Genomic DNA, 144,179 nt, shown 5'->3' on the forward strand with positions numbered 1-144,179 from the left:
CCTTTTTGTAAGTTAAAGGTTTTGAGTGTATTCCTTAAGCTTACAGAAGTGCTCCGACATTGCATTCAGGCTACTCCAGCGGGTTTTGCTTGCAATCAGTTTCTTTCCCTATTTTTCTAAAGCGAAATTCTGGATTTTAAATTTTAATAATGGTTTTCATTTATTTTTTTTTGAGCAATCACGATTGCTTATTGTTCTCATTTGACTGTTTTGATGTCCTATGATTTTTATTTTCCCACCGCCACCCTCTGAACCACCACCGTCGACCGGCTCCTCACGATGCCGCTCCTCTAGCAAAAATCGTCTCAGGTTGCGTCCATATCCTGCACATACAAGCATACCTACACAAACACACATTCATGCCTGCACACAGACAGAAACACACACGCCTACACACACATACATACATACACACATGCACACACATACAAAAATACACACGCGCACACACTCATGCCTGCACACAGACACACATACACACGCGTACCCACACACACATATTAACACGCCTACACACACACACACACGTGATTGCGAAAGACATAATTTGAATTTAAGATGTCAAATTAATTTCATTTTTTTGATTATACGCATTTTCTCAATTGCTAAACGTATAAAATCTGATACCTTGATTGAGAATACCAATTCGTTCTCAGAAAATATGTTTTATTTTTATTGTGTTCTTAAATGGTAAATCTGAAGTTCATCATAAAAGACCGCAAGTTTTTTTTCTTTTTGAGATATACGAGGAAGGTGATTCAAACTTCAGTTGATGCGTTAGAAAACAGTCGTTTTATGAGCGGCGAGAGATAGAAAACGTTTGCATGGAGAAAATTTGCGGGATTGGGAATCTCGCGGGATTTTGCTCCCAATCCCATGGGATTAACCTTGCTAAATATCATGCGAGATCCTTCAGGATCGGGATTTTGGGATTGGAAACCCTACCCGGCATTCATCCCAGCGTAATCCAGCTCCTTCAAATGTTGAATTTTCGGAAAAGGGTAAACAACATTTGTTGTAGCTTCCGACTCTTTCATGGTCCCAATTTAGATTATTTGTACTAGTCCGTCTCTTGGGAATATTTCGAAGCATACTCCTGACAGCTTCCCCAATATGTTGTCGGAAAGATCCTATATGCTGTAAGAACTTCACGGGCATGCTCTTCCTTCAGGACAGAGCGCGGTTTCTGAGAGTGATTCCTGGTGTAGGTTCCGTCTTTGAAATTTATATTGAAAACAGTTTCGCCATAACGAACTTTGAATCTAGAAAAAAATTATCAGTATATCTGAACTATTTACATCGGTAGCTGTTACGTTTTTGATGACCTTGTTATCGATAAATGTTGGAAGGCAATGGTCTTTGATCAAACCATACAGTTTGTAGGACAAATATGTTTTCGAATGTTGATGCTGTCGTGTGCCAGCTAGGGTGGCAATATGGGGGGCGCTACTTCACCTTTCCACCTGTTCCGTAATTTGGTGTGAAATCCGACTTCCACAGTACACACATGCCATAAAAACCCGTTCATAGGGTAGGCAACCATTAATAGCATATCAACAGATTCATTCAAAGAAAAGTATACCCATGCCTGAGCTGGGGCTCGAACACAGGACCTCCCCATCGCAGTCAGAATTAAGATAACTATCATTTAACAAAAAAAAAAAAAAAACTTAGTAATTAATTTTTGACAGTCATCAAATTGACGTAGTTTATCCCTGCTACCCCTGTTCGTTACATATAATAACATAATCCTTTTTAATGTGTTTTAATATAAGTTCTGACTATTTTTATTAACTTGGTTCACACTAATCAGAAAAATAACTATAAAATATATAAGAACCTCGTATCTTATTTTCAGAAAATTCTGTAGTCGTATCTTTATTTTATAAAATGAATCATAGATATCCTACATTTTTTCAGACATCTATCTATCTATACAAATTAAATAAGTTCTTCAAACAACCTGAAATTAATAAAACTAAAGAATAATGAACTAAACTTGTCACAAGCTAAATGAATTGAGAAAAAAATTCGTAACGAAGCGTTTTCCAAATTAGTCAAAATTGCTTTTCAATTTAAATATTCTAAACATCTAGACCTAAACGAGTAGTCATTAAGCATTTAAAAGTGAGAATAAGTGTATGAATGCACACGTAATTAGCACGAGCGAGAGCTAGAAATTAAGCGCAAAAGAAAGCAGCTCGCGCTTGTAATGTTTCAAGCTTCTCTAACTTTTGCTCAAAATTTGAATAAATTCCACTTGGTGAGCACAGTGGATATTATATTGCGGAATTAATGTGTTTGGGAAGGAAATAACATCTGTGGTTATTTGCCAAAAGTTCATAAATCAAATTTGACCATTTTCTACTTTACCGATCATGATATGTATTTAGAGTGGTAGTTTTCTGTGCCAGTATTTGATGTGTCTAAAGATAAAGTTAAGCGGAAAACATATGAACTACCAAACATGATAAACATAACTTTTAAATAATGTATAAACATAACTTTTGAACGCAAATATTTTTCAATTTCGGAACCTTTTGTTTTCTTTTTTTTTATTGTTAAATGAAAGTGTAACCTACTAGAAGTAACCATAAACAATGGCCCAGCTAAGTTCATATTATTTTACTCATAAATAAAAAAAGTTAAAAAATGCCTTGTTCACGAAAATAAAAAAAAAATGAAAAGAACTTTTAATATTTAAAAATCGAGCCCAATTTAGTATCAATGTAGTAATTTTGTTAATTGTGCAAATAATCAACTATTTTAATGATTAGTGGGAATATAATATTCAGCTCTTTAATTAAAGTGCGGCTTAGTTATTAATTTTCAAATGTATGATAAAAATTAGTATTTAGTAAATTTGAGGATATACTGGCAATTTATAATTTTGGTAAAATGCCTATTATTGATGTCTTTCCCCTCCATCATTTATTATCACCTCAAAAATAATAACATTGATAAGGTCTGTCACGGAGGTGAGGAATTATTCATTAATATAAGCCTAATAGATACATTTTTCAGGGAATTTTTTTTCCTTCGTTGCTACAATCTGCACATGTTAAGCATTTAAAAGCACGTTCACTTCTTTTTATACATTAATTGACATCCCTGAAATTCAAGTTGACGGAGGTGAGAAGTCAGAGTAACCACACTAAGTATTTAAAGCAAAATATATATCTTCTTGTTTTTCGATAAAAATCTCAAAACTTCAACTATGACTGAAAATAATCAAGGGGGCTCTCTTGTATCATCTTGGAAAATAAAATTTGATGTCATTACTGCCACGTGCTAATGAGGAATGGCATTTTGTGCTTAGGTGACGGAGGTGAGAATGTATTGTGTGACATGACTCCTTGTCCTACTAAAACCAACTAAAACACAATATTAAAAAATTAAATATTCTTAAACAATTAGTATTTGAGACACTTGTAAAAGGAATAATAAATGAATAAGTATATACGCTTAATTAAACAAGTTATTAAGCAACATAAACAGTCACACGAGGTGTATGAGATGCCACGGAGGTGAGAATTCACATGTTGTGAACCAAAAATGTACTAAAATAAAACTTATTGTTAAAAAATTGTTGGCAGGTTTAAATAGATATATTTTTGATGAAATTAAAAAGCATTGTTAAATGATTTGTTCCTTAAAATGTTTTCTGTAAAAGGCGTGTGACAGAAAAGTTACACTTTTTGAAGAATGAACCATATAATAAAAACTTTCATATCAGTCTTCATTAAAAGTTGATAACTCTACATATCATGTTTTGCCATATCAAATTTGACATAGCGTCGCATCAGAGCAACGGTGGGATATGTTAGTGTTATTCCTGGGATTAGATGTCTTACTGTTTTTCTGAAGCGACGATATCAACTTTTGGGAATAAACCACAGATATACAAAAATGGCTGTACGTGTATGTGTGTTTGTCTGTCTGTGTGTGCGCGTATGTTCCTCATACAAATCCAGTTTACGTCGAGCCTTTACCAAATTTGGCACAGAGGTCCTTTGATGACCAAGAATTTACATAGGGAGGTTTTTTTTAATTCAAAAGAATCCATAGAGGTCTAAATGTAAATTTTGAGTCCTAAAATTGCTTTTGGGGGATACGTGAAATATTCGAAAGTTTTAATTTTTTTTAATGGATCCTGAATTATTCGTTGATTATTTTTACCTTTAAAAAATGAACTTCGAAGAATTAATTCATCAAAGCTTCATTAATACCCCAGTTAATGTTAATGAATTTTGTTTTAACTGCTCAAAATTCAAGTCTTTTTAAAATTAAGGAAGGCAAAGGTATTTTTCAGTAACAACCTTTATTTTTAATTAGCGGAAAAATAAGCTTAAACAACTGCTTTAACTATTTAATAACAATATAAGTTCGAGCCCATTAATTAAGTAATGTTTTATCCCGTTTCGTAATTTAAAAAAAAATCAATTATTTTGTTTTTGATGTGAAGAAGTTCGTCACTCATAAATACTAAACTAAATATTTATGAAAGTTGAATGTTGAGCTTTCAGATTTATATAATTGAAATTTTACTTCAACAACTTATATGAAGAAAAACCTGGAAATTTTGCGGTTGAAAGTTTTCATATTTTAATGTATGGCAAAGTGCATGGTCTACCTCTATTTTTTTATTATTATTATTATTTTTTTTTTTTTTTGTAGTTATGGGGCAGATAGCAGAATATGGGGCAGAATATGAAGTGAAATGAAATTATTTTGCAGAATATGGAGTAAAGTGACATGTTTACTCTGCTTTTAGCACCACCTATGTGGTAATATTTTAACTACATAGTAACACATGTCATGAAAAAAAAAAAAAAAAAATAACGTTGAGACCTACTAATATTCTGTCAGTACTAGTATTCTGTGCAGTATTTTTTAAATTAATATTAAGCTTATTTGAATTTTAAATATTTTGTACAATTAGTCAAGTACATGCGGGACAAAGTTAGTGGGGGAAAGTGAAACAGTTTAATTTGTTCACTCACTGAATTATTTACTAAATCACTTTCGTAGTCATTTATTATTAAACTCATTTTTATTCCTTCATTTAGTAATTCACTTATTTATCCAATCATTTACTTATTTTCTCATTCATTCACTCTTTTACTCACTCATTTTTCTTCATGCATTAATTAATTAATTTAATGATTCGTTTATTGTTATACTGTCTTTTCATTTATTCATTCAACTATTTAGTCATCGGTTTGATTAAAAATATCCTTTATAACCGAATAGAAAACATTTCGTTAGAAAAATACTTTATTTTTCACTTCGCCCCATAAAAAAAGAGGAAAATTTTCACTGTTTTTTGAAGGCAAATTTTCTGCCAAAAATAAAAAATAATGTTCCGATGCAAGTTTTATTGCAAAATACAATATTCTTTCCTTTTGTATTGTAATTTTCAAAACAAACTTACAATTTGTTCATTTTGAAAAAGCTCAGTCATCTTATCTATTTCACTTTGCCCCGCATTCCCTTACTTTAAATTCCTTTACGACTTATTTTAAAATGAACTTTGTCATTGTATCACCTTTTTCGAGCCATTGCTACATCTTATACAATCTTTTAAGAAACAAAAATTCTAACTTTCTAAGTTCGGTAGACCACAAGGATTCAGCATCGCGAATACGGGTTCGAATCCCGACGAGGCACGGATATGTCTTTACATCCACAAGCTCACATCATTTTGCTCTGAAAAGCGTGCTACGTCTTTGTAAGCCCGAAACACATATATGCAATTCCGAGCTCTATATTGTTTTCATTCATTAATTTTTTTTAATTTTACTTTATTTTCCCATTTTAATTTAATTTTTTAAAATTTACTCTTACACTCAAATTTTTTTATATATATTTTAACCTTTCTGTTTTCATATTTTGTGAGTTCGATTAAAACTTCCAAAACCAAAATCAATCTTAAATGACTTCAGAAACAAGTTACAAGCCCCATTTATTTTTTCACGCACTTGCATTGAGTATACCAAGACATGCTTTCATATCATACTACACATTTATTAGTGTTACAAAGATGCAGTACTTAAAATTCTGAAAATCCAATATAAAACCAATCACTACAAGTTTTGAAATTAAAATTTCTATGATTAAAACTGGTAAATTTCATCACGTTCCTTTGAATTTCTTCATTTAAGCGAGAATTCAATGAAATATGGAACTCGTTGGCCATTAACTTACTTGCAGAAAATTGTTTTCCAACAGGAGAATTTATGAAATGGAAATATTTTATCCTTTAAAGTAAAACTTAAGTTTCAGCTGAAGGAAAACGGGAAAAAGTTATTAATTCATAAGGATATCCTTATTAAGTCCAACGACCCATAATATGTCTTGCCAAAGTAATATTGCACTATGACTGCCAATGTGAGAAATGCGTTTCGGACGCACTTTCAATTAGAATTTCGATGAATATGCATTCCGAAGAACGCTTATTTGCAGAAATTTAATCGGAATCTTAATTTACGTGTTTATACTAGAACTTGGCATCATGTAATGCCAAGACAAATATTCTTTGACGCAATTAACAAAATAGCTAGTTAATTAAGCTAGCGTCTTCACATAATTAAATTATTTGGGACAAATGCAGAGCGTTGCATAATCTTTCTAGGAGTGAATATGGCGGAGAAGGTCTTTGAAATGAAACACAATAATTTACAAGTACGTTGCTGAATTGGGTTGTATGTGGTATTTTAGTGTGTTTCGCTACGAAAGCATATTAACTGCTAACCAGACAGAAAAAAAAAGGAAGGAGCTCTTATCATGTCGGGATTGTGGGCAAAGTAAAATGGTGAAATATTTAATATATTTTTTTTAGTTCCATCTATCTGGTATGTTTTAAATATGTAGTAACATATCGTACCCCGGCAAAAAAGTAACACGACAAAAAAAAAAACAGGGTTTTTCGCAATAGCAGATTTTAGTGATTCCGTCTCAAATATCACAATTCGCAACTCCAACGAACTATAGGGGGCACTGCAGTCACTGTCTAATGGCGGACGAAAAAACTAAAACAAACGCACGTGGTAACGAAGAAAATGCTAAAAGTGTTGTGATTTTTGTTCGTATGTATGATTTTTTCGCTTTATTCTTTTTAAATTAATTTTCAAAGTCTTGTGGATATTCTGGCCCACGTAGAAAGAAATGAGAATTCAAGCAGCATTACTAAACAATTAGTGCTAGAAAATTCAATATGACATTACAAATTATTATCGAAAGAAGATGATACTTCTTTGCCTTGCTTGGCTAGCGCTTATTGTTTTGCATTTGTAGCTGAGTTATTTCTCTCGAATTCCCGAATCGGTTAATTTAAAATTTTTCTGTTTCGTATTCTTCTATTTTCTGCGTTATGATTTTATTATGTCATGTTATGCAAATCATCAACAAAATTCTCACGGATATATGGTGGTAGTTTTCTTTTCAGTTGATTGACCATTATTTCTTTTTACTTATCGAATTTTGTTTAATCTTTCTACCATTTTATTCCACTCATGATAACAAATTAAAATGGTTTAACTGACATGCGAAGTCTCGCCAAGGATTCTTTCTGGCACAATACTAAAACTATAACCCTAAACAAATTTGGCGAAACCTTTCAGTTGAGAATAAAAGCAATAAATTCTTTCTCGGTTAAACATTTTTCATTTCGTTCTACGATAATATATTCAAGAAAATATTTTGCATACTGTCCATTCCAACTGAATGCTGCTGTAAAATATGGTTAGTTAAATTAATTTAAGATTAAAAAAAACAAAAAAAAACATATTCTTATTCACACAAAACAATAATTTTTTTTAACCTGGTATAACGTTATCCAAGTTTGTTAATCCAGAATTTTCGCTTTCACCATTTCTCAATCAACTCATATTTTAGAAGGAAATAATGAAAACTAACATTATTTTGAGAAGCTCGAAAATACTACTAAGGGACGAATTAATTTCTGTAGCTGAAAGCAAACTAAGACACATCGATTGCGTTAATAAATACTCAGAACAAACTGCCTGTGTTTACGTCAGCAGACATACGTGGAACGCAACGTGGCAATGTTTTAGTTTTCCCGGCAGTTTTATAAATCACCGCAAGGTAGCGTATTCGAGCGCTGGAGTTGCGAATACGCTTAAAAACATTGATGTGATGTTTACTGGTTAGTTTTTCCAAGGCTTCACTCGATACGCGTTTATCAGACTCTCATTACTCGACGATCAAAGGCACCGACTTGCCCGCAATAGAGCGCTGTAGTATGACTGGAAAAACCTTCGTTTACATTAGTTAACATATTACTTCTGCTGTAAAAAGTGATGTTTTTTCAATTTTTAAAGTAAAGTTTCATTGATGTGGTTAACTGATGTGTAGTACACGGTAAATTGATGTCGGCACACCGTACCAGTTCTGCTTTGAGAGAAAAAAATCCCTTTTCGGGTAAATCTGGTCTCAATTCAGGATTCAGTTATCTCTCATTGGCGTTCGCTGCTGGCAAAATGTACGAATCCATCCCAGAAGCACATTATGTCTTATTAAATAAATATGAATAAATCAGGGTCGTATGAAAGGGGGTGGTTTATAATGTTCAAACCCCCTCCGAAATTTTTCATACAAAGAAATGCTTTCCATTATTTATTTATTTATTTATATTTTTGTGACAAAAATAATATTGTTGTTTTTATTATTATTAGAATTTTGTTTGTGAAATGAAATTAGTATGACTGAAAAATTGTACAAACTCCATTGCGTGTTTATGGTAGTTATTGAGAAATTTATTTATTATGTAACAATATGGCGTTTTGTAAGAGCATCCCCTCTTTCCATTTAGATAATCTATTGTAACAAAAACCAATAAAATACACATGAAACCAAATATGATAAACCATATAAATGTTTCAAAAAGTGTGTTTGGTAAAACTCCCTCCAAAACAAAAGTCTGATTACGGCCCTGGAATAAATACTACGTATTTGCATTTTTTGAGATTGCATCTAAAATTTTTGAGATATTTAATGTGCATAAATTTCGCGAAGGGTTTAAACATTACTCTTTTTCTAAATTGAAAAGAACAATGTCAATGAAGGAACCCTTGTTGTTTATAAATTATGCACGTTGCATTTTATTGCATATTTAAAGGATGTATTTAATGGCGCAATCGTCAAGATTTTGACAATAATCGTTTTGTTCTAACAATATCGGTAAGACTGCAATATATTTTCTTTCACGATATTCTTCTACTATAGGTATGTCACTTCGCTTGGTGAGTTGTTTTTTCTCTACCTTGGCGAAAACTGAAAAATTGCACTTGCATCATCACCGGCGAAAATTGAAAAATTACAATTACATCGTCGTTATGTTTGCTTCTTTCTCCGAATTTTACGAATTTACTGATTCTTTCAAATCGATGTGCAAATCATTGCAACTTACCAGGAGAGAACAAGTGTTATTAACTCGACTTCGCATTGGGTATACCAGGTTCACCGATAAATACCTTTTATGCCGCGAACCAGCTCCGACTTGCATTACATGTAATGTAAATCAAACAGTGTTGCATATTTTAAGCAACTGCCCAAATTTTAATCAAATACGTTTTAAATATTTTAATGATATTAATCCATCTTTGAAGGACTTGCAGGGGGACCCACCCCATTGCAACTTATACTCCTTCCTACAGGAGATTGGTTTCTTCTTTTTACTTTAGTGTTTCTCTCGTCATGTGATTTCGTCCTTTCCTTATTTTTAAAGATAGTGTCTTAATCTACAATTGGTTTAAATGTTTTTCACGGCTGTCTTTTTTTAATACTAGTACTTGAAGTTTTATGCCTTTCACTTTAAAATATGCGTTCTCTTCCTTTTTCCTGAGTTTATTTTTGAATGAAGTATAAGAAGTATGTAAAAAAAAATCGTTTGGGGCAGTATAGCCCTCAAGTGCTCTTGCGCCATAAAAACCAAATAAACCAACCAACCAAACAAATCGATGTGTGTAATAGTAGTGGATTGCGTTATGGTAACCCTATGAGGGGCAATCGTTAGTCACATGGGGCCGTCGAAATGGCGATGAATTTTATCAACCGAATTGCAAATTCCCCCTACGTGGCAATTTTGAGAGATTTCAGTCATCAACATAAACACGAGCTTTAGAATTTAGAAATAGTAAAATACACTGTTGTGTCTACGGATGCGAAGGGAAATTAAAATATATCGCTCATTTGGGAGAAAACTACCACAATACGAGAAAATGAAAAATTACAGGAGAAGCGTTTGAAGTTGAACTCTTCAGACAATTTGCATTAAGTGCATGCTGGGCAAAGTGAAATAGTTCATTCAGTTACATATTCAACCATTTATTACGTCACTTCCGTATTCATTTATTAATTCCTTCACATTCTTTTATTTAATTTTTTGTTCATTCATTCACTTATTGTCTTATTCATTCGCTATTTTATTCATTTATTTTTTCTCATATATTTATTGACTTATTTATCTGTTAATTGTTTTATTTTCTCTTCATTTATTTTTTATTTACCCATTCATTTGATCAAAAGTATTTTTAACTATCAAATAGAAAATATTACATCAGAAAAATATTTTATTTTTCACTTTGCTCCACGGAGAAAATAGGTGAAAAATTTCTGCTCATATTGGGGTGGAGGGGAGGGATAGACTGATAGTAAAGGAAAGCTGTTGAAATTATATCTATACGAAAGAACGCGATGATTTCAAACGGGTGCCTCAATGTGTTCCCAAACTGTTCTCAAATGGGCCACCAATCTGTTCAAAAGCGTGTTCTTGAGCCTAAATTTAGCAAATATCCTGAGCGGGACACATTTGGAACAGATTCGTAGCTAATTTTTGTACACTTTCTTTTTAACGGAGCATATTCGGAACACATTTTAGTTCACCAAACCTTTTTCCGTTGTGTACTTTTCACACTCCATGGACCCCCGTACCTACCCCTACACATTCAGTGTACATAAAAGTATCCAGTGTACATATTTTCAGTGTACATAAAAGACTTATTCTAAAGCATGTTTAACCCTTTCAGTCGGAATTATGAAATAATTGACCAAAAATGTCGATATTTGATACACAGTGTACTCTGGTAAAGGGTATCTTATAGACAAAATTTTGAGTTTGTAGGAGAAAAATTAAAAGAGTTATGGCACGTCCAATATTCCAAATTTATATTTTTGAAATCAATATTTCATATACAAAAACGATAAATTACCAAACAAACTTCATTATAAAATGTTCTACAAACAATTATAAAACATAATGTAAGCGTTTGAAACGATTAATTGAAGATTATACATTTTTAAAGAAATCAGGAAAAAAAATTCCGCTTTTCAGATGAAAATCCATGATTGGAAAAATGAGCCACTCTCTATCTCTCAATCCTTATGTGTCAGTGTTGTCAATCCCAAAACGAAAAATTATTTCACAGATTATAATGAGCAGAATGTAAAGAGTCAACTACAAAAAAAAAAAAAAAAAAAAAAAATCAACTAATTAAATCAATTATTAAATGATTAGCAGCTGTTTAAAGTGGTTGTCCGGAGTACCGGACATCAGGTCTGAAGGGGTTAAGTAGAATTCATTTAATAGCATAGAAAAACAAAATATTCGAAGCGCACGAGAGAAATGCAAAATATTTGAACCAAATAGAGACATACATATGACACTTTAAAGGCCGTCTGTTACTATTGTTTAAAATGTTGTGCACATTTTGTGCAGAAGATAGAACATTTATTTAGTGCATGCTACATATTTATTTCTAAAAGTCGTATCATTTCAAGTTTTTCAGAAAAAATATATACAATAGTTACTTGAATAAATTGGATTTCAATTCAGCTGTGCATTTCGTTCTATATGTATTCTATATAAGAACAATAGTAAAGCTGAAACCGTCTTCATTCTCTTGAAATACCATTTATTGTGAAAAAGGCTTAGCACTTTGTTGTTGTTCGAAAATTCCGAAGGATTGTGAAAAGATTGTAAATTTCTAAAGGTCAAAGCAACACTTAAAAAAGTTGAAACATTCACATAATTTATTTTTTATATTGAGTTGTTTTCTGCCAGACAAAAAAACAAAAGAATCATTGCAAAAAAAAAAAATCTGCAATTGGTCAGACATTTTTAAAACCGTGTTTTATAGTTGAATACAATTCTTACATTTCTTATGATTTTTTTTCTATGAAAGAAAGAAATTGAACTGAAAAATATAAAATATTTATGAGGATATTTATTGCTTTGTGTAAGAAATGCTGCTAAATGTCACTTGGACTTGATGGCACATTTGACAAAAAATCAATATGGCTGATGTCCGGATGTCGGTAAAGCTATAAATTTTGTTTTGAAGTGAGTAAAAAGAAAACTGTCAGTGAAAGCTATAAAATCACTGTAGCCTGGATTTAGTTTCAAATAAAGATATATCACATTCATAATCAATACGAATCCAAAAAATGTTTTGGGGTTTCGAAACATCCACTGCATTTAAGCTTCATTTTGCTTGCTTTTCAACTTTCTTTGATTGATTTTGCTTGGCTTTGCATTTGTGGGTTTTGGTGAGTTTAAACTTTTCAAATAATGCAGGTTTTCGAAGATTTATTTGATTAGAACCAAGTCAGTTTAATAACGTAATCTGTGCTTAAATACGATTTTGGCATGAGTTTGTTAACTTTTATTAACAAAATTAACTTTGCAATGACCAATATTTTCATTATTTTTGGCAACAAATAAAAAGCGGATTTAGAGTATTGCTTAGTTTTCTTGTTATTCATAATCTAAAACAGATTATGAACGACGAGAAAATTAAGCAATGCTCTTAATCCTTTTTTTATTTGTTGCCGAAATGTTGTTGATTAAAATGAACAATTTTGTTGTGAAAATGCCTAAATCAGCTGCAGAAGTAACAAGAACGTGGTGCGAGAGGAAATGTGAGGGTGAAATAACAGTTCAGAATGCAAAAAAAAAAAAAAAAGACGATAAAAGTATCACTTCTATCGTGTGTCTTTAGGACACACAATGGAGTTGTTTCCTTCAGTCAAAAGTACTACTTTTAGTCGCTGAAATTGATAGAATAAGCAAAATATATAATATGGAGCCAGAAAAACCTTTTGTTTCCCCGATAGTTATTCTTTATTTAACTTTTTTTTAATGTCTGATTTTGGAACTAAGGCTTTGTTCTTATGACGTCAGAAGTGATGTACTTCGGTGCGCTGAATGTTAACGCATTGTTAAAAAAAAAGAAAGTTACCTTTAAACAGTAATATTAATAGCTATCATAATGAGAGTTTTGAATGAAGGCTTGTCTGAGGCAAGCATGACGAAAATATATCGTATTTCGATCTATTTTCGGGAGAATAAATCTAGCCTGTATCTTTCCCTTATTACCTAAGTTATTCCCTCACTTTTAAAATTAATCAAAGTTTTTAAAGATGGAATATTTTTCAGGACCCAGTTTTTTGTACACCTATAGCATGCATTTATCCGAAAAAAATATTCCAACGATTTCCCTTCACCTTTTTTTTGTTAGTGTCATTATTATTACTATTATTATTAAAAGTAATATAATTTTTAGTAATTCATTAGTATTATTGCGCTACAGTATTTTTATTTTTATCGAATGCCAAAATATTGCGCTCTGCGCTGATGGCATCAGTGAATGGCATTTCATCACTTGTGATGTCATGAGCAGAAGCGTAAAAAATAAAATTGAATCTGCTTCCCAATTAAAAAATTTTTTTAAATTCTAAACTTTGTCCAATTATTTAGAAAATGGTTTAAACCTATGTTTTTAAACTTGCACTTTCTGGAAAAAAAAAATACTTTTAAAATTTCGGAAGCAACACAATTTTTATAATCTTTATTTTTTTTAATTATTATTATTGTTATTTTTTGGTAAGAGCTTTTACACAGATTGGAAAAAAATAAAAATTTTAAGAGTGAAATTGTCTTCAATGCGTATTGAGTGAAAAACTCGTCGACTACACGTGCAATATGGCGCAGCAAAATAATGCAAAGAACTAAATGTTGGATAAAAGTGCTGATAAGTCGCCGGAAATATTGATATTTGATTTGTGGAAACATGATCTGATTGGACGATATGTCTTTTCACTTGTCTTGTTCCTGCCTAATTGACAGCTCTGTTAGCGATCTAATAATGCTTGAGAAGACGGCGAAAAAGTTTTCTGCTGACTTCTATCAAAGTATGAAATTGTTCTCTGCGTCTAAAACTAAGCAAAAGAAATGCTTTCACTTATTTATATTCTTCATTTTCACAGAAACAGTCAGTTTCTTGTCATTATTATCTTTTGCGATTGTTTTATGACTTATAATGCTCAATATTTTTCAGAATAGGGTTTAACAAGATAATGAAAGTAAAATTTCTATGCTTTGTTTTTTGTGCATTTTATGTGTGCTTAATGTACAAAAATATTATTCCCTACATTGTTCTCACTGTTAATTAAAGTAAGCAAGAACTGTTTCTAAGCACACAAAAAAATAGTTCTCACATTTTTTGTATTTTTCTTTTCAAAGTATCCATTAACACGAACACAAAAAAAAATTGATTTTTAATTTGAATAATTTTTATACAATTATTTTTGAATGTGTGTCCTGAATGTTTGCATTATTCCGTAACAACAGTTAAAACAACCGCCCAAAACCAGTGAAGTAATAACAATTAAAAAGTAAAAATAACCATTAGTAAGTTTTCTAATTAGTTTAAGATTCTACCATAGAACAATTCTTTTTAGCACTTTACATAATTACTTCCTATAATTAATTATATTACCAACAATATAAATTACATGTTAAATTATATATTTTACGTAAAGGTAGTAATAGCAATAAAATTTGAAAAAAAAAAAGAAAAAAAAAACCCATTGAAGTAGACAATATTTTTAAGAAGTCAAAGTAGCATATCTTCTGCTTTTTTTGTTACTAACTTCAGATTAGGAGGATTTTTTTGGAATCTTATGTCCCAAATCTGTCACGCGGAGTGATCTAAGTATTTTTAATCACTCCATTACCTGTGTAGGTTGTAGCAGCTATTGATATTTTATTATGAACTAATGGTACCCGCACGGCTTTGCCCGTAATAGAAAAATTAAAAGGTCTTTTGGTTCGTCTGTGTATTTACAAATAATGTATGGTGAATTTTCTCGCCAATTGGCTTGTACCCATGTTACGGTTCCACGTTATGATAATTTCGTAATTTACTCGTCCATCTTATGATATTTTTGTTCTTAAAAATTTGAATAGAAAAATAACCACATCGAATTTTCGAAAAATCGCTTCGAGGTGCACACCCCCATGCTACAAACTAACTTTGTGCCAAACTTCGTGAAAATCGGCCGAACGGTCTAGGCGCTATGCGCGTCACAGAGATCCAGACATCCTCCGGACAGAGAGACTTTCAGCTTTATTATTAGTAAATATAAATAAATAGATAACCAATGAAACAAACATGATTAGATGGTGGAAATTATTAAATTGATAAGCAGAATTCGAAATTTTCGGACATGATTTGTATCATGTTTCGATCTATTTTCATGAGAATGATTCTAACTTGTATTTCCTTGATTACCTAAGTTATTCCTCACTTTTGAAATTAATCAAAGTTTTTGAATATTGTAAATATTTTTCAAGACCCAGTTACACCTATAGTTACCCTAGTATACACCTATTGCATACATTTATCCGAAAAAAAAAAATGTTCCAACAATTTCCATCCACCTTTATTATTATTATTATTACTATTAATTTTTTAAAATTATTTTCATGAGCTCAAAATGACAATTTTTGTGATGCATAAATTTAATAGCGAGCCAAAGTTTTCCCAGAATTTGTCGAAGTATATTTATATGGTAAATTTTAAACTATGTGAATTAATGCTTCATTTGCTCTTATTTATTGCTCTATACGCTCATGAAATGTGTTGCACATCCAGTGTGCAAAATGCCGGTTTTTCCATATCAAAGATCAACTTCTAAAAATTGCCTTCAATTTTTTATTCATTCTTTGACCTTCTTTTATCAATTTGGATGATGAAAGAAAGGGTTAAAGTATCAAAATTTTTTCATCACAAACATTGTCTGATTCAACGCACGTTTTGCTGAAGGTGAAAATTGTAACACCAAAAAATAAGTCAAGAAAACAATTACTTGAAAGATAGCACAACCGTTTACAAAGAAAATGACTAAAACTGAGATCATACTGAGTTTCCGTTTCACGTTTATACAACCTACGCTTCGCGATTTACTGTTTTAAAAATATTAATTAAAATATTTATAACATGGCATAATTCTCATTCAACGCAGCATATTTAATTTGAATTTAAAATCTTTCCCACGCACAATCTCGATCGTAATAGAGTTTTTAACTTTCCATTACTTCCCCTCACGTTTTTGAAGGAAAAATATTTTGGAATTTTAACTATTATTATATGATCTCCTTTTCCAAACAGACTTCGAGATTATGACCAAAGTTAAAGAATTCCATTTATTCATCCGAAGAAGTTTTGCACGACACTATTTCAACGAAATCTACACCCCAGAAATTCTTTGTAGATGAATAATTCTATAACTCACTGTTTTAGAATCAATGTTCGTGAGTGTCTTGGCGTTTGAGGTTGGCTTTTGTATTTACAATGGCAAAGGAACAAGACTGCCGTATTTTGTTTTCCTTAGAGAATATAAAACTGAAATCATTGAAATCGCATTTAAAACTTAAAAGTATTAAATATAAGGTAAATATAGCAGGGATAGGCCAATAAGGGGAGTATGGGGTAAAAAGAAATGGCGGGGCAAAGTGAAATGATAAAATATTTGAAGCGCCCGCCGCCTACCTATCATTATTTTTACTATGTTCTTAAACATTTAGTTGTTTCTAGTCAAATAATAAATAGCACTGATGATTAGGGGACATAATAATTCAACTTATTTTTAAAATTTGATACTCATATTGTTATATTTTGTGGTTTATAGAAAATAATTTTTGCTCTAATAAAATGATGCGTTCTTTGTAGTCAATATTTCAATCATCAATTGAGATCTATTGATATCCAGTGAAGTTATTTATTTAATACTAGTACCCGCACGACTTCGACCGTTATAGAAAAATTAAAAGGTCTTTTGGTTCGCCTGGTATACTTACAAATACTGTAAGGTGAAATTTTCTCGCCAGTTGGCTTGTACCCATGTTACGGTTCCACGTTATAATAATTTCGTATCTCGCCAATTGGCTTTTGCCCATGTTATGGTTCTACGTTATGATAATTTCGTAATTTACTCGTCCGTCTTATGACAGTTTTGTTCTTAAAATTGGAATAGAAAAAGAACCACATCGAATTTTCGAAAAATCGCTTCGAGGTGCACACCCACATGCTACAAACTAACTTTGTGCCAAATTTCCTGAAAATCGGCCGAACGATCTAGGCGCTATGCGCGTCACAGAGATCCTGACAGACAGAGAGACTTTCAGCTTTATTGTTAGTAAAGATTAGTCAAAATTAAATTATTTAAAATTATTATTAATATTTATTTTATTTATTTGATTAAATTTTCAATATAAGGTCTAGAGCACGCGGAGCAAAGTGAAATAGATCATTTGTTTACTTATCCATTCAGTTATGAAAGCAATTACATATTCATTCATTCATTCATTTGCATTCCTTCAGTTATTAAATTAACTTATTTATTCAAACATAAACTCATTTTTTACTATTTTATTTGATTTTTTTTTGCTCATTTATTTTTTATCACACATTCATGAACTTATTTATTTATTCGTGTATTTCTTCATTATTTATTTATTCCTTCATATATTTATTCATTCATTTGATGAAAAATATTTTAAATAACCAAATAGAAAATATTTCATCAAAATTTTTTTTTTTTTGCACTCTGCCCCCCCCCCCCCCAAAAAAAAAGAAAAGTGAAAATTTTCCACTTTTTTTCTGAAGGTACAATTTTACTGCCAAAAATGAAAAATAGTATTTCAATGACAGAATTATTATTAAATGAATTGTTTTATCTGCATTGTATTGTAATTTTCAAGCCGAATTTCCAATTTGCTTATTTTGAAGAAGGTAAGTTAGCTATTCCGCTTTTTATGATGCACCCCTTGCTTTGATTGGTGACAAACTAGCTTACGAGACACTAATGGAAGCAAATGAAATAATAGCTGTTTGTTTGAAATCTGTATTCCTTTAAATATACAAAAGAAAACTTTTGAGTTTCTCGTTATTATTTGAGGTATAATATACAATAATATTTTGTCTGTTAAGTAGGGTTAACAGCTGTTTCTTGTCTGTTCTAATAGATTTTCAGTCTTTAAAAAAGTCGGCTTTTTTTTTTTTTTTTTAAGTTAATGTGTAGTGTTTAGTTTTGGAATGCATTTTTATATTACATTAAACATTTAATTGTCCATAGTGGTGTTAATAAAACATTAACACACTCCGTTAATTCTGTTACATTCTGTTAATAAAACAGAAAGTAAGCTTCCTAAAATAAAATATTACAAGTTAAATTTACATTGCGCTTAATTTTCTTTACATTGAAGAACCCAACACTAACAAGTAAAATACTTTAACTTTTCGAGGAAACAATCAATAGGTAAATCATGTATAGTGGGGCTCTGATATGTTGAACTACCTTGAAATTGAAGGAATATACCAGTGGCTGAAATTTAGTCTCTGCTTAGTATAGCTTTCAAGAAAGGGGAATGTTATAAGGGGAACATCATTTAAACGATACGCAACGACATTCAATATATAGCAAGAAAATAAAGGATAAATTCTTGAAGGAAAATTCTGGAGTTCAAAATCAAAAAACTATAAATAATTAGCAATAAATTTAAAAACATTTGAACTTTATTTTAGTTTTAAAATAAGTGTGTGAAGTAGTTAATGCCCTAAAATTCTATCCCACACCAATTAACTTCTTTCTAAGTAACAATCTCACCACTTCTTTGAAAGTATTACTTATTGTCTTTCTTACGCACCATTAAGCAAATTAATGGCGCATAGCTTTCAGTTGGAAGTTATTTGTTTCAGATTTACGGTACAGCGCTCCCGTTAATTCTTTCAGCCTAATGAACTTAATTTTCAAACTTAGTCAAGAGTATTTCATTGTTAAATTGGGTTTTAAGTTAAAAACTTGCACATAACTTCGCACGTTTAGAGATAGTTTTCGTTGACTTAATGGGGTGAGATTGAAAATGTTAATGACTGGTGACAACTTAACAGATGTATTTATATTCTTCCTACTTCTCAGAATTCGGTTGTTTCCGAAATTTTAAAAGATATTTTTTTTGTGAAAGAGCATGCTTAAAAACATGGGTTTCAACCATTTTTTAATGAATTTGACTAATTTTAGTATTTAAAAAAGTATTTTAATCGATGCTCAGATTCAATTTCATTTTTCACGTTTCTGCTCATGACATCTCAAGTGATGAAATGCCATTCACTGATGCCATCAGAGCAGAGCGCATTATTTTGGCATTAGATAAAGATATTATACCGCAATAATACTAATGAAATTCATGTTTGCTTCAAAAAAGCCTACATTCAAAATTCTCATTATGATTGCTATTAATATTACTGTTTGATGGCAACCCTTTTTTTTAAACAATGCGTAAACATTCAGCACGAAAATGAAGAAGTGCGCCAAAGTACATCACTTCTAACGTCATAAAGGCCACGCCTTATTTCCAAAATCGGACATTTAAAAAAATAAATAATAATTAACTATTGGGAAATTAAAATTTTTTTCTGTCTCCATGGTTTTTTTTCCTATTAATTTCAGTGATTAAAACTTCAATGACTTTTGACTGAAGGAAACAACCCTATTTTATTTCAGTTTTCGTTTTTTCTTTATATGTAGAGTGATTAGTTTAATAAAACCAGTTCATTGTGATTAGCCGAACTTTTTCAAAAAAAAAAAAAAAAGAATATAACTTTTTACTTGACCAACACTTGGACTTTAACTTGCAGCATTCTGTCTCTTCTTCATTTTCTTTATCTTTTTAACTTTTTCCCATCTATTCGTTAGATCGATTATTTGTGTTTAGCATCTAATATATCCATTTATCTCTAATTGTGTATCTTTTTTCATCTCTATCAAGCTACTTCTTTATCTTTCCATCCATTTTTTCGTCTGATTGTATGTACTCCGAATCCCTTTATGTGTAGCTCTCCATTTGCCTGCTCGTGTGCTCTGTTATATATATATATATATATATATATATATATATATATATATATATATATATATATATATATATTACTCTATTTGTGCAATTTCCTCTAGATGGCCATCAATTTATTTACCTACTTAGCGACTGCATGTCCGAAAATATTTTTATCTCTTAATAGAGTTCATTTTTTACAAATCTATGCTTGTTTACATCTATCTAACTGTACTAATTTTTCGATCCGTTTATAGTTCTTTAACCGATTAAATAAATAGTTAAATATCCAGTTTCTCTGTTTAAACGAGTGTGTCTATATTCTGTTAGAGGTCCCTACTGCTCTTCCGCATTAGTTCTAATCACGTTATGAACTAAATAGCTGTAGTTGTTTCAAAATGAATTCTTGAAAGTTCCTTCCATTTTATTTGTTTTAGTTGGTTGGTTGATGAGTGTGGGGTTTTTGGCGTAAGAGCCTTACTATACTGCGCCAAACGATTGTTTTAATTCAGGTTTCAAGGTTCCAAAGAAGAGGCGTTGTTTAAAGAGAAAAGAACAAAAAATTTCTAGAATTTGGAAAACTTTGCCGAAATAAGTATGTAAACGAAGTTTTAAATTTTAAGTCTGAAGTCAAAAGAGTAAAAAAACAAAAATTTTGTATCACAAGCCAAAAGAGTGAAAAACAAAAATAATTTTGAGTTACATAAAAACATATATAACAGGACAAGGACAAAAGGACTAACACTGAATTAGAGACGAAAACACAATCTCTTGAAGTAGGCGGGAACAATTTAGGATGAGGTAAGTCCCCTAGCAGTTCCTTCAAAGATGGAAGGAATTGATTAAAAAATTTCAAGCGAATGAGATTAAAAATTGGAATTGCAAAGTAATATGCAACACTGATTGACTTTACATGTGTTGCTTATGGGACCTGGTTCTCGGGAGAAAAGATGTTGATGTGTCTATCTGGTATGATCAGTACGAAGTCGGGCTTTTATAACCTTCTGATGATCTTTGATGATATTCGTTTTAGAAATATCATGTTCATAAAACTAAGTCTCAAATTTTGGATTTTCAACACATCAAATGAGTTAACAACCTCATTTAATATCTGCTGGACTGATTCGTTCGGTTTTCCTTCCGCATGCCGCTTTCCAGCTTTCCACGCGAGGCGAAGCAACTAGAAGTAAAAGGGTGTTAGAGCCAAATTTCAAAATTCGGAAAATAACTAATACGAATATTAACAGAAACTCGCTCATCTGTTTTGAAGTTAGATATGGTAACAGCAGTCCCGGTATCTGCTGCTATAGAGTCAAACTCGCTTATAACGAACTCAAAGGAACAGCGTTGCTTGCTCGTTAAAACCTGGTGCTCGTAAAAAGAGTGCTTGAAAAAAAATCATAAAAATACATCGTTATTGTTTCTTTTCTTCTTTTTAATCACTATACAGTTTTAAATAAGTTGGCTACTTTGCTTTGAACTGTGTGAATGTAGCTTTTTGATGCCATTGTTTCTGAGGAATACACACATATATAACATTTTAATGTTTCTTTACTCCACAAATTAAAAATTTGCTGTCATAGTTTGTTCTCAGGATTTATGATTTATTACTAACTTTGGTCGACTTTGGAGCATTAAGGAACATTTACCAAACGACAGAGAAAAATGTTTCAACGAAAGCCTACTTTTGAACGTGTTTCACTCCAAACTTAAAAATTTCTCAGAACTTCTCTGCCTCATACGTACTAGGACAGACCTCTTGGCGAATTTAATATCTATCTCTTTTTCTTTTATTTTTCTACTTTTCTGAAAATTCTCTAGTCTCATCCCCCCTCTTATTTGCCAATGCATGCCTTTCTATGCTCATCCATCTAATAAATAGTTTGGCTCTGATAAGTTGAGCTATGACCTTGACAACGTTTACTTCTTTTTTGGGGCAATAATGGAGGGTAATTAGCGGTGAGTAGTGCTGAGTTACTTTCGTAGTAGTTTCCCAAACGTATACCAATTTAAACTCGCACCAGTAACACGTCTCTTTTTCACTGAATGCCCCAAAAAGACGTAAACATTGGGGCCATAGTTCAACTTATCAGACCACATGTTTTAAAAATGTATATATTCATTTGTTTATGCTCTCTGTTTATTTACATCTTTTACTTTAGCCTTAATTAGTGTGTGTCAGTTAGGTAAAAAAGGAGAGTTCAATCATAGTTGTCTTACCTAACCAAATATGCGAATTAAATAAATACATTTGTACTTGAAAAGTTAAAAGAATATTAAATAACGTAAAAAGCCATAAGTTTATGGGAAAATAGGATACATGTGTTTTGGTGTGAAAAAAAAAAACTTTTCTACGAAAAAGAAGATAAAAATAGTCGGTTAAGCTGTACTTTCTAACCTATGTCTTTATATAACAATTATATTTTTCGAAATTTTAACAGTTTGTAACAAAGCTTGTGAAGAAAATTATCACTATTTTCGTACCTTAAACTAAAACTAGATCAGAGTTATTTTTTGTTCAAGTATTAACTTTTTGCACGCAAGTGCAAAAATGTAACATGCTTTCTTTTCATTCTCATTGTATAAATCCCAAACCGTCTTTTACATATACCACGGTTGATATCATGACATACATCATTGAAATGTTCATCTTAGAATTACTGAAACTGGGGGAAATCAAACAGCGCTTACGATGTACAGAATGCAACCGTTGTACCTGATTTCTCTGCAGGAATCTCACGTTTCTCGGCACATGCAATCGATTACGATGATTTCGACAATTAGTTCAGTAATAGTAGCTCTCGCTGTCATTTAAGGGAATCTCCCCTAACGATTTTAATGTCACTCAAACAGTCACTCTGAAATGCAAATGTAACGTTTCCAAGCGTGCTGATTAATCAGTATATTTCAATTAGTATTACTGATGTATAGTTGTAGTTCGTAGATGCATGGATGAATATACGCTATTTGAATTTCAACGGCGCATGGATTTTTTTTTATACATAAAACAAACTATATTATTGTTCTCGCATACTTAATTTATAAAGAATATTGTCTTTTATTTGGCCTACAGTCAATTCTCGTTAACTGTTTCATTTTAGCATTAACACTCCGTCGGGCGCAATATGTTGTAGAACATGATCGGGCGCATTGAGTCTGGGAAGCACACTTTGATCTACTGATCTTTTCTACGCATGTTCACATTTTCTTACGAAAAAATGTCAACTACAAACACTAAAGAAGGGAAATAAAAGTTTTTCATGATTTTCGAATGTAACAAGTTTATTTGAGAAAATTAATATACATTTTTCCATAAGCTATTGAGGGCGCGTGGCTAACTAAAGAATTCGAGGTGTGCCTAATAGATCAGTTGCGCCCGACGGAGTGTTAATAAGCTGAAAATAGTTTAAAATGTATTCTCCCCTGGCTTCCCTTTTTTCGACTTTTTGTACAAACACGGTCAGCGTTATTTTTTAAATAACCTGACATAATGCCTTTCATCGGAATGCTATAATCGTACTCTTGAATAAACATCAAAACATATTTTATCAAAACACATGGAAAAAATATTTATTAATATGAAAAAAAATAGTGATTATTTTCGTCACTGGAGAATAGTGTCACCCTCACCTTGCAAAATTGAAAGACTGATATTCAACATTAAAACTGCTGAAGGATCTCCTTAACCGCAAATAATACGCGTAATACAGACTGAGGTTAAAAGCTAGCTAACTGTTTCAAGCAAAGTTCAAATAATATTGCATAGATTCGCGTTATAACTGTCACAAAGCGGGCTTGATCCAGTCGTTGCAGTATTTCCCCTGGTATGTATATGTTTTCATATTTTATCGTTATATAAATGTAAGTTTGCACAATGAAATGTTTACTGCGTGCAGTCATCATGGATTAGGTTTAAGTTTTGGTAAAAAGAATGCGTAATGTTTTGAAAGGTTATGTGCGATTTTAGCACTTCTCTGGCGTTTTTTGTGCCCCTGGAAAACATACTCATCTTACGATTATAAAGCTTTATTTTTATGTTCTAGTTTCTCATTCCAACTCATATATCATGACGGACATCAAAAAGATGAAAACAAGGAGGGAAAGATTGAAAAAAAAAAGCGTCAAGCTGAAATATTACTTTGCCAAGAAATTAAAAATTCTTGGTAAAGTAATATTTCAGCTTGGTAAAGTAATATTTCAGTTCGATCTGGATAAAAATTCTGAATTAAAAGAGAAAGAAAAGCGGAACTATTAGATACATAAGGAAAAGGGGGGAAATTAAGAGAATAACATAGATAACTCTGCTAATAGTGTCACTCCCCTGACAAAATTTTCCCCTGGTGCCTATAAAACTGAAAAAAATTCAAAAAAATCTTCTGGTCTTAATCTTTACAAACTCAAACACAACGGCAACTAGTGAAATAATAAATATTAAACGAAACAGATGACTTTTTCTTTGGGGACATAAAAATATCATTTTTTCCCGTATATTCATATTCACCCATATGTTAGAATATCATCTGCACCATGCTAAACTAACGAATGCGATAATTAGCACTTTTTAGGAGAGCCGAAACACTGAATATCATTTTTTCCCGACTGACGCGTTTAGTTATTTCCAATGTTTTTTAATTTTTATAGATGATTTTAATAGGAAAAAAACTATCGTTTGAAGAAGTATAACCAGTAGCCCCTTTTGAGTACTAAAGCATACATCGAATTTAAAAAACGCGATTTTTCACGTTCCCAAGCTTAGCATGGTGCCGATGATATGTGCGAAAACGTATTTTGTAGTTTTATTTTGCTGGAGTCCTATTTCTCAGTTTTGTTCATGAGGTGAAAAAATCAAGTAAGAAAGTAACAAATATGTATTGAGAACACTGAAGCAATGCTGCAGCTTAGATGACCTCAAAAAAGTAAAATATAACTTATGGTCAAAAAAAAAAAAAAAAAAAAGTAAAGCGCAACAGATCTTTTTTTCTTAACAGAGTTTGTTTTCTGTAAAAATAAAGACAGTTCGATCGATAGTTAAAAAGAAAAGTCTTACAAACTATAAAATGTTTGAAAGGGAAAAAAAAACATCGAGACAACTTCGCCTAAAAGAAAAATGTTTGAAAATCCGATATTTTATGCAGAAGAGGATAAAACTTCTTCTTTGAGATGAAATATTTTTGAAACGGCATATATTTAATGTTGTTGTTGAAAGAAAAAACCTGCATAAACTAAGAAACAGAAAAATGATTAATGAATCTTGTTCATTAATCGTATTATCTTTTGAAAAGTTTGCAAAAGTCCAGAGCAAACTTTTAAACTTAAAATCTGAATTGTTATAAATACATTTTGTTTGTTTGTTTCGATTTGAGTATCATTTATCAACAAAAACAGCATTGTTTAAATTACAGTAAAGTATCAAGAAATCCTTTTAAAAACAGAGGGGAAAAAAACTGAAAAATAAACTGAGACCCAAGGTTTGTCTTATACTCGGGTTTCAAATCCTCTGCGCAGGAAATGAGCTGTCTCGTCAATCATCCAATCTCATCTCTCATTCTTTCTTTCTTTTCTGGACTGCAGAACCGTTCAAAATTTGAGTCTGAGATGCAATAGAGATTTTTAATTTAACTCCCCATGCCGTGTTTTGGCAGTGGCGATAATTGGAAGATCTGGAATAAAATGTAATCTAAGCAATTACTCATTTTGCATTGATAGTGTTTGTAAAATGTTAGAATTGTGCTTCTTGCTTTTCCAATTTTTACTTTTTGCAAATTCAATTCCTTCAGATCAGGAATGATCAGCCAGCTGCAATCGTGCCGCAGTGTGGCACGTCGGAGTGTTACAGTGGCCCTTGAAAAATTAAAATTTCAAAAAAATCCTCATATAAATAATAGCCGATGATCGAGTAACCCGCATGTTTCAACAATGAAACTCGCGCCAAGGCATGATAATTTGATAATATGTCTTGGTAATGTTTAACATGCAGAAAAAACGCTTTGTTGTGACAATGCTTAACTCGATCCGGTTAACTTAACAGTTTCACTGGTAAGACTGTCATTTCAGGGGAATGAAGAAGCGAAAACAATTAACGCTATCCACTGGAATTTAGGGTTCATCCACTGGAGTTACGGTCAAAATTTCAACCATCAAAATATCACCAAACAGGCAATTGCTTCGTTCAAATGTAGAAGAGTAGAAGCAATTTTCACCCATCATACCTTGACGGGTGACTTTCTAGTACTTAATAATCGTGTAGCAGATTCTGAAGCTCAAAACAAATTCTAATTCTTGAAAAGGTTGTCACTTTTCTTCCGCAGACGATCGCCATAGTCAATGATGTTGGTGATCAATGTTGGTATGAATCATGTTGGTTTTGTTTCCTTTTACTAATTCTTTGTCAGATAAAATTCTTTAAATCGCTTTCAAGTCCTGATTCTGTGGCTTTTCCGACAGCAAAGGATTTTCACTCTTCTCTTTTAACTACTTTTTTGCCCCTAACTATTAGTATTTTATAACGCTGCATACTTTCGACCCCAGTTTCAGAAATTATTTGTTTCCTTAACCTTTTCCTAATATGCATTTCTGTTATATTTTTGTAATCAGTGATGATTATGTATCCCACATTTCTTTTTGCTGCATAAAAAATGCCCTATTCAACATGGCAGTTACTAGAATTAACACGCTTTTCTAAACAGATATACCACAAATATTATATGAAGACAATTGGATATTACAGCTACTTATTCACTCGCTTGTGCCTGATAGTTTTATTCGCGTAAAAAGTATCATTCCGTACTTGTTAGAAGCATTTTGAATAACTTTATTAATTCCTTTATAACTAAAGAACGTTCAACATATTTTTCTTGTAGCGGATAATTAGAAGAAATGGAACAGCACTGCATTCATGCCGAAAAAAAACGTAAAAAGTTATTTATAACTTGTCCAGCAGATGCAGCAGCTTTAGCCTCTCGCTGCTACATTGCTACATTGCTATACTCGCTGCAAACAAGTTGGTAAAGCTTTTTCACATTCTGTTTCGGAATAACGCAGCACAGTCCAATTCTTCTCGACTTTCTCCTTCTATGTTTTCCTCAATCGAACTTTTTTGAATTGAGGTTTTATTATCTTATAACAGAAGGGAACATTTCGAAGACAGAGAATAAATGTTTTGTTATAAGGGATAACAAGGGTTCGAAAATATCCGATATTTTTATATATATCGGATATTTTGATATCTATCCGATATTTTCAATCAACACACACTAAAGTCTTCAAAATAGTAAATGCATCCTCAAATCTCTCTTTCTTTTCTTATATTATTAATACACTATTTAGACTTAAAATTAAGGTTTCTTTCATTATTTATATCTAATATTTCATTTAACATTTTTATTAATTTTAATGGAGTTAATTTAACATTAGCTGTTTTACTCACTTTTCCTCTGTCAGCTAGTTTTACACAGTTATATGATTCAGAAATAAAAAATATGCGTTAGTCGGTGCACAGTCGTAAGCCATTTTCTTTTTTCTGACCAACGTAAAATTTAAGTAAGCACTTTTAATATGAATTAAAATTGTTACATTACTAATAGTTTTATAAATATAAGATTAAAACGAGCTAATATGTGCATCACATGACTTCCTTTTACTCCAATTTAATGTCATTTCCCCATTATTGGCAGTTTTTATGTTATTCAATAGTTTACTCTCTAAATATCACCAACAGTGGCGAATTTAAAACAAAATTAAAAAACCGCCAAATTTGTCGTCCAAGTTTGCGACAAAACTTGGCGACCAAAAAGTTGGCGATATATCGCCAAGTGTCCGACAAAATATAACACCACTTGCGTTTACATCGAAACTAACAATGATTCCCCCCCCCCCCCCCAAAGAGGGCAAAAGACCGCTTTAGAAACACCCGAATGCAACCAAAAAGGGAGGTGCTCAACTAGACCCCACTAGGAGTCTACGTACTGAATTTCAACTATCTAGGACATACCGTTCTTGAGTTATGCGACATATATACATACCTACATACAGACGTCACAAGAAAACTCGTTGTAATTAACTCGGAAATCGTCAAAATGGATATTTCGCGTGTCTATACGTTTTTAGGCATTTATCCACCTGTGGTTGAGTCGAAAAAAACACTTAACATTTATTCGGGGGTGAGCAAGATGGAAATTAAGGTAGATTTTTGAGTGAAATTTTTTTCGTGAATACAATACGTCCTTTTTTGTAAAAAGAAGTAAAAAAGAGTATATTATATTACTCTGTTAATACATCATAAAACTGTAGTACATAACTTTTTGGTTATTTTTAATCATAAATGAGCAATATTACTATGATTAAGATAATTGTTATACTAAAATACCGTAGTTGAAAACATAAATATCGAAAATATCAAAATATCATGATATTTTCAAAATAAATATCGGATATATATCGTGATATACACTGGTGTGCAAAACTTAAGCAACAAGTGCGTTTTTTGTCATAACTCTACAAGAAATCATCCGATTGACATGAAATTTGAATATGATGTACATTATTTTGTATAATGGCGCAGAAATTAATATAAAGCTTAAAGTAGGGTATGGAACAAAAAAAGGCTTTATTTGACATATAGTGGCGTTACACATGATTGCCTGAAGAAGCGTAAGTACAACTGGCAGATGTTCCCTAGTATGGGATATGCCCTCCCCTTGCTGCAACTGTTGCTTGGCATCGTCTCTCCATGCTAATCACCAGATTATACAGGAGTTCTTGGGGTAAACGTCTCCATTCCTCCTTTAACGCATCTTTCAGCTGATGGGTGTTACCAGGAGGATACTGTCGTGCCGCAAGACGTCTCCCTAATGCATCCCACACATGCTCTATGGGATTTAGATCTGGAGAGTAAGCTGGCCAATCCATTCGTCTGATATCTTCACTTTCCAGTAGCTCTTGAACATTAGCAGTACGGTGTGGCCGAGCATTGTCATCCATAAAAATGAAGTCTGGACCAATGGCCCCTCGGAACAGGCGCACAAAGGGTAGAATTACCTCATTGCAGTAGCAATCTCCAGTTACAGAACCTCGGTCGAAGATCTGAAGCTCAGTCCGCCCGTTCAACATAATGCCACCGCAGACGAGGACTCCAGGGCCATCGTAACGATCTCTTTCCGCGATGTTTTTGGGATGAAATCGAGCTCCAACCTCTCTCCAGATCAACTGACGTTGAGAATAGCTTGTAGCACTAAAACGACTCTCATCTGTGAAGAGGACACGACTCCATTTATGAGTTGTCCAGGTTTCGTGTTCTCTGCATCACTCTAAACTGTGCCGCCGATTGCTAACTTTTAAAGGTATGCAACGTTCAGGACGTCTAGCAAATGAGCCACCTTTGTGGAGGCGTCTGGCCACTGTAAATCTTGGTACTTGTCGTCCTGTGGCGGTGCACAGTTGCTGAGATATGGCGCTCGCTGACTGAAAACGGTTTTTTTTTCGCCGGTACGATAATGTAACGGTCATCTCTTGGTGTTGTTTTCCTTGGAATGCCACCACCAACCTTCCGAACAGCTGTACCAGTAGTTTTAAAGGCATTCCAAGCACGATAAACAACACTTTTGTTGATCCCGAACTTTTCGGCGACACTGCTCACACTACGCCCTTCCTCAATCTTCCCAATCATTCTTCCTCGAGTAAAGTCGTCTAAATGATTTCTTGAAGACATGTTTCACAAAACAAATCACTTGCACCTGCAGCGAATGTCTTTAACTACGGTGCTCTTCATCCTTTTATCACAGCTTTGACCTGCGCGCGCCGACTCACAAGGTTTACGTACACTTACATTACCTACGACGTTTTATTTCTAAAATTTGAATGCAAATAGTCTTTCTACTGACTTACGTGCATATTATACTGCAATTTCATGGCTATCTCATACTTTATTGGGGAGCCGTGGCCGAAAAACCACTTGTTGCTTAAGTTTTGCACACCAGTGTATAACGGCTTGAACCCTGAGGATAACACAACATTAATCCTTATAACAGAATCTGATGGAATCGAATACGATCAATTTTATCTACCAATACCGCAGGCAGAAAATTCTTTTGCCCCACCTGGAAGTAAATTCCTCGCTACGCTAATGGTAGATGGAATTCGATCAAATCAAACACAATCGAGTAGAATATGCCTCTTAGATAGAATACAGGAACTTAAACTACACGATGGTGCTAAGCATTTAAACGATTGATATTGCATTTTCCTTAATATATGTGAAAATTAGAAACTCACAAAGTGTAAATACATAAAAAGTTCTCACTGTGTAATTAAATGTACCTATAGTTGGGGCAAACTGAACATGGCAACAGTGTGAAGGCTACGTAGATCCTAATCACAACTTCACATCGCTGCCAGATTGGGTTTGCCCCAACTGTAGTAATTACGACCGCAATTTGGAGGCCCCTGATCTAGAGTACTAGTCTTTTTTTTTTTTGAAATTATAACTGTGTTAAAATGTCATAAGAGAAATTGATACTAGCTCAGAGTAAAGAAAAACCAGATTAAGCTTTTTCGGCTGTCAATGTGAAAGTTTTTCTTTAGAGCCGCTATATAGATAGGCCGGCGCATCTGCTTAATTTTAGCCATTTTGGATCGGATTTTTCATTGTTGCACTGCTAGGGTTACCACAGCAAAGTTTCGGATTTCGCCAAATTTGCCGAAAATGATATTAGCTGCACATGAACTGTTTGTAAAATAAAATAATTGCTTACAGTGAACAATCACCAAACGCGATAACTCGCCAGAAAAGACAACCACTCAAACACGCGCTCCGATCCAAAATGGCCAATCTTAAGCTGATGCGTCGGCTCGTATATATAGGGGCCTCAGTTTTTCTGAGCGCAATCGCGTGCGTTAACAGGCGTTTGTTATAAAAACACTTACGATTACTTATCTGTATTTTATTACGGGAATTTTGTTCTGGGACTAGTGTATGGATCGTGATCGTTTCTCTTTTACAATCATCGTATTAATGAACTTCTATTTTCAATTTTTTGCTCTATGTCGAATAAAGCCTTCAGTTTAAAAGGAAATTAGTATTTTTCTTATATTTTTAAAACAGCTTTGCAACTTTTATAAGATAAAAATAATGATAGAAAAATATCAGATTGAATATTTTTTTCAGGAAATAATCAGCAAAGAAAATTTTAAAACTTGCTTTGGTTCGAAAATACTTTTATGGTAAGGGTATTCAAAATTTTCTGAAGGATGTTTTTGAGCAAACAAAAATGTTATTGAACTTCTTATCAACAAGAATTTTTTTCTCTCTTAAGAAGTAATAAACGAAAAGATTTTTATTAGTTTAGGGTTTTCGGAAAATTCTTATATTAATTTAGTTTATCTCTCCTAGAAGATATCAATAGTGTATTTAAGGTTTTAAAATGAGATTTACATTATATTTTGTTGAAAAAGAAATATAAAAGCTTTTGAAATGGTTTAAGCTGAGAGTTCTGATTAAACAGCACAGTTCCTATTTTCAAATCTGAAATGACTTTCTATCAGAGTTTTTTTTTAAGCAATCACGAATTTCTTATTGTTTTTACTTGACCGTTGGGTGATTTCCCTTTTTTTTTTTTATTATGGATCTGTGCAGCACCATCGACGCATCGACCGGTACCATGCATGTGCGGCTCTTCCAGTGAGCACCGTCTCCAGCATCAGCACTGTCCGTCGGAATCTGCTCTTACTGGGTGGTTGCGTTCATATCCTACGCACACACATGCCTACATACGCACACCTGTACACACATGCTTACATACACGCACCTGTACACACACACCTACACATACATACACCTACACATACACACACGTTTACACACAGACACAAGTTTACAAACACACACACGTTTACATGCACACGTCGACACACACGTCTACACACATACACACACATGTTTACACACACGCACACGTTTACATGCACACGTCTACACACACACGTGCAAGCCTACATACACACACACACACGCCTACATTCACACACACGCGCACACCTACACACACGCTCTCTCTCTCTCACACACACACACAAACACACACTCGTGATTTGCGAACAGCATAATTTGAGTTCAAGATGTCAAAAATTAAAATTTTCTTTCTCTCTTTTTAGCTTTTCTGTTACATTTATGACCAAACAGTGCTTCTACAAAAAGTTTTGAAAGCTGTGCGGATTAAAAACTCGACGCATCTTTGCAGATCTTTTTGCTTGAAAAATATATTTACAATAAATTGCTCTCTAGAATTAGTTTTCGTGTTGATTTCAAATGAGCCACTTTTTTTTTCAGTAATTATTGGTACAACAAAAAAATTATTTGCGTCGCTTTAACGTCTGTTAAAACAAATTCATAAAATAAATTCAGGGCAAAAAACACAAACATGTCTAAACGGATAAGATGTTTAACAAAAGGAATTGAAAGAAACGGTTTTAGAGTTTTTTCTATTAGAAATGAAATGTTTTTAAAATGAAGATATAAATGTTTGATGGATTAAATATATTTTTAAGCATCAGGAACAACATTTTCAGAACTGAAGAATTGATATTTGTTTTATAAACTCTTAAATCCAATGGGGTGTCCCCTCAGAAAGGTGTCACCCTGCGCACCCCCCCCCCCCCCCCGAATGAGGATACTTGGATAGATTATGCAAACTTTAAATCATTGCTAGACTTTTCTGAAATATTTATATTTTTTATTAATTCTTATAAAATTACGAAACATTCTCTGTTTTAGTGTTTATGAAGTTAAATTTGTAAATTTGACAAAATTTATGACGGCCATTCTTTCCTTAGTCTCCCTTGATTTTAATACATGAATCAATTGATTAACATTTACATCATTTTTTTTTCGCTCAAATCAAAACAAATATAGGGGAAAGAAGGGGACATTTGAACATTCTTTTTCTTTTTTAATTTCTTGATTTATCCAAAAATATTTTCAACTTTTTAGAGCAAAAATATCATCGTGATTTAATAGTCTTTTTTTTTTTGTGTTATTGATTTTTTTTTTTTTTTTGAGATTTTTTTTAAAATAATTTTTTACGGTATTAAAAAAAAAAAGTCTTCAATTGCTCACATGTGCCCCTATACGGGGGCACATGTTAACCCCGATCTCCTGCTTAAAATAGTAATGTATGGACACATTTTAAAAATAATCATTAATTTGTTTTTCTAATGAGTTTATTAAACTCATGGAATAAAACATCTATACTTTAAAAAATTAACTTTAAAAAAATCAAGCATCGAAAACATCAAAAATAATGCACATATAATTTTATCCTCAGTCTAAGCTTTACTAGCCACATGTTTGCACTTTTGCCCTGGATGGTAAAGACATTGATAGTTATGATATTTTAATGTATTTTATCTGAGAAGACACAAAATATGGCCGTTATCCTTTTTTTTTTAGCTTGTAAAAGTATTTCATCGAAACCCAGTCATGTTTTAATCTTCCACAAACCTATTTTCACTGCTACAAGACTATCATTGCTGAAAAAACTCATTTAAAGACCAAACATTGCTTGTACAAGAAAAACTTTTTTAAATGTGCAATAGTAGGGTAACGGCACCAGAAACAGACAAGGGTCCAGTTAAAAGTCCTAGAACGTAGCTTAAGTAGCGATACGTCCGCCATCTTGGGGCTAAACGATGCTTTCCTCTATGTCTGCTACGGTGAAGTAACGTGTTTTGCATCTTGAATGTGGTGTTTCTTGATTGTGAATTAACATGGAGTTAACAAGAACCCGCAATGGGTTTGTTTCCTTCAGTCAAAAGTAATACTTTTTGTCACTGAAATTGATAGAATAAGCAAAAAAAAATAATAATAATAATAACTTGGACTCAAAAAAATACTTACATTTTCCCAACAGTTATTTTTTAATTAATTTTTTAAAATGTCTGATTCTTCAAACAAGGCATGGTCTTTATGACGTCACAAATGATGAACTATGGCGCATCTTTCTACCGCATTTCCACGTTGTGATAATCAAGAAGCGAATTACAATTGCGCTCTAAGCTTGCTATCAACCATATCGTTGCCAATACACGTGAGTAAAGATGCGAATTAAATATTTTGAACCGTGAATGGCAACATTGAATGGCATTTCTTCATTTGTGATGTCATCCGCAGAAGCGTTAAACGATAAAAGAGCACCGGTTTAAGTAATTTTTTAAAAATATTAAATTAAAGAAATTATTTAAAAAATGGTCAGATTCTATGTTTTTAAGCATGCTCTTTCAGAAAAAAATACTTTAAAAATTTTGGAAACTATCCTATTAAGAAGCAAAACGCGCTACTTCACCATAGCAGACATAGAAGAAAGCATCGTTTAGCCCCAAGATGGCGGACGTGTCGCTACTCAAGTTATGATTCAGGGCTTTAGGTCCAGTAACAGACAGTCACAAGCTTAAATTTAAATAATAAGAATTTTAGGCGGGTAAAACCGATGTTGTTGCTACTCATGAATACGGTGCAACCATCTAGTGTTATGAAACTGAATTTTATGAGTCAGCTGGTATTTACAAGGCAGTGGTGGAAGGTTATGAACAGCTACCACGAGGTCTGCCGGTGTTTCATGTTCATTTGAATTTAGTAAGGTTTTAGACATAAAAATAAAGAGCTTTTGCACATTTTGAAGAGAAAGGGGAAATTTTGTCCACTACTCATCCTATCTGTTACTGGGTAGCATCAGAATTGTCAGTGTCTGTTACTTGTTTTTTTAAATTTACGCCCACCAACGTCCTTTAGGACATAAGGCACCTTGCAGTCCAATACAACAAAGATGCAGTAGCAGAGGGGGGAAGCTCCCTGAAGACGACATCCTTTAGCACGTCGAGAAGAACGGGGCAATCAAAAAGATGCTCCCCTTTCTTATTTACTTAGTCCCTTCACATAGTGGGCACAGCGGGGAACTGGCCATTCTTATTTTAAAAAGATGGGCTTGTAAGTAGTCATTACCAGTAATGAGACGAAAAGATGTAACCCCTTCAACTCTAGGGAGAAGGGATAGTTCCAGTCTTGTTTGGTCTTCAAGAAGACACGCCCAAGATTTTCCGCTGGCAATGCCACGGAGAGCTGAAATTCTTTTGAGCCTGATATTGCTCCTAAGATGTCGCTTGGCGTTTCGAAGAGGAATCGGGAGGCAAAGTGGTTTTAATGTTGAAGCCTCTTTAGCCAACAAGTCAGCTTGCTCGTTGCCATGGATGCCGCAGTGGCATGACTTCTCACAGAAGAAATGACTGCAAAGAAATGGCGAAGGCTGTAGCAGATTTAGAGTGACCCAGGGTGCACCACGTGGAGGCCTGCTACTCTACACCCCTGTCTATTACTGGGGTTCGGACCTTTTTTCGAAATTGAACAAATAAAAATAAAATAAACTCATTCAGAGGATCCAGAAACAGCCAAACGTTAGATGAGATGTAGTTGCATGAGAGAAAATTAGTTTTAAAAGTCTAAGTACGTTACAAGGCGCGGAAAAATGAGTTAACCTGAGAGCGATTTCTTAAGCATATCTGTTACTGGTGTCGTTACCATAGTTGGTTTCTTAAACGGATTAGACTGTTTCAGTATTAGCAGTAGTCTCCTTGGCTTGGATTTAAAATATTTTAGTCCTGAACACGTTTACTTGTTAAAGCGTAGTAATGAAATATCGTGAAACAGCTGGTTTGTGTTGACTCTGGGAGAAAAAGAGCAGCAGGAAGGACAACTTTTTGAAGAAGGTATTCCTGCCCAAAAGTGCCTTTTTTGTACAGGCTCGTAGGGCAAACGATCGACTCGAACTCTGCCTCTGAGAATTTTATGGCCGTTGAATCTGACTCCTTTCCTCTGAGAGGATGATCGACTCCAACTCCGACTCTTTGAATTTTAAACCTTCGACTCTTGAATCCGACTCCTTTTTATCCCAAAAGCAGTCCGGCTTCGATACTGACACTGTCAAAATTTCAGATTCTGAGGAAAAAGCATCGACTCCGACCCTTGGAATTTTGCACCTTCGATTCCCGAATCAGACTCCAACTCTGGCTCCGCTGCGCTGGCAGAGTTGCAGAATTTGACGAAAAATTATTTGAAAAGATTTTAACTTAAAAAATTCACTATTATGTGCCACTTAAGAAAATGAGCTCCCCACCATATTGTAAAGAGCTGGTTTTCTGTTTTTCATAATATTATCTCATTATAAATATTACAAATCATCAATACAATTATTTTAACTTAGACGCAATCTGATGTTGTATGAAACAAACTAAATATAAAAGAGATAATTATTCTTCCAACCAACTTCGTTCTGGTTAATGCTTCTGGGTCATTCCATAGAAATGTCAACCTCAACTTCAGAATTTTTTTTCCACAAAGCCTTAACTGTGACCTATCATTTCATTCAGCATACTTTCTAGTACATAAATCCAGTAACAGTTTGCAAAAATTTCATTCGGTGTTTTTCTTCTGGCTCTAAACGTGCGAGGTGGTAGAAAAAGCTTATATCATGTGCAAAAAACATGCGTCTACGTTTTCCTGTGCAGTGTAAAATTTTTTGCAAATTTTAAAAAGAACTATGTTTATTCTAAATGATTAGATGTTGGCCCAATACAATTGACTGTTCTTTTTGCATACATTATAAGATAAGTATTTTAATTAGTTTGGTTATTTCACTGAAAATATTTACGTTACGTTAGTCACGAAAATGTACTATTTTCTGCTTAAAAACTAAACCAGATGATTGAACCAAACAGCACTTTTTATTTTCTTACATCTGTGTCATATCTACTTTAAAGGTGCAAAATATTTATTTTAGTATCAGTAGATATAAAATAATTAGTGTGACTAACGTAACATTTGAGCTGTGACTAACGTAACAGTTTGCATGTGACTAACGTAACATTTTAAAAATGACTGCTAATATTTAAAACTTATTTAATTTAATGTACATTTTCATGAACAATTTTGAATATGTAGGAATTCTATATTGATTATAAATATAAAGGGTGAAAAATACCAGTAATATTACATTGTAGACCTTCTGTTTACTTAAAAAAATACTTTTTTAAAGATCTTTATAAAGATACTTCCACTTTAGAGGATTATGAAAAAAGAAAAAAAGTGAGTAAAGTAAAATGAGTACTCTACTGAATGTGCACAAGAATATAAGCTTAAGAATTAAGATAATAGAAATACAGTCTTAACAAAAGAGAACGTCTCTATTTTTTAGAAAATACATCTCCACCTATTATTAAAATGAAGTAACGGCTGCTTGTTGGAAAACATTTGAATATGTTACATGATACAGTGACAATAAGCGCTGCTGCCATATATTTCAGAAAAAGCAAGAATGATCATTTGGAAATTGAAACATTTGCGGTGATATCTGGAATTAAAATGCATTCTGCAAAAACGTTCGAATATTTTTTTTTCAATATTACATTTTAATTCAAAAGCATGCGCAACACTATTCGTTCAATGAATTAGTAAACCTTAAAAAATAATATGCCATTGAAAAGTACTACGGAGTTTCTTATGACGATAACAAGTATATCCGCAGAGTACTAGAATTTGGTGAAACTATCAATTTGCATAAAATTAATTTTTTAAAAGAAAGATATTTAGGATTTAATTAGCCCAAGAATGATGTTATTCAGTTTGTAAAAGCATTTTTTTTATTTGTTTATTATTTTTCACACATTAAAATTGAGTTAATGGAACTGAATCCTTCCATTCAATTTCTTACACTAATATAGAAAAAAAAGTAAAGAAAGAACCATAAATGCAACAAAAGAAGGTTCCTAAAAAGTGTAAAAGTAATATAAGAGCAAGAAATTAATCATAAAAAGTTTTTTATATGCATTCATTGCTTGTTATTCCATAGTTACGTTAGTCACGTTACGTTAGTCACACACAGTTTTCCGTAAAAGTACCATTAAGGGCCAAAAAAGATTCATCTGTAACAATCTGTAGTACATTTTTAAAAATAGATTGTTTACCTCTTACAAATATATTGGCCAATTTTAAATGCCTGCGTAAGTTTAAGAAAAATTTTCCTCGTAACATAAGCATTGTTTCTCAGGGTTGCAAAAATGTTACGTTAGTCACGTGCCTTTTTTGGTGAAAAAACACCTGCCAGCGCTTATTTTTCTTCAAATTCTTGGTAAAAATGAAAAATAGTCACCTTGTACATTTTAAATCTGCATATTAAACCAAAATACATTTATTTTTACTCCCGGTGTAAGTAAAAGGAGTTTGAAAATCAGCTGCGAATGTTACGTTAGTCACTATGGAATGACTCTTCTGAAAATGTGGCTACGCTGAGCACTAATAAGTGCTTACATCTTAACGAAATATTTTGGTTTGGTTCTATTGCGGGTTCTGGCGTAAGAGCTTTGATAGGCTATCCGCCACTCCATAGCTCGAATACGCTACCTTGCAGTGATTAATAATACTAAAGAAAAAGGTAAAACATTCCATTCCACGTGTTTTCTTTGGGATAAATTACGGGCTTTAGACAGTTTGTGGTGTAATGTAATTTCAGAAGAATAGAAAAGAAAGTTTCCCACAAACACGATGAAAAATTACTGTCATTCACTAGCGTCAAAGCAAGTTATAAGTTAAGGCATTTGTTTGTTTTACCTTTTTCATCCGCCATTAGACAGTGGCTGCAGCGCCCCCTATAGTTTATTGGAGTTGCGAATGCGGTGCCAAATAGTTGTCAGTGTTTGAGTAGTAAAGTACATAAATCTTCTAGGCTTAGGAAAGGCATTTCCGAAATAAAAAAACAGACATTTTGAATTCTGAATAAAAATTAAAAGCAATAACTGAGAAATAATTTTGAGTTACGTGAAAAACATTTCTCACAAAACCATGGCAAGACGTAAACACGGACATGAGGAGTGAGGACGAACACTAAATTAAAAACAAAAAGCATGGTTCCTTTTTACTTCCGAGAAGAAATTGTTTTAGCATTTAAAAGAAAATGTATGAGAATTAGCAATTTGTTTTCATGTATTTATTCAAGTTTTAAAGAATCCTTGGTAACATATCCTCAGCAAACGGTAGATTCAACAAATGTGAAAATCTCAGCATTTAAAGCTGTAGTTTTGATTTTTCAAACCTTATTTCAATATCAATATGTACTTAACTAACTCTCATTGCCAAGTGTAATAAAAATTATTAAAAGTTTTTTTTAAAAACTAAAATTGATGTTTTTTAGAGCAAAAATTAAAAACCTTTATTTTTGTCCAAAATTACGTTTTAAAGGTGTACAGAAACCTTAATTTTACCTTGGAACCCTTGCTGAGGCTCTCTTAAGCTAATATTTCATATATTTAATCAAAAAATAATAATAGTAGCAATAAAAGTTAACTAAATGAATGAATAAATAAATAACAATAACAATGAATGAATAAATAATTAAGATTGTTATTTGTAGGAATGGAAGCGAAAGCGTTTTTCTTTTTGAAAAGAAAATTACCGCCTCTCATTGTGAGTGGCGTGGATAAAAAAAATCCACTTAAAAATATTTCTAGAGCTCTTGGAAACTTTTTCAGCAGATTTTAAGGTGAATTAACTTTCTTCCTTTTCATAAGAAAGAGTGAGTTAAAATCCAGTTTGTAAAGCGATGGAAAAGAACTTGTGAAAGGGCTCTAAAAGACCTGAAAAAAGATGAAAATTTCTCTTAGAAATTGACTGGACAGTTCCTTTTTTTTTTTTTTGAAAAGAATTGATACCCATTCAGAACTTTTTCAAGACGGAAACATAGGAGTTTCAGTATTTTATTGAAGTGTTGAAACATGCTTTTCAATCCAAACGTAATTTATTATTAGAAAAAAGTGAACAAATGGACAAAAACTTTCGGAAGTTATTTAAAAATGAATTCAAAAGAGTTGGTTGCAGAAGGAAAATAGCCGATATTAGCCATTGAGTGGTTGAATGGTCTCTTGAATGTTGCTCGAGTCAGAAATGACTGTAGCACCATTACCAACTTGTTGTTTCTGTAGAAAATAATAAAACAGAAACATTAGAAAACTATTATAACGAAGAAAATTTTTCTATGGAGGCAAATAAAATGAGGAGTGTAATTTTGTTTTTCGATTTAGGGCAAAGTGAAATAGTGAAACATTTACTCTTCTTTTAGCGCCACCTATGTGGAAATATTTTAACTGTGTAGATTATAACACATCATAATACTGGTGATTTTCGAAAATTTAATGCTCACATTCTAATATATTTTTGTAAGTCAAAAATTATTTTCGTTTTTATAAAACTAGAAAGTCGCCCGTCCAGGTATGACGGGTGAAAATTGCATCTACTCTTCTACATTTGAACGAAGCAAATTGCCTGTTTGGTGATTTTTTGATAGTTGAAATTTTAACCCTAACTCCAGTGGATTAACCCTAAATTCCAGTGGCTAGCGTTAATTTTCAACCACTTTTTTGATTCTTCATTCCCCTAAAATGACTGTCTTACCAGTAAAAGTTAAGTTACCGGATCGAGTTCAGCCTTGTCACAATGAAGCGTTTCCCTGCATGTTAAATATTACCAAAACATATTCTCAAATTATCATGCCGTGGCGCGAGTTTCATTGTTGAAACTCGCTGGTTATTCGATCATTGGCTATTATTTATATGAGGGTGATAAAGTTCTCGTTATTAACATTTTAAATATTAATTGAGGCCATCAAATATTCGATGAAGTATTTATTTAGTTAATATTAAGCTTACTTGTATTTTAAATGTTTTGTATCATTAGTCAAGTACATGCGGGGCAAGGTGAAATAGCTTATTTTGGTTACTCATTTAATCATTTTCTGAATCACTTACTTATTTATTTATTAATTCATTCATTTCCATTTCTGCATTTAGTAATTTCCTTATTGTTTACTCATGCGTTCATTCATTTACGCACTTATTTATTTTTCTTCATGCATTGAATAATTTAAATATGCGTTTATAGTTTCATTATCTTTTTATCTTTCTACTTTTTATTGAGCAATCACGATTGCTTGTTGCTTTCATTTGACTGTTTTTGAGGTCCTTTGATTTTTCTTATCGCCACCCTCTGCACCATCACCGTGGACAGGCGGACTTCTCACGCTGCTGCTCCTATAGCGAAAGCCGTCTCCAGGTTGCATCCATGTCCTACACACACGCGCATACATACACAACTACACACACAAACACACATACATACAGACACTTACACATATACACACACACAAAACTACCCACACTTTCATACCTGGACACAAACACACACACACACACAAACACATATACATACAGACACTTAACTAATATACACACACACACACAAAACTACCCACACTTTCATGCCTGCACACAGACACAAACACACATGCCTACACACACATACCCCATACACACAAACACACATATCCCCCCCCCCCCCCCACACACACACACTCGTGATTGCGAAAAACATAATTTGAATTCAAGATGTCAAAATTCAAATTAATTTTTTATTATTTTTTACTGATTCATTTGATCAAAAATATTTTTAAAAAATCGAACAGATAATTTTTCATTTTATTTTTCACTTTGTCCCATAAAAAAAAGAGTGAAGAATTTCCATTTTTTTTCTTTTAATTTTATGCAAATTTACGGCTAAAAAATAAAAAAATGCTGTTTCAATGCAAGTTTTATTACAGATACAATGTTTTTTTCTTTATATACTGTAATTTTAAAAACAAATTTACCATTTGTTAATTTTGAAAAAAAATCAATCATCTTAACTATTTCATTTTGCCTCACATTCCTCTACATTACGCTTAAAAGTCAGGGAAGTCATTTGTAAAAAGTATTAAAGAGTGAATGCAGAAAGAGAACAGTCGATGTTAGCCATTAACTAGCTGAACAGTTTAGTTCAATAGAGCTAAAGTCAGCAATGACCGAAGCACTATAACCAATTTTTCGTTTCAGTAGAAAAGAATAAAACTGAAATATTGGAAGATTATTATAATAAATAAAATATTTTTGTTGAAAGAAACAAAAGTAGAAGTGTGGTTTGATTTTAAGAAATACATTACTTTGGAACCATTGCAGTTGTAGAATTGTTTTATAAAAAAATATCCAAGAGCGGTTACAGAAAGAACAATCGATATTAGTCATTGATTGGTGGACTGGCCCCTTTTAACGATGACACTGTAACTTGAAACTGATCGCTCTTAATAAAATAATTAAAGTAAAATATTAGAAAAGTATTATGCGAGAAAAAACCTTTTATAAAGTCAATTACAACAAGAATTTTATTCGAACTTTCGGAATATATTGCTTTTGAAATCATGGAGTCGGAGAAGTTGTTTGTTAAAAAATATTCAAGAGTGGGCACGGAAAAGGAATAGTTGATATTATCTATTATTTGAGTCCCTGGTTTCTTTAAATAGTGCTAGAGCTAGCAATGATTCATTCTGTAGAAAATAATTCAACAAAAATATCAGAAAACAGTGATAGTGAAGAAAACCTTTTATAAAGACTAATAAAATGAGAATTGCTATTGCTCTTTACGAAATACATTACTCTGAATTTGCATTCAGAGAAATTGTTTGTAAAAAGTGTTTACGAGTTGTCATAGAAAGACATCAGTTGACATTAGCTATTAACTGGTTGACTGATTTCTTTGAATAGTGTTTGAGTCAGCAGTTCAGGTGCTACACAAATCTACCAACCATTGGCATATAAACGGCAGTATCTACACCTTTTTACTTCTTTTTACAAAAAAGGAAGTATTGTATTCGCAAAAAAATTTCACTCAAAAATCGACCTTAATTTCCATTTTACTCACCCACCAATGAATGCTGAGGTTTTTTTTTTCTACTCGACCACACGTGGATCTAAGAACGTATAGACACGCGAAATGTCCATTTTGGCGATTCCCGAGTTAAATACAACGTTTTCTCGTGTCGTCTGTATGTGCGGATATGTGTGTGTATGTTGCATAACTCAAGAACAGTATGTCCTACAAAGTTGAAATTTGGTACGTAGACTCCTAGTGGGATCTAGTTGTGCACCTCTCCTTTTGGTTGTATTCGGATGTTCCTAAGCGGGTCTTTTGCCCCTTTTGGTGGGGAGGGGGGGAATCAATGTCAATTTCTCAAGTGGTGTTATAATTTGGCGGACACTTGGAGTTTTTTGATCGCCATCTTGGCGACAAATTTGGCATTTTTTTTTTTAAATCTGTGGCCACTGTTAGTGGTATTTAGAGAGTAAAGTATTGAATCACATTAAAATTCCCAGTAATGAGGAAATTACATTAATTTGGGGTAAACGGAAGTCATGGGATGCACACATTACCTCGTTTGTTTTTAATTTTCTTCTTTTTTTTTCATCCAACTTACTGCTTGACGACGGATCATTTGTAATACGCAGAATCTGCCTAAAAGTGTCGATTAGTAAGAGGCGGATTCTCGCTGATCCTATCTATTACAAAATAGTAACAATCAACCTATTACAAATGACGCTTTCGCTTCAAGGTCATTCGTCATCTCTTCATGGTAAAGCTTTACTTCAGTTTTATTGTATAATCATGCTTATCTGGTTTCTGCTGAAAATAAAACATGAAAAGAATATCAAACTTCTATATTTTATTCTTGTTTACAGAAAATAATAATAACAATTCATCAAACTACTCGAAAATGATTTTTTTGTTTATACTGGAACGGCAGTGACCCCAGAAATAAGTTTTCGAAACATTTGCTGAAATGCGTTTTGGATTCAATATGAAATATACGTTGGAATTTTGTGTTTTTTTTTTTTTTTTTTTCGTTTTTTGTTTCAGCAGAAACTAAACAAGCAAGCTAGTACAATGAAAATAACGTGCAGTAGATGACAAAAATGCATTAAAAATCAATTAAAATAAAAATTTTCAGTTGCAGCCCTTTACCTGCTCACGGTAGTATTGTTGTTTGTAGAACATGACGCATCTAAACTAATGGAGAACGATTATAGTGATAGAGAGGAGAGAGAAAATGTCCGAAAATATGAGATTTGTAATATGTTATGAAATGCATTACTGTAAAACTACGCTGTCGAATTTGAACAACTGGCAAAATTTCTGCCAAATTGTTTTTTGTTAAAATTTTCACCTCTTCCGTACGATTAATACATGCTGAAACTTACGGCTAAATCAGGTTTTGCTTAAGTTCAGGCTTTTCTTAAAAGGATTCAATTCATTTTTCCTACCCCCCCCCCTCTATCTCTTTTCTTTAAAGAAATAAATAATATAAATCTGATTTTTCACCCTTCAGAACGTCAATGTCAGACGCTTTTGCATTGCAGTTTGCAGGGATCGAAATACAAAATACAGTTTAATTCTCTTAATATGAATATGGTTAATACGAAATCACGGGTAATACGAACATATTCTTCATAAAGTTTGGTTTGCTATTTACTTATGTTAAAAATCTCATGCATAATACGTGTATTATAATGCAGGTGTCAGCTAAAACGAACAAAAATTGAGCTATTCACTTAAAAATTTTCGCCATTGACCATATTTTTTGTTATTTTTAAAAAAAAAATTATTTAACATTTCATGTGGTTTTAGATGTTCCAAATGGCATCCAGAAGCCTGTATTGAATCCCTTTGTACTGATAATAACGCACATATGTTTATCTGTGAGCATTTCCATTTGCTTAGGAATAAAACTTAATATGTTTCATTACCATTTTAATACAATTTCACGATATGCGGTCAGAAAATACCAATATACAAATGCTCAAAGCATTTAACGCCGAAATATGTGAATTGCGAAACTTAATTGTTCTAAAAAGTGTTTTTTGAGAAATCGCGTTGCTTATTGTTCTCATTTGACTGTTTTGATGTCCTATAATTTTATTTCCCCCCGCCTCCCTCTGCAACACCACAGTCGACTGGCCCCTCCCGATGCTGCTCCTCCAGCGAAAACAGTCTCTAGGTTGCGTCCATATCCTACACACAGACGTACACACGCATACATACACGCACTCATGCCTGCACACAGGCACAAACACACACACAGACACAAACACACACACAGACACATACACACACACATACCCACTTACTCATGTCTACACACACACACATACCAACTTGCTCATGCCTGCACACAGACACAAACACACACGCATACATACACACACCTACACACACATACTCACACACTCATGCCTGGGCACAAACACACAAACGCCCACATACACACACACACACTCGTGATTGCTAAAAACATAATTTGAATTCATGATGTCAAAATTCAAATTAATTTCTTTCTTTTTTTCAGAATGTTGAATTTTAAAAATAAGTTTAATTCTCTCAAAGTATTATTGGAATACAAATATCTGTTTTAGTCATAATAAAAAATAACAATTCTTTTTTAAACACAGTTATACATTTTTTGTGAATGCTTGGCGTCTCATCAGTTCAACTGTATACTGAACAGTGATATTAACAACAGAACGTATGCAACAGACCAAATACGTAAATCAAAAACCGGACGGCGCAGTAAATTACATTATAGATGATAAAGTAATAGAATATATGCCAATTTCTCCACTCGAATATAATTACAAGAATGGGCAACCAATGAGAGGATTCGACATTCAGTTGGACATAGATAATATGATCTCATAAATCGCATTATCAGTAACTTCAAGCAGAGATCTGAGCAAGAATGTGACTGAAACGAGATATGTAGTCTTTTACAACTTTTCTAGAAGAAAGTGATTTGGGATATGTTTTCTCTTCCCGTTTATTTTTGGTCCAAAGAGAAGGAAATGATTAACCATTAAATTCCATAATGGCGGAAACTTTTGCGGAGGTTTTGTTGGTTGATTAATTTCTTTATAGAACTATGAATAAGAGAAATGTAACGATGGAAGGTTTCAGGAATAAAACAAAGGCAGAATTTAAATATTTTAAGATTATTTAAGCGCTGTGCTGTACTACGTCATATCGTGGGGTTATAAGTGAAATCCACTTTGATTTTCGGATTTTTAGTTTTTCTTGATCACAGAAATCAGTTCTTTTGACTGGTGAAAGGTATCAAGTCATAGCTTATTTTTTACTTCCTTTTCCAAAAAAGGAAGTATTGTATTCGCGAAAAAGTTTTTACTCAAAAAATCGACCTTAATTTCCATTTTGCTGACCCCTGAATGAATGTTGAGTTTTGTTTCGACTCGACTATACTTGGATAAGTGAACTAAGAACGTATAGACAAGCGAAATATCCATTTTGACGATTCCCGAGTTAATTACAACGAGTTTCCTCGTGACGTCTGTATGCACGTATGTGCGTATGTATGTCGCATAACTCAAGAACGGTATGTCCTAGAAAGTTGAAAATTGGTACGTAGGCTCCGAGAGGGTCTAGTTGTGCAACTCCTCTTTTGGTTACATTTGGGTGTTTCTAAAGGGATCTTTTGCACCTTTTTGGGAGGAAATCAATGTTAATTTCGATGTAAACTCAGGTGGTATTATAAATTGTTGGACACTTGGCGATACATCGCCAGTCTTTTGGTCGCCAAATTTTGTCGCCAACTTGGCGACAAAATTTGGCGATTTTTTTTTAAAGATGATTTTAATTTGGCCACTATTGGTGATATTTAAAGAGTAAACTATTGAATCACATTAAAATTGTCAATAATGGGAACATGACATTAAATTGGAGTAAAAGGAAGTAATGTGATGCACACATCAGCTCGTTTTCTTTTATATTTCAAGATTTCTATCGTTAGTGTAATATAAAAAAATAAACTTATGAAAACCAAGACTATTCCATGATTTTGAAGAAAATGCCAGTGCTTTAACTTTTTTGATAAAATTATAGCAGTACTAAAGCAGACAAAGCAAAAAAAGCTTTAATCGGCGTTTACTCAAAACCATGTTTTTTTTTTTTTTCACTTAGTGTGTTTCACTTGTAACCCCAAAATATAAGCGTTCAAAAAATATTTCAAATGCATTAAAATTTTTGCAAAGTGTGACTTTACACTCAAAACATTTCATTATAGTTTAAACAGTATCCCTTTTAATGAACTATTTAAATTATTCAAATATGATTTTACTGTTTATTAAAACAGAAGGCATAGATTAATTCTTCAAATATAGTTAAACTAATGCATCCTTTAATAATAATAAAAAAATCTTACATTTTTTTTTTGGAAAGTTGAAGTTATGTATCAACTAACAAAAGGATCCAAATATTTAATTTGGGGTATAAGTACATAGTTTTAGTTTCATAAGTACTAAAACTTTAAGCAGGAAAAAGTTGGACACAGTGGAAAAATACATAAACAGAAAACCTATGCAATTTAAGAAAATGAGGGAAAAAATGTTGTCTACATTAATAAAACAAAGATCAGATGTGTATGTATGAAAATTTGTATGTTTCTGATACAAATCTACAGTTTACGTTGGATTTCTACAAATTTGGAGTGGAAGTATTTTTTCATATCATTTACGGTAGGAGATTTTTTAAATTCAGAACCTCGTCCAAACGTTTCAAATTTTAACTTTTAAACCATAACATTTATTTTTCATTTTGCTGACGAATTTCTGTATAATTTGACATTTTATGCCACTCTAACATCCATAAAAATGCCCAGAAGCAAAGACAAAGTTCTTAAAAAATAGTCAACAAAAACTCAGTAGATTGAAGTCGTTTGGTCCTCTGAAGGATCATTTGTTGCACAATGTCAAGAAGCATTAATTTGTAACTCGCATTCATTTTCATTTATTTTGATGTTGCTGCCTATGTAAAATATCTATTACTTATGTGCCAGAGATAGGGGAAAACAGGTTGGGTTAATGACGCGAAGTTCGTTTTATGACTCAAATCCTTCTATTATTTCTGATAAATAATAAGTAAATAAAATAAACGTCAAAGAGCATGGCTCTAGTACGCATTATCTAAGTTAGTTAATGCTAAAGTTTCTATTTTTATTCAAATTCCATGTAATATTGCTTAAGAAAGTACTTGAAGTGAAAATATTTCAGTATCTAGATTATGTAGTTAATATTAAAATCCAAAATTTGTCCCCCCCGTGTCCGTTTACCTTGTCGTGGTGGGGGGGCTTGCGGTGTGGTGAGTTCGGGGCGAGCTCTTGGGAGGAGTAGTGAACCCCCAGTTGCTCAAACAGAATATCGGCGGGAGGGGATTTTTCTCCCTTCCTTCCCTCATCACACTTACCAAATGCGGACGAAAACCCCTAAGCCAAGGTGTGTCAACCGTGCCTATGGCTGCGTGGTACCGGGGGTAGTCGGTGCCTCAAACGGGAGGCTTCAGGGATAGCAGGCGAACCCTGTCGTACGCAGCCTTACCTCTGTATAGGGGGGCTACACAGGGGCTAGACCCCACTTTTCCCCCTAGTTCTCTGGTTTTTTTATGGATATAAACACAAAGAACACTTCTCCCCCTTGTGGGGAGCGTCAGACTGAATCGAATAGCACCGCAAAATTTTTTATTATCAAACGTTCTGATCCTAATTTAAATTTAACAAAAGTATCTCCTTTTCTCATCAACAAAGCCCTCGTTAATCAAATAGGGGAATTTCAATCAGTTAAAAAATTGCGTAATGGTGAGCTCCTCGTCGAAATAAAACATCAAAAACAAGCCACATCCATTATGTCTGTCAAACAAATAGGATCCTATCTTGTAACTGTTACCGAACATAAAACCCTTAATTTTTCCCGAGGAATAATATCAGAACCTGACCTTCTCTTTACACCCGAGGAGGAAATCTTGGAGGAAATGAAGGACCAAAACGTAAGTGCAGTAAAAAGGATTACAATAAAACGCAATGGCGAAATTATCAATACTAAACATATCATTCTAACATTTAAAACACCCGTCCTCCCTCCACGTGTTAAAGCTGGCTATCTCTCTTGCCCAATTCGCCCCTATATTCCAAATCCGCTCCGGTGTTTCAAATGCCAGCGGTTTGGACATTCGAAAATTGCGTGCCGTGGTACTGACACCTGTGCCAGGTGTGCAGAGCCCGGTCACGATAGTAATACATGTTCTAAGACCTATAAATGCGTAAACTGCAAGGGGGAACATCCTTCATACTCCAGATCATGCCTAAAATGGATCTCAGAAAAAGAAATTCAGGTGATTAAAACAACACAAAAAATATCCTATCCAGACGCAAGAAAACTGGTTGAATCTCGCACACCTACAACAGGCCTTTCATATGCAGCAGCCATCAAAAAGGTATTTAAATCTGCAAGCACACAAACAGATGCAGAAACTGAAACCTCAACTAATCCCAAAACCGTAAACACAACCAAATCAAATAAACAAAATAATAGTCCAAAATCTTCTTTTAGGAAAACTAACCAAAATCAACAACAAAAACAAAAAACAAATACTGTATCTGTTACTGTTAATGAAAACATTCCAATCGCACAAAATTCGAAAAAACTAATTGAAAAAAAGAAAATTATGCAAACACGTGCTAAAATTGGGGTGGCCACTAAACAGAGGCCCCCAAAATATTATAATTTTAAAAAGGAGGACTTTTTGCTTTCCAGCAAAAAAGTCAAATTGACTAAATCCCAACTACTTCCTCCCCAAGAGGAAGACGAGGATGTTGAATTTGAAGATCTTCCGCCATCCGACGATGAAGGGTGGACGGACCATCCTCCTTCATGAGCCGCTCCCTCTTCTTCCGGCCGTTCCTCCTTCCCTTTTTCTCCATGGCCCTGAGCATTCTTTCTTGGAATTGTCAGAGTTACTCGCATAATGTCACGGACATCAAAGATCTTGTCGAATATCACCAACCGGCCATATTCTGTCTGCAAGAAACATTCCTATCGCCCACTGATAAACCGAGGTTGAAAGGTTTCGACATATACTGCAAGGACTGCTTGTCAGGTGACCGTCGTTGTGGAGGAGTGGCTTTGCTAATCGCTAATGATTATGCATCTAGCCAGCTCAATATCAACACATCCCTGCAAGCAGTAGCTGCGCGCGCTCACCTTCACTCGCTGTTTACAATTTGTACTGTCTATATTCCACCTTCTTACGACCTGAGAGGCGTGGAATTACAAACACTTGTAGATCAACTTCCTCCCCCTTACATCATCTTGGGGGATTTCAATGGCCATAATCCTCTCTGGGGGAGTCCCGACTCCAACAGTAGAGGTTTAACAATAGAGAATTTTATCGAGGACAATGATCTTTGCATTCTTAACAACGGCGAAAACACTTATTTTCATCTTCCTACCCAGACTTACCACGCCATCGATCTCGTTATATGTTCACCTTCCTTTCTGCCACTTTGGGATTTCCAGGTGGAGGGTGGTCTCTACACCAGTGGCCATTTTCCAATCAAGATAACCTCTACTGCACGCTGCGGCCATCAGCAGCATCAGCAAGCCCGACTTCGCATTGATCGAGCTGATTGGGCAGCATTTACCCAGTTGGCAGAAATTAAATCTGAAGACGTGATTGATATTGATATCGATGTAGCTGTAAGCCGAGTAACCGACATAATATTGACGGCAGCGAACGTTGCAATTCCAAGAACCACTAAAGGTAGGATCAAATTCCCTAAGCCTTGGTGGAACTTCGATTGTCAGGAGGCTCATAAGGCACAAAGAAAAGCATGGAGCACTTTTCGTCGGTATCCGACCACACAAAATCTTGTGGCACTTAAACGAGCTCGTGCTGAAGCTCGGAGGATTCGACGAAAAAGCCAGCGGGACTCGTGGCAGGCTTATGTCAGCACAATCACGACGTCCACCCCATCTAAGACAGTGTGGGGTAAAATCAAAAAAATTTCTGGCAACTACAATACGTCTTGTGCACCCATTCTGGAGAAAAATGGTCAACTTTTGTCGGATCACAAAGAGGTGGCTAACTGCCTGGCGACTCATTTAGCAGAAGTCTCCAGTGCAAATAACTACTGCAAAAAATTTTTAACTTTCAAATCACGCAAAGAACAAAGAGTTCTAGATTTTAATTCAAACATTTTTCATCAATACAACACAAAATTTACATTTCAAGAATTAGATATTGCTTTACAAAAATCAAAAAACACATCACCTGGCCCTGATGAAATACACAATAGTATGTTAAAAAATCTCAGCAGGTCTTCATTAGAAAATATTCTGAGACTATTTAATAGAATTTATTCTGAGCACAAATTCCCCAAATTCTGGAGCCAAGCAATAGTAATTCCTATTCTTAAACCAAACAAACAATCTGATAAACCCGAGAGTTACAGACCTATAGCTCTCACAAGCTGCCTTTGCAAAGTAATGGAGCGGATGGTAAACGCCAGGCTCATGTACATTTTGGAGTCTTGCCATCTGCTATCTTCATATCAAAGTGGATTCAGGCGCGGCAGATGTACCATAGACAACCTACTGCTTCTCGAAACATCAATAAGAGAAGCATTTCTCAAACGAAAACATCTTGTGAGCGTATTTTTTGACATTGAAAAAGCATATGACCGTACCTGGAGATATGGCATTCTCAAAACCCTGCACGAGTATGGGTTACGAGGTAATCTACCCATCTTTCTCTCTAATTTTCTTAGAGATCGAACTTTTCGCGTACGTGTCAAGTCTGTTTTGTCAGATACCTTCATTCAAGAAGAAGGAGTTCCCCAGGGAAGTGTACTAAGCGTAACTCTTTTTGTAATAGCAATCAACAACTTAATCGAACAACTGCCTCCCGCTGTCAAGGGTACCATGTTCGTTGATGACTTTCAAATTTCTTTCTCTTCATCGAGCATGAGTATCATTGAAAGACAACTTCAAATCGCTATAAATAAAGTATCACAATGGGCAGAGGAAAATGGCTTCACTTTCTCTGCTCAAAAAACCTTCTGCATCCACTTCTGCCGTAAAAGAGGGCTTCACCCTGATCCAACACTTCTCCTTAACAATCAACCAATAGCTGTAAAAGATCAAGGAAAATTCCTTGGTCTCACACTTGATAATAAACTTAAATTTATACCGCATATACAAGAGCTAAAAAAGAAATGTTTACTGAAATTAAATATCCTTAAAGTCTTAGCGAACACTTCTTGGGGTGCTGATACAGAGTCTCTGTTAAGAATATACAGGGCTCTTATACGCTCAAAACTTGATTATGGATGCCAAATTTATGGCTCCGCGGCAAAAACCTACCTGAAAAGTCTGGATCCAATACATAATCAGGCACTGCGCATCTGCACAGGAGCATTCCGAACCTCACCTATCAACAGTCTCCATATTCTTGCTCATGAACATTCTTTAAACAATAGACGCCTCAAACTTTCCTTGAACTTCTACTTCAAAACAAAACCTTACACTGATCACCCTTTACACCTTCATATTTTTAATCCATCTAATGTTGTCCTATTTCTTCATCGTCCTTCTGCAACCCCAACGTTTGGGATCCGAATGCGCCAGTTGCTCTTAGATTTGCAACTGTCAGATTTAAATACTCTTAATAAAATAGAACTAATTGAACCATGGTGCGAAGTAAATATATCAACCATCAATGACCTGGCTAAATTCCCTAAAGAGACTACCTCTAATGCTGCTTATCAGCAAATATTTTCTGATACAAAATGTAAATATTCTGATTACCATGTCATTTTCACTGACGGATCAAAAGGAAACGAACACGTCGGCTTTTCTACAATAGTGGATGGTCACGTTACGGCAGAAAAATTAAACCCATCTTGCTCTGTATTTACTTCAGAAATAAAAGCCATATCTACATCTCTCCAATCCATAACCCAATCCAATTACAAAAAATGGGTGATATACACTGACTCAAAGAGCTCAGTGGAAGCCATCACTCACTGCAACAATAACAGCCACCCTATTGTCCTTCAGTCATATCATTTATATAAAAATCTTATAAAAAACCAATTTCATGTTCTCTTCTGTTGGGTCCCTGGTCATGTGGGAATTGCAGGCAATGAAGCAGCCGATTCAGCTGCCAGAGCCGCAAGTATCCTGGTTGATGACGCTGTCCCTTTTGACGACATTAAAAACGTAATCTCTGAATGTCTTAACACGCATTGGCAGCGGTCCTGGAATCTTGAAACACAAAATAAATTACATTCCATCCAGCCCTCGGCTAAAGGTTTCACATCTTTACAACTTACCAGGAGACAACAAGTATTACTAGCTCGACTTCGCATTGGTCACACAAGGTTCACTCACAAATACCTCTTATGTCGCGAACCAGCTCCAACGTGCATTACATGTAATGTGAATCAGACAGTGTTACATATTTTAAGTAACTGCCGTAATTTTAACCAAACACGTTTTAAATATTTTAATAATTTTAACCCCTCTTTGAAAGAGTTGCTGGGGGACCCACCCCATTGCAATTTGTACTCCTTCCTCCAGGAGATTGGATTCTCCCTTTTAATTTAGTGTTTGTGCTGTTAAAATGTGATTTGTCTTTTTCTTGTTATTCAAGGTGTTTTATCCAACATATTATTTCATGCGTTGTTTAAATGTTTTTAATGTCTACTTGTTTTTTATACTTATTTTAAACTACCTTTGTTTATAGCTTTCACCTGAAAACACGCTTACTCCTATACTTATCTATATATTTTATCCCAAAAAAACGTTTGGCGCAGTATAGCCCTGAAGGGCTCTTGCGCCATAAAAAATAAACAAACCAAACCAAACCAACCAAAATTTGTACGTTCCAAAGCAATCAATTTCCTTCTTGTCATATTAATGAAAATGCTCCTGGAAAAAATCAATTCCAGTACACATTATCTGAAGTAATTAAATCTAAAATATCAATTTTTATGGACTAAAACAGAATCTAATTCTACGTAGTATTACTAAAAAAGCACACGAAAAAAAAAACAATTTTAGTAAACGTTATCTAACTTAATTTATGAAAATCTATCAATTTTTGTGACTAAAAATTATAAGTTTATTATTTGTTCAAAAAAAGTACGTGACACAGAAAATAAATAAGCAAATAAATATGAATGAGTGAAATGAAAAAAAAAAGAACCTATTATGATTTAAAAAAAAGAAAAAAAAATCTTGTACAGATTTTGTGTGTTTGTTTTCTTTAACAGTTCATTATTTCTACTTCAAAGTTATCAACTAGTTAATAACTTTGTTGAGAAAAGCACATCAAACAAAAAGTTCTCTTCTCGAACCAAAATCCTTTGATGCTTAAAAGAACTAAAAACTTCCACTAATTCAGTTCGAAGTATATTTTGGCCATAGTTAGTGGAGTAGAAGAAACGCCTTCGCGAAACAAAACCCTAAACCTTGTTCTGTAAGACATAATGAAGTAATTTCCGGATCGTTTTATTTAAAAGTTTGGTCTTGGTTTAGACTTAATTCCAAACTCTATTTCTGAAACTTTTAGGAAGTTTGTTAAAGAAAGCAACTACACTGATGAGAAAGAAGGAGAATTAGAAGTGTCTTCACAAGACAAAAGAAGTTTAATTTAATTTTCTAGTTAGGATTGTATGACAAACAAATATGTGAGTTTTGCCAACAGATTGATACATAAGCAAATTGTTATTTTAAAGTTCAATAATTCACTAAGAGAGAATCATATTAAATCAATAAACGTTTCACACACAAGTTCGAAATATGTCAAAAGTTTAGTTGTGACTTGGATATTTTATACTTCACAAAACTATTCTGTATTCTTTCTGCTACTTCTATTTACTGGTACTCTATTAATTCTTGTTTCTGAAGCTAATTTTTTCATCAATAGATTGATTTTCGTGCTGTGTCGTCGTAAAAGGAGTTAGCAGATATGGAAAACTCGTTAGTTATTGTTGGCAGCTAGTTCTGGAAATTTCGGTTTTTTACCTCAGCAAATTCCAGTATTACAGCTCAAAATATCGGTATTCGGTACCACGAACACTACTTGAGATACATGACCTATCAGTTAACATATTTTGCAATCACAGAGATTATCTTCTTTGTTACCCTGCGACTCACGTCTCATAAGTTCACATCTTCTGCATAGACATAGGGGGGTTTTCCCCCTTGTTAATACGAGACTCGTGTCCCCATAAGTTCACATCTTTTGCATCGACAAGGGGTTAATACAATTACTGTCTGACCACCAATGAGATGGAAAGGCAAACATCCGGTTTACAGGCGGAAATGGACGCATCTGTTAGTTTTCAGGGAGGCCAGCCTTTTCAGATGTATGTTAGGCTCTAAATTAAGCAGAGTAACTTTGAAATTGATGGAGAACATCTATCAAATTTTTGCTTTTCCCGCTTACTCAGATAACTTAACTACTGGACTTCTGACAATGCCATACCATCCGTGGGCTGACTGTGGCATGTTTGTGCGTCCTAAATTCGTTATTAATGTAGTCAAATCGAATATATAATTGAATTTATTGGGAATTTTCTTTCTTTGAAAACTTTTTTTTTTCAGGAAACTGTGTCATCTCTACATTTTAAAAATTACTTTAAAACGGAGCTCAACGGTTAATCATTTTCGTTTGTTGAGTGTTACGTTTCCTCTTTTTTTTTTTACTGCATACCGTTTTCCTTAAAGAATTGTTGAAATTTTTATCTGATTTAAAGTTCAGTCTCCAAATTTCTTTTCTAAACCTCTATTTTCGGTGAAAAATATCACCACATTATTCGCATGCTCCTCTGAACTCAATTTATAGCGAGCAACGAGGCCAGATGATGAAAATGCATTTTTCAATTTTAGTGGCATTAGAATTGGAACGTTAACGTAAAAAATAAGGCTGATAAATCAAAACACATTTTATTCGTTTTTTGAACACTCGAGCCTTTTTTTTTCCAAACACAAGATTGATCAGGGGTCTATATATTCTGTTGTTTATCCCCAGAAAACGAATTGGATATCTTTTTCGAAAAATAAATGCATTTTATATGAGTTAAGGTTTCTGGAGACTGCATTTTGACACAGGAGAGCGTAAAATTATGTGGTAAAGAAAAGTTTTTATCTGTTAGTTTTTTGAAAACCGATAACTACTTTTCTTGCCTAGGTAAGATAAAAATTCGATGTAAACATAGCATCGATTTGAAAATACAATCTAACACGACAATATAGAAAGACATACACACGAAAAGAGAAAAAAAATCTGTAAATTAAGATTTTGCGATAAATAATTTAATTCTATAGTTACAGCATCATAATAAACATTTTAAAACCGCATTTTTATTGTATTATTCTATGTAAAAAAAGAACAAATTCAAAAATGCAATCTCTCAAGACGATTCAGAAAGACACACACACGCACAAAAAAAATCTAACACTCCGTCGGGCGCAACTGATCTATTAGGCACACCTCGAATTCTTTAGTTAGCCACGCGCCCTCAATAGCTTATGGAAAAATGTATATTCATTTTCTCAAATAAACTTGTTACATTCGAAAATCATGAAAAACTTTTATTTCTCTTCTTTGGTGTTTGTAGTTGACATTTTTTTCGTAAGAAAATGTGAACATGCGTAGAAAAGATCAGTAGATCAAAGTGTGCTTCCCAGGCTCAATGAACCCCAACAATGTTCTGCAACATATTACGCCCGACGGAGTGTTAAATTAGGATTTTGCGACAAATAATTTAATTCTAGAGTTACCGCATCATAATAAACATTTTAAAACCGCATTTCTATTGTATTATTCTATGTAAGACGAGCTGATGTGTGCATCACATGACTTCCTTTTACTAGAATTTAATGTCATTTTCTCATTATTGGCAGTTTTAATATGATTCAGTAGTTTACTTTATAAATATCACCAACACTGGTCAAACTGAAACCAGATATGAAAAAAAAATAAAAAATAAAAAAAAAGTCGCCAAATTATAACACCACGTGAGTTTACATGGAAATTAACAATGATTTCCTCCCAAAAAGGGGCAAAAGACCCCTTTTGGAGCATACGAATGCAAACAAAAAGGAAGGTGCACAACTAGACCCACTAGGAGTCTACCTACCAAATTTCCACTTTCTAGGACATTTCGTTCTTGAGTTATGCGACATACATACACACATACGCATACGCACATACATACAGACGTCACGAGAAAACTCGTCGTAGTTAACTCGGGGATCGTCAAAATGGATATTCCGGGTATCTGTACGTTTCTAGGCACATATCCAAGTGTGGTCGGGTTGAAAAAAACTCAACATTCATTTGGGGGTGAGCAAAATGGAAATCAAGGCCGATTTTTGGGTGAAAATTTTTTCGCGAATACAATACTTCCTTTTTTGTAAAAGGAAGTAAAAACAAATTTAAAAACGTAAGTTAACCAAGACGACTCAGAAAGACACACACACGCACCAAAAAATCTTTAAATTAGGATTTTGCGATAACTAAGTAAATTCTATTGTTACAGCCGCATAATTAGTATCTTAAAATCATATATTTTAAAAATGTAAACATAAACAAGTTAAAAACAAATAGAGTAGGAGTATGTACTGTAAGATGGAGTGATAATTGAGACGACAATAGTTTATTTTCTGTTTGTGGTTTTCCAGAGTGGCAACGCTTTTGAAAATTCAATTTGACACACTGTGTACTGCAGAAATAACAGTTATATTGTGTATTACTGTTGTATTAAGTACATTGCACTCCACAGTCCCCTTACCCAGGGACGAGCACAGGGGGGGGGGGAGAAGGGACACCTGTTGGTCCGAGGCTGAAGGGGGCCCGAGATGTTTGAAATGAAGGGTGAAATGCATGTAGTGACGTAGAAGTAAACAATATGGAGAGGGGCCCGTAAAAGTCACGTGTGACGAGCCCCAAGATGTGTGTGCACGCCCCTGTCCTTGCCTACTCTTACTCTGGGTCTAACCTGGTCTTGAGTGGAGACCTTGAAGATAGCTGTTTTTTTTAATCTTTCTAGACAAAGAGAGCACTATATGATCCAACACCCCTGCAGGTAGTAATTTGGAAAGGAAATTTGGTGAAATTTGAAACCACGACAGATTTAATGAGCTCCAGTCACCATTTGCGTACACGGATGAGCTTCAACCAGCTAACATCGAGTTCGCGACATTGAGAAGAGGTAAAATGGAGGGAGTGAAGACTTCCATTCATGAAACCAAGACTCCAAGTCACGTGATAAATTTTAAAGAAAAGCATTGGAAGAAATCAGGTTTCCTTCGCTAGTTTCACGCTAAACATGTCAACCATTCGTCGTTGTCGAGTCACGTGACTTGGAATCTTAGCCTCAGCTTCTGCTAAGCCACTGATTTGACTTGCTCTCTCCATTTACAAATTCTTGCTCTAAGGTCCGCGACCCTTCAGTTTCAAGTCCAGTGCCTTACCACCACAAGCTATACTATTGTATTGCCGAAGGAAGTTTGTTTTCTTGTAATTTTAAAATTACTTCAATGTGTAAATTAGATTATTTTCGGCCAAATTAGTTATTTAAAGATGACTGAGAAATCTATTTTGCTAACTATATTCATAGCCGTTGGCACTAAATTTCTAAAAGTAATTTTATCAAAACTTTTTCAGTTACTCCTTCAAATTACAGAAATTTTTTTACCTTCGAACAGAAATAAATGTTACCTTTGAGATAAGAAATGAGTAAATCACCGCAGAAACTACAATAGTTGCAATAAAATGAGAGACACACGTTTCACAATCAACTAGGAACCTCTTTGTCAATACAAAGAGAAAAGATTTCAAATTGTAAGAAATTCGTTTTACAGATTTTTTTTTTCTAATTTAACCAATCAAGCTTGTTTATTGGCATCAATTCGCCCAAGCCCTGGCATTTCTCAAAAGCAATTAGGGATTACTATACTTAGCTAGAGGGCTTTTTTTTATGTTGCTCCATGTGCTGAACTGAGCTTATGTCCTGTTCCAAGCCATGGTAAATACATTACGTATGAAAAATTATTTCTTAAAGCATATCCAACTGAACAATTTCTATCAGATATTTTTAAAAATAAATTATGCTTTTAAAAAATATTGCATTTAGAAAAATACATTTACGCGTGTACCGCAAAGTTTTGATTGCAAAATTTAAACGAAAAAATAGACAGAAATTTTTGCGAAATTTCAACTTTTTGAATCACGAAGTAATTAATTACAGAGCGTAGAAACTCCAAAAGAAAAAAAAAAGAGTTTCAAAAACAAATAAAAATAAAAACCATTGTTTCATAAGCTCGACTGCAATCCTTGATTCCAAAAACTTTTAGCTTTTTTTGCAAAGACTTCTATTTGTTAGAAACAAACTTCTTTTTTTCTTCTTTGCTTTTGACAGATGATAGTTTATATTTAAAGATTCCAAATTTAAACAGATAAGGTTTCATATTCCAGGATTCCTTACTTTTTAGCAATGCGACAGGTAAAGACATCAGTCAGACGGCAGTTTTTTCGATTTCCATACGAGAAAAATATTTTTATTTGGTGTCGAAACGCCTCATGAATTATTCAAAAATTTCCCCTGTACCTAAACGTTCAAAGTATTCCAAACGTATTATTTATCTCAAAAAAAAAAAAAAAAAAAAAAAAACGTTTTTTAGTCGAATCGCTGATGCCAGCTGCAGATGCTAATGCAAAATACAATATTTCTTCTTGAACTTTTGTAAGAAAAAATTTTGACATTGAAACTCGTTCTAAGTTTTAGTACGACCTATAATTTGAGAGTAAAAAAGGGAAACAAAATTCTTCGACATTTGCTATAGCAAAAGAAAAAAAGTTCGAAACTAATAATGAATTGTTGGTATAAAAAATGAATAATTAAAAAATGTCGGTTTAATAAATAAATAACTTTGTTATAAATAGTAACATTGAAGAAAATAGCATCAGAAATGCAAAACTTTGCAACAATTGTAGAAATGCGTTTCACCGTTGCAGATAAATACTGTGTTCACTGGAACGTTCGACTAGATGTAAACAACAAACTGAGCCATTTGGCGACGTCTATCTCTCGTTTGGTTCGGACAGGAACAAATTGGTGATAGGAAGAAGGCAAAAAGCGAATACTATTGAATTACTTTTCTTTCTATTCCTGAAAAAAAACCCCAGAATGGCGTTGTTGCAACCTTCTGGCAACCAGTTTGTTTACATCTGGTCTATCTTTTCCCTAACCGTAGTACATTGCGATTCCCTGCTAAGGTATCCAATCTTTCATGTGGCACTATTAAGGGACGAATGTCAATGGCACAGATAACTTTGTATTCCATTTTTTCACCAGATGGGGCACGCGGGCTTTCACGACGAGTAATTACACTAGAAGTTAAATTTAGACGAAAGTGCCTGAACCAAGTACGTATTTCAAATAATTTTTAACATGTCGCATCATCATTTCATGGCTTCTGACGATTTTTCGCATCTCGAAAACGTACCGACTAAAAACTTGGAACGTGGGTCCAGAACCCGTGGTCAAAGGCATACAAGGCCACCTTCTAACCACTAAACCGCTCGGCTGACACTTAATGACGTGCACTTTATTATTTATACATTTATTTTAAAGCTACAAAGTAAAAGTACATTTAATTCATGAATTCCTTCTCCGTTTTAAAATTTTGTACATTCTAAACAAATCAAAAATAATCAAAGCATTTATTCATCCAAATATACATTCCCTCTCTGAAATACATGGGTAATTTTCAGAGCCATAAAATACCGAAAGATTATCGAGTTCAGAAAGTTTTCCGTTACTTTCTCGTAACTAGGCTTAACAAACTTAGCCGTAATTTACGACTACTGAAAAAGAGAAGAAAAAGCCATCAGTTGCTAATGAAAAAGCTTGTTTACAAAAGAGACCGACATTTTTTCAAAGGCAATAAAAGAAGGAGGTCATAAAAAAGGTAATCTTGAACTGAATGCTCTGTAAATTAACGCACAGTGACTAATCTTGGCGACGAAAAGAGCAATTTCAAGGAAAATGGCTGAGACATTTTTCTTTCACAAGAAGTAATATCTTATTATGAGGAATACCCTTGGATGTTATTACTATCGTTATTAAGTTTTTATTAAATTTTCAATATTTGACTTTTAAAGAAAAGGATGATTTATTAGTGCTTGAAAAAGGTTGTTTGAATTATCTGTTATTTGATGTGTTAATCTGTTTCAGTATTTAATGGCTCATAATCATCTTAGAGGCTGTGATACGTGGAAAAAAGTTTATTTCAAGATATTTTCAACTCAGAGTTTCTTAGAAGAAAGTTGAATTCCTGAAAGATTTCTGAGGATAAGTGCACTGGATTTTCACATTGGTTTAGAAAAAAATAAGTGGTCAGGAATATGATAGTTTCAGTATTTTTCATGCTGCGAGTTAAATGTTGTCATCGTCCCTTTCAAAAACTACATTTTATCAGTAGGAAATAATTATTGTTAATATTGACGTCCTCTTCTGGAGGAGCTAAAGTTTATTTCGACATCCTTTATGGGAGTTCAGTTTTACCGTCGTCCCTTTTGAAAGCTATATTTTCTGAGTAGGAACTAATTATTTCGTCCTCCTATGCGAAGCTAATGGTTATCGATGCCCTTTATGGCAGTTCAATTTTACCGTTGTCTTTTTTTAAAAGCTATATTTTCTGAGTAGGAACTAATTTTTGTTACTCATGTTTTCCTCTTGTGAGGAGCTACAGTTTCTAGTTACCCTCTGTGGAAGTTAAATATAGGCATGGTTCCTTTTTGGAGCAAATTTTATCAGTAGAAAATAATTATAGCAATCGACTTGATGAGAAGGTTATTTCAACATTAGCCTTTCTAGTGGCAAATAATCGTTAACTACGCATTCTGAGCTGAATTTTATCATTAAGGGTTTTCTAGAAACTTTATATCGCCATCATTCTGACCCCAAATGAAAATTATATCATTATTCTAATCCTTTCTATATAAAAAAACATCGTCATCTACACTTACGTGAAGCTGGAACTTATCAGCACCTTTTATGGATCTTAAAATATAAGAAAGCTTAATTTTCTCAGCATGCACTAACTGTCAAAGTCGTGTTTAGGGAAAGATTAACCTTATCGTTTGCTTTTCTAGACATTAATCATCATCAATTCAAATAATAGAGCTAAAAGGCATCATTGATCATTTTTAAAAACTAACAATTACCATTACCTGCTTGTAAAGAAAATTTTTGTCTTTAGTCTGTCAAGTAACTAACATTTTCCCTTTCACGGCTTAGTAGTTACATATTCTCAATTTTTCTCCCCATTTACTTTTTTTTAATTCTTTCTAGGAACTAAACATCACAAACCTAATGTTTCAAAAGATAAACTTCATTATATTCCTATCTAGTGTATTATTGTTACATCCTTCTATGTACACAAAGATTAAACTATGATTATATTTTACGATCAAAAAAACAACTATCGACTCAATACATTCACTCCCTCATATCTTTAGTACAAAGTAGAAATCCGAAAGCTTAGACACTCTTTCAATATTTTTAATGACTTTTCAGAACTACTAAATGCGCACTTAATTGTGTTATTACGTTATCAGATAAAATTTTATGAGAACGAGAGACAAAAGTAGCGATTAAATTCAGAACGATTTCGATTGTTTATCGTAATCTGGAGCTTCTGAAAGATTTCTTAATTTACGGCGATTTAATAGAGCCGTAGGAAAGGGATGATAAAATGTTGAACTGAGTCGGAAGTTTTTCCTCGATCGTAAAATAGAAAGAAAGGGATTGTAGGAAACGAGATTACATTTTATACTTTTGAAACGAAACACATCGCCATTTCCTCCGGGATTTGGAAGTCTTATTAACGCAAATGTACTACCAATATGGCAAGAACCTTGACTTTACTGAGAAAGAAAACGTACAAATTTTGTTTCCTAAATGTAAACGATTTGTAAGCTTTTGTGATGCTGAAAATATCAAATCTGAAGTCCATTACTTATTTCACTCGCAGTAACATGTCACAATCGCAATAGTCATTCATTCTCCAACAAAATAGGGCACCCCCTCCCTCCCTTCCTTATGTGACAGATGCTTTTCATTTTCTCAATAACGAACTTTTTGGTCGTTGGATTGGACGAGGTTTTGTTAACGATAATCGCCTTCTTTCGTGGCCACCGCGCTCTCCGGACCTAACTCCAAGCATTTTTTTTATGAGGATACGTCAATGATCGTGTTCGTGCCTCTATGCCACATAATTTTCAAGATTTATCCCGATGAATCACAACCACATTTGCAACCATTGATCGTGACATGTTACTAAATGTTAGTGAAGCAAGCAGGGGTGTCCCTATCGGAGGTCACGGGAGGTCACAATGACTTTCCAAACATTTCCTTATTCAGCACATTATGTCTGACGGTTTGGTAAAATAATCATCATTCGACAAAATTTGGAGTTCCATTCCGAAAAATTATCACGATTCAGCGACATTTGGAGTTCTATTCTGCAAAATTATACTCTTTTGGTAAAATTTGAAGTTCGATTCGGCAAGTTGAGAATTCCCGCTCTCCTAAAAATGTAAGCTGGAAGCAAGTATTAGACTTATATCGAACCTTTGTCAAACAAAACCTGTAAAATCTTTCTATCTCCACTAAAGTCAACATATTGTTGCTGTATTGGTAATGTTTCTTACAATCTCCCAAACTGCGAAGGGAATTATGATATATCCTGAAAAATAAAATATCAAACCCGTGGCAAAAGAGTTATGTTTTGGATCAATGCTACATATTTATCTTTTAAGCTTCATTACTGTTATTATCAATGAGAGCAAATAATTAGCCTAGATATTGAGCTCCAAATAGAAGTGTTTGTTCCACGGATTCTCTTACTAGTCCGGGGAATCGGCAACAGGCCTGCATAGAAATTTGAGCAAAGCGAGAATTTTTTTTCAATTATTTTTTTTTTAAACGTGCTGGTAAATTTGAATCAGAAAATAGCTGTCTAAAAGAAAAAGAACGAAAAAGAATTGGTGCGACAAGGGACGATCAATAAATTTTTTAATAGAAAAAGGAAAAGGTATTAAAACTAAACCATTTAATACAATATTGAATTTTAAACTGTACTGCAATATAATTGATGACAACAGAAAATACATAATTTGAAACAATTGAAAAGAATAAATACAGTGACTAAATAACGTCGAGAAAAATAAATTTTAAAAGAATTGTATCTGAAAAAAAAGAAAAAAAAACATTGCTAATTAAAATACTTAGCCCTTTTTTCGCCATAAAAAACAAGTTGTAGAAAAAAAAAGCTTTTTCTTTTTCAAAAATAATTGTGAATTATACAACACATTCGAAGACTAATTACGAAGACCTTTTCTAGGACTCTAAAACACGTTTGGGATTATTGTTTAAAAGTATGTATTTAAAATCCCAATTTCTATTCAGAAACATTAACATTAATGGCAAAAAAAAACTTTCTTATTTAAATTGGATTGCTTCATTGACAACAAATTCCGTTTAAAACAAAAAATTTCGTTTCAAACAAAATAAAAATACCCTGAATTAACATTGGTTTAATTACGTTTTGCGCTTTCGAAGGGATTCATATTTCTTATTTGAAACCTCTATTAGTTTAAAAGCTACTTGAAAATGAATGCCTAAACAGAAAAATGCTGGAATAAATGTCCATTTGTCTTGGTGAGAAATATAATGGCGTAAGCCATTATATTTATAACACTATTCACAACTCAAGAGCTCGAATACGCTACCTTACGGTGATAAACAATATTAAAGAAAAAGGTAAAACATTCCATTCCACGTGTTTTCTCTGTGATAAATTACAGGCTTCAGACAGTTTGTGGTGTAATGTAACTTTAGAAGAATATAAAAGAAAGCTTCCCACAAACACGATGAAAAATTACTGCCATTCACTAAGCGTCAAAGCAAGTTATAAGTTACGGCATGCGTTTGTTTTACCTTTTTCATTCGTCATTAGACAGTGATTGCAGCGCCTCCTATAGTTTATTGGAGTTGCGAATTAGAAGGTTTCTGTGATCATCTAGACAGTCTAGATTTGGCAGTCAAAATATTTTTTTTAATGAATTTTTTTCCTAGTGCCATTTGATCACACCGCCGACCTAGAGTATGGAACAAACGAGTTCATGCCATCAAAAATGAGTTTAAATGTTTTAGAACAATATGCTTGAATAACTCAGATAAATTAAAAAAAAAAAGATTGACTATTGTAGCACATATTAAAAAATTTTAAATCTTTAAAAAAATCCCAATTTTGAGTTGTAAACACCGGATGATTTGACCAAAAAAATTGAGCCAACGGAAAAAGATATTTTTGTTGTACCTTCTGTCCTCCATTGTTGTTCATTAAACTTTAAAGGAAAGGACTCAAATGGTTTTGATTCAAAATAATTCAGAAAAAAGAGAAAAATATCTTATAAATTGGTGGTTTCGCGGTGCGACTATCGCCCTCCAAACGGTTCAAGTACAGTGCAATCATTATTCCTGACTTATAAAGGATCCAGGACGTTAGAATTACTGAAAATGCGGATTAATTAAAGTAACCTGTAAAGTGAGACAAACTACTACACGCTGCTGTACATAATAAAAATTGTATTTTGAATTCAAGAGAATGAAATATAAAACTGCATAAGAGCAAGTTAAATAAATTCAGTATATCTACATACCTTATTTTACTTACAATAAATATCAGATGAAAAACTATACTTTAAACATGATTTTGACGTCACCGACGCAGCGGTAGCTTCTCTCGCCGTGACGCGTGCATAACACAGGCCTACAAAAATGCATTATTTCGCTAAACCCTTTGTTTATACAGTACTAGCTGCGTTGCCCGGCTTTGCCCGGTCTGCCTTGAAAATAAAAATTGTATCAAGTGACTTTTGTTCTACAATCAGGCAATCAATAGAAGAAAAAAACATCATGCAAAATTTCCCTTCCAAACAATAACGACAGATATTAAAATACTTTTAAGAAATTAAAATGAAAAAGATTGATTTGAAAAGCGTAACCATGGAAACACAAAACAAAATAAGTTCAGGAAATTAAAATTCAGAAAGATGGAAAGATACAACGTATTCAAAAAGCGTAATGGTGGGAACGCGAAAATAAAATAGTTGAGAACTTGAATGGAAATGAGATTTTTTGAACTTGATTTAAAACTGCTTGTAACTTTTTTTTCATTTGGAGATGGAAGCTTAGTTTTTCGTCCATGGGTCGAGTTAGATCTGGAGTAAAAAATTTCGCTTTTTCCAATAGTGTCAAAAAGAAAACTGTGGGACAATTCCTTCAATTTTTATTATACATGTAATGAAGAAAGTAATGCCTAAATTTCAGCTAAGCCTAAAAAAAATCGAGTTAAAATCGCAAACAACTCCCGCCGTAATTAAGTTAGAGCATTGAAACAAATTGCGTAGAACGCGAGAAATTCTATTTTTTCCAACGATATATAATATTAATTTATGTGCAAGTAATTTTTCACTTCCATATTCAGGAATTTATGTGAAAATGGGCCTATAAATTGGAATAAAAAAATAGCTATTCATCGAATTTTTTTTCGATCTAATCTGCAAACCTTTTCTGGACTTAAAGGAACAAAATGTGATAATTTCAGCAAAATCGGCCAGATGATTCTCGAATTTTGCGAGTTCAAAAACACAGACGCTTTTTGGAGGCTTCATTTTATACTATGTAGAGAAGAGATGTGCATCTAAATGATTGTCTGGATTAAGCGAGGTCTGGTTTAATAGGGTCCGGATTAATGCGAGTTCACTGCAACTTTAAATGACTTATTGCATTACATTCATTCTACGCTTACGATGGGTTTGTTGAAAGGAAGTCAAATACAATCAAGGACAGTTATAATTCAAAAGAGGCTCACACAAGCAAATTATCTGGCTGCTGGTCCAATGCGCAGCATGGAAACTTGACTTACCCCATTATCATTTTCACCTGAACAAGTTTCGATTAATGATCAGTTTTCGTGTACTCCTAGCAAAATATTCAATGTACTCAATCTGTGGTTACACTTGCTGGGAAGTGGTCGCATAAAGCCTCACGTATTGTGCAACAGATAAGGGTGTGAATTGCCTACACAATTACATAAGTGAGTTTTGCCGTACTTAAATGTTGTATCCGCCGGCTGGTGACGTGATGGTTAGGCTCTGACCTTCTACGTCTGTGGACCCAGGTTCTGACCCGGGGTGGCCAGTCGGTGGATTTTCGAGACGCAGAAAATTATCAGCGCCAATGTCGTATGAATGTGCGGCACGTAGAAGATCCCTTGAGTATTCGTTTGGCTTAGAATGCCCCCGGCTAAATTAAATTCCTATTGCAATTTCGCATCAAAAGAGAGCCCGGGTGCCTCCGTCTGGTGGAAACTCTGTGTACAAATTATCCGCGCTATTGACATCCTGCACCTTAATGGTGGCACATGAAAGACTGGATGCCGTATCGGGGACCGCACCAGGTCTGCTAAAGGCTAAATAGCCTTAGAACGAAGTCCTCATTAGAAGGGGGAAAAAATGTTTTATCCAAGCACCATTTGTGTTTGAACACACATCCCAAATTGCGTTGTAATATTCCCATTTGTAGTAATGTTCCATCCTTTTAGTATTCAATCAGTAAATTATGATCAGATACAATAATGATGGATGGATAATATTGTCGATGATTTAGGGGGAGAGTGGTCATAACCCTCATGACCCTCTCCTTGTATCGTGGTCAAAAATGTGTGATATTGATTATGGTCAGCCCCTTAAGGCTCTGTAGTTATTCTTTATAATGTTTTTTTTTGAGCAATCACGATTGCTTATTGCTTTCATTTGACTGTTTTTGATGTCCTATCATTTTTCCCACCGCCACCCTCCACAGCATCACCGTCGACCGGGTCCTCACGATGCTGCACCTCTAGCGAAAACCGTCTCCAGGTTTCGTCAATATCCTACACTCACACGCATACATACACGCACCTACACACATATACATATATACACCTACACACATACACAAACACATACACACACAAACACACACACACTCACATACACACAACTATCCACACACTCATGCCTGCACACAGACATAAACACACATGCCTACACACACATACCCACCACACACAAACACACACGCTTACATATACACACACACTCGTGATTGCGAAAAACATAATTTGAATTCAAGATGACAAAATTCAAATTTTTTTTTTTATTTTTTTTTTATTTTTTTTGCGTAAATTTGTCTTGCTATTCATATTTTTCTTGAAGTGAACGGAGTCTCCCTACTTTCCTTTAATACAGAATTGAAGAGTTAATGCACGATTAACTCAATTTGTCGAGTTTTTTACTTACACCGGTATCGTTCTAATTCAATCAGCAGCCCTGACAGCTTTTGATAACGCACTGTTAAATGTCATCTTTATTTCATTATTTACCCAGAACCTTTTTTCCTTCGTGATTTTTTGAATAAATAGCAAAGGATACACATAACGAAAAGAGAGAAAAAAAAAGGAGTCATATTTCCATTTCATTCGTGATATGTATTCACTCAGCTGGTTGAAAGCCCAAGCTAATGTATTATAAATGCATTTAATCAAAGCTAGATTTTAATGCTTAAATTACTCATACAATATTAATGTAAGTAAACAACCTTTTGTCGATTTAATAATGTAAGTTTTTCCTTTAATGTGTTGTAATTAATGTAGTAATGGCTTTTAACAAAGATCTTGCTTTTGAAGCTTTTAAACGAATTTATTACTCTTGAATAAATGTTGATTCGTACATTGAAGTGTTTTTTTTCTTTGCACAGACGATGTTAGTTTCATTTAATGTATCTAATTAAACTTAGAGAAACATTTATTTATTTATTTATCCATTGAATAAGATTAACAATAGTTTCTGATATACAAAAGTCTGCGCTAGAGAGAATTTTAAGGTCAGAGGTTGCTTTTAAGGGACTTTTTTTCTATTTCTGGGGGGGGGGGAGGGAAGGATCGGGTGGGTCTTCATGGTTTTTTGGCAGGGGGAGGGGGGCTGTGCGCTATTTCTCTGGAGGTGGGGGAGAACCTTGCCACTCTAACCTACAGTTCTGATTCCTGTATTTTTTAAGGATGTAAGAACAACAGGGTGGAAAACCAGAAGAATCTATTGAAGCATTCTCCGCAACCGCGCCGCCATCTTGGTTTTACCAAGGAATGCTGTCTTTAGTGTGTATAAGAAATACCTAGTCTTCTTATCATTTAATTGAACCATTTTTTTTAAGTTATGGGGTGTTATGTAACCTTCAACTGTTCAAATAGATGTTGAAGGATGATAGTAGGATTATCATTTAGTCATAAAATCCATTTTTATACTTGTAAAATCGAATTGTTGTTATTCTGATAAAATGATATGGTCTGGTACTTTTTAAGAGATAACTACTGATTCCTTTTGGTTGCATTTCTTAAAATTTCAGCAGGCTAAAAGATATCATATTTTGATTACGGGGACACGAGGGCAATTAATCAATGCGTTCAAAAACATGTTTTACCTTGCTCTTTCCATTGCTTCTTATTTTATTTTATTTTTTTCATTATTGCACTATCGTGTGGTGTACTGGTGCGGTTCTCACGGAGCACCGATTGGGAACCACTGGTCTTGACAACCGTCTTATCAAAGAGATGTTTACGGCAAAAGGGAAGAAATGCAAGATTATTTCCTTCTTTGTACTCATATTTCAAACTGAATTATCGTTGCATACAAATTGTAAACAAGAAACGTTCTTCAGAAAAATTACCATTTTAACGGAGTTCAAAATTACACGATATACGAACAAGTTGAAAGTCTGGATTAATGCTAAAATGTCTGAAACTGTATCGGAATCCTAAAATAAAATCGTTATAGAGGAATTTGCTGTTGTATTGGATATCGCTGAAGCGAGGTTTTCCTGTTGTTGTTTTTTTTTCCCCACAGAGTTAGACTGAAATTTGATTTAAACCTTGGGGAAGAAGAAAGAATCGCTCTTAAAGCTTTAACTTACTGTGTAATGCAAATGTCTTGAATCCAAAACATTTGTGCATCCATTAAGGCGTGTTTGTACTATCACATAGTGATTGAAATGTTAATGTATGCTAATGAGATTTTCTTCGTAAGGGAAATAATTTCGAGTTTTGTAATATATTTTTCAAACACACCATGAAAATATCTCTTAGAAAGTGAAAAACGGTGAAAAGAATTTTTTTTTTTTCAAGAATATTCAAGTGCTTTCCAAAAGTAATTTTATTCGTTCCCAGAAGAAATTGCTGAAACTCAAAAGAAAACAGTGACATATTTTTTCATTCTAAAACAAAAAATGCAATTCACAGAAATCCCTGTAGGTAGGATTTGGTGCTTGGTATGGAGAAGACCTACTTAAAAAGCTTTCTATGGCGTTTGGAATGTATTTAAACAAAAAAAAAAAAAAAGAATTCCGAAAGAGACAGTAGTTGGCGTTATGAATTAAAAAGAATTGCAGTTAGCAACATAATTGTTATTTATTAAAAGTTTCCCCCAAAAAACTTTACTTCCTGTTCTTTAAAAAATGCTTTGTAATTAATAAACACTGAAATTTTCCGATTTAGAGAACACGTTAGCTATTTTTTCAGATCTAAGGACAATTATGATAGTTTCATTGAATCATCGTTTATTCAGTGCTCGCATGATAAAGATCCGTATTTAGCTTCTTCGTAGTCACCCTTGTCTTTCGCTACCTGAATTCATTTCAATTTTTTTATATTTTTAATAATTAATTTCATATCGATGTATGTTGCTGTGTTCGTGTTCATAACTCGGATGAACATTCTTTATTACATATTTTAATAACTTATTTTGTGTGGTGTTGCCTACCCCTCTGGTGTAAGAAAGCCTACAACCAGATTTAAAAGGTCCCTACGAGCTAGATCCTCGCCAACAGAAGCCAGAAGATGAGCAGGACTTGCAAGAAGATAACAGGAACAGAGAAAGAAAATCTTCTCCCCTTTTAAAAACTTTGAACACTTTAAATGTCCACTGTGGAATCGAGTTATAGCCGATTGAAGAGGACGACGACCACTTCAAGAAATGGACAAACCAGGACTCTTGGCTGGCATACCAATGGTGGGCTTGCGGAATGCGCCATAACGAGAGTATTTGTCGTCTGGTTAAAGAGTGGATTTCCGAGGGAGTAAGCCCATACTAATTGTCCACCCGAAGATTACAACCACTTTTGGCGAGCACATCAGCAATCTCGTTCCCAAAAAGTCCAACGTGGAATGGAAATTCACTGGATGCATACTTGTTTCTTCCCGCCCATCGAAGTTTCTCGATTTTTTGGCTTGGGATGTCAAAGATTTTGCGTCAGTTTTTAAAATACTGTATGCTGTATTACTCTCTCAGTACTCTTGCTGCTCTTGCTGTACAGTACTCTTGCTGTAAGTCAAGATCCAAAAACTTTTTTTTTCTCCAATGGTCAGGGCATGATTATGAGCAGCTTCAATAGCTATGATCTCCGATCTAAAAACTGAGCAATAGTTACGGTTTCGGATTCTGAGTCTACATTCATTCTCATTGTCGTTAATAAAAACACCAGTCCCGGTCCTACGACCCTCAAATTTTCTTCCGTCTGCATATAAGACCAATGTTTCAGATGGGATGCCATCAGAAACTTCTAAAGCCAACTGTTTTGAAAGGATGAAAGGTCCAGGTGGTCCACCTGCTTATTGACAACGAACTTAAAACGCCATTATAAATAACTCTTTACAGGTACTCAGAGGGAGGCAGGTAGTCTAAGGTTAGTCTAACTTGGTACAAGGAACAATCTCAAAGTTAAACCCTTTTTCTGCAAATATTCCAGTGAGGTGTCTCTCTTTAGACGTTGGTTACTCGTTCAATTTGAAATGAATTTACAAGCCCTGTTAAAATTTTCAAGGCTCATTAATTTATTAAAATATTTAAAAGAACAAATCTTAAATCGCGTGATCAGAGGAACAATGTCAACTTTGAAAAGGACTACTTCATTAGGGCAGCTGTTCCTTAACCCTGTGATAATTCTCTCTGCACTAAACTGAACTCGATCCAGAGGATGTTTGAAAAATCTGGTGCTCGTATTCACGAATGGGGCGAATGAGAAAAGATTGTTAATTTAGTCAAATGGAATTACTTTGTTAATGTAACTAGTAATTTTTCACAACAACAATATGCTTCTTATGATGATTTAAATTAACATAATAATCGGCAATGCTTTTTGGTATAAATGCTCTTCAGTAACGTATTTGGAATGATGTATTGTTTTGTGGCAATATTCACTTTAAGGCTAACTATATCCCTATGCAAATTAGATTCTTCACAATCGACAATGCTGTACAACGTCTCCCCATTTAAGCTGCAAGGCCTTTATTTTCGCAACAATTTGTCCTAGATGCATACTTCGAATTGCAAAGTAATCAAAATAAGATGCCAAGTTGAGATATTAAAAGATTAAAACAATTAAAATTAGTGAAAACATACAAAAACTATCTTTTTATATTACGTTCAGGTTCTCACAACTGTATACAGTGAAACCTGCGTAAGTTGACCACTCGCGGTGCACTACTTTAGTGGTCAACTTAAACAGGTGATCAACTTAAAGAGGTTTATTTATATGATAAGGGCTAATTCCGTGCCTGAAAAAAGCGGTCAACTTAGACAAGTGGTCAACTTACAAGGGTGGTCAACTTCACAGGTTTTACTGTATAGGGAAATAATATCTATGTTAAAAAATACCATCAGAAAAAAATACAAACATTTGCTACCAAAATTCAAGGAAATAGTAGAGTTCAAAACTCTAAGGAATCACGCTGAAAATGAGATGGGAACATACTATCTCCCTTTCAAAATAAATGACATTTGTCAAAGTAAAAAGGATATTTTTTTTTTCATTGCTATTGAAAAGCAAATGCAAATATAATGTACGATGCGTAAAAATACACTACAAAAGGTCGAACAATTTGAAAAAAATGTTCTTGTATACAGACAGTTTATTTTAAACCATTCTTAGCCGCTATATCCCCCCCCCCCCAAAAAAAAAGGTGGAGTTGACTTCTTGCGCTAGTGGTGTATGTCACAAAACGATGAGTTTCATATCTCTGTGAATATTGATCGTCTAATATCAAAGTTTTTATACTGGCGTTATCTCTCAGTATAAATTATTTTCTCAGATGCAACTATGAGGCTCTAGGGGATGTATCAAAAGTTAAATTTCGTAGGTTTTCACTTATTTTCATACACACTCAATAATTTTTTTATCCACAATCAAGAAGAAAGCACGCTACTTTACCAGGGCAGACAAAAGAAGAAAACGACGACGGCGTTTAGCCCCAATATGGCTGACGTGGTGCTGCTTTATTCTGGACTTTAATGTAAACAGTAGCGGAGAAACTACGTAACAAAAGACAATTTCTTTAATTTTCAAATATATATAGGGGAGAGTGGGGCAAGATGACTATGCTAACATTTTTTTTTTTGTTTATTAATATATTTTTAAGGATAATAAAGTTTCCTTTTCACGATCTGTTAGGTCCTTTGTAGTATTAAATAGGGTACCATTAAATTTTTCGAAAGAAATAAATAAAGGATATTTTTATTTTTTCATAACCTTAACAAATCGTCATCTTTCCCCAGTACTGGGGCAAGATGACAACACTGAAAAAGGTTGAACAGAATTTATTTTTTGAATGTATTACATATTTTAACAAATTTTTACTGTGTTTTTACATCTTACAAAGCATCAATTTCAGCGTAATGAATTGCAAAGTGATGTTGAAGTGTTTAACTGTGCAGCTAACAATAGTCACAAATAAAATTGCCTTTTCATAATTGGAACATTCCTCATGCCACCACTCTCGGCATTGCAACACTAGAACCATTCTTCTGTTGGAGGATCACAATATTCCTCTTTACAAACAGGACTTGTTAAGAAGAAGTATTGTCATCTTGCCCCGTGTTTCGACCCGTCATCGTGCCCCGGACTGCTGATAGAAAGGATTCGTCTTCATTGCCTTAAAGGAAGGCAATTAATTGACGTTTATTCATGGTAATAGGCAGTATATAAACTAAGTTACTCATAAATACTAAAGAGAAACAATTTATCATTCTTGTATCTTTAGCAGAGCTTATTTACGCATGCATAAAAATTATAACATAGCAGCGGTAAATAATCAGAGCTTCAGAATTGCTACAAATATGACAATTTCACCGTCTTTATACTATAGATGAACGAAGAGTCGGTAGGAGAGTCAGTTGATGCTGTTTCCTAGTGAAAAATGCAAAAATTAAGACATTCGTCATCTTACCCCGATCTCCCATATATATATATATATATATATATATATATATATATATATATATATATATATATATATATATATATATATATATATAGTAAAGTATGTAGTTTCACATACACGGGTAGCACAGAAATAAGTGTATGTAACAACGAAGATAAACAACAATAACAACAACAAAAATGAACATGGAACGTTAAAAATAAACTAGGAACATTGAAAACAAGAATTGATGAAATCATGGGTATTAAACTGCTGCTACGTTTACGAAGCAGCTTATATATACTTATATATATATATATATATATAGCTGTAATAACTATCTTCACTCATAAAGCATTTTGCGTTGCTTGCCCTCTTAAACTCTTCCATATTGAATAAAATAAATGACGCAAATCTGATGAGTTATTAAATTATTCATTGATGCTCTAACTACAGTTTCATGCGCAGTTAAACTTCCCTAACCTTGACTGTTATTGAAAGAATCCTAGCAATAGAATACGAAATGAGGTTAAATGGATGGTATGAGTATTTTGATTGGAGATCTAGCTTTTATTTTTCGGCTGCCCCAAAGAAAGCAGTTAAAGATGAGAAACGACTTGATAACTCGCTTCATTTTGTTAGAACCGAAATAACTAAAAGTGGTGTTTCAACATAATGAGATTGAAAATTGCAAATGTAATTACTATCACAAGATTGAGATTGTCAAACAAGCGCATTCTACTCAGACGTTAAACTTGTTTACATTTGAGTGGTTCTACATTGTAACGTAATTTGAGTTTAATTGTAGTAAAATGTTACAATGATTACTTTGCCTTGATGTTTATGTTGTCTGATCGTCACATACAGATAGACATCGCTAACATTAGAAACATGTACGGTCATGGGAGGGGGGGGGATACTCTTAAGGATTCGGCTTCTATACGTGCTAGAAAAGAAAAAAAGGTGTCATCCGACATTTAAACTTTTATTTAAAACTACGTAGATGAAATTATAACAAGGGACTTTGTACAAAGTAAAATGGACACAAGATCTGAATTTTTGAATGGCAGCTCCTATTGTTTGCTACATAAAAAAATTTCTAACGCTGAAAAAATGGGAAAGTACTAAATTTCATTCCTTCCGACGAGTAGAACAAAATATATTTTTAAAAAACGATTCAGGGACCGCCACGCATTAAAAATGGTACTTCAAAGGCCAAAGTTTACCGATCAATGCAAACGAGTTGATTACATTTAAATATATTTTCTCAAAGGCAATAACTGAAACTACTCGCTATAATACATTTATGCATTATAGCGATTTTTATGATTTAAAAGTTTGGCAATAATACATTAAAAATTGTTTTGTTAAAGTTATTCATTTTTGTGCTATTTGGAAGGGATGAGATTTATGGTTATAGATTTAAAAAAAAAAACTTCTATATTTTAGCATTTTTCTGAATTTTAGTTGGAACTATAATTACCTCTATGCATTAGCGCAGCCAGAATATACCTGGCAGGGGTTTAAAAAATACTTAACTTTCGTATTAGGATTTGGAGGAGGATTTGATCTCCCCATCTGCGGCTCTAACTCTACGATCTGTGACTTATCATAACGTTTTCGGAGTGAAATCTAAAGGGATCTTTACTGTTGTATCTTGATCTGGATCACTTGTTTCATTTTTTCAAGAAACAGAAGCAGCTACCCTTAATTTATGTGCCTTAGTGTGAAATTGATGGGAGCTAAGTTTGCATCTTTTATAATGCCAACACATTTTACATACGATTCAAGTCCGATGAATTACTGGGTCTTTGAATTGCATGTACCTCATTTTCTCTCAGACTAGAGCCCTCCCCCACGACTGTGAATGTGTGACGTAAAAATAACTCTTGTGCATTATTGCAGTGTTATAAGTGATTACATTGTCTTGTTGACTAATTTTCTCTTTCTTTACATAGAAATCAATTGCCACTGTTTCAATTTGCAAAATTATACCTACCCTTAAACGGAAGTGAAATTGATTTTTTACCATATCACAAAAACTACTGAATATTTTGAGCTCTGACTTAGGATAATTGTATAAAAATTCTTCTAGATTGTTTGTCCATTATAACATAATATGGTTTATAATTCATAAAAAAATCAAAATTTTATTTTCCATTCAATAAATGACGTTTTGGGTTTGTTCATAATTTGTTATTAAAAAAAAAAAAAAAAATTTTTTTTGCCGCAACCAAGGTAATGTAAGCAAGGTAACTTAGGTATTGTAAGCAAAAGTATCAAAAACGCTTTTAACATACGAGATGATTTGTTCTCATTTAATTGAGAAGCAATGGCTGGAGAAAACTAAACAAATTTCGGTATACAAGTTGAATGATGCTAGTAACCTCAAATGTGTGATAAAAAGGGAGGGTTCCCTTAAAATATTTTAACGTTATGCACATTTTAATATGAAGACGACTCCATAACAACGGAGTTAAGAAGAGTACATTATGGAATAGTTCAAGGGGGGAAAAAACACTTAATACTGGTGCTATGATAAATGACCACTCGCGGTGCACTACTTTAGTGGTCAACTTAAACAGGTGATCAACTTAAAGAGGTTTATTTATATGATAAGGGCTAATTCCGTGCCTGAAAAAAGCGGTCAACTTAGACAAGTGGTCAACTTACAAGGGTGGTCAACTTCACAGGTTTTACTGTATAGGGAAATAATATCTATGTTAAAAAATACCATCAGAAAAAAATACAAACATTTGCTACCAAAATTCAAGGAAATAGTAGAGTTCAAAACTCTAAGGAATCACGCTGAAAATGAGATGGGAACATACTATCTCCCTTTCAAAATAAATGACATTTGTCAAAGTAAAAAGGATATTTTTTTTTTCATTGCTATTGAAAAGCAAATGCAAATATTATGCTACGATGCGTAAAAATACACTACAAAAGGTCGAACAATTTGAAAAAAATGTTCTTGTATACAGACAGTTTATTTTAAACCATTCTTAGCCGCTATATCCCCCCCCCCCCAAAAAAAAAGGTGGAGTTGACTTCTTGCGCTAGTGGTGTATGTCACAAAACGATGAGTTTCATATCTCTGTGAATATTGATCGTCTAATATCAAAGTTTTTATACTGGCGTTATCTCTCAGTATAAATTATTTTCTCAGATGCAACTATGAGGCTCTAGGGGATGTATCAAAAGTTAAATTTCGTAGGTTTTCACTTATTTTCATACACACTCAATAATTTTTAACCGACTTCAAAAAGGAGGCGGTTATCAGTTCATACCGTATGTATGTTTTTTTTTTTTTTGTTTGTCCACTCATAGCGTCTCACCTAGTGAACCGATTTTGATGATTCTTTTTTTAATGGATAGAGGATGGCTCAACTTAGGTCCCATTACTTTGTTTGACCATATTTGTTCTTTAGAAAAAAAGTTATGGGCAAAAAAGCAGTAAATTTCCCTATTAAATGATTAAAATGATATTGTAGCGAAGTTCGCACTTTTCATCCGTGGATAACGGTGGCGCAGTGGTAGAATTCTCGTCTCCCACATGAGTGACCCGGGTTCAAATCCCGACTAGGACAAAGTGAATTTTACTAAAATTTTGTTTCTACTGTTTCCCGTATTTTCTTGAATGTTCTATTAATTTCTGTATCTTTTCAAATCTGGAAAGTTCCAGCACTTTTTCAAGATGTATATAAGGAGATGTAACGTTCATTCGTGGTTCTGAATAAAGATCTCGAGTTGAGACTAACGAGTATTCGCTTCATTTGGCTTTCATTGTCTTTGCTATCTTCATCTACGCGACAATATGAAACTTATTGTTATAAAAGTTTGGTGCCATATAACTGTAACATTAATAGTAATTTTAATGATAATTTTGAATAAAGGCTTTTCTAAAGCAATACAGTGATATAGAGCCGCACTTCTTGCTAGGTAACTTCTTACTTTTACTGAAATATCTACATTTACACTAAAAAGAATGAAATAAAAAAATTTTGAAAAAAAAATAGAACCGACTTCAAAATTGCTCTAAAAAGTGAAAAATAATTTTATTCTTTAAACACCATCGATAATACTTTTAAACATAATTTTTGAAGTTGGCGCAAAAACAAGAAGTAAAATCCATTGTAACCATGCTTCGTTCATATTTTTATCAAAAAATTATCCAAACTTAGGAACGAAACATTTATATCGTTACTCAAATATGCTGTCATCAATGCATAATACATGTAGCAGTGAAGAAACTGGACTTGGTTAAATTTATACTTGTAGTTGAGTTACAGCTGTGAATGATTTTATCGATCGTTTTTGCGCCAACTTCAAAAATTATGTTTAAAAGTATTATCGATGGTGTTTAAAGAATAAAATTATTTTTCACTTTTTAGAGCAATTTTGAAGTCGGTTCTATTTTTTTTTCAAAATTTTTTTTTATCCACAATCAAGAAGAAAGCACGCTACTTTACCAGGGCAGACAAAAGAAGAAAACGACGACGGCGTTTAGCCCCAATATGGCTGACGTGGTGCTGCTTTATTCTGGACTTTAATGTAAACAGTAGCGGAGAAACTACGTAACAAAAGACAATTTCTTTAATTTTCAAATATATATAGGGGAGAGTGGGGCAAGATGACTATGCTAACATTTTTTTTTTGTTTATTAATATATTTTTAAGGATAATAAAGTTTCCTTTTCACGATCTGTTAGGTCCTTTGTAGTATTAAATAGGGTACCATTAAATTTTTCGAATGAAATAAATAAAGGATATTTTTATTTTTTCATAACCTTAACAAATCGTCATCTTTCCCCAGTACTGGGGCAAGATGACAACACTGAAAAAGGTTGAACAGAATTTATTTTTTGAATGTATTACATATTTTAACAAATTTTTACTGTGTTTTTACATCTTACAAAGCATCAATTTCAGCGTAATGAATTGCAAAGTGATGTTGAAGTGTTTAACTGTGCAGCTAACAATAGTCACAAATAAAATTGCCTTTTCATAATTGGAACATTCCTCATGCCACCACTCTCGGCATTGCAACACTAGAACCATTCTTCTGTTGGAGGATCACAATATTCCTCTTTACAAACAGGACTTGTTAAGAAGAAGTATTGTCATCTTGCCCCGTGTTTCGACCCGTCATCGTGCCCCGGACTGCTGATAGAAAGGATTCGTCTTCATTGCCTTAAAGGAAGGCAATTAATTGACGTTTATTCATGGTAATAGGCAGTATATAAACTAAGTTACTCATAAATACTAAAGAGAAACAATTTATCATTCTTGTATCTTTAGCAGAGCTTATTTACGCATGCATAAAAATTATAACATAGCAGCGGTAAATAATCAGAGCTTCAGAATTGCTACAAATATGACAATTTCACCGTCTTTATACTATAGATGAACGAAGAGTCGGTAGGAGAGTCAGTTGATGCTGTTTCCTAGTGAAAAATGCAAAAATTAAGACATTCGTCATCTTACCCCGATCTCCCATATATATATATATATATATATATATATATATATATATATATATATATATATATATATATATATATATATATATATAGTAAAGTATGTAGTTTCACATACACGGGTAGCACAGAAATAAGTGTATGTAACAACGAAGATAAACAACAATAACAACAACAAAAATGAACATGGAACGTTAAAAATAAACTAGGAACATTGAAAACAAGAATTGATGAAATCATGGGTATTAAACTGCTGCTACGTTTACGAAGCAGCTTATATATACTTATATATATATATATATATATAGCTGTAATAACTATCTTCACTCATAAAGCATTTTGCGTTGCTTGCCCTCTTAAACTCTTCCATATTGAATAAAATAAATGACGCAAATCTGATGAGTTATTAAATTATTCATTGATGCTCTAACTACAGTTTCATGCGCAGTTAAACTTCCCTAACCTTGACTGTTATTGAAAGAATCCTAGCAATAGAATACGAAATGAGGTTAAATGGATGGTATGAGTATTTTGATTGGAGATCTAGCTTTTATTTTTCGGCTGCCCCAAAGAAAGCAGTTAAAGATGAGAAACGACTTGATAACTCGCTTCATTTTGTTAGAACCGAAATAACTAAAAGTGGTGTTTCAACATAATGAGATTGAAAATTGCAAATGTAATTACTATCACAAGATTGAGATTGTCAAACAAGCGCATTCTACTCAGACGTTAAACTTGTTTACATTTGAGTGGTTCTACATTGTAACGTAATTTGAGTTTAATTGTAGTAAAATGTTACAATGATTACTTTGCCTTGATGTTTATGTTGTCTGATCGTCACATACAGATAGACATCGCTAACATTAGAAACATGTACGGTCATGGGAGGGGGGGGGATACTCTTAAGGATTCGGCTTCTATACGTGCTAGAAAAGAAAAAAAGGTGTCATCCGACATTTAAACTTTTATTTAAAACTACGTAGATGAAATTATAACAAGGGACTTTGTACAAAGTAAAATGGACACAAGATCTGAATTTTTGAATGGCAGCTCCTATTGTTTGCTACATAAAAAAATTTCTAACGCTGAAAAAATGGGAAAGTACTAAATTTCATTCCTTCCGACGAGTAGAACAAAATATATTTTTAAAAAACGATTCAGGGACCGCCACGCATTAAAAATGGTACTTCAAAGGCCAAAGTTTACCGATCAATGCAAACGAGTTGATTACATTTAAATATATTTTCTCAAAGGCAATAACTGAAACTACTCGCTATAATACATTTATGCATTATAGCGATTTTTATGATTTAAAAGTTTGGCAATAATACATTAAAAATTGTTTTGTTAAAGTTATTCATTTTTGTGCTATTTGGAAGGGATGAGATTTATGGTTATAGATTTAAAAAAAAAAACTTCTATATTTTAGCATTTTTCTGAATTTTAGTTGGAACTATAATTACCTCTATGCATTAGCGCAGCCAGAATATACCTGGCAGGGGTTTAAAAAATACTTAACTTTCGTATTAGGATTTGGAGGAGGATTTGATCTCCCCATCTGCGGCTCTAACTCTACGATCTGTGACTTATCATAACGTTTTCGGAGTGAAATCTAAAGGGATCTTTACTGTTGTATCTTGATCTGGATCACTTGTTTCATTTTTTCAAGAAACAGAAGCAGCTACCCTTAATTTATGTGCCTTAGTGTGAAATTGATGGGAGCTAAGTTTGCATCTTTTATAATGCCAACACATTTTACATACGATTCAAGTCCGATGAATTACTGGGTCTTTGAATTGCATGTACCTCATTTTCTCTCAGACTAGAGCCCTCCCCCACGACTGTGAATGTGTGACGTAAAAATAACTCTTGTGCATTATTGCAGTGTTATAAGTGATTACATTGTCTTGTTGACTAATTTTCTCTTTCTTTACATAGAAATCAATTGCCACTGTTTCAATTTGCAAAATTATACCTACCCTTAAACGGAAGTGAAATTGATTTTTTACCATATCACAAAAACTACTGAATATTTTGAGCTCTGACTTAGGATAATTGTATAAAAATTCTTCTAGATTGTTTGTCCATTATAACATAATATGGTTTATAATTCATAAAAAAATCAAAATTTTATTTTCCATTCAATAAATGACGTTTTGGGTTTGTTCATAATTTGTTATTAAAAAAAAAAAAAAATTTTTTTTTGCCGCAACCAAGGTAATGTAAGCAAGGTAACTTAGGTATTGTAAGCAAAAGTATCAAAAACGCTTTTAACATACGAGATGATTTGTTCTCATTTAATTGAGAAGCAATGGCTGGAGAAAACTAAACAAATTTCGGTATACAAGTTGAATGATGCTAGTAACCTCAAATGTGTGATAAAAAGGGAGGGTTCCCTTAAAATATTTTAACGTTATGCACATTTTAATATGAAGACGACTCCATAACAACGGAGTTAAGAAGAGTACATTATGGAATAGTTCAAGGGGGGAAAAAACACTTAATACTGGTGCTATGATAAATGACCACTCGCGGTGCACTACTTTAGTGGTCAACTTAAACAGGTGATCAACTTAAAGAGGTTTATTTATATGATAAGGGCTAATTCCGTGCCTGAAAAAAGCGGTCAACTTAGACAAGTGGTCAACTTACAAGGGTGGTCAACTTCACAGGTTTTACTGTATAGGGAAATAATATCTATGTTAAAAAATACCATCAGAAAAAAATACAAACATTTGCTACCAAAATTCAAGGAAATAGTAGAGTTCAAAACTCTAAGGAATCACGCTGAAAATGAGATGGGAACATACTATCTCCCTTTCAAAATAAATGACATTTGTCAAAGTAAAAAGGATATTTTTTTTTTCATTGCTATTGAAAAGCAAATGCAAATATTATGCTACGATGCGTAAAAATACACTACAAAAGGTCGAACAATTTGAAAAAAATGTTCTTGTATACAGACAGTTTATTTTAAACCATTCTTAGCCGCTATATCCCCCCCCCCAAAAAAAAAGGTGGAGTTGACTTCTTGCGCTAGTGGTGTATGTCACAAAACGATGAGTTTCATATCTCTGTGAATATTGATCGTCTAATATCAAAGTTTTTATACTGGCGTTATCTCTCAGTATAAATTATTTTCTCAGATGCAACTATGAGGCTCTAGGGGATGTATCAAAAGTTAAATTTCGTAGGTTTTCACTTATTTTCATACACACTCAATAATTTTTAACCGACTTCAAAAAGGAGGCGGTTATCAGTTCATACCGTATGTATGTTTTTTTTTTTTTTGTTTGTCCACTCATAGCGTCTCACCTAGTGAACCGATTTTGATGATTCTTTTTTTAATGGATAGAGGATGGCTCAACTTAGGTCCCATTACTTTGTTTGACCATATTTGTTCTTTAGAAAAAAAGTTATGGGCAAAAAAGCAGTAAATTTCCCTATTAAATGATTAAAATGATATTGTAGCGAAGTTCGCACTTTTCATCCGTGGATAACGGTGGCGCAGTGGTAGAATTCTCGTCTCCCACATGAGTGACCCGGGTTCAAATCCCGACTAGGACAAAGTGAATTTTACTAAAATTTTGTTTCTACTGTTTCCCGTATTTTCTTGAATGTTCTATTAATTTCTGTATCTTTTCAAATCTGGAAAGTTCCAGCACTTTTTCAAGATGTATATAAGGAGATGTAACGTTCATTCGTGGTTCTGAATAAAGATCTCGAGTTGAGACTAACGAGTATTCGCTTCATTTGGCTTTCATTGTCTTTGCTATCTTCATCTACGCGACAATATGAAACTTATTGTTATAAAAGTTTGGTGCCATATAACTGTAACATTAATAGTAATTTTAATGATAATTTTGAATAAAGGCTTTTCTAAAGCAATACAGTGATATAGAGCCGCACTTCTTGCTAGGTAACTTCTTACTTTTACTGAAATATCTACATTTACACTAAAAAGAATGAAATAAAAAAATTTTGAAAAAAAAAATAGAACCGACTTCAAAATTGCTCTAAAAAGTGAAAAATAATTTTATTCTTTAAACACCATCGATAATACTTTTAAACATAATTTTTGAAGTTGGCGCAAAAACAAGAAGTAAAATCCATTGTAACCATGCTTCGTTCATATTTTTATCAAAAAATTATCCAAACTTAGGAACGAAACATTTATATCGTTACTCAAATATGCTGTCATCAATGCATAATACATGTAGCAGTGAAGAAACTGGACTTGGTTAAATTTATACTTGTAGTTGAGTTACAGCTGTGAATGATTTTATCGATCGTTTTTGCGCCAACTTCAAAAATTATGTTTAAAAGTATTATCGATGGTGTTTAAAGAATAAAATTATTTTTCACTTTTTAGAGCAATTTTGAAGTCGGTTCTATTTTTTTTTCAAAATTTTTTTTTATCCACAATCAAGAAGAAAGCACGCTACTTTACCAGGGCAGACAAAAGAAGAAAACGACGACGGCGTTTAGCCCCAATATGGCTGACGTGGTGCTGCTTTATTCTGGACTTTAATGTAAACAGTAGCGGAGAAACTACGTAACAAAAGACAATTTCTTTAATTTTCAAATATATATAGGGGAGAGTGGGGCAAGATGACTATGCTAACATTTTTTTTTTGTTTATTAATATATTTTTAAGGATAATAAAGTTTCCTTTTCACGATCTGTTAGGTCCTTTGTAGTATTAAATAGGGTACCATTAAATTTTTCGAATGAAATAAATAAAGGATATTTTTATTTTTTCATAACCTTAACAAATCGTCATCTTTCCCCAGTACTGGGGCAAGATGACAACACTGAAAAAGGTTGAACAGAATTTATTTTTTGAATGTATTACATATTTTAACAAATTTTTACTGTGTTTTTACATCTTACAAAGCATCAATTTCAGCGTAATGAATTGCAAAGTGATGTTGAAGTGTTTAACTGTGCAGCTAACAATAGTCACAAATAAAATTGCCTTTTCATAATTGGAACATTCCTCATGCCACCACTCTCGGCATTGCAACACTAGAACCATTCTTCTGTTGGAGGATCACAATATTCCTCTTTACAAACAGGACTTGTTAAGAAGAAGTATTGTCATCTTGCCCCGTGTTTCGACCCGTCATCGTGCCCCGGACTGCTGATAGAAAGGATTCGTCTTCATTGCCTTAAAGGAAGGCAATTAATTGACGTTTATTCATGGTAATAGGCAGTATATAAACTAAGTTACTCATAAATACTAAAGAGAAACAATTTATCATTCTTGTATCTTTAGCAGAGCTTATTTACGCATGCATAAAAATTATAACATAGCAGCGGTAAATAATCAGAGCTTCAGAATTGCTACAAATATGACAATTTCACCGTCTTTATACTATAGATGAACGAACAGTCGGTAGGAGAGTCAGTTGATGCTGTTTCCTAGTGAAAAATGCAAAAATTAAGACATTCGTCATCTTACCCCGATCTCCCATATATATATATATATATATATATATATATATATATATATATATATATATATATATATATAGCTGTAATAACTATCTTCACTCATAAAGCATTTTGCGTTGCTTGCCCTCTTAAACTCTTCCATATTGAATAAAATAAATGACGCAAATCTGATGAGTTATTAAATTATTCATTGATGCTCTAACTACAGTTTCATGCGCAGTTAAACTTCCCTAACCTTGACTGTTATTGAAAGAATCCTAGCAATAGAATACGAAATGAGGTTAAATGGATGGTATGAGTATTTTGATTGGAGATCTAGCTTTTATTTTTCGGCTGCCCCAAAGAAAGCAGTTAAAGATGAGAAACGACTTGATAACTCGCTTCATTTTGTTAGAACCGAAATAACTAAAAGTGGTGTTTCAACATAATGAGATTGAAAATTGCAAATGTAATTACTATCACAAGATTGAGATTGTCAAACAAGCGCATTCTACTCAGACGTTAAACTTGTTTACATTTGAGTGGTTCTACATTGTAACGTAATTTGAGTTTAATTGTAGTAAAATGTTACAATGATTACTTTGCCTTGATGTTTATGTTGTCTGATCGTCACATACAGATAGACATCGCTAACATTAGAAACATGTACGGTCATGGGAGGGGGGGGGATACTCTTAAGGATTCGGCTTCTATACGTGCTAGAAAAGAAAAAAAGGTGTCATCCGACATTTAAACTTTTATTTAAAACTACGTAGATGAAATTATAACAAGGGACTTTGTACAAAGTAAAATGGACACAAGATCTGAATTTTTGAATGGCAGCTCCTATTGTTTGCTACATAAAAAAATTTCTAACGCTGAAAAAATGGGAAAGTACTAAATTTCATTCCTTCCGACGAGTAGAACAAAATATATTTTTAAAAAACGATTCAGGGACCGCCACGCATTAAAAATGGTACTTCAAAGGCCAAAGTTTACCGATCAATGCAAACGAGTTGATTACATTTAAATATATTTTCTCAAAGGCAATAACTGAAACTACTCGCTATAATACATTTATGCATTATAGCGATTTTTATGATTTAAAAGTTTGGCAATAATACATTAAAAATTGTTTTGTTAAAGTTATTCATTTTTGTGCTATTTGGAAGGGATGAGATTTATGGTTATAGATTTAAAAAAAAAAACTTCTATATTTTAGCATTTTTCTGAATTTTAGTTGGAACTATAATTACCTCTATGCATTAGCGCAGCCAGAATATACCTGGCAGGGGTTTAAAAAATACTTAACTTTCGTATTAGGATTTGGAGGAGGATTTGATCTCCCCATCTGCGGCTCTAACTCTACGATCTGTGACTTATCATAACGTTTTCGGAGTGAAATCTAAAGGGATCTTTACTGTTGTATCTTGATCTGGATCACTTGTTTCATTTTTTCAAGAAACAGAAGCAGCTACCCTTAATTTATGTGCCTTAGTGTGAAATTGATGGGAGCTAAGTTTGCATCTTTTATAATGCCAACACATTTTACATACGATTCAAGTCCGATGAATTACTGGGTCTTTGAATTGCATGTACCTCATTTTCTCTCAGACTAGAGCCCTCCCCCACGACTGTGAATGTGTGACGTAAAAATAACTCTTGTGCATTATTGCAGTGTTATAAGTGATTACATTGTCTTGTTGACTAATTTTCTCTTTCTTTACATAGAAATCAATTGCCACTGTTTCAATTTGCAAAATTATACCTACCCTTAAACGGAAGTGAAATTGATTTTTTACCATATCACAAAAACTACTGAATATTTTGAGCTCTGACTTAGGATAATCGTATAAAAATTCTTCTAGATTGTTTGTCCATTATAACATAATATGGTTTATAATTCATAAAAAAATCAAAATTTTATTTTCCATTCAATAAATGACGTTTTGGGTTTGTTCATAATTTGTTATTAAAAAAAAAAAAAAAACAATTTTTGCCGCAACCAAGGTAATGTAAGCAAGGTAACTTAGGTATTGTAAGCAAAAGTATCAAAAACGCTTTTAACATACGAGATGATTTGTTCTCATTTAATTGAGAAGCAATGGCTGGAGAAAACTAAACAAATTTCGGTATACAAGTTGAATGATGCTAGTAACCTCAACTGTGTGATAAAAAGGGAGGGTTCCCTTAAAATATTTTAACGTTATGCACATTTTAATATGAAGACGACTCCATAACAACGGAGTTAAGAAGAGTACATTATGGAATAGTTCAAGGGGGGAAAAAACACTTAATACTGGTGCTATGATAAATGAAATGAAAAAAAAAGAAATGATTGTTCGAGCATGCAAAACGCACTTGTGCTTTGAAAAAAAAAAAGAAATGCTCGTTACGGCTGCCAGAAAACAATTTTAGCTACCAATGGGTATATAATCTCATCTTCTATGATGGGGGGGGGGAGGGTTGCCTTCAGTTCTGTTTTGGCATTTATAAACTAAAAAAAATGTGAAATTACATTATTTGATGCCTCATTCAGCTAATCGGTACTTGCTTGCAATTCTGCCTTAGCTCCGGCCATGTGACGGTAACTAGTAGCTGATAGAAAAGCGAAATCTTATCGCGTTAGCAATTTTCTCTTTCGTGCTAAAGCATTTCGTCCCCCCCCCCCCCATGACTGCACCAAAAAAGTATACACATACGAGGTTGCAATTTAGCAATAACAAGCTGCATGAGACGATCAAACTAGCTAACATTAGAAGGATGTACTTTAAAAATCTACACGTACTAGGGCTTTTAGAAAGAATTTTTTTTTTGTATGTGTGTGTGTGAAAATCAGACGGATATGAATCAAGCGACCGTACATGAGCCGATTTTGAACCTTTCCGCGCATGCGTAGATTTTTTTACGTTTGTCAGTTGTGTCAGTCACAGAGTTTGACAGAGTTAGTTTGTAGGGATTCGTCGGATTTTTTAATTTTAAGGAAAACGACGGAACAACTGGAACTGTACTGTTGCATCACATTTTGCCAGAAACTGGGGAATAAAACAGGAGGAGAAAAGAGAGGATTAAAAAAAAAAAAAAAAGAGAATGATGATACTAAGTTTTTTGTCGGGGCTTGTGTTAACCCATTTCTTATGTTAAGCGTGTTCGTGTTATACGACCTTCACTGCATTTTATTAAAACACTTTGCCGCATCCATTACATTTCTATACTGACAGAAAATAAAAAAATGGAAACTAATTTGAAATATAACCGGTGTTACATCAGAGAATTCTTCAAATTTCAAGTTTTTTAACAACAAAATACATAAAATGCAAATTTTTATTCCCACGATTACATTTCCTTCCCAAGTCTTGATTTTGCCGAAGGTATCAAACACCGCAGAAGTGGAAGGAAATAAATGTTATATTTACTTTGTGTCAATGTGATCAGAAATCTTTGAAAAAAGGTGAAATTGACGTAAATGTTATTTCGTCAATATGAACAGAATTCTGAGTCAATATTTTTCGTACATTTCTTTACTATAACAGATGAATTGATGAATTAAAAAGTGCAACCGAGAAAGATACTTTTGACGTTATGTTTTCTCTTTTTATTTTTTTAAACTGAATACGTTTAATGCTTGGATAGCTGGTGCCGCATTAAATTGAAAATTAAAATGAATCAGCATTTTTGAATACTTATCAAACACATCGCTGATAAATGTTTACAAAAGACTCGTTGAAAATAGATGCATATGTCACAAAAGTTTCAAAAATATATGTGAAAGTGATTTCACATTACAGATTTTTCGAAACCGAGAACTCGGCGATTTATATTTGAGATCTTTTGAAACCGGGAACTCGAGAAATTGCATTCGAGATTTTTCTGAATCGAGAACTCAAGCGATTGATTGACAGTTAAAGTCTCGAGTGATTGACTTCTCGATTATTTTGAACCGAGATCCCGGGATATGATAATCGAGAACTTCAGATCTGATAATCGAGAACTCGAGAGATTTCATTCGAAACTCTTTTCGAATCGAGAACTCGAGCGATTGACAGTCAAAATCTCGAGTGATTGACTTCTCGATTGCTTTGAACCGAGATATCGGGATGTGACAATCGAGAACTCGAGTTGTAATAATCGAGAACTTGAGATGTGATAAGCAAGAATTCGGTTTGTAATAATCGAGAACTCGAGATCTGATAATCGAGTTCTCGAATGATCTTGAGTAATCGAGTGATTCGATTATGAGAACTCGATTGTGCCCATTACTACTTCACATTGTACGAGAAAGGGTACAAACAGAATGAAAGGGAAACACTTGATTAAAAGCTGGACAATACTGTGTGACTTTTTTGAAGAAATCAAAGCACAAATATTGTTATCTCTTTTAAACATGTAACTTGGAGCAGTAATTCTAAAACTAAGCACCGCAGTTGCCTTGGTCAAGTCTCTTGGTAAAGTCTCAATGTAAATTATCCCAAATAACCCTGTTTAACCAAATTACCTGTATACCAAATTAAACCCAAAATTATATCAAATAACATCAAATACCACGCCCACTTAAATGACAATGCATTAATTTCTCAAAGCCATGGGGGGGGGGGGAGGAATCAACCACCATGGCCGCACTAAAGGTTGGACCTCTTGGATAAGATAACATAAATGTATGAAATTCATGAACATTTTGTACGATCATTCTTAATCATTTCTAAAAACTTATTTACTTGAAGCTTCACAGCTCTTTATTTCTCTGAACATTCTTCGTGCTTTCAGATAAATTTAGTTTGAATCTAAAATACTTCGAATGCTTTGAATTACTCTTAAGGGGCCTGTAAATCTTCTCCGAGTGGAAAACAGAGCAATCAGACTCGAGTTCGTGCTCTCTAGATTCGAGCAAACTTTTCTGTTTCAAGTATAAAGTCACGTTCTTTTTACCCTAACAATTGTTATTTATGGCGCCGTAAATAAAGGATGTCCCTGTAGATTTTGCATGTTGTGCCTCAGAAATCCCAGACGGTGAAGGATTTAAAGTCATTCGACGCTCATTACAGCAGTGAATCAGAAAAGGGTTTTGTTTGGGGTTCAGGCGGGTATACTTTAGTGTTATGGATTGTGTCATAGTATCTTCACTAAAATGTGATGGCGTAGTATATAATTTTTGGAATGCTCTCCATATTTTGAAGACTTCTCCCGTTTCAGTTTATAAAATCTTTTCTTTTCTAGTTTGGTTTTCGTATGTTTTTTATTTTTCTATTTCTCTTCCTTAACTTAGGTCAAGGTTACGGAAGCAGACCTACGTTAAGTCTAATTGGGTATATTTTTAACACCCACAAAAAAGAAGGTAAAAGCACGGTTACGGAATCAGAGTCGGAGTGGAAGTCTTTAAAATTTTAGGAGTTAAGGTCGAACATTTTCCCTTCCAGTCCGCAGCCCTGGTTATAAGTCTGATAACTGATGTGATATGTATCTGTGCAGGTGTATATTGTTGACATCGTACCTCATAAACAAATGAACCAATTCAGATCTTTTTTTTCGCATTATGCCAGAAAAGTACCCTGATATAGAGTGCTCTTCGCCAGTTTTGGTTAACCTACGGCTATCGGGCCGTATGTGGCTCACAAAGCTGATCCATGTGCCCCTTTGTAACCACTACAAACATTGTCCCCTTCCGAAATTGAAGCACAGTTATTCCGCCTAATTTCTATTGTTTAGTTCCTTCTCAAACATCAAAGAGTAAACCTATTAAATAGCTTAATGTATCGATTTTTTTAAACCACAAACTTGAAGTTACTTTTTAATTTTTCAATTCAAAGGAGTATATCTATCTATATATGCCATATGTCTGAGTATCTGCTATGTATTCGTCCATTTATCTGTGTCTGCCGCCTATCGTAAGAATCTACTATAAATCCGTCTATCCATCTAACCATCTATGTGTGCCATCTATCTACACTGTAAAAAAAATTCCGAAACGTTACTGATTTTTTCCGTGGAACGTTTTGGGAATTCAGTTTTTTATCCACTTCCTGAGAAAATCAAGTATCTTTCTCAAAAAGTTTCCTGAACTGCGACAAGTTGCACGAATGCAGAATTCTCACTGTTGTGAAAAATGTTATTATCTACCAGTTTAAAGATTAACTGAGGGTATTCATTATGTCTATTGGCTTCAGTTCAATTACGGCGCATCCAGATCGATTATGCTTTCTATGGGAGTGAATCAGTCTCTGGATTACGAAGCTTTGCAAGAACTGCAGACGAATTCCTTGCTTGCAATTCTCTCCTAGCTTTGGCCGTGTTTGCAACAATCCTTTTGGAGCTTTCTTGGCAAAGCAGGAAAGTGCCAAGCTAATTATATTAAACCTACCTGAACTTTCTCTGAAGGTTTCAGAGGCAAGACTGAAACCTTTTCTGTAACTCAGATGATTACAGAAATAGTCCTGGATAATTTCAGGAAGGTTACTGAATTTTAGCTGAAAACATTTCTGTTTTTTGAAAGATATGTTACTTGCAAAAATTCGGCACATCAGCTACGCATTATTTTTCAGGAACCCCTTGAAAATAATTTTCCCCGAATCGTTTTTACAGTGTACATATCTACGATGTATCATCCGTTCATCTTTCTATCTATGTCTGTCCATCCATCCACGTATCAATGTATCCGTCCGTCTATCTATCTAACCATCTATCTACTATGTATTCGTCCATCTATCCATCTAACCATGTATCTGGCCTTCGTTTACATCTTTTCGTGGAAATCGAATTTAATGCACATAATGTTTAAGAAGATTAATTGAAGAGCATATCTTTCAAGAATTGAATCGTCTATTTCAAAAACCAGTCAGACTTCAAAATTGCTATTTTAGAAAAACATTTATATCACGATATTAAATTATTCAATGGGGGTTACAGCTTTGTTTATTGAAAAAATATACTTACATATGTATCTTTTTCAGTTTAAAACATTGTAATCAAATAAATAAATAAATAAATAAATAAATAAAATAATAATATGAAGTTCTAAATGCTTTTTCGAAATTTTAGAGTTTGATTCGTTTTTGAAAAAAAAAAGGGCCCAATTAAAGTATAACGTGTTACTTTTTAACATCGTAAGTAATAATTTTTGGGAGTTTTTTTAAGCATCATTACTGTTCACGACTTTAATATTCTTCTTACGCGAGCAGAATGAAAAGTATTTTACCAAATATTGCATTTTGAAAACATTAGGGTAAAAATATGAAATCTGTCAGAAAAATTTCGAAGTCAATTTAAACTATCTGAAATCAATTAGAGGAGGAAAGCATGCCAACAAAGTATTTCTGGAAAATATATCGCATTTTTGAAATAAGTGTCTATATTGATTCTGGTATCAGAATAAAAGCAAAGACACATTTTAAAAATAAGCTAAGTTACACTAGACATTTACTGTAATTGATGCTTTTAAAGGATGGAAAATGTTCATTGTGCAAGAAATTGCTAGTTTTCGAAAATCAATGTCGCTCAATTACTGTTTGAATGGATTTCCTCATTCAATGGATGCCCTAAATATTCGTTTGTGGCTTATGCTGAAATTTTGCACAATGAAAAATTTAATAGAGATCATTTTTAGATTTTTATGTTACTTAAGTAGTTGTTATCTTGCTAAATTGGTGCTTGTTTCATTAAATTTCATTCTAAACTACTATGAGCAGTAAACATAAAGTTTAAACTTAGTATTAGAGTAAAAAATATTTATTGCCAGTTGAGAAAATGCTAGAAATATTACAGAGATTTTTACCAAGGCATTTGTTTTACAAAAAAGAAAACAAACTTTTTTTTTGTAAAACAAAAAGTTTTTTTCAAAAAATTGTTTGCAAAAAACTTTCTTTCTTCTTTCTTTTGTTTTCTCAAACAAGAAGACAAAAGAAAGAAGAAAAAAGCAGCTAGTCCTGGAGATTGCCAGCAGATATAAAAACTTAAAACAATGAAATCACAATGTTTTTTTTTTTTTTTTTGAATTTTTAATTCAGTTATAGCATAAAAAATCCAAACTTCATAGTTTGTTAATTCAAGTTATTAACAAATGTGTAAAGTGTATTTTTTTCCTATTTATCGATATTCCTAGCATTTGTTACATGCATTTTTCATTTATTTGCTAAACGCCAATACAGAAATGGGATTATTGGAAGAAATTGAAAATAGATTCATTGCATTTGTTATTCATTTTCATATCCAAAAGAATAAACATATTTAGTCCATATAAACTCATTGTTACACTGCACAATCATCGTATAATGAAACAATTAAAATAATAAACTGAATCAAAATTTAAATAATGTGCAGGATACACATTGAACGCGTAGTCAGAAGTTTTCACTTCAAAAAGTAGGTAGCATGTACACTGTACTTAAAACATGAACAATTGAGTATAAATTTTGGTTTAGATTTGAAATCAACTTTGTTTTATTTCTTTTGTGATACAATCAATACATGTGGTGACATTTATTATGTACTAAGTGACACCCGCACGGCTTTGCCCGTAGTAGAAAATGAAAAGGTTATTTGGTTCGCCTGCATATTAACAAATAATGGATGATGAATTTCTCACCAATTTGCCATGTTAAATTTCTCGCCCATGTTACGGTTCCACGTTATGATGATTTCGTAATTTACTATTCCACGTGGTGATAATTTGCTCGGAAAATTTTTCTTAAAAATGGTATAGAAAAAGTACAAAATCGAATATTCGAAAAATCGCTTCGAGGTGCACGCCCCCATGCTGCAAACTAACTTTATGCCAAAATTTCATGAAAATCGACCGAACGGTCTAGGCGCGTCAAAAAGATCCTGACAGACAGAGATCCTGACATAGAGAGACTTTCAGCTTTATTATTAGTAACTAGTGGTATCCACACGGCTTTGCCTGTAATAGAAAAATTAAGAAGTCTTTTGGTGGTTCACCAGTATATTTACAAATAATGTATGGTGAATTTTCTCGCCAATTGGCTTGTACCCATGTTAAGGTTCCACGTTACGATAATTTCGTGTTACGGTTCCACGTTATGATAATTTCGTAATTTACTCGTCCATCTTATTATTATTTTGTTCTTGAAATTGGAATAGAAAAAGAACCACATCGGATTTTTGAAAAATCGCTTCGAGGTGCACACCCTATGCTACAAACTAACTTTGTGCCAAATTTCATGAAAATCGGCCAAACGGTCTAGGCGCTATGCGCGTCACAGAAATCCTGACAGACAGACAGAGATCCTGACAGACAGAGAGACTTTCAGCTTTATTATTAGTAAAGAAGATGGTATGATTTGAATGCGAGACATGATTACCGTACAAATTCCTTGCAAATATTATTACGGCACATATATATTTTTTTAAGCACAACATATTCCAATCAGAGATAAATTTACGTCCTTCGGGTTTTGAACGTGATTTCTACTCAAGTGCTTAGGAAAAAGTCACGTTTCCTTAAGTTTTCTTACGTATGCAAATGTCTTAAATCCCCTGGATTTTGCTTTTCAAGTTTAAGGAAACATCAAGTTGAGAGATTTAAAATGATTTAGCGGTAAGATTCGTAGCAAATGACTTTGAAATTTGTTTTGGTACGTGCGTTGGAAATCAGCGAATTTTGTTAGTATTCCAAATGCTCAAGGGAAAATTACGAAACCACATTGGTTTGAATTAACGGTTTTGCTGTATTTTATCTTGCTTCATGTTTTGTTTTTGTATTTTTAAAGACTAATTCTTAACTTATTTAATCTGTTTTAATGTCGGTTTCACCAACACGCAGTTTCCTTCCCTCCGGTTTTTCAGTTTCAGTTATAACTTTTGACAGACTCGTATGTAAGGGGGGAAGAAATTTTAAATGTCAGCGAAACTGGGGATAAACCATAATGTCCGCATTTTATTTCCGGTTGCCGAAAACAACGAATAAAGTACAAAAAATGTTTTTTAAGTCTAAAGACCATTTTTATAGGCTTGGTTTGCGCTAAAATATATGAAATAAAATAAAGATACGATTTCTTAATTAAAACACTAAAAAATTAGAGTTGATCTAAATATCTTTATATTTAGGATGAATCTAAAGTAGTCAATAAAATATAAATTAAAAATTGGGAGAAGAAGAAATAGAGGCGGTATAATAGTAAAAGCTATTCGTTGAAAGCTGTATACAACCTATTTGGGAGACATTTCACAAACTTCTCTAATTGATCTGCATTAACTTTAAAATAACTAACTTTCAGTTTTTTTTATTACTCAGGTGGAAATTTAAAAGTTGTGTCGAAATTGTTCCAATAAATGTTTAGTGATTTTTCAAATTTAAGTATACATTATTTATATCTTTATATTACTTTGTTTAGGCTTTTATTAATTAGTTATTATTATTACTACTACTAACTTTTCTTTGACAGTTCAAAAATCTTCTTAATTAATAAATTGATTACTGTTAATTTAGTTCTAGCATTAAAACATTTTTTATTGTTTTTTATGCAGGAATATGCATTAAAAACCTCGATGCTTTCTTTTACCAATGTTGTACCACTAATCAGAACCGTTTTTTCTACCAGACATGAATTTGAAACTCCTCTAGCCTTTTTATTGATGCACAGTAACTAATTACTTTTAAAAGTGTATAAATCGAACATAAATCCGTGTTCGGATAGATATTGCAAGAAAAAAAACGTATCTTTCTAATCATCTCTTCTTATTTTTATTTTCTTATTCTCATCACTTTCCACGCTAACTTTCATTTTTTCACGACACAAAGATAGGAGTCTTCTTCAAGAAAGAACAGTTTGCAGCCACTTCTCGTGAAAATTGCCGGCTTTTCAATGATCTATGGCCACTTGATTGATGAGGTAATTACGCGTTATGTCATGGGACTTAGAATCGTAATCTAAGTTTTGTGAAAGTGTAAATTGCATTCTCTGAAATTCAGTTGTGACATAAATCAGTTAAAATATTTCTGAAAAAATTGCATTTAAAATGAGTTTTATTCGCGGAATTTCCATTAAAAGTGTAGGAAGAAAATGACTTGAAAAACGAAATGTATTAAGGATAAAAGTACGTTTCATGTTGTATAAAAATGGTTTTCAAGGGTTTGTAATTTTGTGCATGTTAAGTTTTCTGTTACTACAAAATGTACGTTATGTACAATATATACGTAATGGAATACGGGCCCCAACTCGAAGAGAAAGTTATCTCTATACATATTTTTGTGGGAATTTAAAACAAGTGCAATCATTAATTATTTAGATGTGTTTGAGTTATTACAGTATTTTCATACACATCTGTAGACCAAACCTTACTGATAAATTAGGGCTACATTTGGTGTCTAAATTTTACTGATACATTAGCAAGGAAGTCCAGGTGAGAGTTCACCGTGACCTCCCAAAACTTCCTTATTCGGTAAATTTTGTCCGACATTCGGCAAAATTATAATCACTCGGCGAAATATGGAGTTCTATTCGGCAAAATCATCATCATTTAGCAAAATTTTGAGTTCCATTCGGAAAAATTATCAGCATTTGGCGAAATTTGAAGTCTATTCGACAAAATAATCATCATTTGGCGAAATTTGGGTTTCTTTTCATCTAAACTATCATCATTCAGCGGAACTTGGAGTTCCATTTGACAAAATTTGGGGTTCCATTCGGCAAAATGATCATCATTTGGCGAAATTTGGAGTTCTATTCGGTAAAATTATCATCTTTTGGCAAAATTTGGAGTTATATCCGGCAAAATTATCATCATTCAGCGAAATTTGGAGTTCCATTCGACAAAATTGGGGGTTCCATTCGTAACTAAAGGGTCTTTTTCTCCAACAAATCCCTACTTTTTAATGCAAAACTTTAGGATTGCCACATAATTGGGCTGTCGGCATGTTGCAAGCAGTTCTACGTTAACCTTGGCCTAAGAGTGGTAACTAACTGCTTGATATTCCTTTGGACCTTTTAATTTCAATTCATATACTCCCCAGGACCTTTTAGATCAGAGTAAGTACTCCCCAGAGTATTTTGGTTCCAAGCAAAATACTCCCCAGGACTTACCGCTTCAGAACTCAAAACGTTGTCTCTGCTCCAGTTTTATTGAGTTATTATATGAATGATGGTAAAGCTTGTTATCAAACACATCTCTTCTAAAATAATGATTTGTGACAGTAGTTGTAGACTCGAGAACAATATCCAAACAGAGAATATCTTTCACATTTTTAACATTTTAATAGCTTTCAGGGAAAAAAACCTTTCAAATATTTCTTCGACTTCAAGAAGTCCAATTTCATTCCATCGTGTCCCTCGCTAAATTTTCTCAGGAGGCGATTCTTTTCTTCCCCAAAAAAGAGAAAATCGTAAAATTCTCCATCTGAAAGCAACTCATTAAGCCGTGTGACATGAATAGCAATTCCACTCTCCCGGTTATTGATTAATCACATTTGACGCTTTGTTAATTAGTGCTGTTAATTGCCCTCGCTCCAGAATGGAGAGGATTAGCGCTGATTTTTTACCCTCCTAATGCTTTCCATCTGACATTGTCATCTTGCTCATTAGGGCAAACAATTATTCCTGCTCGGGGGCACAAGGGCTTAGAAGGATGACGCGGATACAAACATCGCAGCAAAACTCGAATGGGTTGGAGTTTTTGATGAATTCAAATCCGATTTGGAAACAAACACTTCATTGTTGTATGTGTGCATAAAGCGTTCTATTCGTGGTCTTCGGAAATGATTTTTGACTCTTTGACTACGGATGGGAAAAAGAGGAGTGCAGTTTCAAAAGGGTTATGCGCATAATGAACTGTTAAAGAGAAATTCTTAAGGATTTGATTTGTATTTTCAGAGAATATTATAGAAATTTAGATACTGTCTGTAGATTAAATATGGCGTTCCAGATGTTACGGTAAAGGGACCTTTATATCGGTAACATTTAATTAATTCATTTTAATAAAATTATTGGAAACAAATACTTCATTGGTGTGCATAAAGCATTCTATTCGTGGTCTTCGAAAATGATTTTCGACTTTTTGACTACGAATGGAGAAAAGAGGAGTATATACAATCGGGTCTCAAAAGGGTTATACGTATAATAAATTAATAAAAAGAAATTGTAAGAGATTTTACTTATATTTTAAGAGATTTTTCTGGAAACTTTGATAGTTTGTAGAATAAATATGGTCGCTACAGATGTTACAGTAAAATGACCTTGTTGTTGCTATTGTTACTAAAAAGACTCGGATCACTGAGCCCGAGTAGCAATTGATAGTCGATTTAAGACAGAGAGCGATGGCTTCTTTTTTAATGAGCACAATTTAGGTGAAAGTTTCTTGGTTCGTTTGAAGTTATGCATTTCTCGAACGTAATAAACAGTTTCACTAGTAAAGTTTACGCAGTTCTGTACTTTTTGGCAGTGCTATGGTTTGGGGAAGGAGGGACACCTGTCCCCAGGAATACTTGCTTATTATTGTAAGATGTAAGAATAGTGCAAAGGCGATGGAAATTAGCTTGTAACACCACCTTTTTTGAAAATAAAATTCCGGTTTTTAAATTGAATGTAACACAAGTAATCTAAACTGAGCTTCTTTCGCCAAACAAAAATTCATATATAATGGGGAGCGTTCCCCCAAATATTTTTTTCAACTACAGCATCGCTTCAATATGTGCCTGGGAGGTAATGGGGTCGTTTCCAATATTTTAAAAGTATTTTTTTTTTTTTTTTTTGAAAGAACATGCTTAAAAACATAGGATCTAACCATTTTTTTTAAATAATTTAAGTTTAATATTTTTAAAAAATTACTTAAATCGGTGATCTTTCATTGTTTACATTTCTTGCCGATGACATCACAAATGATGAAATGCCATTCTGTGTTGCCATTCACAGAGCAAAATATTTAATTCACATCTTTACTCACGTGTATTGGCAACGATATGGTTGATAGCAAGCGTACAGCGCAATTTTAAATCGCTTCTTGATTATCATAACATGGAAACGCGGTACAAAGATGCACCAAAAAGCATCATTTGTGATGTCATCTAGACCATGCCTTGTTTGAAAAATCGGACATTTAACAAAATTAATTAAAAAACAACTGTTGGGAAAATGAAAGAATTTTCTAGGTTTATGTTTTTTTTTTGCTTATTCTATCAATTTCATTTTCAGTGACTAAAAGTACTACTTTTGACTGAAGGAAACAACCCCATTGTACAACAACGGAAGTTTCCAGGAGGTGTGTTTATAGTTGTTTTTACCATAAGCAAGCATTTGGAATCCACCAGTGCTGTTTTCCATTGTCCATCTTGTTTGCAGTTAAGATTAGGACTCGGTGCTTTAAAACAGAAGTGTCTAGGAAGAGTGTTTACAGTCATTTAACCTAAAAACCAAACTTTATTTAACGTAGTGTACGTCTCATAGGTTTGTATGTATGTTGTCTTTTTTAGTTTTTGTAACTTTTCTCTCTAAATTCCAAATTTTCTTGACCTGTGTTTCTAAATTTAAAACTTCGTTTATTTGTTTTTCTCGACAATTTTTTTCAAAATTCTAGAAGTTTTATGTCCGTTATTCTACAGCTCACTTTTGGTACAAATTTTCATTATATGAAACAACCGTTTGGCGCAGTATAGCCTATAAAGGCTCTTGCCCCATTAAACCAAATACAACCAACCAACCTAAAAACCAGTTAGTGAAATAGACCAGCAAGTGCTGTTTTCCTTGGTCTATCTTGTTAACTAATGAGATTTGGACTTAGTACTTTAAAAACGGAAGTATCCAAGAGGTGTGTTTATAGTCATTCTACCTAAAAAAACTGTGGATGAAATGTTCCAGCAAGTGCTGTTTTCCATGGTCTATCTTGTTAACTAATGAGCTTTGGACTCCGTGCTTTAAAAACGGAAGTGTCCAAGAGGTGTGTTTATAGTCATTCTACCTAAAAAAACCGTATGTGAAATGTTCCAGCCTCAATGGTTCCAGCGAGTGCTGTTTTCTATTGTGGATCTTGTTCATTGTTAAGATGTGGACGTAGTGCTTTAAAAATGAAAGCGTCCAGGTGGTGTTTTTATGCTTGTTTAACTGAAAACCAGCATGTGAAGTATACCAGCATGTGCTGTTTTGCATTTTCTATCTTGCTTACTGATGAGATTTGGACTTAGTGCTTTAAAACCGAAAGTGTTAGAATGTGTGTTTGTCTTTTTCCCCATAAAACAGCATGTGAAATATACTGTTTTCTATTGCTTACCTTTTTTAATGATGAGATTTGTATTTAGGGCTTTATACCTCTGAATAAAGTATAAAACATGATCAATCTAGAATTTATGTCCTGATTTTGAAAAATGAGCATAGCTCCCTTCGTCTTCCGGTACTGAAAAACTTGAATAATTTAAGATGAAAGATGCAAAACTTGATGTTTGGAACATAATTCTTATACGTTCATACGCAAAGGTATCAAATATTACCTACTTCAACCTTCAAACTCCAGTCATCCTGAAATTCGAACAAAATAAATGGGGCTATAATACCTTTGAGAAAAACTCCTATTTTGTATAATTTCACTGCAAAAATGGAACATAAAAGAAAAGAAGAAAAAGACAAAGCAAGAACATTTCAAATCTTTGCAACCTGTGTTGTTTTTTCATGTTTTATTCCCATGGAAACGAAGTGAAGAAATGTTTCGTAAAAAATGTTTTGTCGACCATTAAAGCATTTCAAACATTTTCAAAGTATATAGCTTTTTACTGACAACGAAAAGAATTTTCAAAATATTTTCTCGAATTTCAGAGTTTCGAAGGCGGTCTTTTGTTTCATTTTTCTGTAACAATTGTTCATTTTCGGAAGCAAATTCTTTTAAAAATGAAAAGTGGAAAAATAAATAACCAAATAAAATAAAAAAGGAATAATATTTAAACTAAGTGAAACTTTATATCAGCTTTTGTGTCTCCCCAAAGAACTTTTAACCCTGCATACATGGTCTCAACGGTGTTAATAATTATAACAAAGGGTACCGTTATTGAAAAAATCACCCTCAGCTTTACTTTTTAGCCTACTTTCCCAGTAAAAGTCAGAAAAAAAAGAAAAAAGCATGAAAGAAGGCTTAATGCATCTTAAAAATATCGCGAAAAACAAAGAAAAAAAAAGGCAAAAATAAATAAAATAATTAAATAAATATCGAAAAATGGGAAATTAGGGTATTGAGATGGGGAAAAATGTCTGTCTGTTCCCCCCCCCCCCCTAATAACTCTTGAATGAATAGTCTGATTCGAACAAACTTTTTTTTATTCGAAAGATCTCGGCGAGGATACCTCATTCCCATGTTTCACTTTTTGATTTGAACTATTTTTGTTCAATTTTGAACAGTTCAAAAAAACTTAACATTAGCGCCTACGGGGAAATTTAAGGCAATTCCGAACTGTAAGGCGAATTTGCGTTAAACAAAATTTGTAGGAAAAAGCTTTTGATGAAAAACTTGTATATAAAATATCTTTTTGATTTGAACAATTTTCCGTTCAGTTTTGAACAGTTCAAACCCCTTAACATTAGCACCTACGGGGAAACTGAAAGTCAATGTAGATTCCGTACTTGAAGGCGGATTTACTTCAAACAAATTTTGTTGGAAATAGCTCTTGACGCCAAACTCCAGATCCCCCCCCCCGTGTCCGTTTACCTTGTCGTGGTGGGGGGGGGGGCTTGCGGTGTGGTGAGTTCGGGGCGAGCTCTTGGGAGGAGTAGTGAACCCCCAGTTGCTCAAAAAGAATATCGGCGGGAAGGGACTTTTTGTTCCCTTCCTTCCCTCATCACACTTACCAAATTCGGACAGAACCCCCTAAGCCAAGGTGTCTCTACCGTGCCCGTGACTGCGTGGTACCGGGGGTAGTCGGTGCCTCAAACGGTTGACGTCAGGGATAGCAGGCGAACCCTGGTGTAAAAGCCTTACCCCTGTGCAGGGGGGCTACACAGGGGCTAGACCCCAGTTTTTCCCCTCAGTTCCCAGGTTAATCCATGGATGAAAACATAAAAAATACCTCTCCCCCTTGTGGGGAGCGTCAGAATGAATCGTATACCTCCGCAAAATTTTTCGTTATCAAAAGAAATGAAAACCTTACATTTACTGCTGTATCTTCTTTTCTAATCAACAAAGCTCTAGTAAATCTAATCGGCGAATTTAAATCAGTAAAAAAAAAAAAAAAAAACACGAACAGGCGAGCTTTTGGTAGAAATAAAAGATAATAAACAAGTTCAACTCATACTAGCTATTAAACAATTAGATCCTTATCTTTACCCAGTTACAGCCCACTCTACATTAAACTTTTCTCGGGGAGTAATTTCAGAGTCAGATCTTCTATTCACACCAGAGAAGGAAATCCTAGATGAAATGAAGGACCAACACGTAAGTGGAGTGAAAAGGATCACTATTAAACGCAATGGCGTAATGCAGAATACGAAACATGTCATTCTGACCTTTAGTACGCCTATCCTCCCTTCACGTGTCAAAGCTGGATATCTCTCATGCCCTGTTAGACCATACATTCCAAACCCGCTACGGTGCTTTAAGTGCCAGCGCTTTGGGCATTCCAAGCTGTCATGCCGTGGCACAGAAACTTGTGCCAGATGTGCTGAGGCCGGCCACGATAGCAATGAATGCTCAAAGGAATTCAAATGTGTCAACTGCAAAGGAGATCACCCGTCCTACTCTAGAAAATGCCCTAAATGGCTCTCCGAAAAAGAAATACAGGTTATCAAAACTACTCAGAATATATCATACCCAGACGCACGAAAAATAGTTCAGTCTCGTACACCTCTATCTGGACTTTCATATGCTGCAGCAGTAAGAAAAGTATTCAATTCCACCGGTGCACAAACAGATCCTCAAATCATTACAATAACCAGCACTAAATCAACTAACTCTCCTAAATCAAAAAATAAACAGCTCAATACTCCTAAGCATCCACAAAAAAATAATAATGAAATTCAAGTACAAAGTACACAAATCCCAAGTACAAGTTACTCAACTAAATTAATTTCGAACAAACCAACTGATCAAAAACAAAAGAAAACTGTAGAAAAAAAGAAATTTATTCAAACGCGCGCAAAAATTGGGGTAGCTTCTAAACAGAGGCCCCCAAAATTTTATAATTTTAAAAAAGAGGACTTTTTACTTTCTAGTAAGAAAGTAAAATTAACTAAGTCCCAAATCGAAAAACTCCAACAACCTCCTCCCCAAGAGGAGGACGAGGATGTCAATTTTGAAGATCTTCCGCCATCCGACGATGAAGGGTGGACGGACCATCCTCCTTCTTGAACTGCTTTTTCTTCTTCTGGCCGTTTCTTCTTCCTTTTCTCTTCATGGCCCTGATCATTCTTTCTTGGAATTGTCAGAGTTACTCGCATAATGTCACGGACATTAAAGATCTTGTCGAATATCACCAACCGGCCATATTCTGTCTGCAAGAAACATTTCTGTCCCCTGTTGATAGACCGAGGTTGAAAGGTTTTGACATATACCGCAAGGACTGCTTGTCAGGCGACCGTCGTTGTGGAGGAGTGGCATTGCTAATCAACAATGATTATGCATCTAGCCAGCTCAATACCAACACATCCCTGCAAGCAGTAGCTGCGCGCGTTCACCTTCACTCGCTGTTCACAGTTTGCTCTATATATATTCCACCTTCTTACGACTTGAGAAGCGTGGAGTTGCAGACATTGGTTGATCAACTTCCTCCCCCATTTGTCATTTTGGGGGATTTTAATGGCCATAATCCTCCCTGGGGGAGTTCAGACTCTAACAGCAGAGGTCTAATTATTGAAAACTTTATTGAAGATAACGATCTATGTGTTCTTAACGACGGTGAAAATACCTATTTCCATCTTCCTACGCAAACCTACCATGCCATCGATCTTGCAATATCCTCACCTTCCTTTCTGCCACTTTGGGATTTCCAGGTGCAGGGTGGTCTCTACATTAGTGGCCACTTTCCAATCAAAATAACATATACTGGACGCTGCAGCTATCAGCAGCATCAGCAAGGCCGTCTTCGCATTGATCGAGCTGATTGGGCAGCATTTACCCATTTGGCAGAAATAACATCGGAAGACGTGACTGACATTGATATTGATGTAGCGGTAAAGCGAGTAACCGACATTATCTTAAACGCAGCGAACGCTGCTATACCAAGAACCTCCAAAAGCAGGATCAAATATCCTAAGCCATCGTGGAACTCTGCTTGCCAAGAAGCTCAGAAGAAACAAAAAAAAGCATGGAAAACACATTTCGTCGATACCCGACCACACAAAATCTTGTGACACTTAAACGAGCTCGTGCTGAAGCTCGCAGGATTCGACGGAAAAGCCAGCGGGACTCGTGGCAAGCCTATGTCAGCACACTCACGACGTCCACCCCGTCCAAGACTGTATGGGGTAAAATAAAAAAAAATCGCTGGAAACTATAGCATATCTTGTGCTCCAATTCTGGAGAAAAATGGTCAACTTTTATCTGATCACAAAGAGGTAGCTGACTGCCTGGCGACTCACTTGGCTGAAGTCTCCAGCGCAAATAATTACTGTTCTAAGTTTTTAGTTATTAAATCTCATAAAGGACGAAGAGTTCTTGATTTTAATTCAAACATTATTCATCAATACAACACAAAATTTACCTTTCATGAACTAAATATTGCTTTACAAAAATCAAGAAACACATCACCTGGCTCTGACGAAATACACAATAGCATGTTAAAAAATCTAAGCAGGTCTTCATTAGAAAATATTCTGCAGCTTTTTAATAGAATTTATTCCGAACATAGATTCCCAAAATCCTGGAGTCAAGCAACAGTTATCCCTATCCTTAAACCAAATAAACAATCTGATAATCCTGAGAGCTATAGACCTATAGCTCTCACTAGTTGCCTATGTAAACTCATGGAACGGATGGTAAACGCCAGACTGATGCACGTTCTGGAGTCACACCATCTCATAACCTCATATCAAAGTGGATTTAGGCGTGGCAGATGCACAATAGACAATCTAATTCTTCTCGAAACATCAGTAAGAGAAGCATTTCTTAAACGAAAACATCTTGTGAGCGTATTTTTCGATATTGAAAAAGCATACGACAGTACCTTGAGGTATGGGATCCTCGAAACCCTGCACGAGTATGGGTTGCGAGGTAATTTACCCATCTTTCTCTCCAATTTTCTGAAACATCGTTCTTTTCGTGTACGCGTCAAGTCTGTTCTGTCGGATACCTTCATTCAAGAAGAAGGACTACCCCAGGGAAGTGTACTAAGCGTAACTCTATTCATTATAGCAATCAATAGCTTGATTGACCAATTGCCTCCCGCTGTAAAAGGTACCATGTTCGTGGATGATTTTCAAATTTCTTTCTCATGAACGAGCATGAGTATCGTTGAAAGACAACTTCAAATTGCAATCAATAAAGTAACCCAATGGGCGGAAGAAAATGGCTTCACTTTCTCTGCTCAAAAAACATTCTGTATCCACTTCTGCCGTAAAAGAGGCCTTCACCATGACCCAAATCTCCTCCTCAATAATCAACCAATAGCTGTAAAAGATCAAGGAAAATTCCTTGGTCTCACACTTGACAATAAACTAAAATTTATACCGCATATACAAGAGTTAAAAAAGAAATGTTCATTAAAATTAAATATCCTTAAAGTCTTCGCGAACACTTCTTAGGGTGCTAATACTGAGTCTCTGTTAAGAATATACAGGGCTCTGATACGCTCAAAACTTGATTATGGATGTCAAATTTACGGTTCCGCTGCTAAAACCTATCTGAAAAGTCTGGATCCAATACATAATCAGGCACTGCGCATCCGCACAGGAGCCTTTCGAACTTCGCCTATCAACAGTCTTCATATCCTTGCACACGAACAATCTCTAAACAATAGACGCCTCAAACTTTCTTTAAATTTTTACTTCAAAATAAAACCTTGCACTAATCACCCACTACATCTCCATATTTTTATCCCATGTAATGTTGCTTTATTTCTACACCGGCCTTCCATGACCCCAACATTTGGGATCCGAATGCGTCGGGTACTCTCAGACCTGCAGCTACCAGATTTTAAAACCGTCAACACAATAAACCTAATTGAACCATGGTGCGAAGTCATACCTTCTATAATCAATGATTTTTCAAAATTCCCAAAACAAACTACTGCAGATACAGTTTATCAACAAGTCTTTAATGAGATCAAAAGCAAGTATTCTGGTTACAAACGATCACGTCGGCTTTTCAACAATAATTAATGATCAAGTTACGGCAGAAAAACTAAACACATCTTGCTCGGTATTTACTGCAGAAATAAAAGCTATATTTTCATCGCTACAATCAATATTCCAATCCGTTTACAAAAAGTGGGTGATATTCACTGACTCCAAGAGTTCAGTGGAAGCCATCACTCACTGCAATAATAATAGCCATCCTATAGTCATCCAGTCATATCTTTTATACAAAAACCTTATGCAAAATAATTTTGAAATTGCCTTTTGTTGGATCCCTGGTCAGTGGTCATGTGGGTATTGCAGGCAATGAGGCAGCCGATTCAGCTGCCAGAGCTGCAAGTATTCTGGTCGATACTAGTGTCCCTTTCGATGATATCAAAAACGCCATCGTTGTAAGCCTCAACACGTATTGGCAGGGGACGTGGAATTCAGAAATCGAAAATAAATTACATTCATTCCAGCCCTCCACTAGAGGTTTCGGATCATTAAATATCACCAGGAAAGAACAAGTCTTATTAGCTCGACTTCGCATTGGACATACCAGATTAACCCACAAATATCTCTTATGTCATGAACCAGTTCCAACATGCATTACATGTGATGTAAATCAGACAGTGTTGCACATTTTATGCAACTGCCCAAATTTTAATCTAAGTCGCTATAAATATTTTAATAATTTTAACCCATCTTTGAAGGAGTTGCTGGGGGAGCCACCTCATCGCAATTTGTACTCCTTCCTCCAGGAGATTGGATTCTCCTTTTTAATTTAGTGTTTGTCTGGTCATTATGTGATTTCGTCCTTCCTTTGTTTTTTAAGATATTTTTTCGCCCATTTTGTCTTTATCTTCAAATTGTTTAAATGTTTTTAGCGGCTGCACTTTTTTAATATTGGCACTTGAAGTTTTATGCTTTCTCCTTCAAAATATGCTTCTATTTACTATATTCTTTAATAAAAAATAAATAGCATATAATAAAATATCGTTTGGCGCAGTATAGCTCTCAAGGGCTCTTGCGCCATAAAAATCAAATCAACCAACCAAACTCCATACTACGACTCCGAGACTTTAGGGGCACCTGACTCCGACTCCTTTTCCCGACGATTAATCGGACTCCGACTGCCTGACTTCGACTCTGACTTCGTATCTTTGGCAAAAATTTATGCACGGAGGACAAATGACTGACTCCGATTCTTGGAAATTCGACTCCGACTCCTTTATCTCAAAATGAGATTGACTCCGACTCCGCAGCTATGGTTTTACCTGTGAAATAATTATTGTGGGCATGACTGGTTTTTATTTTCACTCTAAAGTTTTGATTTAGGTATTCAGTTTTTAGCGGATAAACTCGAAGTCAGTTATGTTTCTACATAAAGGTATGCGCGGACGATTTTTTTTTTTTTTTGACAATGAAAATTATTTTTTTAAGTTGACATTTTATTGATTTTGGTAAATGCATTAATTCATTTAAAAAATTATTTTTGGCAACAGGGAAAAAGAAACGATTTTTTTTAATATGATGTATTTATTTTAATGAGCTTATTAATTTTAATTATTACTTTTTCGTTTTGAAAGCTGTTAAAAAAATTTTTATGAAAAAAGTGTATTAGCTGCTTTGTTTAAAAGGTGCTGCTATTTCATTAGTTCGTGGTTTTTTTTTACGCATCTAATTTTTTTAGATGAGTAAGGAATATTTTATTCCTAGAAATCAGCTTAAAATATTACAAAAATATGTTTGAAACGATTTGCGATTTTAGCTATTTTTGAGAATACTGATCATGTACTAGAAAGTAGTATGAGTACAGGAAAGTAGGCTCGTTTAGTTCTAGACGGAACTTCTTGTTGTATTTTAGGTGATTAAATTTCATAATTTATATTATGTGTCTCCCTTAATGCGTGTGCAAGAGAGTTATTTGGTATCAGCTCCAGATTTTTAATAATAAGTTCATGTTAGCAGTCTCTGTAGTCTGTTTAAGTTTTTTCTTGTAAGAGTTGATATATAGCGTATGTTTTACTTATTTTAAGCATTTTTTCTTTTCAGAGCTTATGTACAACCTGATGATTCTGTTTTGAGTGAATCTCATTTATTTATGAGTATGAGAGTCGAATAAGCATTTCTCAACATTTTCTGTTGAGTGAACTTGGCTAAAAATTGTCAAAACATTTGGTGCACCGCTGCATTTTATTTTACAAAAAATTGCTAAAGTGATAAGAATTTTCTTATAGTAGAACAGTAACGATGTTATGTTTACTGGTTTATTCTTGTAGTCTAGGGGTCTGATTGAACTCAATTTTGTTCGACTCAATTGAATTGTATCTACCAGTAGCGCAGCGAGAAATCTCCCTCGGAGAGGGCAAAGGCGATTTCTGGCTTTGCTATTGGCAGATATAATTGATCGTATTCGATTCGATCAAATTCTGTTAGAATTAAATGTATCCTTAAATAAATAGTGTGTTGCTTGAAGTTTGACAATTTTTATTCTACATTGTATAAATTTAAGGGTATGTCGCTATTGATTATATGTTTTTTGCGGTACGAGGCACCATTATTGCTCAGGGCTGTGGTGTTGGAGTCGGAGTCAGACTGATTTTGAGGTAAAGGAGTCGGAGTTGCTAGAAAACTTGCCGACTCCGACTCCGGGCTCCTTTTTTTGTTTAATTTTCACTGACTCTCCTTGAATTTTTGGAAAAAAAAAAAAAAAAACCTAACTACCAATTGGTTCGATTACCTGTATAAAGGCCGACTAATAAGAAAATAACTGTTATTGGCAACCAGCTGGCTTGATTGTTTATCGAACTTTCTGTAAAAAATTACCTGCGCCACCCACTGGTGTGCTTGTTTTTTTAACTATCTTTAACTAATAGCAATTTGTTGCCTAACATTTTCCAAGTAATCACTTTCAAATAAATATAATAATATATTTTTTTATTTCGATCTCAGTTATAAAATAGTAAAAGGACTGTTTCCCTTGAACAAATCTGGGCTCTTAGCTCGGGAGGAAACTTCTGAAGGTGTTCGGTAAATTCAAATAAGTGTTTATGCAAAAACGCAAATCTAAAAGATCCGGTAAAATATGTCTCGTTTTTAAGTCTAAAGACTATATCTATAAACTTGGTTCTCACTAAAAAGTATGAAATAAAAGAAGGATATGATTTCGTGGTTACAGCACTCAATAATTGCAGTTAACCTTTAAATCTTCATATTAAGGTTAATTCTAAAGTAGACAATAAAATTAAAATTCAAAATTGAGTGAAGAAGCAATTTTGGTGTAGTAAAAAGTTATTCGTACAAAGCTGTATGCCACCGCATTTTGTGTAAATTTTTTTAGACATTGATCTGGCCTGTCCCAGCAATAAAGTGCCCTGTTTTCGTTGAAGTTTTGATGATAAAACATAATTTCAGATTTAATTGGGAAATTTTTCAGACTTTAGGTATTTGTATTTTTTTTAAAACTCTGAAATTAACTTGGAGTGTCACCCGCCAGATTTTTGTCACTCAGGGTGGACCGCCTCGTTTTAAGAAAGACCTTTTGACTTAGCAAAAAACCTCCTTTTTTTCTCAAGTTGCATAAAAAACCGAAAGCATACGATTTGATCAATATCTATTTGTTTAACACTAAAGGTGGGTAAATTAATCCTTTTCATTTTTTTTAATGGAACTTTTTAAAAATCTCACTTTTAAAATCTTAACTATAAGAAAATTTGATTTTCAAAGTAAATTTCTTACGTTGTATGCATCTTAGGTTTGCAAAAATTTCATAAAAAGGAATTAATAGTTCAATCTGTGTTAAGGGGTTTATCCCCCCTCCCATGAGGAGGAAAAAAGTTTATATATAAGTCGGGGTCGGCGTTTGACGTTTCAAAATCCAGGAGTCGGAGTTGGCCTTCCGACTCCCCAGCCCTGAAATTTAAATTTTAAATTAAAGTTTGCATGGTTCATCAAATTTTTGAGTTGTACTCCTTTTGTTGCCGGAGTGCGATAGATTAAAATAGACTTCGAAAATTTCTAATATATAATTTAGAAATTCTAACATTTCTGACTCATAAATTCGGAAGAAATTGAACCTGGAAGAGGATCAATGAGGAAAATGGTTTAAAAAATATTATTATTACTTGAGTACGCAGTTGATTGCGGAGGTGTAAAGCCTTCGATCAAAGAGCAATTACTGCATAAATTAAGTAACGATAATTGAATAAATTATAATATTTTATTGAGGAAAGTGTAAAACCCATGTTTTAGGTGCGACCACTACAGGACTGAAGTAACTAGTAATGTATATAATTCGTAGTTTTTGAACTTGAATGCATCCCTTTACGTCATTCGGTGATTTAAGAAATTGGCCAAAGAGGTGAAACATTCTAATTTCTATCCTGCAGTGAGTACGTCAGGGTTATACTTCTTTCAGCTTCCATTATCCAGAGACTGCAGCGACACCTATAATGTACTTACAAATAAAATGATTTATTGAGGGGTGTGAAAATCATTTATTTCAACTAAGTAGCATCCTTAGATTAAAATTTATCCATCATTTAAGTGTGATTCGTGTAACGCCGAAAAGTCGAAATATTCTAATTTTTATCCTATAGTGGGTTCACTAGGGTTTTACTACTTTCAGCCGCCATTAATCAGAGACTGCAGCGACACCTATAATTTGCTTGCATTGCGAATAGAATATTTGATTGAGGAGAGTAGAAAACATATATTTCAACCATGTAGCATCATTAAATTGAAATTTATCATTAATTTAAGTGTTTCATTCGTGTAATGATGAACTCCCCGCGAATTTAAAGAAGTCGAAGAATATTTTAAATGACTGCAACCCAGATGTTTCCCTTTTAAAATGATTGAATAAGTGCCAGAAAAAAGTTCTTTTTCTTAGGAAAGTTACTCTCAGAATACGGAAATACGTTTCACTTTCACCACTTTTGAAGATTGTTGTTCGAAATCGGAAGCACAAAAAATTATCTTTCGGAGCAGGTATTTTTTTGGTGTGTAGTTTACGTCGTATGTGTCTGAAATTGAAAAGAGGCGAAAAAATGTTGATATTGAATGGAATTGTTAGAATATTTTCATTTAACAGGTGTTAAGCGAAAACTGGAAAAAAATTTCTTCGTGTTTCTTAAATTCCGGATGATTCGAACAAAGGCTAATGGTTATAGTAACACAGAAAAGGTTTACATTTAAATTTGTTTACTTTCTTCGATTTTAGAGTTGCACATAATAAGACAATTCATGGCCCAGCGTAATGCTTTTAGTTCAGAATCAGAAGGTCACTCTATCTTATTCCAACCTTGCAGCCGCTAGATTTGAGAGGCGAAAAGACGAATTGTCTAAACCTTGATTTAATATGACTCTGTTAACAAGGTTTCTGACCTTGGACGAATTTATTTCTGCCTGGGGAGAAAGAGGAGGGATACTTATATTGTTACAAGGCCAATAACAATTGCTGTACCTTATTGAAAAAAGAAAACTGGCTTTCTTCGTTCCTATTCAAACAAATGGAATTGTTTCTTGTTTCGTTACTTTTGCAGCTGCCGCTCAAGTTATAATGAGGACTTGACGAACTACGCGTCTCTCCTGCCTTACACATGGTTATAAATCAATTTATTGACCCACAATTCATACCTGAAAGAATTTATAGCTCATAGATGCGAAAATACATCCAGACCGAGGATGGGAGTCAAACCCACCACTTCAAGTGTGCGAAGCCAACGCTGACCATTTAGCCACTGAGGCCCCTACTCGCTCGTTAATCAAAGCGAGAACCTGAAGTTCCAGGTTCTCCCAAGGAAACCACACGAATAAAGAAATAATGAAAAGAAAAAGGAAACAAACAAAAAAATAGGTAGCAATCAAAGGAACATACTGAGAGATTTTTTTGGCGCAGAAATTATTTGCCTCGTGCTTCCGTTATGAAGATGTAAAGTCTTAAATTCTGCCAAAATTTCAGGAAAAATGGCCAAATTTAAAGATTTGACGAGACATGGAAGGTACCACGCTACTTCGCCGTCTGCATGTGAGTGGACATTCCATCTGAAAAATGTGTGAGAAATGTCTCCATTACTCACCGAAAGTCGCTAAATTTGGCAACTTTTCTTAAAATTTTGGCAGACATTAAGATCTCATATTTCGATAATGGGGACGCGAGGGCAGATCATTTATGAACCAGAAACATGTTTTACTATGCTCTTCCGGTTGCTACCTATTAAAATCGTTTTAGTTGTTGCAGTAGCAAAGCGTTTTTTAAATTGTGTTCCGCGGAGCCCAAGGGTTCCGCGAAGCTGTCGTTCTTTATTTTTCAAATTTCCTTCTTAAGACACCTAAAAATGTGCTAAAATAATGATTTTTCAAAACTAAATTTTAACCCTTAAAACTTTCTGAAAAAACATTGTGTGTTCTTAGCTGTTTTTAGATTATTATTATTATTACAATTTTTATTTTTTGTTAATTTTCAAAATTACACTTAAAAATCAATAAATTTTATTTGAAATAATTTGTACTTTGATTCTCAATAAACAATTTCAATAATGTTGTTTCAAATTATAGTACTACTTCTGAAAAAAAAACGGGTTCCCCGAAAAAATGGTCATTTAAAAGGGTTCCACTCACTGAAAAAATTAAGAAACGCTTGCACTAGCATTGGTTTCCTGATTGAGCCAACCCGTAGTCTCCTCGGTTAACACGGCGCTCTTAATATGCGCTTGAAATACAATGACGTCTTTGACACGTCATAGGGGCACGAGAAATACATGTTGTCTCTCAGATGTCGAAAGATTAAAATTATAGTGAAGTTATCGTCAGTGCAAGTGATTATATTCGTATGTCAAGGGGTTAGAGTTATTGCTAAGGTATCATAACGCTAATTGTTTTTATTCGTATCTGATGGATTAATTGTTACGTACATATAACAAAATAGCGTCTGCCAAAGAAAATCTGATTTCTTTACAGAACTTTCACAAAACTCCAACCTTAAAAATGGACGATTTGCACTGTTCTGAAGTCCACAAGTACGGAATCTAGAAAAAAAAAACACCAAAAGAATCCATTGTTTACACATTTCGAGTAAATATTTTATTATTTTTTTTTTCACTTTTTGAAAGAAAAAAAGAAGAAAAGAAAACCTGTGTGTGAAATATAACTCTAGTAAACACAGGACAATAATTCCTAACATTCTTGTGGGATCTTTCGCACAACTGCTAAATTTAATGTAGCATCCAGCAATATGACGTCATACGATTCATGTAAACATGAATGAAAACTTTTTATGATGGTAAAAATCACTGCCATAAAAAAGGATCCCAAAATGCAGTAGTTTGTAAGTAAATGATAAATTTAAGGTATACTATAGTTTTTGAAGTACTATAAAATCCAAAGCCTTCAATATCTCGAAATGCAGAAAACATAACTTAGTTCGCTTTCAACTATAAAGGCTATATTCAGTAAATTACCGCCCACTAGCCAGGGCTAAGGCAGAAATACGTGAAATACACCGCCAGCTCAGTCATTTCCAGCCGAGGACTGCAGTTTCGTGCTTATTAGCACCCATCAGCCCGGCATAGGAAAGTGATTGAGCTGGAGATGGAAAACCTCTTAAGGAAGCCAAGAGTGCGAAACAAACTGGTAGCTAGTATAGAATTAGCAGACCAGACGAGTGACCGACGACGACCGAGCTTCGGTCACTCGTCTGGTCTGCTAATTCTATACTAGCTACTAGTTTGTTTCGCACTCTTGGCTTCCTTAAGAGGTTTTCCATCTCCAGCTCAGTCACTTTCCTATGCCGGGCTGATGAGTGCTAATAAGCACGAAACTGCAGTCCTCGACTGGAAATGACTGAGCTGGCGGTGTATTTCACGTATAAAGGCTATGTTTTGAAAAGAAATTCATTCGCCGTAAAGGATTAAATGTTCACCAATAAATTATATCTATCGTTTTAAGGAAATCTAGTCCATAAATATCCAACGTATTTCCTTAAACACCATACAAAAGTGAAGGTGAATTAGAAATATTTTTAGTCGCTTGTGGCCAGTTATTGACACATTAGTTGTTACTTTTTTCAAATAGCGGCCCCCCTTTTTTTTTACTTATGTGCTAAACGATATTTTTAAAGCCGGCTTATTAGTAAGGCGTCGGGTTCGTAATTGGAGAGTTCAGCGTTCGATGCCTTCCGGTCGAAGATCCTCCGGGTTCAGTGGTGATGATTGGTGCACGTTAAATATGTTGTAGTCATAAAGTCCTTCGCTTGAATCAATAACTCTGGGGGTGCTAACCCCAGAGTTATCCCCAGAGAGTTCCCCAGGAGGAACTAAGAGTTGTTCAGCCTCTGGTTTGGTTCTAAATTTAGAAATGCTGATATTCGGTGCTTCCATCTATCGTGTGCTGTCTGGGTTAATTCGGACTTCCACCAAAATGATGCTTGTCTAAATGAAAGTCGTCCCTCACTGCCTTAAATAGACTAGCAATTGCTACTTAGGCTCGGTAATCCGAATAGTATTAGTAACAACAACTACTAGAACATTTTAAAACTCTTGTTGAAGTTAATCATTCTAAATGCATATAATCGATGTAAGTAACATATTTCAATAAATCATTTCATAAGTCTTCGTTTTGTTTTTTAGCAAAAAAGTTCTTACTAATTATTTAATGGCTTTAGTACACTTTAAGGCATCAATTTTGTTTTTTGAGGTGGCGATGGATAGATTATGTCTAATAACTTTGTGTTTTTTATGCACCCACCTTGATACTGGTAGCGACGGTAACAGTTAAGTTAGCCCTTTAAACAAAACTCATACCTTTTCCCACAAGTACATAAAGTTTAAATTTATCGCGTGTGCATTTTCAGAAGATTTCTTTTTATTAAAAATTTATGTCTCTTTTATTTGTTATATAATTACTGAATAGTTTTTGAATAATTTCATTCATCACTTTTTATTTGTTAGTACGTCTTTGTTACTTTATGTTGAAAGTCTGTTTAACTGAAGTATCCATTTAAAATTTCTCACTGAGTTTTTTGAAACGGTACAAAAGGCTTATAGTTTTCCGTTCGATACATTTTGTTGCGGAATAACGATGGTTATTAATATATAAAGAAAAACACTCCTGTTTTGTATGAATCGCAAAACTTATTGAAAATCCATAAAAACTGTTTGAAAACAAACAATACGTCTTCGAATACTTAGCTCTCCTTCCCGTACACATAAAAACCCTTTGAATTCATCAAAGCGTAAAGAATTCTACCTTAAATTGGAAGTAAGCATTTCGAAAAAGAGCTTTATTTTCCAAAAAGGGAGGTGAAAGATATAAATCTTTGAAAGAAATCATTTGTCACTATTTCCGTCTGAAGCACAAAGGATCCTTGAGATAAAATATGAAAGAACCGAACTCTTTGTGGCCTTTTTCCCCCACTCGAAACATTTATTCTTAAGGAATTTGTCCACGCTTATAGGTATTTAGCTGAGGGAAAAAATGGCTATTGTGTTCAACTTATCGGTAAGAGGGAACGACTGCAGAAAAGTTTCAGAATTATTAGCTTCAAGTTTAATACATTGATTCTGGTATAGCTCGACCACAAAAAGAAGGCGGATGACCTTGAAGCAAAAGCATCATTTGTATCATTTGTAATAGGTTGTTTGTTATTATTTTGGAATAGATAGGATCAGCGAGACCATGCATCTTACTATTCGGTGCTTTCTGGCAGATTCTATCTACTACGAATGATACAAATGATGTTTCGCTTCAAGGTCATCCGCTTTCTTTTCGTGGACAAGCTTTATTTGTGGTTTCATTTAAAGCAACAGATCTATTTAGGTTTTATATGTGCAATTTAGCTTAATTTTTAATTTATTGTGATTGAATACTCACTCTTTTGAAAAATTCTTCCATAGAAAAAAGTTAGCATTCGCAGAGCGATGATTACTAGAGCAAGTTGTAGAGTTACTTTTAGAGTGTCCGCATGAAAGTTCCTTTGACCACAATCACGTCGCTACTGGATCATTGATAAGTTTAATTTTCAGACAAGTGTTTTTTTTTTTTTTTTTTCAACTTTTTGGCTGAAAGTAAAAGCTGAAAACATAAAATAATGTTTTGCTGGGGCGCCTTTTCCCGGAATAATGATGTAAAAGGTCTCTGGTAGTAAAAGTGTTAGTAAAAGCTCAAAGGCAAATGCGAAGATGTGAAATCTTTGAAATCAATCCTTCAGTGTGATGAAATTTCATACCATCTGAAACCATTCTGCTATCCTGCCTTGCCGACTTTTGGACGGTTTATCATCCTATCTGTAATTAAGTGATTTTCATCGTTCTAATTAATGCCAAGCTCTAAATCTGACGATGTTGCTTTTTTTCCCTAGATTAACTAGTACTTGTCTATAGTTAAGTAATGCAATTCTAATTATAACGATCTTACGTGATCAATATTCTTTACCAGAAGCAGAATTGTTACATTTCAGTTTTTATATTTTCTTACGCGTATTTCTTTCTAAATGTCACGGAAATTTTATATTTGTATATGAAATGTGTTATACAAGCCCTATGTGGTGTCATTTTAAGCTGTGCTTTATAGTTCAGACTACATTAATTTATATCATCGGTACCTTTTCAAAGACACAAGATGTATGATCAAAGGACAAATGTGTATAAATTATTCTTAATAGTTCGTCGCTGGAAATGGCAAATCGTCAAATAGAATTGGAAATAAGAAATTCAGGAAAGAAAATGAATTTATAGATTGATTTGAAGAACGCCTATTGTTACAAAGAAAATGCTATTATCGTTGGAGTTTATTGACTTTTGTAAATTGTATTTTTTTATTTTTATTTTAATGACCTAAAAGATCTTCCCACGTTCAAGAATGTCGCAAAAGTATCCGTTCCTTTTCAAATGAGGACATTAGAGCGGAGGAAATCGATTTAGAAGTGTCGTGTTGAAAAGATTCTAGGTAACGATCTCAGAGTAATGGATAGTTAAAGAGTTTCTTAGTGCTTTTCCTATCAGCAGTTTCATAAATTCCTTCATAATTGCTTTATTTTCGCGTAGAAAACCCCCACAAAAAGGGATTTCAACTAAAACAGTTTTTGTCAGAAGGCAATATGAAAAAAAAAAATAAATAAATAAAAATGTTTGTTTGCAGAAGAGCTTCAATTAGGATGACTGAAGTTTTAATATAAAAATCTCTACATACCAAAATGCTCTCCGCAATTGAGTGGTTTTGTTTATGTGGATATTAAGATGTTTGCTTAAAAACAAACTAATGAAAGCGTACTTAAATTAATTTAAACAATTCAACAAGTAACTAAAATTAAAAATTTAAAAAGAAAACACCGGCTGAGTCGCTAATGTAGAATCAAAAAAGAAAATTGAAAATCTTTTTAAAAGCCTTACACTATTAAAAATCAATTTCAAGTGTATTTTATTTGTTGACAAATAGAAACTGGCAACAGATGAAAATTTTAAATGAATGCGTCGTTCTTTTTGTCCTTGTCGGCCAGCAATCAATTCGGTTACCAATCGCGTAAATAAAGGCTTAGCCGTGTATAAAATCTGCTTTAAAAAACGTTATAGTTCGAATTCTATATAACATGAAAGTTTCAAACACATTCTATCAGACGCAGAAAAAATTACTCTTCATTTTGGTACTAAATTTTTAAAATTTTAATTAGTCAAGTGCCCATACTTTGGACACTACCCTAACTTGGGACATTTTGTTGAATTTAGCTTAGAGGGCAGGTACATCTGCCAGTACTTCACCAGTAAGTAATTAATGGTGTTGCAGAATAAATGAATAGTTATCTTTTGGTGCTATGGGGGCTGAACTTTGATGTTTCAGCTTTATGTTTAATGATTTTGAAAATTTCGAGGAAAAAAAAAGCAATTTTTAAGTGTGGCAATAACTTTGGTTACCCACGCTAACTGAGCAGCATTAGTTTGAATGTGTTTCACACTTCATCTCGGCTATGTACCTGTGCCTTAGTTGGGCTAACTCGTTTCTACTTAATTCAGTTCAACTAATTTATTCATAAATTTGAGAAATGACAAATACGCTCCAAACGTGGGACACTGTTCCAGTTAGGATACTAAGGCATGAAAAGTGTTTATAAGGAATATTTAGGAAATAAAGTGCATAATTGTATTAAGAAAAAAGTATAGATACAAAATTTTTAAAAATGTTGACTATTCTGATGACAATAAATGTGTCATACAGCAACAAGACAGAAAAGTTGTCATTGTTTAAAAATAATAAGTATAGATGAGACTAATTCATCTATTGTGAATTTTACGTATTATGAAGGAATAAGAATGAATGTGAAAAGATATGAAATGAGGAACATGGAGAGCAGCTAACAATCAGCTGCATTAAGAATTATTTGGATTCACATTTGGTTTAATGCTTCCAAATATGGAAGGAAACGTATAAATATTGCATTCAAAAGAATTAAGATGGCTAGAGAGACATTCAATTTCTTCAGGGGCAAATACACATCCTGAAATGTTTGATTTTTTACAAGATTATATTATTTCTATCTAATGATGTTTTTTTGTCCATTGAGCTGTAAAATAAACTTGTTTAAAATTATAGTTGGTGTCCCAAACGATTATTTATTGCTGCATACATGAAAGAAAGGTCAAAATATTTAGTGTCTCAAGTTAGAGTGGGAGGTTCCTAACTTGGGACAATGAACATTTTTTTTTATTTTTATTTTTTTTTTTAAAGGGACATATTCACACATCTATACCTTGCCCTGAGGGGAAGTACTAAGGCAAATCCTAAAAAAAAGAATGTTTTGTTCATATGGAAAACATAAGATTAATATATTACTAAAGGTAAAAGTTTAAATCTGTTCCAAGTATGGACACTTGACTGTACACATTTTCAATTGCAAAAATCTCGAAACACTTTTAGAGCTTTTTAATTAGTATATTCGCTAATTAATGTCATCCGAAGACACAACTTAGCTAAGAAGACTCTCGATCAACTCTCCTTTCGAACATTTTTTTTTTCAAAATCGGTCCATCCGTTTAGGAGCTTGAGTGTTTCAGACAGATAAACAGACACACATCCCTTTGTGTGTCGAGGGCTAAAAACATCTTAAATTATTTATTGCAGCTCATATAAACAAATAATGAACTGTTTGTACGTTAATTTTATTCAATTTTTTAAAAATTATTTTAAAGTAAATTTTTGAAATGTGACATTGCAGCTTTTGGTTAATATGTATTCTGTAGGGATTACAGATAATGATAAATATTTTAAAAAATTACTGGAAGTTTTAAACTTAATAAAAATAATGAATAAAAATTTGAATTTCTCAAACAAATTTTATTCATTATTCATCTACAATACCAAGAAGGCACAAATTCATTGATTAAGCATTTTCTGTTTTCTTATTTCAAAGCATGTGTCAACTACTGAAAATAATGAGTGCTAACTACCGGATATTCTCGTTTTCATTATGACGTCAATTACTGACCCTGTGACTTTTTTTAAATTTAAAAACACGTAAAATGTTGACTTTTATTTTATTTGTTTAATTCTTGTCGTTTGAAAATAGGGGACTAGTTGGTGCTGTTATTACTTATCAAAAGTTTCCCCAGGGGGGAATTCCCTTCAAGCAATGTCGTAAAACAAAAAATAAATCATTGAAATGTCATAATTGTGATTTTACCTTAATCATTTTACTAAAAAAAAGGGCAGTAATAAAAAACAAAATAAATAAATAAATATTTTCTTCCAATAAGCAACTGAATGATACTAAGTCTGTTTAAACCCAACACCAAAAGATAATTATGCACTTCAAAAGAAGAGTAGTAAAACAAATGGTTGCTTGTTTATCCATAAAATCATTAATTAAGAATCAAAATGTGTTTTAAATAGAATGAAAAATTAAGGTTTCATAAATAATGATTTGAGGATTAATCAAACTGCAGTGTTCCAATACTTCTACACGAGTTGAATGAAAACTAATTCTCTTTTACTTTGAAAAACTAAATGACCCGTGAATATCTTTTATACTTTTCTGAATTATGTAAAGAATCATTAAAGACTGCAGTGGAGAGGAAGAAGGAAAATGAAAAACTTTCTCTACGTGGAAGAAGGAATAACAAAAGATCTGCCATCGTTGTTTATTTTGTGTAAATATCTTTCCCTGGATTAAACGGGTTTTACTGACAGCAGCTCAATTTCGTAAATTTCCGTTTTCTTAACAAAGACTTTTAGTGATAAAATAAATTAAATACTGTTGTTTATTTCGTTAAAAATTAAAGCATTTCATGAATTACTTAAAGAGGAAAAAAAACGATTTTTTCATCTCACGCAGTCAATTTAAAAGTCTCATCCATTTGTTTCAAAATTATTTCTATTTACTAGATTCCTCCGGAAATATATTATCGTGTTTTCTACTTAAACTCAAAATCGATGGTAACGTTAACATTTTTTAAAAAATCTCCTGTTATGTCTCATAAGTCGTTTACAAAGAGAAGTGTTTTAGATTTGAAAATATCGTTGAGCTTTTTATTTGTATATGTACGAGCTAATTACAACAATTATTCTAATATTTTATTAAAAGCATTTTACTTTTGTTTATTAGTGAAACTTTAATCCTTCAATTCATGATTTTGTAAAACACTTTAAAACATAAGTTAAATGAATACCTTTCCGCATAAAAAGAAAAAAAAAGAAATAAAAACGTCAAATAGCACAAATTGCTGTTAATGCAGACTCGTGTTTTGGCATTATAAGAAACGCCTTTTTCTATGCAAAAGAAATAAGCTTATGGATGAAAAAACCTTTGGCTTTTGTCGGATGTCTTTTCACTCCCCCCCTCAAAAAAGGAAAGGTTTTCTTTTTTTGAGGATTGTTCAAACTAAATGCAAACGTTGAATATAATTATACTTTTATTAAAATGAAGAAGGTTTATACTTACAAAAACATTTCATCTACATATACCTTATTGATAATGTTATTTAAAATAGGCCTCTTTGAAGTATTTAAGCATAACGTAGATTCCTTTTATATTTCGTAAATCAATATAAATGTATTCCTCTCTGCGTATCTATGACAAAAGCATTATATTAAATCTATATTCAATTGATACTTTTTCAACATCAAATTATTACTCGTTACTCAAATTGCAAAACTCTTTCAACATTAAACTGAAACAGTTTAATTACTCAATACAACAAAATGTTGAAATAGGTTGTGCTTGAAATTCTGTTACATCATTTCACTATACATAATATTATAGTTGACGTTAATTGAAAGTGTGGTACTAGTTAAACTTGAATTTGTCAAGGATCAAACCCAGTAACATGTTACCTTTCTATTAAACGGGCAGACTAGACACGGATTAAACCGATTGTTTACTAATGAATGATGAATGGTTAAACTCAATTACTGATGCGAATAGATTATTGTTCAACAGATGAGCCCACTCTTCATTTTAAAATTACAATACACAAAACCAGCTTTTAGAATTTGTTCTTTCAATTCCGTTTTGCTTTATGATTGAACAAGAAGAGGACAATGCAACAAATATGTAGAAACCTGAAAAATAGCTTATTCATATAAGCAAACGAAATCGTGTATATTTATAGGATAGACTAATATAAAGTTTTATAATTTGTGCAATTTTCGTAATTCTTGTAATTTAGGAGAAGACTGAAAAAGCATTGTTTTTTTTTTTCTTTAGATGTGATAGTTACGTTCAATGCTCGTTAGTTAGTTAATTTTGAACTGAATTTTGTTTTCCTTGGTTGCACTTTGCTTCTTTTTAGCCTACTTTCCCAGTAAAAGTCAGAGAAAGACGAAAAAAGCATGAAAGAAGGCTTAATGCATCTTGAAAATATTACAAAAAAAACAAAAAAAAAAAAGTCAAAAAAAAAAAAAAAAAATTAAATAAATGTAGAAAAATTAAAAATTGGAAAGTAGGGTATTGAAATGGTGAAAATGCCTGTTGGTCTGTCTGTCTGTCCCCCCCCCCTAATAACTTTTGAGTGAATAGTCTGATTCGAAAGATCTCGGCGAGGACACCTCATTCCTACATTTCATTTTTCGATTTGAACTATTTTTTGTTCAATTTTCAACAGTTCAAAAAAACTTAACATTAGCACCTACGGGTAAATTCAAGGCAATTCTGAACTGTGAGGCGAATTTGCTTCAAACTTTGTAGGAAAAAGCTTTTGATGAAAAACTTGTATATAAAATATCTTTTTTGATTTGAACAATTTTCCGTTCAATTTTGAACGGATCAAATCCCTTAACATTAGCGCCTATACGGGGAAACTGAAAGTCAATACAGATTCCGTACTTGAAGGCGGATTTATTTCAAACAAATTTTGTTGGAAATAACTCTTGACGACAAACTAAACAATCCAACTCCGAGAATTTAGGGGCACCTGACTCCGACTCCGACTCCTGTGCCCGACAATTAGTCGGACTCCGACTCCCCGACTTCTACTCTGACTTCATAGCTTTGGCAAAAGTTTATACACGGAGGACAAATAACTGACTCTGATTCTTGGATATTCGTCTCCGACTCCTTTATCTCAAAATGAGATTGACTCCGACTCCGCAGCTATGGTTTTAACTGTGAAATAAGTATTGTTAATATGACTTGTTTTTATTTTTAATTTAGGTATTCAGTTTTCGACGGATAAACTCGAAGTCATTTATGTTTCTACATTAAGAAATGCACAGACGATTTTTTTTTTTTTTTTTTGACAGTGAAAATTATTTCTGTAAGTTGACATTTTATTGTTTTCATTTATTTTGGTAAGTGCATTAATTCATTTAAAAAGTTATTTTTGGCAACAGCGGAAAAAGAAACGATTTTTTTTTGGTATGATGTATTTATTTCAATGAGCTTATTAATTTTATTCATTCCTTTTTCGTTTTGAAAGCTGTTAAGGATTTCTTTAATGGAAAAAATTGTATTAGCCGCTTTGTTTAAAAGGTAATGCTATTTTATTTGTTCGTTTATTTATTTATTTTTTTTACGCAACTAATTTGTTAGTAGATGAGTGAGGAATATTCTATTCCTAGAAATCAGCTTCAAATATTAAAAAAACTTGCATGAAACAATTTGCGATTTTAGCTATTTTTGAGAATATTGATCAGGTACTAGAAAGTAGTATGTGTATACGGGAAAGTAGGCCCGTTTAGCTCTAGACGGTACTTCTTGTTCTATAATTAAATTTTGCATCCTTTTTGGTAAGTTTCGGCCTGAAATAAGTGCATACGTGTTCTTATACGCTCATTTGTGTTTTGTATTAATCCAAAATAGTCGGGTTTTAGAATGTTGGAATTTAAGGTTTTCCTGCCTTGATAGTGTCCAAGCAGAAAAGATACATTTACAGAGTGCATGATGAGATAGGTAGAATAACGTTGGTATTTTTAGGACACGACTAAATACTTAAATAAGCAAATAAATTTATTTGTATTCGTTTCTGGCAAGTTCAAGTTTTAGTAATCCACCCAACCAGTTTGTCTTGTATTTTCAATGCCAAGTTTGTATTGGATGTTCCAGGAACACCATTGGTAAATCCTCAAAATAGCATCTTTCAAACACACACACACACACAGCCCACCACAGTTTTTCCAAACATAAGTTTTATTTACAATGCTATTTATTATTTTAATGCATCTTAATCACCAACAGTAGCATAACAACCAATAGTAGTTTTAGCATTTAAGTTTTCGAAGGGTTTATTTCTTAAGGACGTGAGATTACTGTTTCTAATAAGATCTTAGTTTTATTAGTACGTAGTCATTCCTTAACTTGTTTACTTTCTTTTTTATTTAATATATAGAAGAAAGTTTTGGATTCGTGAGAGTTTTAGAATTTTGAATTTTGATCGATTTGCACGTTTTGAGATGTGCTGAGTGCCATTTGACCATTTTCGAAAAATGTCAGTGTTCGTGTGTTATCGGTTTTTTTGTGGCCGCTCTAGAGCAAAAACTACAGCATGAAATCGAAAGCAATTTGTACTCACATGTGCGCCGCTAAAGCATAAGAAACATAACCGTCTTTGAGAAAAACGACGTTTTACAAAAATTCGAATTCGCTGAGGATATCGTTTATTTATTTACTCGCGGTACCCACACGGCTTTGCCCTTAGTAGAAAAATAAAAGGTCATTTGGTTCTCCTGTATATTTACAAATAATGGATAATGAATTTATCGGTAATTTGCTCTCGTTATGCCAAGTTATCATAACGTGGAACCGTGAATATGTTACGGTTCCACGTTATGATAACTTGGTAATTTTCTCGCCCACGCTGTGATAATTTGCTCGTTAAAATGTTCTTAAAATTGGAATAGAAAAAGAACAACATTGAATTTTCGAAAAACCGCTTTCAGGTGCTCCCCTCCCCCCCTATGCTGAGAACTAATTCTGTGCCAAATTTCATGACAATCGGCAGAACGGTCTCCGCGCTATGAGTATAACAGACGTACTGTCTGACCACGGATTGTATGGAAAGACAAACATTCGTTTTACAGCCGGAAATGGACGAATCTGTTATTTTTTACGGATGTCAGCTTTTGCAGAAGCAGAGTCTCACTCAAATAAGCGGAGTACGCGCATCAAAGTTTTACTTTTCCCCCTTATTAATATAGATTCGTCTTATCTGGACGTTTAAAAATTCCATGCAATCCGTGGTTGGACAGTACAGAGATCGAGAGACCCAGACATCCAGATTACAGAGACACAGACTTTCAGCTTTATTATTAGTAAAAGTTTTACAAGTGTCGAACATTAGTGCCTAAGCCAATTAGTTCACGGGTTCTCCAGTACTTGTTAGCAGTGTCCTCGCATTGCGATAGCACAATTTCTAAATGTTCAAAAGCCATTGGTTGTTCAGAGTCACACAAAGAACTTTCTGGGAACTCCACCACTCTGATTTATAGAATTGCTCTCGTGAACAGTCATGACTGGGAATCGTACTGTTTACCCTTCGAGTCCACCAACTCTTGTTGAAATCACCTCGGTAGGGAAAGTAACGTAACTCAAACTTTGGTAAAAACAAACTATTGAATTAAAATGCTTTTTCTTGCCACAAAACTTGCATAGTCAGTTTACACAACTGGTGCGTGGTGACGTAAGAACGATATCATATTTTCTTTACTAATAATAACTCTGAAAGTCTATTTGTCTGTATGTCTCTGTCTGCATAGCGCATAGACCGTTCGGTCAATTTTTATGAAATTTGGCAGAAAATTAGTTTGTAGCATAGGGAAGTGTGACTCAAAGCGATTTTTTGAAAATTCGATCTTGTACTTTTTCCATGATCTTATTTTTACTACATTGGTGGATTTAATTCTTCTGCACCGATCGAATTGCCATAACATGGAGGAGTTAATAACCATAACATGTAAGAGAAAATTTACATGGCATATTGGCGAGAAATTCATCAGCCATTATTTGTAAATATACTGACGAACCGAATCCTTTCAGTTTTCCACTACGGGCAATGCCGTGCGGGTACCGCAAGTCAATAATAACACACCATTAAAATTTCAAAAACTAGAAGAAAATTTTTCGAACTTTATGTATCTATTATTGATTTAGACAACAAAAATTAACTAGAGTAAGCATTACATCATAATTGTTTTACGCGTACTGTAATATTTGAGACTAATTAACCCCTTAAAACTACTTTTGCGTAAAGCCTTGATTTTTTCCAATGCTATTATTTTTAGTTGTATCACTTTTCTCGTCGGGTTGCGGTAGCTTGTTTCCAAGAATATCGTTCAATTGAAGTGAACTTCCAATAACAGTGCACGCAAAAATTCATGGCTCTCTCAAGATATTATCTCTACAGAGAAATTTATCGTTGTAAAAGGATATTGCTGCTGTGAGTTTTCACTGTATAGCAATATCACTTCACATATATTTCATTTAATATAAAGTTTCGTAGCACCGTTTCTTTCCGCGTATATTCCCACTGAACATAATCTTATTGTTCGGGGAACCGTGTAAGATATTGATCCTTTAAGTTAGAAACGTAAAAGATCAATACCACAATTTTCATATGTGAAACCTGCAAAAAACAAAGAAAGCTTTGATATTCGTAACATGAAACTTTTGTTTCGGAAATGGAAAATGAAATCCTACTCAGACTTGTTCCCGAATCTCATTTATGATGTTCGTATACGGTTTCCCGAAAAGAGAATTTCTGATTTCGGGAGGAAATATACTATTTCGAAGAAAAAATAAGAGGCTTTGTACACATAACCCGTCTGGGGGTTGACACCCAAAGCGGAATTGCAACTTTTTGAAAAATATGAAGCTGAAATGCATTTTTCAGACTACAAATTTGAACATTTTCCCGGAGGAAAACCCCAGACCCCCTCTGTCCCACCCCATATCATGGAATGAATACTATACTCAGAATTAAGTTCATCCTGTCAATACTTAGATCTAATAGTGACTTCCTCTAATACAAAAAAAAAAAAAAACTGAACCTTATTATTTCTCTCTGTATTTGAGATACGTCTGAAGGAATAAAGGGACCATTAATTTCATGCACCCCCTTTACTTTTTAACCTCTGGACGACCTGCGCATTTGGGTTTATGGCAAGTTATATAAAACGTGTTCATAATTTTTATTTGTATTTCGTACATTAAAATCTTGTTTCAACACAAATGTAGTTGCTTCTGAAAATTGTATGAATTTAATGTTGTCATAGAATATGAAAACCTCTTATTTTTATTTATTTATTTATTAATTTTTTTGTTTTTAAGGGGGAGGGAAGGTGTACTACAAATTACCACCCCGGGTGTCCCCCTTTTAAGGTACGTCTCTGATACATATCTATGTGAATAATGTATGAAACCTCGTGGTAACATCCAGTTGTGGTGACTGTTACGTTGCAGTCGTATCCCTTCCCGGCTTTCGCAATTCCTTTCTAAACAGATGACGATGAGCACAACAGGCTCAAAAGGTTGACCGAGGGCTGAATTAAAGCTAAATTATTCCTCATGAAATCTTTTGTACGGTGATGGCTAAACACACATTTAAAGGAAAGTATAGGAGTTGGCAAAAGAGTGGACGATGTTTTAATGCTTAGTTTATTAACTGCTCTGCTGGTCGGCGAACCGGTATGCTTAAAATTTTTACCGGATCTCGAAGTTTTTTACTTTCCGTCTTATAAAATATCATTCTAGCTTTTATTTTTTTAATAACAACTTTTACCGTTATTTTTGTAGTTACTTTTCAGAATTTAAAGGAGACTTCAAATCTGCCTCATTAAATTAAGCTACAAAAATTGCAAATTAACACATCATAAATAATTGCATACGTTCTAGTATTTGATAATAAATCAGTTCTTTGTATTTTTATATAAATTCTGGATTTCCCCTCATTTTTTTTTTTTAATTGAAAAATATCTGTCACTGTTGTCATTAAGGAATATGTTCCAGTTTTTTGACCGAAAGCAGTTTATTTTTAAAAAGCACTAAATTTAACTAGCTTTTGAACTCGATTCTTCATACATGTAGTAAACAGGTTCATTCAAAAAAAAAAATCTAAGTCAAACGGTTTAATGCATATAATAAGGAATCTTTTTTACATTTTTACCTTCAGCTTTTTCCTCTAAAATTGCGAACTTTGCTAATGAACAGCAAGTTCACACAATAAATTTTATTTACATTCAACAAGCAAATTTGTTGAGAATAGTTATCGTCCTTTTTCCCAAACACTCTCTGAAAAATGAAAGCATTAAAAATTCAACTCCCTTCATTGTTCAGTTGCATTTCTTGTCTAGGATGTTGTTTACAATCCCTAGTTTTCTTCATATTAAGGAAAAATAAAGCAACCTGTTTGATTTATGGAATGGCCAGTATGTTTCGTATTTATTCCCCAACTGTTTTCTTAGTTTTTTAGCGTTTTTATTACGGCAATTCATTTCAATTCACATTATATATTTTTTTCATGTTGGAGAGATCAGTTTTTCTTTCATTTATCATTTTTCATACTTTTGTTTTATGTCATACGCTTTTAACATAGGCTGCCATTGGGATTTTAAGCAAAATACAGGGGCAAGAAAATTCATGATCATACATGTATAATTAATAATGCTTAAAATTTGATCACTATTTTTTGTAATTGCTACAAATGTAGCTAGTCATTTGCTAATCTTAAAAACGATTAAGTAAGAAAATATGATCATAAGTACTAAAACTGATCCCTCAATAATTGTTCATTGAGAAAAATGTCTTGGGATACGATGTAAAAGTAGTCTACAACCAATAAATAAATATATAAATATATAATATGCACCATTTCATATCGCGCTTATGGGATTGGCGAGAAAATTAAGAGATGTCGCCGAGTTGGCATCCTTTTGGCTACTTATGTTTGACGCCAAATTTGGCGACATTTCGAACATCAACATACAAATAGTATTTCAATGCGGACAATGAATGGCCAAACTCTGTTACCTCTATAATGTAGAAGAATATCTCTGAATGGAAAATACTAGAACGTACCTGAATGGAAAATGTTAGAAGTTCATTCAATACTGTACAATGGGAGTCACGCGAGCTTTGACCAACAGCCAAGTGTCATTTTTCGCTTTTTTATAACAAAACCTTATGCACTGTGAGTTTGACTTAGTGTTTTTGCGTATTAGGGTGTAAATACGTAATTTTACTGTGTTTAATGATATTTTTGCTTAATGACTATGGATATTTTAGCAATGGGGTTGTTTCCTTCAGTCAAAAGTACTACATTTAGTCACTGCAACTGATAGAACGAGTAAAAAAATAACCTGCACCCAGAAAATACGTTCACTTTCTCAACAGTTATTTTTAAATTAATTTTTTAAAATGTCCGTTTTTGAAAACAAGGCGTGGTCTTGATGACGTCACAAATGATGCGATTTGGCTCATCTTTCTACCACGTTTCCACGTTATGATAATCAAGAAGTGAATTAACTATTGCTTGGTACGCATATTTTTATCGGTAAATATGTAGTACGCTTGCTATCAACCATATCGTTGCCAATGCACATGAGTAAAGATGCGAATAAATATTTTGCTCTGTGAATTGCAACATTGACTGGCGTTTCATCATTTGTGATGTCACACGACAGAAGCGTAAATAATAAAAGCGCACCGATTTTAAGTATTTTTTTAAAAATATTAAACTCAAACAAATTATTTAAAAAATGGTCAGATCCTATGTTTTTAAGCATGTTCTTTCAGAAAAAAATACTTTCAAAATTTTGGAAACCACCCCATTGTTAACGACCGATTTGTAGATATTTCTCAATAAATATCCTGCGGCTTCCCAACACTTGTGTCATAATTTAAAGAATTTCTTGATGTGTGTGGACTCGCAATAATATACTGTTTGAGTGATGGTGATCTCTAATTGCGATTACCTTTGTAACACTCATCAAATATTCAATGTAAACGGAGATCGGTTAATGTTCTGAATTTGTATACCAAGTTCATTAGTCTATTCATGCAACAGGTATTCGTAATTCAAAACAATTGACTCTGTTGATATCGGAGTCCTATTCATGATAAATGTAATCGTTCAATTAGTAATCTACCCAAGTGCGAAATGCATATGCGAACACATTACTTAACGTCAGTTGCAAATGTATTGGTTAGAGTGTGATCAGCTTTTCCCTCTTTAACTCTGGCAAACGAAAGACTGAACGATTTCATTTTTTAAATAATTGAGGGTTAGAAAAGAAAGTTTGCTGTGCCAATAATGGTTATAGCCGTTGTGCCCATATAAGATTCTCTCCACCTTCCACCCACGCAGAAAGTAATTCGTCCAAGGTCAAACGTTCCGTTACTAGAGTTATAAAATACCTGTTTATCTTAAAGCAGTGAAATGTCTTAAATTTTTAGAGCTATTTCATAAAAAGTTTCCAATGGCCTGGGTTCTGATGCCACAGAAAAAGATAACTTTTCGTTTAATAATTAATTAAAACATGAGCTGTAAAAGTTTAAAATTTAGTGATAATTCTAGACTAAACTTGATCCGTGTTGAAATTTTTTAAGGTCATCCGTTACCTTCTTAGCAGACAACTGACCCCCTCCCCCTCTTTTTTTTTTTTTTGTCAACGATAGATCATTCCGCATACATTTTTTTCTTTTCAAGTTTAGGGACGGTTGCCTTTATTGCTAGGCTACTTTGTTTTATTTCATTCATTCACGTTATTTTCGGCTGTTTTGCTATTTGTTTTGTCTGAAAAAACTATTTAAATTTTGTATAAAAAGTTTTTTTACTGTTTTTTTTAATACTATAAAAATATTTTTTTTTACATACAATGGCAAGAAATAGTTTTTGCTCTCAGTTAATATACTACGGGGAAAGCAGTGACGAGGATCTTCATTTTTTCCCTTGGGTGAAAAATTTTAATTTTGTTTGAATTTCAAATTTTTTTCATTAAATTATCTTTTTCTTTGGGGAAGGCGATTTTCGTTTTCTACATTTTTAATTAAACTATGTTTTCTTTTTGAAGCGGAGATTGAAGACATAGTCACTCGTTTAAAATTTTGACGCAATTTAAAAGAACTGATTATTTAGATGGAGTTTGTCTGGAAAAACGTACTATCATTTTTTTATTTTTACAGTAGCTAAACAACTTCACGTAAATAGAGGACTTTGCCTCCGGGCACACGCAGGAAAGATTAAAAACACAAGAGAAGGAAATAACACCGTTGGCATCGGCGGGAATCGAACCCACGACCCCCGGCTTAGAAGACGAAGCTTCTACCCTAGAGCCATGGAGGCCTAAACGTACAAGCAAACAAGGAACTACTGAATTTCTTTGCTCCTGAATACGACGACGAAAACGAACAGGTTATTGTCCTTCCATGGATTGTTCTAAATGTGGAAGGAATGGGTGCCATTGAGTGGAGAGGCAACTGTATCCATGATAACTGGCGAAAATGTTTTCCATCTACCTGTACCCATGGAAACTGCTTAACAACTTTTCACAGGACTTTCAAACTCACAGATTTAACCAGCAGGTACCCCGCAGGTTCTCGGTAGGTATATGTATCCAACCTCGAGCCTCCAATCACAAAACTAGTACCTTAACTACTAGTCTCCCCTTGGCCAATCATAATAGGTCAATTACAATAGTTTATAAAAGTTCTGCAAGCAACAATTCAATTTTCTATGATATTCAACTCACAATTAAAACAACTACGTATATTAACATCAAATGTTTATTTGCAATTTCATATCTACACAAATCGTAGTTATTTACAAAACGTCTGAAATGACATTGAAACAATGATAGTGGTGTTTACATGATTGTGCACCATACAAGTGTCGACCAAAATCACGCCTTTCCTAACAGTTGATCAAACGTTTGAAAATAAGAACATAACATAGAATGTTATCTCATGTGATACCGAAAGCTGAACGTTTGGATTGCCATTCAAAATGTAAAAATTCGCAGAAATGCATTTCATGTGCAAATAATCAGTAATCCAACGTTAAGTAGCACAAAAAATTGCAAATTATTGCAGACACGTGTTTCGGTGTTACAAGGAACACCTTTTTCAATGCAAAGAAATGTGAGCTTCTGGATGAAAAGTCATCCGCTTTTCTCGGATGACTTTTCATCCAGAAGCTCACATTTCTTTGCATTGAAAAAGGTGTTCCTTGTAACACCGAAACACGTGTCTGCAATAATTTGCAATTTTTTGTGCTACTTAACGTTGGATTACTGATTATTTGAAGTTTCAGCACAAAGGTATTTATTTGTTACATTTCATGTGGTTCAACTGAATAAAATAATATTTTAAATTATGTTGTAAGATTCCGAGCTGTTGTGCCGTGGTCTGAGTGTTATTACTCCAAACGTTTCCGCCGCATCTCCGGCGGCCATCTTCATCAACTGATGACTCAGTTGAAGTCACTGAAGATGGCCGCCGCCGATGCGGCCGAAACGTTTGAAGTAACAACACTTTGACCATGGCACAACAGCACGGAATCTTACAACAGTATTGACACCGGCCGTGAACGCCTTCATTCTAACAATAATATTTTAAACTTTTTTGCAAGATATCACTCACTGGCGAAGGACACATTTCAATAATAATACTAATAATAATAATAAAAAATTGTGTGTAGCAAAGATACAGAATAGAAGAGAAACTTTCAGTTTATTATTATTTTTTTTTTATTCTGAATTGTCACCTCACCCACACGTTTTCTCTCACGCCTAACTCTTGTTTTTCGGCGCCTGACTTAAGCATACTTATTATTTTTAGGCACAACAAAAATTGTTTATTTTACAGAAGAAAATAGATTATAAAAAAAGAGAAAACTAAACAATACTCAAAATTTACTTTTTAATTATTGCTAAAAAATGAAGCACAATGGTAATTATAAAGTTACTTTTGTTGATAAAAGTTATCAAATTAATTTTAAGGTTGAACTTCAGCAATGTGGATTACGCTTTTAAACTGACGACTTGATTTGAATCAACGAAATCTTCGAAAAGTTTAAAATCCAAATATATGTTTGTTTTAACCTAAACCTTGAAATGAATTTGTTAAATGTATTAACATAACTAATTGTATAATCATTATTACTTTTCATTATTTTTAACAACTATTAAAGATGGAAATATTTTAACTTTATGACTGCTATTATTTTTCATTGTTTTTGGCAACAATTAAAAAGTAGAAATATTTTAACTTTATAGTTGCTGTTATTTTTCATTGTTTTAGGCAGTAATTAAAAACAACTACACAAAAATGTTGCGGATCATAACTTAAAAGCCCTCGCATAAATAGGTTCACTTAAGAAGAAAAAAAAAACAGCATGAGGGTAGTTTCACGAAAAAATGGATATTTTATTATTTTATTCCATCAGCTCTTATATCCCGTTCTTTAAAAAAAATGTTTAAAAATGAATGAACAGAATTTTGTTCACACATTCGTTTGTGATTTCTTAAGCACAAAATTCCTTTCATTTCAAACTTTTTCAAATTATTACTTTTTAGTAAAATATATGAGCTATGAGGTGCGGGATAAAATGGCGGCTTTTCGTGGAATGGCCCATAATAGAAAATCAAGTTTTTACGCTATGTAATCGAACTTCGTATATCCGACTGTATGGGTATTAAATCATTATCTATTAAGAGATTATTAATCATTATCTATTATTATCATTATTTATTTAAGAGAGGAACATTATTATTATTTTTTTATTTTGATTAATTCGTTTAATTTTCTTCAGAATATGATAATTAACATCAGAGCTACGGTTCCCAGAATCGTCTTTGCCACAATGTCCCCTTCTTGGCCCATAAAGGGATCACATTATCTTGTACAAAGTAAAGACGGGGGATGAACTATGACAAAGGTGAACAATACTCGCAAAATGTCTTTCAAGGTGAGAGCCTCCCATAGAAGACACACAAAGAGTGTTCGGGATCCCAACGAAGGATTCGTGAACTCTTTTGTGGTAAGTGAAAAGACTTTTTGAAAGTTTGTGAGGTTTCAAAAATATGGCTGTGTCAAACTCAGTAGATGAATAAATTCCTCAAGATAATTTAACCACGTCTTTAATACTGGATGAAGACTATGTCATTACAATTATTTTTGCAAAAGTCACTGAAATTTTTAAAAGATAAATTTGAAGTTAATAACGAAGCGATAAAAAAATTTCAATTTTAAAATGTTGGATATTTTTTCCGACCGCATCATAACTTCAGTTTTCAAAACAATGAAAACATAATTCACGTAAAGAACTAAGTACATAAAAAGATGTTTATCTTTGTATGGCAAATGAATAAGATAAAAACAACGTTATATCGCACAAACATGCGAACTAAACTGCATACTTTGTTTCGGAGTTACGGGGAAGTTTTTCTTCAATGCAAAAGGTGCATTATTCAGAGTGGATATATTTCTATTTTACATCTTTTGCATTGAAAAATGGTTCTTTTCTTACTTCGTTATGGAACTTATCTTTCAATGAAAATAAAAGTTTTTTTTTTTTTGCAAACATGTTTTGTATAGAAAAACGAGTTTTCTTGTAACTTAGAAAGTTTCAAGAAATTCATATTTATATGCAAAAGATCTGAGCTTTTTTTTTGAAAATGTCTGTTCTAGTAACTGCGAAGCACCTTTGTGCAGTGTTTTGTGTTGAAAACGTATATTTCTTGTAACTCCGAAGCACCTGTGGGCAAATAAATTTTCGTATCTGTGTAATGTTTTGCGTTGAAAAGGCATATTCCTTGCAACTCCGAAGCACATGTATGTGGTTTAACGTTTCTGCTTTATAACGTTCTGTCTGTTTTATTCAGTTAAATAATTATGAGTGCTCGGTAGATTTTGCTTAATGGACAAAGTTGTCCATGGAACAGGATATGTCCAGAGTGCCTTCGATATCCATTCCGTACAACACATAAGACAACAGCAAATGTGGTGCATTAGTTGATTGTGTGATCCGTCTACTGTCCATTTCACATACATCAGACAATAAACAGGCTGAATCTAATGTTTCCAGCAGCACTGGTGCTGTTTCTTGGAAGATTTTTGGCCCACAAAATACACGTCACATCTACGTCCGTCATGGCTTTTGACCCGAAAAACTGCACCATCACCAGAGGCGGAAGACTCGTGCCAGCACCTCTGGAAGGAAGAAACCTGACAGGGAAGCCCTGAAAGGGTGAATACTGAACCTCCAGGGGTTCTTTAGAAGCCATCACAGTCGCTTTGCACGTAATGCGGACGATATTTGGGTCGTATTCTCCCCATTTCAGCAGTTCTGGGGGGATCTCGCGAGGATTGGACAGATTGTAGGGTTGGGGCAGCCAGCCAGCCAAAGTGTTGAAGACCAACGCCACGCAAGGATTTCCGGTATCATACCCGAAATTGTTCTGAGCTGTGCAGTTGTCACTGATTCTGTCCAAGGGAAACGAACATGAAGAAACACCTAGAAAGAAGAAAACAGGAAGTTAAGAGCCGGACTGGAATGGCTAAAGTCATTATCTGACTAAGTTGCTGCCGAAATTAATGTTCGCTCCCAACCCCCTTAGGGGTTGACATCCCAACTTCTCTGCGCTGCTTTTCTGTTTATTGCTGTTATTTTCGGAATAGAACTGGAATGAATAAAGCGTCACTGGTCTTTTTATTGTATTTTCTTTAAGGACAGGAAATGACTGAAACGGCATTATTCCTTTTTTGAGCAAATAAGATTGCTTTTTGATCTCACTTCACCCGGTGAATGTTTTTTAATCCACCGTCTTCGTGATTGATAGAAGCAAACAAGCAACGAACAGATCGTTAAACTATTCAGAGACTGCAGTTTCTTCCTTGTTTGTGCTCGTCAGTCTGTTTTATAGCCATGTTTTCAAGTTTTGGTCTCATAGAAAGTCTTTTAGCGATCGGAAGATGAGATGATGCAATTGATGATGCAATTTGTGGCGAGAAAATTTCCACTTTTTTCAGCAGTGAAGGAATGATCCTGAAACAAGATAACGCAAGAGTTCACTGGAGAACCCTTAAAATATTAATGAGTTTAAGTGCGCTGCTTCCTCACTATACTTACCTGACACTGCACCACCTGATTTATTTTTATTCCGGTTTATATGCAACAAAAAAAAAACCCTTGAAAATTTGTCCGATATCTAAAATGTCATCTCTAGATAATTTACTCAAAAGACGACGAATTCCTATCAATCCGGGATTGAGAGTTTGCGCACTAAAGAAGGTAATTACATCATTGATTAACGAAAAAACTCTAAAAATGTATTTGTTTGAAAAAAAAAAAAAAGATAAAATGATGTGTCTCTTACACCGTTTAAACTCACAAACCAAACAATCACCCACCTATGGGTGCGTAGTGCAGGTCGCAGTTGGACGTCGCGATAGCTCCCTGCCTGTCCCTGTACGCCTTAACCAGCTTGGCGAGGTCGTCGGCGTGTCTCTTCCAGATCATGGGGTTCCGCCGGTGCACCACCACGGTGGGCGTCCTGTTGTGGAAGTGGCGCGGCTGCGGAACCAGGTACACGATTTCGGCGAGCCCGTTGGCGGGAGAGCGGTGCTGGGCAGTCTTCGAGAGCGCCACGGCGACGAGAATGATGGCGACGACTAGCAGCGTGCAGGCGAACGAGACGGCGCCCATGAAGGTGATGATCCGGCGCGCGGGCTGCCACGACGATGGGAAATCCTGCTGGAAGTAAGAAGAATGTGCTGGTGAGGAGAGGAATGGTTAGGTACTGTCCGATCGTCACGAGAAAAGCCCCCGCCGAAATGTCTCGGCCTGTCAGTTGCTATAACAACGAGGTGTGTCGCATTTTCCCAAGAGAAGCTTAATGTTGGGAAAACCCGTACGACTGCACAAAGGCAAGAGGACGAGTGGCAAAATGGCGCCAAAAAATCCCTCCAGCTAACCCTCGCAGAAAATGAACGAAGTCCGTTTCTATGGTAGTAGACGGGCTCAGACTTGACGGCGGGAGCTTTTCTCGTGAAAGACAGACAGTACACGGCATGATTTATCATTAGGCCCATGAGGCCCGGCCTATGGACCCAAACTCAAGACTTCTCGCCCCCTTCCAAAGAACATAGATCAGAATAGTTTGGAAATTTTGAGTCGGAGGGGGGGGGGATTTTTTTACCAATTAAAATGTATTTAATAACTATATTTTAGATATTTGCAATCCATGTTATTTTTTCTTTCATTTGCATATAAAGTTACAAAAAACTTTTTCTGCTATGAAAAAGAAAAGTCAGTAACTTTTTTCTTCAAAACACCACCACAAATTTACTAAATTAGTAAAATCACCAATCATCTATTAGCTTTGAGTAAAATGTGGTTTTTCTAAATTGAAAAATCAAATCTTTTTTATACTGAAGTTAGCTTTCTTTTTATTTTTTGAAAATTGTGAGATTTTAAACCAAAACATGTTTATTTTTTAAATTTATTAAATACATTTATATCGTATGAGTGCATACATACACATGTATTAAATGAAAATGTATTAAACTTTTTGCTTAAGCATTTCCACTAACTGATTTTATTAATATATTCTAATTCTGTTCCATGTATACATTTACAGTGACGGTGAAAAAAGTAGCACATAATATTTTCGTGTACGAGAAATTAAGTTATCTTAGAGCTTGCATCAACAAAATAATGTTTTCATGTGAAATACTGAACATAAAAAAAGTATTTAAGTATTGTAATGTCTGAAACATAATTTTGTGCTAGAAAAATGAAAAACATTTCTGAGTGATAAAAAGCCCCTTCTAAAAAAACTAGAGTACCCCCCCCCAAAAAAAAAAAAAAAAAAATCCGTTTTTTTTCCCGATTGTTCCCATCTTTAGCTTACGAGAGTGTCTCAGTTGGATCCCATTCAACTGTGCTCCAGCAGCAATGTCTTCTGTCTCTGAGCTATAACTGTAATCTTGAGATAGTTTTCATATATAGCTATCGCAAGCTTGAGTCTTTTCTTACTTGAAACGAGTCATTTAATAATTTTGATTTTTATCTTCTTAAAATCTTTGGATTCTACAAATTTGAATTAACAAAACTGAAAATCAAGATACAAAAAAGAAAACAAACGCATAAGTGAAGGGAGCGTTTCGGATTCAATAAGCAGACTCCTGATCTTGAGAACCTTCATTTATTCTCGGTAAGTTCTGTGAAGAAGTGTGTTATTGTCGCAGACAGAAGTTGAGTTACTGTCGCACACCTTGAGAGTTTATTTCTTTTAGGAGAATTCGGTAATGGGTTATAATTAGTGTGGAAATTAGTTGCCGTTATTAAACTGACCTCTTATTTGTACTGCCACTGTTGCCAAAACAGAAACGGCTCATGGAAAAATTAAAATGAAACGCAAAAGAAGTACGACAAAAAACTGAATTAGTCAAACGAAGTGTTTTCAAAGATGTCTGAATACATATTTTTGTGCTATTATTCTGTTTATGGAAAAACTTCAATGAAAAATACTGGAAGTGTAACATAAACTAAAATAGTCAAACGAAGTATCTTCAAAAAAACTTACATTGCAGGTGACTCTATGAATTTGTAAATTTGGTCCTTCATCGAAGACAAAGTTTGTTTCTTCCCGACTGGGCGGCGACCAATTGGGAGAGGTTATCCCGTCCGTGTCGAACTTGACGGGAGCCCTGAGAGTCTGGAAGTTGACGGACCGGGAAACTCTATCTTCGGGGGCCGCCCCTTCTGAAGAAGCTGATGCTTCTAAAGGCAGATTGGTAGGTCTCACTGTGTAGCCACGCCTGGAAAAGAAAAATCCTGTCAGAATAAGCTATTTGCACAATATTTGAAAAGAAAAACTCCAAGCAACACAGTAAAAAAAAAAAAAAAAAAACTTCAGTACTAAGTAGAAAATATCTAGGAAACCAGGAATCCATTAATGTTTCTAGTAACCATGCTGCATCTTCTTAAATAATTCTGCAACGTTATACTAACGCAGTTGCAAGTTACTTTTCTTGAATAAGTACCCCCTTTGCCCTCTGAGGTTTAACCGGAGACAATGTTTTGCCTAAATCTGTCCGTTACTTCCTGAGATAAAGCAGTCATGTATCCTGAAGAAAACGTTCAATTGCTCCATCCCCTTAGAGGAATTGGTGCCAAAATTTAACCGATCCCAATTCACACGGCGGTACATACGAGTACAGCCTAGTGAGTACTGTTTTATGCAGTAGTTTTTGAGCTAGAGTGGCTCAAAAAACTAGTAACGAACACATGCACAGACATTTTCCAAAAATGATCAAACTGGTTTCAGCACACCCCAAAACGTGTAAATCATTTGAATTTCAGTTGACAGTATTAAGATTTGGTTTTTCATTTTAGTTTATTAGAGGTTTAATATCATTTTTACAGTACAAAAAGTTTAATCCACTGCGTGTTCAAACATAATTTAATCCTATCTAGGCGATCAAAAACAATTTATTTTAACAATTAAAGTTAGATATCTAAATTTTTACCAACATTTTAGAAGAAAGTTTAGAAGAACAATATTACATTAATTGAAATAAGAGTTTGAAAACATTTCATTTGATGCAAATTCATGTTGCATATTACAGAGTGCTTATTGTCTACATTTTAAAGACATTTAATAAAAACTAAATAAAGAGTTACAGGAGGTTTTTACCATTACTACCACGTAATACTTATGCTACTTTATGAATTTTTTAAGCTAAGGAATATAAACTTAGTCAATAAACGTTCATTTATTCATGCTCTTCCATCTTATATAAATACTGAGAATACTTAAAGCAGATTAAAAAAAAAAAAGACTGAGAAAGAGAGAGAGAAAGAATGGAAGAGAAAGAAAAAGTAAGATGAAACTGGGTAGTAAGGAGCATTTCGTAGGATTTCCATTTTCTTGAAAGCTTCCGGTAATAAATAGGATTTTTTTGTAGTCATGAGTTGAGCTTTTATTTCGAAAGGAATTTCCTCTGCGATTGACAGTACTCTTGCATAAACATAAGACTTCAACGCTATGCTCTTAAGGCTGGAATTACAGACTTAACACACAATGAGTGAAACACTCATTTCAATAAATATACAGTAAACTTCCGATTATCGGTGGTCTGATTATCTGCGTTTTGGATTATCCGCGGGTCTTTTCATATTTTTTTAACGGTCATTAAATGTTTTTTAAACTTATGATTGTGTTATTGTTTTATTGTTCGTTTTTAGCTTTTTTTTTTTTTTTTGTCGTGTCCATGGACAATTAAATGGCTCCGTGTGTCTTCAAGACTGCGTCCGCTAGCTGCAACGCATCTGTGCTGTAGAGAACCTCTCGAAGTTCTGAAGCCAGTGGCACCATACCCAGCTGCAGAACATGTGGGATAAGGACCGGGCACTCAAGAATGTGATCCGGAGTCAGTTGGGCATCGGTGCAGTTCTGGCAGGAAATATAAGTTCTCGTTTTGTCGGGAAGAATTTTCATCCCTTTATAGTGCATATGCATATTGTTTACATTCAATGTTAGTAGATGCAGTGTAGCAATGTTTTTAGATATAATTTAAATGTATGTGTGTTATTCATATTTCTTAGCTATTATATACAGTAATATCGTTTTTTGCCTATTATTTTGATTATCCGTGGTTATCGTGCCCCCCTATTCCGCGGATAATCGAGAGTTTACTGTATTCGCAACTCCAGAGCTCGAATACACTACCTTGCGGTGATTAACAATACTAAATAAAAAGATAAAACATTTCATGAGTTTTCTTTGGGGTAAATTACAGGCTTCAGACAGTTTATGATGTAAAGTAATTTCAGAAGAATAGAAAAGAAAGCTTCCCACAAACACGATGAAAAATTACTGTCATTCACTAAGCGTCAAAGCAAGTTATAAGTTACGGCATTTGTTTCTTTTACCTTTTTCATCCGCCATTTGACAGTGACTGCAGCGCACCCTATAGTTTATTGGAGTTGCAAATTAAGAATCGGGCAGATTTTTAATGCCACTTCAAGCTTATTTTCAGCACTGAGAATCGGAAATACGTCTCAAAAAGTTAGCCAAGCGTATTTTCGTGCTTTGTATTTTAAATGTAAATTTTGTATGCCACGAAATAGAAACAAAAAGCAAATTGGATTTTTTTAAAAAAATATTACGTTTAAATGGTAAAGACTCTAAACGCTACAAATCAAAATAGTACACACCTCTTCTGTTCCTGCCCCATTACTTCCTCAGAAAGATAGGTTTTCTTTACTTCCTTTGTATATTTCACTCCTTCAAAATGAATTTCACGACTCTAAGAAATGTGGTGTGAGGAGTAGTTTCCCACCTTGAAAAAATCCTAGCTGTATCTCTGTTGCAAAATTGCATGTAGTTCTGACTGAGCCCTAGCTTAGGGGCGGTAACTTACTGCTAGGATATTACTGTTCGATTTTGCACAAAATGAAACGTAAGAGATGTAGCAATGTCATGCACCATCTTGCTAAACAACTTTTTTGTATGATTAAAGTTTTAGCTGTATGATATGCTAATTAAGCCCTCTCATTCTGGTAAGGTTTCTGTTTCTAAGGCTGCCAATACTTTTGTCTGACCTTATTATCCAAAAGTCAGGCATTAAATTGCAAAAGTTTTGATAAAGTTTAGCTTCGATACTGCTTCTGCTCCTTTAAATAAGGTAAAGTTTAAACTTGAAGCATCCCATTGATTGGCATAACTACTAGTGTATTCATAGCATCTCCTGATTGCGTTGGTCAGACTAAACGTCCTTATTTATTGATTAAACGAGCTGATGTGTGCATCATATGACTTCCTTTTACTCCAATATAATGTCATTTTCCCATTATTGGCAATTTTAATGTGATTCAATAGTTAATTATCTAAATATCACCAACAATGGTCAAAGTGAAACTAGATTTTTAAAAAAATGGCCAAATTTCTCGCTAAGTTGGCGACAAAACTTGGCGACTAAAAGACTGGCGATGTATCGCCAAGTGTCCGCCAAATTATAACACTACTTGTTTACATCGAAATTAACAATGATTTCCTTCCAAAAAGGGGCAAAAGACCCCTTTAGAAATACCCGAATTCAACCTAAAGGGAAGGAGCACAACTAGATCCCACTAGGAGTCTACGTACCAAACTTCAACTTTCCAGGCCATACCGTTCTTGAGTTATGCGACATAGATACGCACATATGCACACACGTACATAAGACGTCACGCGAAATCTCGTTGTAATTAACTCGGAAATGGTCAAAATTTATATTTCGCGTGTCTATACGTTCTTAGGCACTTATCCACGTGTGGTCGGGTTGAAAAAAAAAATCAACATTCATTCGGGGGTGAGCAAAATGGAAATTAAGGTCAATTTTTTTCGCGAATACAATACTTCCTTTTTTGTAAAAGGAAGTAAAAAGGTAAGATTCAGGAATGTAAGTAATAAAGTTAGAAGGAGCCCTTCCTTTATTAAAAACTATGAGATTCAGGGAAGTAAAATATCAAATTACGAGTATTCCCCCCCTTAAACTCAAGGGGTTTAAGGGCATTAAAAATTTCATTAAAACGAATTTGGTAGTCTGATTTTAGGGTTTTTTCTACAAAAACTTGATTTTAGACTCACTTTCCCCACCTGATCCTGCTTATTTTGTCCTGTATATTTGAGAAAAGCTTTTTCATCGCTGCTACAAACAAAAATGAATAAATGTAATTCTAAAGTTAATTGTGAATAAAGTTACCAAAGGCATTTAAAACCGTAACTTAAGCATAGAATTGTGGGATATGGACTCTTGAAACATTTCAAACTCCGCAGAAGAAACAAGGTCGCGACTCCAGATCCACGCCAAAATTTCAAATATTTCAGGGGGAGAAACTGGCAAAAGGTAGATACAGAATGCATAAAATATCTTCGAAAAGAACAAAAATGGCGCCCTCATATATGTACATTGATTTCTCAAAGCCACTGGAGTGATTACCACCTCCCGACTCTCCTAAATAACGCGTCTGATTTTCTCGAGTGAAATCAATTTGAAAGTTTTTATAAAGCATTTCTCACCGTATAGTTTTTATATTAAACGAGCCTATGTGGGCACCACATGATTTCGTTTTACGCTAATTTAATGATAATGTGCCTTGGACTAGGAGTAAGCAAAGAAACACTTCAAATATTTTCATCCCAAGTTTGTTGAGAACCGAAGCAAAAAAAAAAAAAAGTTTTATAGATTAATTTTGGCAATTTTGGCAATTTTAGTTTCATTCAATAGTTAACTCTCTAAATATCGCCAATAGTGGCAAAATGGAAACCAGATTTTTAAAAAAAAAAAAGCCAAATTTGTTGCCAAGTTGGCGACCAAAAGCTTGGCGACATATTGTCAAGTGTTGCCAAATTATAACACTACTTGAGTTTGTATTGAAACTAACAATGATTTCCCCCAAAAAGAAGTTAAAGACCCCTTTTGGAGAATCAAAATATCGTTTGGCGCAGTATAGCCCTCAAGGGCTCTTGCGCCATAAAAATCCAATAAACCAACCAATCAACCAAAAAGAGAAGTGCACAACTAGACCCCACTTGTAGTCTACGTACCAAATCTCAATTTTCTAAGACATACCGTTTTTGAGTTATGCGAGATACACATACACATACGTACATACAGACATCGCGAGAAAACTTGTTGTATTTAACTCGGGCATCGTCAAAATGGATATTTCGAATGTCTATACGTTCTTAGGCATATATTCACGTGTGGTCGAGTTGTAAAAAACCTAATATTCATTCGGGAGCGAGCAAAATGGAAATTAAGGCCGTTTTTTGCGTGAAATTTTTTTCGCGAATATACTTCCTTTTTGGTAAAAGGGGTAAAAACTATACGTGAAGTTTTGAGCTGACTAAATCTCTACAGATAATTTCGTTTACTTCCATCATACTCCGTAGCTTTTCCAGTAATAATTTTACACGTCTATACTTTAGATATTAAGTCATAAAATAAATGCAACTCAGTAGTGAACAAAGGCCATAAAGACTAATCGTCAAAGACTTTTTTTTTTTTGAAAGCTTATTGATGAAACAGGAAAAAAGAACTTTTCCCCTAACAGCGGAGCTAATAATCTCTCCTCACATTCTATACCTAAAGTAGGGTGTTCGGTGGGCGGAAAGAGTCTTCTGTGCCCATGGTGAAAGAGGAAACTATGTTCAAACTGACAGACAGAAAAGAAGGCTTGTTCTTCGAAAATTGATCGTCTTATCTTGACTTAAGACTTTCCTTATTGGTTCAAATACTTTATCAGAAAGATTT

At 33.8% G+C, this 144,179-nt stretch overlaps 1 protein-coding gene across 1 annotated transcript in view; it reads right to left on the bottom strand.

Annotated features, from left to right (window-relative positions):
• Positions 1 to 134,923: 134,923 nt before the first annotated feature.
• Positions 134,924 to 144,179, bottom strand: part of LOC129230133 (uncharacterized) — a 47,586-nt gene continuing 38,330 nt past the window's right edge. The window contains exons 2-4 of the mRNA XM_054864538.1: positions 138,461 to 138,695; positions 136,284 to 136,626; positions 134,924 to 135,387 (exon numbers count right to left, since the gene is read on the bottom strand). Coding sequence (XP_054720513.1) covers positions 134,924 to 135,387; positions 136,284 to 136,626; positions 138,461 to 138,695 — 1,042 coding nt within the window. The remainder of the gene's footprint in view (positions 135,388 to 136,283; positions 136,627 to 138,460; positions 138,696 to 144,179) is intronic.

Source organism: Uloborus diversus, chromosome 9, assembly GCF_026930045.1.
Source record: "Uloborus diversus isolate 005 chromosome 9, Udiv.v.3.1, whole genome shotgun sequence".
In the NCBI taxonomy this organism is placed as follows: Eukaryota; Metazoa; Arthropoda; class Arachnida; order Araneae; family Uloboridae; genus Uloborus; species Uloborus diversus.